The 114,289-nt window shown below is 36.3% G+C and overlaps 5 protein-coding genes across 6 annotated transcripts; 2 read left to right on the top strand and 3 right to left on the bottom strand.

Annotated features, from left to right (window-relative positions):
* Positions 1–1,517: 1,517 nt before the first annotated feature.
* On the bottom strand, positions 1,518–17,357 carry LOC135157805 (mitochondrial glutamate carrier 2-like). The gene is made up of 5 exons (XM_064114744.1): positions 17,347–17,357; positions 15,783–15,901; positions 9,785–10,044; positions 8,174–8,273; positions 1,518–7,028 (listed from the first exon to the last, which is right to left on the bottom strand). The coding sequence occupies exons 1-5, from the start codon at positions 17,355–17,357 to the stop codon at positions 6,799–6,801; spliced, it is 720 nt and encodes a 239-aa protein (XP_063970814.1). The 3' UTR covers positions 1,518–6,798.
* A 6,346-nt stretch (positions 17,358–23,703) lies between these two features.
* On the bottom strand, positions 23,704–40,343 carry LOC129282911 (mitochondrial glutamate carrier 1-like). The gene is made up of 5 exons (XM_064114848.1): positions 40,236–40,343; positions 34,791–35,114; positions 30,506–30,637; positions 29,598–29,653; positions 23,704–26,948 (listed from the first exon to the last, which is right to left on the bottom strand). The coding sequence occupies exons 2-5, from the start codon at positions 34,802–34,804 to the stop codon at positions 26,761–26,763; spliced, it is 390 nt and encodes a 129-aa protein (XP_063970918.1). The 5' UTR covers positions 34,805–35,114; positions 40,236–40,343; the 3' UTR covers positions 23,704–26,760.
* Positions 40,344–47,787: 7,444 nt separating this feature from the next.
* Positions 47,788–67,743, top strand: LOC135157867 (uncharacterized). Of its 2 annotated transcripts, XM_064114964.1 has the most exons (13): positions 47,799–47,853; positions 49,303–49,431; positions 52,642–53,083; positions 54,073–54,285; positions 55,341–55,516; positions 56,467–56,733; positions 57,840–58,093; positions 58,849–59,734; positions 60,823–61,000; positions 62,793–62,930; positions 63,599–63,818; positions 64,513–64,976; positions 65,966–67,743. In XM_064114964.1, exons 3-13 carry the CDS (start codon positions 52,649–52,651, stop codon positions 66,371–66,373), a joined length of 3,639 nt encoding a protein of 1,212 aa, XP_063971034.1. In that variant the 5' UTR covers positions 47,799–47,853; positions 49,303–49,431; positions 52,642–52,648; the 3' UTR covers positions 66,374–67,743. The 2 variants fall into 2 exon arrangements, with proteins under 2 accessions (XP_063971035.1, XP_063971034.1); XM_064114965.1 differs by lacking the exon at positions 49,303–49,431 and having other exon boundaries at positions 47,788–47,853.
* Positions 67,744–68,727: 984 nt separating this feature from the next.
* LOC129282488 (cleavage stimulation factor subunit 3-like) lies at positions 68,728–99,106 on the bottom strand. The gene is made up of 18 exons (XM_064114833.1): positions 98,932–99,106; positions 92,000–92,101; positions 89,159–89,254; positions 84,650–84,682; positions 83,736–83,935; positions 82,895–83,021; positions 82,579–82,656; positions 81,739–81,901; positions 80,759–80,868; positions 79,893–80,009; positions 78,177–78,251; positions 76,292–76,435; positions 75,158–75,260; positions 74,777–74,846; positions 74,023–74,218; positions 72,374–72,542; positions 71,447–71,602; positions 68,728–70,603 (listed from the first exon to the last, which is right to left on the bottom strand). Exons 1-18 carry the CDS (start codon positions 98,962–98,964, stop codon positions 70,413–70,415), a joined length of 2,163 nt encoding a protein of 720 aa, XP_063970903.1. The 5' UTR covers positions 98,965–99,106; the 3' UTR covers positions 68,728–70,412.
* Positions 99,107–106,817: 7,711 nt separating this feature from the next.
* On the top strand, positions 106,818–112,654 carry LOC135157902 (uncharacterized). The gene is made up of 2 exons (XM_064115051.1): positions 106,818–107,941; positions 109,405–112,654. The coding sequence occupies exon 2, from the start codon at positions 109,431–109,433 to the stop codon at positions 111,195–111,197; it is 1,767 nt and encodes a 588-aa protein (XP_063971121.1). The 5' UTR covers positions 106,818–107,941; positions 109,405–109,430; the 3' UTR covers positions 111,198–112,654.
* The last annotated feature ends 1,635 nt before the right edge of the window (positions 112,655–114,289 follow it).

The following is a 114,289-nucleotide window of genomic DNA, read 5'->3' as shown; positions in this document are numbered from 1 at the left end:
TCTCCGATATATTGTCTCCAAAAAAAAAGTAGATTGTAAATTTCTACTTTGAACCGTGAGACCGATAAAATAGGTAATGCCAAATACTCATTTATAAATTCAAATAGAAGATGCAACTTTTACTGGCTTTTGTAAAATGGAGGGTAAATACGAACCATGACAAGAAATATCACCAAAATATCACTTTTTACCAATATACTGAATATACTTAACATGTACCGTAAAGAATACATATGAGTACAAAGAAGTCATTATAATACTTTTTCATAAGCTGCGAGGGAATTTTATCTAGTAGAATGCTTGTGCATGCATAAAACTTTTTCTGAATGAAAACTTGACTTTTAGCCATGAAATAAATTTTGCAAAGGAACTTTTCAAAGATAAAACTAAATCAAAGGAAAGGCGGTACATAAAACTATGAAGAGCTGTTGTACATCATTAGATTATCACAAAATGCATCTTTCATTATTCATATCGATTTATTTTGTTTTTGGTGATGCTCTATTTCTAAACCGTGGCAAAATTGCAAAGACAACAAAATGCAAAAAAAAATATATATTCAAGAATGAGGGTGACATTTACATGCACATCTCATGGAAATTTTTCTTCCCATAGTTTATTCCACAAATTACTGATGTTGCAGTTGGGAACTGCATCACATTTTAATGTGAATGGTAGTAGTACTTTTGTTATCAGCATCTACACGTGTATACAAATTAATCTGGCTGCAGCATCTCATTTTTGTTCAAGATGAAACATAAAATAGACATCAATTACATTATAAATGCCATAAATATCTCTTGCCTTTCTGGCATGTTAAAAAAGTTAACTTTTGAATAGTATGGGCAGTCTAGTGAACATCAAATGTACTAGAACTTGTAAAAATGAATTTATTTCAATTGATAAATGGAATTTCAAATTCCAGGTGCATGGGTCATAATGCATTTAAAGCAATATCAAATATGATAATAACAATGAATGGATGTGTATTTAGCTATTTGCCAAAATCAACTTTAAGATAACCATCCAACAGCTTGGATGAGAAGTATATAATACTATGTCAAAAATATAGTTTTCGTACATCAAAAATATATATTTCAACAAGCAAGCTAAAGCGACACTGAAGAAAATAACAATTTACAATGAAAATAAAACTGTAAGAAAAGCAACGAGAGTTGGACTCTAAGAATTCCATATCAATCTACAAAATAAAAACGATTTCATGTGTTATCACTAAGATGGTGTGCTGGATACAGCCATAATGACACATGTGCCCTTATGGCACGGATACATTCTCATCTGTGTTGTGTAAATATTTGGTTTCTCAGTTAGGACCAGAAAGACACATGTCCACACTGTTCAGATATGAACTTAAACGCACTTTACATTTCTTTTTCCTCCAACACTTATGTCCTTATGTCAAAGAATACATGTAGTCTCATCTGCTATATAACAAGTATTTTTGCTTTACAGAACATAAAGACGTAGATCCAACACTACAAACACACAAACTTATGCATTGTATACGCAAATCATTAGCCATTTATTGCTGTGGATAATTAACTTGGCATATGCAGCAAAACAAAGAGAGAGAGAACAATATTTACAGGTAATTCTGGTATTGTCGGATACACGGTAATATTACATTCGCGTACCCTAGCACCAATCGGCGAAAAATCACAACGTTTTAAGACACAACGATATCACATGCGAGTGGTAACACATCATACGATCTTTGGTGAATGATACATGCATGAAAAGAATAATAGCATTCTTTTGATCAGTTTTAATAGTTAATGTACTGTATACACTATGAAGCAGACTTCAAAGGAAAATTATTCCATTGTACTTTTAGAAAGTCTGCTATGCAGCTACAGAATGGCATATATAGTTAAGAATACGTAAAATAAAGGAGATAGGTGAACTGTTATAATGAGAGGAAGAACAGAAAAGATAAAAATGAGAGAGAGAGAGAAATATAGTGAAAGAGAGGGAGAATAGAAGTGAAAGATAGAGGAGAGAGAGAAATGGAAGCAAGGTGAAAAGGGGATTTCCCTTACAAATAGAACATATATTTCACATCTCTCTTGCATAAGGGAATTGATGTAGAAATACTGTTTATAACATGGGATGCATTGTACTTCACAAGACACATAATAGTTTTCATTTTTTTTCCTCCAAATAATAACATCTTATTTACATACAATATATACATCAACCATCGACCCATTATTGCTTTATTTAACTATTCTATTTTCTACCCTTATACAACAATTCTGCTATCTACCCTTTCTAATCTAATTTATTCCATTTTCTAACCCTTTCTATTCTAATTACAGTAGTCTATAATGTTTAGTTGGCGAAACATTAAAAGAACCAATGACCAAATAAAATAAGTTGACTATTTTAGAGCTTTTCATGAAGTATCTTGTCATTAGTTTTCACAAACAAGTTGTTTTCAGCCAATCAGAAGGAAGGATTTTAGTAGCTTATAACAGTCAGTGAAAATCAAATGTAAATCACTTCATGAAAAACTCCCCTTTTATCAGCATTTATCATAAATACGGAGCTCAGCTGGTGGACCAATACATAAAAGCAGAATCATATCTGCTTGGTCAAAATCAGAACTTTGCCAAATATGCCATGAAGTTTTACCATTTCAACACATCTTCAAATATGAATCGAGTGAGGGTATATATTTTTCCTTTAAAATCATATCTTGATGTGTATTTAACATCAAATTAACAGCTTAAACTACAGTAAAAGTTTAGGGGGTTTTAAAAACTTTCAAAGTTTTGGGGGTATCAATTTCTTTGTCGATAGTTGTTTTTATCTTTTTATTGGTGGATAGCAATATGTGGAGTGTTGTGGCCCAGTGGATTAGTCTCCGGACTTTGAAACAGAGGGTCGTGGGTTCGAATCCCAGCCAGGGCGTAATTTCCTTCGGCAAGAAATTTATCCACATAGTGCTGCACTCAACCCAGGTGAGGTGAATGGGTACCCGGCAGGATTATTCCTTGAACATTTAACGCCTATTAATATGGCGGCTTAGCTACAGCCGGGGTAATAAGATGGTACCAAGTATCAAAGCGCCATTGAGTATATGCACATAGTAACTGCGCTATATAAATGGACATATTATTATTATAATATTTCAAATTATGAACTGCTTTAACACAAAGCAATGCAAAGACTTTGCACATTGGCAGAAACCATACACATTTCTATCAAAATATTTAAGACTGAATTTATGCGACACAAATATATTCATAATATATTGTGAATACATGCATAACATACCATACCACGAATTGATCATAGTACGCTTTTCAATAATATGTACACACAGCGGAGCACCATATTATTATTACGAATGCACAGTTTACACGAGACCTTTTGTGCCCATAATACTGCAACAGTTACAACTTCTCAACACATTGTTAATGAAAGCCATTTCATGTCAGGAATATCAATCAATCACAAATGAAACATCTATACATGTGATGGATTTCTCCGGAACATTGTAAGATTTTCATTTGAAAGTTTCACTTAATGGTCAAACACACATCGCATGGTGTAATATGATCTGCTCAGAGACAAAAGGGCTTATAAATATGAAACTTAAAAAGTACCCTTCCTCATCTGAGCAGACCTAACAGATATAAGGGGAACATTTCATGAAAAGTTTTTGAGAGCAATCTTATGAGAGCAATCTTAGCCAATCAGATGCTAGGATTTCAGTAGCTTATAACAATAACTCTTTGTTTCATGAAACACTCCCCGGGAATGATGATGATGGCATGGACGGAGTGAGGGTTATATGAATGGAAAGGCGATGGCAGTCGAGTCGAGGTGGAACAGATAAAAATAAAAATAAAAGGACCTTATCTTACAGTCCTTCTACTACTCATTGTCTACTACACCAATCGATAATCATTGGCAGAAGCAGAGCTGCCAACCTGAACAGATCAATTCGGTATTTTAACAGCTGAAAATCAGTATTTTGTTATTAAAGGAAATCAGTATTTTCAAAGATATACCATAGGGCAACACATAAAACCGAAACGTTAGGAATCAGTGTTTTGCATGAAACCATCAGTATTGTCATTTTTCATTACTAAATACAGAAAATCAGGACAAGTTGGCAACTCTGCTTCATTCCTGCCAAAATTGGGAGCTTTCGAAGGACCGGGCATGAGCAGGTCAAATTTTTAGTCAAATCTACAGTCCTCTCTGCGTACCGTTGTCGAAAGCTCCCTGATATAATGTGAATATACATCTATCAATCTCCTAGAAACCTTTCCGTTTTCGTTCTCCTCCAGTTGCCACAATTCCTACAAAGTTCTGCTGTTTATGCACTAGTTGCGATCAATGATTTCTTTTATTTTACAGGAGGTAAAAATATCTGCTGTTACATACCTGTCTTTTTTTTTCACTTCACCTAGAAGTGGACCCAAATAAGTTTAGAGAAATCATACAAATAATAATCACGATTAAAATACTGCAGATCAGGCATTAACTGTGCAGCGCAGGTAACCACATTGACTTCCATACTTTGCCGACATAGCACAAAATGATGTTGACACCCATGCAAGGAAATAACTATCGCCAATATCCGAGCCTGAAATTTTTCGCTCGGAATCTTTGAAAATATTTCAGGCTTCAGATGGTGCAATGTATAATGGCATCATTTCAGGAATATTTTCAGCCATGAATACGATATAACAATATCTCGCAGCATCAGAATCAGAATTATATTTATTAAAGGGCCCAGCCACTGACAAATCATGGGGAAATTGAATCAATACGTAATTTGCAAAAGGCCAATTGACTTGCATAATATAATCAGTCCGTCATGAGCACCCGTCGGACTAATGCGATAAAAGTTCGGACAGCACTAATTTGACCGAACTCGTGATGGTTATTTACTTCGGATCATCGCAGTTCCAGTTTCCAACAATCCCAATTCCTAGACTCAGAGCAGGTCTCTTGATTGCTAAACCAAAATAAATAACCTCTGTGAAGTTACATGTTTCAAAGTGAAAACACGCAGTTGGTTGGTTAGTCTACTATAAACTATTGCTCTCATATAGACGTCTCAGACATGCCGGCGTCTGTTACATAACACCCCCAGGCATGTAGCCGAGTGAAAGACTTGAATCCCTTCTCTGTTCAGAGATAAGCCTTGATTTCCCCATGATTTGTCAATGAAAGGTCGCTTTAACCGATGTCATCAGGCTACTCAAAATGGCTACAACAACCAATATCAGTATACTATAGGAATGAATTGCCGTGATGACATACTTCTGCTATCTACAAGTTAAGGCTAATCTGAAGCCCATTTATATTAATAAAATATCTGGAAAAGATCCACTTACGAAGACTTGTCACACATTGATTCAGTCTTCGTTATAAGCTTTACATGTTGCAATGAAACTCTATTACAATTATTGGATACATATATTCATCTTGGTTTGTAGATGGATGAATTCATGAAATAAACAATACTTTTATAAGTAAAGAAATTATGGGCCAAAATTAAATTAAACAAAATGTGTCACAATCTTTTAAAACTCCATACAAGATTAAATTTTTAACCCATTATTAACTGATAAATGGATTGTCTTTCATGCGTGAACAGAGTGAAACAAAAACACAAAATACTGTTGTCATGTAAGCACTTATCATCCATATCATCAAAATAAAAATAAATAGATCAATTAAATAAAAAAATTGTTCAATACAATACTGAGTTGTACTAGAATCAATTAATTCTGTAATAATAATCTACAGAAGTTCTGCAAACTGCATTTTTTAGAGTTGATATCTCCCATAACTATTCTCATAATTGATGTTGTGCTGGAAATTATTTTCCTTTAGTCCATTTCTCTGTAATCCAAGAGCATGGAATGAAATGGAAGCAAGTTAAAAGATAAATTTTTGAAAATGCACTGATGTTGCTTCACGTCAGGATAAATCCTCCGATTCATACCAATTCTTGACTTGATAAGAAAATTGATACTGACAATACAAGTACGCTTTCCTACATTTCATTGGACTTGGCTCTATAGGTGTGACAAAACTTCCCATACAAAATGAGAATGTTCAGTCCCATATATGTAGATCTGTGTAAGTTAGCCAACTTTAGAATGCACTTCTAAAGGAATCACTGTGAAAGTGTTTCTATGCAACTCTAAAGAGAACCCACATTAAAGGGATGGAGTCTACTCTAATCAAAATCAACAAAGCTTGTCAGAGCCAGGAGGGCACTGGCTGCATGTTATTTGTGACTTGCGCCCTTCTGGTTCTAAAGCTGATTATTTGAATCACACATAACAGGTTGAAAGTCACAAACGACACGCAGCTAATGGCCTACCGGTGATAGAGCTGATGATTGAATCACACACTTATAAATATCACGTCTCTTTGCCACCTCATCCATTTTCGATGACAAAGAATAATTGCACCAGACATCTCACCTTTAACCTACAACTTCACAATCATCTAAAACCCCTTCTATTCTGATTACCAAAACAAGTTTGATGTACATGGCAAAATTAGGATTTAAACCACAGATCAAGTTCCAAACTCCCATAGTATCCTTATAATATTAATACTGTTTAACATCAAAGACTGAGGTTTCAAAAGCTGGAGGAGTCGGCTTTCTGTAGATCAACATACATCACCATATGATGAGGAAATCAGATCAAGATGGCAGTGTGCCAGAGCATGACGACAATCACAAGCGTAGATGATCATGAAGCAAGGTGAGGCGATGACAGCATCCGAGCCGCTTCCTCAGAACGTCAGCCCGTTGAAGCGGTCGACGACGTACTCGCCGACGCCAAAGTAGTAGACTGACTGGGCGATGCCGAAGAGGGGTGCGATGACGAGGATTCGGCAGGTGGCGCCTTTGAAGAAAGCCTGAGGTCCTTCGTTCTTGAGGATCTTGGTGAAGCAGTCCCGGACGCCGGTGTAGGTCTCCTCGCCCTCTGCGTGCTCTAGGAGTTGTAGTCTGGTTTTGATAACTGTCAAGGATTAAGAGAACAACAAGGTTATGTATGTTTGGGCTTTTAAAATTATTGCTGGGATTTGACATTCATATTCTGCCAACACTTAGAAATGCAAAATCTGGACAATCAATGTCCAGGAGTCCAGGGGACTGTCTAGGCCCCCGGCTGGGTCCAGGCAAAGAGCCCTGGCAAGGGAACAGGGAGCAGCGTCCCCTGAAATTCCTGGATTTTAGCAACTTTAAAGGCCAACAAAACATAATTTTCATACATAAAATTTAATATATCGAAGGTTGCAAAATCTTTTGAAATGTACTCTAGTGTAATGAAAGAGGGCTTCTACATTTATATAACTTTTCCAATATTTCTCTTTTTTGTGTAACATGAAATTTTTAGATTTGGGGTCATTTTGAAGGATGAAAACTGGACGATCCAAATAAGATCTCGACAGTTGGCAGGGCAACGTTTCATCAACAGTCATCTTTGACAAGTTGTCAGATCTGTCAGCTTTCCTTGATTCTGATTGGCTGAGAAGCACTGTTACTATGGTAACTGTTCGATAAAACTCCCAAATCCTTTCATGAAACACTCCCCGAGAGATAAACTTTTCCAAGATTATAACCTGCTTGTGCTAATCAACACCTAATTAGTGAGAGGCAAAAGTAAATGGCGTTTGCTCAGTGCTCCCCAGGGAGTGGGGAATGTGTGCCTTGATGTGTGAACAAGCTAGAAGTCCATGACTCTGGCAATGATATATATCTGTAAAATATATGAGCCATATATTACACTGCATAGAATGCTACATAGGAGTGGATTTATCTATACACACTATAATTGCAAATGGTTTTATTTCCAGGGAAGGGGGGGGGTGCAAATCTGTATGAATTGTCTTGAAATGTGACAACAGAGGCTAGTATTTATGTTCCTTTTGAATGGCCTTGGTAGAAAAGGGGACAGTTAACGGTTTTATGAAAAATGTCAGCACTGACGCATTGACTTTTTTCTGACAGTTACCATAGTAACAGTCAGAGAGGCCTCTCAGCCAATAAAAACCCAAGGATTTCACCAACATTGTCAGCGCCAACAATTCATTCAGTGCTGACAACTTTCATGAAATGCCCCCCCGGTCTGTACACAAACAATCGAAAAAAGCATTGACTTACCATCTACGGGGTTGACTGAGACAGCAGCTGTTGAGGCAGCTATACACCCTGATACGAACGAATGTAAGAAACTAGCTCTCCCCGTCTCTGATTGGAAGCCCTAGAATACAACAAAGAAGATAAAACATTCAATATTACCTCTGGGAGCGAATTGTGGAATAGGTTTCTGAATCATTATTTGACCTTTATGAATAGCCTTAATGAATGAGCTGGCCCTTTGTGTTGTCTTATGGATTCTTCTCTTTTGTGTGAAAATATCTCTCTTAACTTCACATTTTTCATAAGGTTGTCATACTTTTTTATATGGTTGCCATACTTTGTATTTTTGTTGTAGGGCTTCCAAGGGCAACAGTATACCAGTTACTAATGGAGCCATCCTACTTATTAAAAAAAAGACTGAATATAGATAAGGCATAAATAAAGCATTTCAAATACTCATATTTGATACTGAAGTCTAGCCTTCTTTAGCGACCAATTCTCGCTACCCCAAATAGGAACAAAAATCTCATAATGCGCGAGACGAGATAATTTTCACTCCGTCGGGTCGTCATCACCACTTCCGGTTCAGAGTCATGCTCGCGCGAGGTTCGCGATACTGAGTTTTCCACCGCCACGCTGAAATCGATGCCAATCAGCGTAATATGTACAGATTATAATACTTTTTATTTAATTTGGTCAGTTTTGATTCCATTTGAATTATAAATAAAAAAATATATATATTTTATGTGAAAATAATTTTTGTTCATGTTTTTATTTGGTTATAAAAAAAGTAAACAAAAAAAGAATATCTTAGAATTTTGCATTTAGCGACCGGCCTAACATCACGATCGTATTCGACTAGACGCTAAATATATACAGCATTCATTCCGTTCAATTTTTCGTCGACCACAAAATGGATAAAAAATCAGTTTCGGAACTTTAAAAAATCTTAACTGACAGAGGAATACCGTGCAATGGAAAGCGTCGGGCAGAATTAGTGACTTAAGCAGAAAAGGCCGTTAAACTGTATCGTGAAAGAGAGGGTTGTGATCACGAACTTTCCGAGCGAAAGCGACGTTGTGTTGTTGTGCATGACGGCACTGTTGATCTGAATGGCAAAACAGTGCATTGGACTTCCGAACAGGAAGTTGTACTACCGAAAAGCTATCCCATAATGCAATGCGCGTTACAGGGATTTTCCCGGATCTCGGCGAAATCGCTATTTGGGGTAGCGAGAATTATCTACAATTACCCCATATTTGGTTAAATGTTACTAAGATTCCCAATAGAAACTTGTTTTTCAAGGAACCTGTCCATAAGAACCACATGGAGCCCATTTCATAAAGGATTTACAACTTTTTAAACTTTGGCATTATAGCAACTACCACGGTAACAGGGCTCAGCAGCCAATCAGAATCAAGGTTACCATGGTACTGATGGTATAATGACTTAAGTCCTTTATGAAATGGGGCCCCTGCTCTTCAAGAAAAGTATTAGTTCAATACTTAAATGTCTTCATATTGTTGTTTGGTCATGATATATAACCTAAAAGCACATGGGATTTGAGTCCACTTGATCTGAGGTAAATAATGTGACTTTGGAAGCAGAAAGGAGTACGAAGGTTGTTCTCACCAAGGCATTGAGATGTGCAAAGAATGGAAAGTAGATCGCTGAAAACGGGACATCCCTCATCATGGTGGCTCCAAGACCCTTGTAAAGACCAAAGAAACCCTTCGTCTGGATCAGGTCCCGTGCGATGGCCATGCCCGAGGACGGGACGGTCCGGGTGTTCGCCGAGTAGGAGCGGGCAAGTACTGGGTTGAGTTTGCCTGAGGCTGTGAGGTCGTTGACGGAGACGGAGCCGACGCCGTTTGGTTTGAGGAGAAGCGCTTCTGTAAAGAGAACAAGCATTGGAACGTGTTAAATTTGACTAAAAAATCCAATGCAGAGAAGAACTTCGAATCATGTTTATCAATGGCATTGACACAGTAAATTAAAATCATACTTCAACTATAGAAGAGTCTGCTACTAATACAGTACGCTCTTAAAAGATCCTCATGAAATTTGGGGTAAAAGTTTAAAACTTGGAACGTGTTAAATTTGACTAAAAAATCCAATGCAGAGAAGAACTTCGAATCATGTTTATCAATGGCATTGACACAGTAAATTAAAATCATACTTCAACTAAAGAAGAGTCTGCTACTAATACAGTACGCTCTTAAAAGATCCTCATGAAGTTTGGGGTAAAAGTTTAAAACTGAGCTGAAATCAAAGTTACGCCCTTCTGGCTGTCAGTGTCAGCTGACAAAATGCTTACGTGATCATTATGTCCATGCGTGTTTGTCATGTTATGTCCATGTTTGTTATGTTATTACTATAAAACCTAGCGGGTAAACTTCCGACTTCCTTCCCCACCATGGACCTTACCTTGTGTTCATATTCTATTGACATATGAAATCAAATTGCTGGAGTTAACCTAATTCTTTTGGGGGCAGGGGAATAAGCCAAGGGTTCAGCTTTAGATCATAACTTTTCATTTTATTATTATGTTACGTCCATGTTTGTTACTAAATCGCTATAGAACCCAGTTGGTGAACTTCCCTCTTCCTTCCTACAGCATTAACATTGTGCATTCCAATGACATATGGGGGCAGGGGGTAGGCAGTCATAAACCTGTGTACACAGTTATTAACATATAGGGGCCAATGTGATGTTGTAGTAGGTTTCACGGTACACCATGTATCTTTCTTGGGCAAGTGTTGGTACTGAAAAGGACCACCCAATCTCGGCGTTTCGTCCCGAGGACGACAAGAACACACTTGTCGAAACGTCGAGATTGGGTGGTCCTTTTCATGACCAACACTTGCCCAAGAAAGATACATGGTGTACCGTGAAACCTACTACACTATTCTTCTTCGCCATGGAAACCTCCAGAAGTTACAATGTGATGTTGTTCAAACCTTTTTCTTTTCCAACTTTTTCAAAGATTGAATCAAATGTGATATCCCCAAGCAATAGGTAAATATTAGTTTGCATGAAAAGCAAGCTAGGTCCTGTCTTATATTTATAAATACTTCTGAATGGTTCAAATTAAGTAGATATTGAAATTGATCTTAGTAGTGTACTTATATGATAGGAGTTACAATCAGTGATAATTAGATTTTGACTTGAATTAATGAGAATTACTTCTTGAGATTAAGACTCTGAATTCCAAGTAAAATAACAAGACAGAATAAAGATTTCATGCCTGGTTAACTATAAAAGATCAAATCCATGACTGATCTTCTGTACGCCTGTGTCAAGACAGACCAATTTTCTAATAAACCACAAATCAAAAAAAAAAATATTTCATGAACTCAGAATGACAGGAAAATATATCCAGGGTTTAGAACATTAAAAGGTAGTTAAATTGCTTCACGTAAAAGTTAGATGGACTTCCTCACGTGTGACTCTGAACACGTGAGAATGAACTTGACCTCGATGTTACAATAATATGGCAGTGAATGTCAACATGATAATAATGGGATGTTTACTTCAAGTTCACATGGTTTCATGATTGCTTCAGGAGGAAAGAATATCAGGAAATAGAGGGAAACGATCGGATGGAGGGAAAGAAGGGTAGAGGGAGAAGAGAGGGAGAGAGAGGAAGAGAGGGAGAGAGAGGAAGAGGGAAAAGGGGAAGAGAGAATAGGGAGGAGAGGAAAAGAATGGAAAGGGAAAGAAAGAGACAGGAGATGAAGGGAGATCTATGGAGAAGGGGAGAGGAAGAGGAGGGGAGAAAAGGGGAGAGAGAGGAAGAGGGGAGAAAGGGGAGAGAGAGGAAGAGGAAAAGGGGGAAGAGAGGAGAGGAAGAAGGAGAGGAAAAGAATGGGGAGGGAAAGGTAGGGAAAGGAAGAGGAATGAGGAGAGGGGAGATCTATGGAGAAGGGGAGTGAGAGGAAGAGGAGGGGAGAAAGAGGGAGAGAGGCCAAGTTGGGGGGGGGGGGCGGGGAAACCAAATGGGTATGAACATGAAAAGCTTAACTGTAAGATTGGAAGAGGAAAAGGCAGAAAAAAAAGAGGGGTACGATGGATTTGGGAAGAGGACACAGTTGAGTGAAAAGAAATGGATGGGGCAAGTTCAGATAGGAATGGAGGACCCACAACACTATATGTGGAGAAGAAATCAAGGAGAGATAAAAATAGGAATACCGGTACATGTAATAAATACACTAATATTGGATGGCAGGGAAGGAGAACACGCTGAAATTCAAATTTCCATACAGATGTTATACCTTGGTCACATTTGTTCTACGGCGGCTGTAGGGCGAGTCGAAAACAGTTGTTTTATTCATTTTTATCAAAACCACCTATATGTAGCTGGTACAAAAAAAATGTTAAAACAGCTGTTTTCGACTCGCCGTACGGCCGCCGTGGAAGAAATGTGACCAAGGTATTAAGAGCATTTATGGGCAGAGGTCAATCCCCCCCCCAACCCAACAGTACTTTTCAGTCGCAAAAGATTGCAAACAGGATCAACAACAGAATGTTGAATGAAATGAATCAACTGCACTGCACAAATAACCCCCCCCCCCCCACAAACAACCTCACCTCTCCCCCCCCCCTCCCGCACTGCCATCATCAAAAAGGAAAAAAAAGTCCCTCGCAGGTGCAGGGTAGTTTGCATGATTTGCAGCCGTCAAGAGCAGGACACCTTGATTTCATCCTTCCTTCAAGTGTACCATCAAAATAAACAAATCTCCTATTAAACATTTCCTGTATTATGTGAATGAACCTTGAATCCCCACTTGTATCTATCATGCCTAAATATTGTGCCTGGTCCGTGTTGCTCGCGTGATCCATCGGCAAACGACCTTCGGCATAACATGCAACCTGTCAAACACAAACTTTCTCCTGTCAAATATCACTTCAACCACGTACTTTATTATATAACAAATTCGATTCCATTATAAGCAGACTATATCAGACTCCAATTAGGTCACAATCTACTCTTCATTTTCAAATTAAAGAGGAATATAAATTTTAGATAGAAAATCTATTGCAATTATAATGAACATCAATCCAAATATTTTGATAGGAATTTGTATTACCATTTCTCGTTTATCAAAGTAACAGCTGGCGTCGGGGGGGGGGGGGAAGCAACAAGTGGTGCGACCTTTGCTTTAATATTTTTTCATGCAACAGATGTCTGGGTTCCATAAATCCATGGTATATGTAAATTTGACATCCAGGTAGAACTGGAAACATCTGGAATTCATTTCATTCATTGCCACTGGGTTAACCATACTGTACTTTATTCAAAATAAATTCCACTTGTGGCAACTACCACAAAATGATATCAAACTGAAATCAAAATGAAATCAATTCTTATACGCAAATGATTGCGCGTGTATAAGCCAAATTATTGTGGTAGATAAAATGAGAAATATGGCGGTTGTTAGTAAAATATGCATGAAGAGTGGTTCTTGTCACTTTTTTGTTCTTTTGGGGTTTTCTAACTGACAGCAAATTCTCATAAATTTTGTGATTTGATTTGATTTGAAACAATAGAACGTATAATTTAAAAAATAAGCATGACATTTTGCTGGTAGATTGGGACTTGTTTTTTTTTTATGCATTACTAATGGACATTCCAACAGTGTTGGCATTTTCAGTGTATCCTTTTTTCTGTCCCCATTATTTCTCTTCGTATTTAGTTGATGTAATCTTGAAGGATAAATGTTCATACAAAAAAATAATCTTCTTTGGAAAAGATCTCACCAGACAAAATATATAAGTAACCATAACTTGCATTTAAAGATAAAAACCAGTTGTGGTAACAATCTCAAAATGAGTTCAAATAGAATCAAATGAAATTACCACCAGTGTGTACATCGGGTTAAATAAAAAAAAAATATGTGCCAAATAGCTCTGGAAGAAAATGTGTAATTGCTGAGAAATGAGCAAAATAAGTACAGAATTCCATCAAATGTTTGTTATTTTTCAAAGCAATATCAATACACTGTCCCACATATGCTCTTCTGAGTTAGTGTTCATCAGAATTATCGATTTTGAGCCAAGATTTCATGATTTTGCAAAGATAAGTTTACATTAATGTACCAGATCTAGATGTATGACAATTAACCCTGATTTACAACACTTTCTCATGAAATATTGTTTGCTGCAACTATTTACCTTTAAAAATTGATTGATACCTTCTAGCTTTAATAAAGGTCCTTGAAAGGGGAAGCCACCTTCCATAATATTATGAGTTTGAGTCGTGCTTTCGTGAACATACAAATGACAATCATGTTGGTTCTTAAGTCTGTATTATGCCTTCTAAAGATAAGTCATTCTTGTGAATCCTGTCATTTTTTTTTTCAAAAATTGCCAATTATTTGTAAAAATTTCATGATTTTATTTGATCTGAAACAGTAAACATATAATCTTATTTTAAAGGTTTGATGGATGCCTGTACAATAAAGGTCACTGGCATCATTTTGAATAGTAGAGCAGTATAGCAGCTGTAACTGACATCACCTTGGTCATATCTTGTTCCAATCAGATCACTCGGTTTCATATTTCTTTTTTTTCACCATTCCAATCAGAAACTCCATCTCTTGGCCACACAGTCCTCTCATGCTTGGGATAGGGTAGCAGCTGTTCTATTCAAAGTATTCTCCCCCCCCCCCCTCCAGAAAAAAAATCCCTTTTAATTATGATTCAAGCACTGAACTGCAATTTTCAGAGGGGGTGGGGTTTCTGTCAGTAATAACCCTAGCAGTAATATGGATAGCCTATTACCATGCTGCATATCTATATCTACATTGGGGGGTTAAGTGTGACTTAAAATCTTGCTTAGTGCTGATGCGCACAAGATTATTCAACACGCAATCTTATTAATACATGTACGTAGCAGCGCGCGTCCTCTTAGAATGAATTGACGAATACAGTGATGCCTTTTCTACGGCATGCAACTAGACATTTAAGTGCAACTCTAAGTCATACATAACTCTTTGTGAATTGCCGCGGCCCTGAGGAAGGATAGGGTAGCAGCTGTTCCATCCAATGTCTCCCCCCCCAGAAAATAACCTTCGATTTTTTAATCAAGATTCAAGCACTGAACTGCCATTTTCAGAGGGGGTGGGGTTACTGTCAGTAAAATCCCAGATACTGGTTTGGGCTGGTCTTTCCCATCTTCTGGCTGGCAATGCAGCTACATTGTAGAGCTCTAGTTTTTATCAGAACTTATCATATACTTGAACTTCATTCAGGGCACATGTACGTCATACAAGAGCATTATCGCAATAATCTTCTGTCCTCGAGCTCTACTCTGTTCTGTACCCTTACAGTTTGTACCGTGAAGCATATTTGAGATAATGATCCTTACCTGACAAAACTCTTGAATCTTGAAAAATATAACTTTTTTTCTCCATTTGATACTTTTGCAACTACGGCCCTGTAACATAAGTCTCGGCAATCGATCATTAGTCAGATTTTCACGATTGATTATACACAATAATCAATGAAATCAATCATAGATATAAGCCTCAATGATTAATCACTCAGCATTATGTTTAGGACACTGGAAAGTTAAATAGCTCAGAAGATGGTCAGTGTATCAGTTGAGCTTCCTCCCTCCGTTACTTACTTTTCCTGCCTGCATCTTGTAGTTGTATTTTGAGCATTTCCATAGGGGTGGTGATTATCACCTGGCAAAACCCTGCACCTCCTCCAGCAAGGGTTTCTCGGTGGAAAGGCAAGTGCCCACTGTAAGGAGAGAAAAGGAGAAAGGAAGACAAGAGGGAGAGTGAAATGGAGAGAGAGAGAGGAAGACAGGGAGAGAGAGGGAGAGAAAGAGAGACAAAGCAAAGAGAAAGTGAGACAAATAGAGAGAGTGTTAAAGCAGAAAAGATAATTAAGAGAAGTAAAGGTAGACAAAGAAAGGATGAAAAAGAGGAAGAAAAATTGGGAAAAGAATGTAATTTTGTAAATTCATATAATCAATATTCAACATTAATGCAAGTCTAAATGTAGTTTTAAGGTCTGAAACAATATAACTTAAACAGCTTTTTATCTTCTTGTTTTTGAGATATATTGCAGACATACCTGCATATCTACATGTACAACTGTACATGTACAGGTACAAGTACATACAGTGATTCCTGGAATTCAGCTGGGAGTGTCAACTTTATATCAAGGAGTTTTAAGAGTTGGGAAACCGTCAATCACATTCCCTTTAGAACCACTTTGATGTCATAATGATAAAATATGCTTAATAGACATGTACTTTCATCGCATATTTATTGCAGATTGTAGACAAAAGATTCCTGCCTATCTACGGACTTACAGGCAAATTACAAAAGGAAACATGCTTTTGTAATTATGATAATTACTTATCACTGCCTAGGGTCAAATAAGATGCACAGACACATTGCTAACTTTTACAAGGGAAAGCAAAATAAATATTGCAATATTTCATGAAATATGATTTGAAATCTACTCCACTGGCCGCATTGCATCACAAATCCCAACAAACTAAATCATAATGTTTACAGTGTGGACGTTTTTGGACATTTGTAAAATAATAATTTTGAAAATGTCAAATTCTTAGGTTTTATCACATTTTGAAACTGTCATCATTCAATAATTTGCCGAATTGCAGGACACAATAAGCCTTTGATAAATATTTGTCATGTGTTTGATATCCATGTTTTGTGATCAAATAAGATGGAAATATCCCACTGATCTACATGTATTTTCAACACTAATCACTTTTCAGTTTTAACCAGAAACTGGCGGCATCGTAGGTCGCCACCAAAGGCTACAGTGCACCTTTGTATTCTTTTGTACTTCTTTAGAAATAGGAAGCTCAGCCCGCGACACTGGCACTGGTCTGACGGTCCCAGACCAGTAAAAATTGCTGTTGGGCCAGTAACTTCTCAGAATAAGCAAGATTTACTGGTCTGACATGACCAGTAAGATTATATCAAACTGATACAAAATATATTTTCTTCTCTTTTCTGAATTATAAAAATGGCTCTCCTGAATTATGTTGTGTGTGTGTGTACTGTTTGTTTGTTTGTTTTCTTTTTTGGGGGGTGTAACAATAAACAATAAAAGACAGCAAAATAAACTCTTTTTTACATTTTTCTTTATTTTTTGGGACCAGTAAACTTTAAGTTCGGTCCAGTATGGAAAAACTGGGTATGTACCGGTCCGACATGATCAGGTCGGACCAGTAGGAAAAAAGGTTTAGTGTGGAGCCCTGCATATTGTTGTCACTCCATCCATATTACCTCCATGATTGTATTGGTGAAGGGCGTGCATAATGCAGCAAAATATTTCTTCATTTCTTTCATCATCATTCAATGGAATCCAATTCTGGATTGAAAATCGTAAAATTGTAAAATTCAAAGAAACATGGGATTGTAAAACTCAATGGGATCATAGGCATTGTAGCCTCTCTCTTGACCACTCAACGGGTCGATTGAATTGGTCAGCTAAATATAGAAACGAAGCCTTCGGCCAGAATCAGAGACAGAATCGCCCAAGCGTAGTCTCATAAAAGAGACTGATCATACAATGTGAAAATTAGTGAAGAATGAAATCATAATATGAATACATGATTAATATTTAAAGGAGAATGAAACCCTTGAAACCAGCTGAATCCATATCAAAGAGAAAAATCAAAGAAACGTATTGTTGAAAGTTTGAGGAAGATTGAATGAATAATAAGAAAGTTATGAGCATTTGAATATTGAGATCACTAATGCCATGTAGATCCTCCCATTGGCAATGCGACCAAGATCTGTGATGTCACACACGTACAACTCCCTCATTACTTTAGTACTTATTTCACTTATATTCTCACTTTTATAGAGTCTATCACAAGGTGAGGTGTTCTCTTTATGAGAGGACAAGTACATAGGTTTCACAACATTATATCATTGATGAATCGTTTGTCATATGATTAGAATGAGCAAAAAGAGATGTTTTGGGGTATATTTTCAGTGTCCAAGAGGGGAGAGTTGTTCATCTGTGACATCATAGATCTTGGTCGCATTGCCAATGGGAGGATCTCCATAGCATTAGTGATCTCGACATTTAAATGCGCATAACTCTTCTATTGCTAGCCCTATTTTACTCAAACTTTTGATGATCTTATTCTTTGATTTTTCTGCTTTCACAAAAGCTTACTTGCTCCAAGAGTTTCATTCTCCTTTAAAAGGTTAACTGGTGAAATAAACAAGCTTTTTTAACACATGGCAAAAACGTGAAAATTGGTGAAGCGCGTTAACATCAGAGATTCCTTAAAAGATTACGTAACAAGATTGAAGGCACAAACAAAATATGAATTAGTAAAGCATAAACTGGAGAATGCCAAGCTTTTAACACAATGACATGTCAAAAATGTGGAAAAAGTGGAGTATAGAAAATGTAGGTCACTGATATCAATATAAACAATAAAAGGTATGTCAAGAATGTTAACAATTGGCAAAGCATGTTATTATCAAGAATTGCTTTCTTTAAAGATTATGTAACAAGATTGAAGGCATGAACAAACTATGAATTAGAGAAGCATTTAACTGGGGATTTCCGAGAGTTAAACACATGTCAAAAAAACGTGCACAAAAAGGTGGAATATAGTACTGAAGCGTAACATTAACTGGTAACTGGTGATATAACCGAGCTTGCGTCCAAAAATGTGGAAAAACAGAGGGGTGTAAGAAAAATGTCAAAAAATATGAACAAAGAGGCTGTTCTCACTCAGTTCCTTAAACTAGTTTAGTGGAAACTAGTTTAGTGGAAACTAGTTTAACGCTAAGTGAGAACGGTCGAAGCGCTCTTGGAAGCGCTCTTCCAAACCAGTTTGGAAGACCACCTCGCGATGTAGTTTTCAAGATCGCTTCGCATCGGAAAAGTGGTTTTAGCGTAAGTGAGGACACAACCGTTCTTCGGGAAGCGATCTTCGCACATTTTGAGCGCGCTACTCCACACGACAGGTGTAGAATGCCTATGCTGCGGTTTCGAATTTCGCGCGAAACGTGTCTCCCCACTGAGAGCGTTTCCATAGCAACAAGAGCGCTATACGTGAAGTGATTTTGAAAACCACTTTCGTGTAATCAAGTGAGAACGCTAGCAAAGCGATCTTCCAAACTGGCTTTCTGAACCGGTTCCCAGTAAACTAGTTTTAGGAACGTAGTCAGAACAGCCTCCAAAAGTACACCTGGGAGTGCAACTTTATGGATCAATTCAACCACTGGTGACAAGGACACAAAGTCAATACAGGTGCTGTATACAAGATGCGCAACTGATCAATTTTTGCAGGTCTGGAAAAGGAACATTTCATATCCAATTAAATTTTTTTTTAATGAAGGTTGATTCCTTGTGTTTGAGGATTATTTATAGGTAATTAAAGCCACCTGCAAAATGCAAATACAGTATGTACAACATTTGGATAACTCTATTAATGCTCCATAAACTTAATATGTTTTGGGCTATACAGATGTCCAACTTTTTTTACTGGTATCTTCATTTTGGGGGGCATATTTTTTTAAATAGGATAACAACCCTCTTCAGAGCTACTAAGCTGAAGAATATTTCAGTATTTTGAAAAGCTTGAAATTAGTAAGATTAGGAGAGGATCTCAAGATTTTCAAAGAAATACCAAAGGACAACCCCTTGAAACTTTCCAATCAATCAAAGACAACTAGAGAATATGTTGACTTTATAATATTTGGGGATTGTTTATGGGGTTTGTTTGAGGGGGTTGAGGGGGGGGGGGTTACACATTGAAGTACTAATCATTGAATTCTCAGCTTGAGTTATCCAGGAAATTATGGAGACATCAATACCAAAACTGGAAACAGTTCTGAGGGCAGTTTAAGAATAATAATAACGACAATAATAATAACATGCAACATAGTGCTTTTATGTTTCTAATGGGGTGTTGCAAGAAACTTGCGATTGAACGCAAATCGAACGCAAATCGAACGCAATTCCCAAAATTGAGCGTAGGTCCTCCGATTAAACGCAAATCTGCAATTAAACGCAAGTTACGTTCAATTGCAGACCCTGTTTACTTCTGCAAATCGTCTGCAACTTGCGTTCAATCGCAAGCCTTTTTCTTGCAATGCAAATTGGCGATAGATTGCTAGTTGCAGTCGATCGGGATCGGCTGCAAAGTTGCAGTCGATTTGCAATCAAATGCAACTCAAGTTTCTTGCAACGCCCCATTAGGGATGTACATGTAGCTCACTACATGTACCTCGGCTTCAACAGCATTGTGGTAATTCGACAGTATAGAAATAGCTGTGTCATTTGATAGTTGATATTCTAGTCACAGTACCAGTAGTACTAGTAGTGCGCCAGTCACACGTAAGGATACCAACCCCAAACTGACCCTATGATATGCCATACAAAATAACATAACAGCTTTGGTTGGTGCGCAGTTAAATTCGTTGAGTATGACTGTGGCATTACAAGTTCAGCCAAATGTCTGTGATACTAATTACTCGAAAGTACACCGTCCATGCCATGCTATGCTATGAATGAATGAATGATTGAGTGGGTCGGAACGATGCCAAGAGCACTCTGCCGTGCCTGAGGTACACATACAGGAAGATGCAGCAGCAAACTCTTGTATACAAACATGATAAAGGAATGTCTCAATGTTCTCACACTCGACGGCTGCCTTCGCACTCGTCTCATATGAAAATTTCCACAAATTACAAGAACTTATTTAGGCCTCAAAATACCTGATTAATTTTGTGTTCACACCCATCAAAACCTGATGAAATTATAGTAGAAAGGTTCAAGAGCGAAGCTTTTTTTACTTGGGAAAGGATTCGATTCAATTCATTTTAGTTTACAAATTCAATTACAAACCATAAGAAAAATGGTTTAGGACCAAAAACAAAGCTGAAGCTTGATGCAAATTTTGATAATTCATTTCTCATTCACACCAGCCAAGACCTGATGAAATTATTGTATTGATGAGCCTGCGTTGAGATTTTTTTCTTCTTGCCTCACATTAACAGTTCCAATAATGTAATTACACACTACAAATATTCTAGTAACTTTAGTATAGAAAAATACCAACAAATATGTCATAAAATTTTGAAAAGTACCTTGCTTATTTCAGGTCTCTTCTTTTGGGAAATTTACAATTACATTGCATTTTTTCCTGATCGAGAAGGTGTGAAAGCACCTAGAGCTACATGTACATATGTATGTAAACATACGAGCAGTCCCTTGTATACAGTACATACAAACATCTAAATGGAATGCACTCATGCTGATGCAAAACAGTTGGCCGCTATCATTAATATGAATTCAGGCTATCATAGACTGCGACATTACCATCAATGGGCAATTCCAGTCTGTGTGCTGTGAAATGAGAGGTGCAAATTGCTTTTTTTTTGGGGGGGGGGTATCAGGGCCCGTTTTACAACTAGATTTTCATTGATAACTGTATATTAATATACAATTATTAAGAAGTATAACAATAATTAAACTTTAGTTTAATTAGTAATTTTAGGTTTAAAACTGTAGATTGGAGAGTTAAAGGAATACATATATTTAAGTTCAAACAACTATGACATAAATAATCATTAATCAATTTATATAACTACATAATCATTGCATGTATATATTTATTTATCTAGGCCTGTAGTGAATTAATGTGCATGCTTGTTTGACCAAATTGCAAAATGATGTTAATTAATTTGGGTTACAAGCCAGTTTGTCTGTTCCTGAAGAAAAGAATTTGTATTTGTATCGAGACCTTTCCTTGTGAATCCCTAAAACTATTAAGCAATCAAAATTGAATATTGTAAGCTTGATTCAATGACCAGGAATCAAAAGCAACACACCAGTGTCAATTCAAGCAGAATAGGCCTATATTGTTTTGGAAATTTACTCAAGTTAAGTGCACTGAAATGTACATGCAAGACAAAAGAATATGAGATCCAATAATTAATACCCTACAGATTATTATTACAAAATATAGGTTTTCCAAAAGAATCAAACTTCTTAAAAACATTTTCTGTCCAAAAGTGTACTAGACAAATGGCATACAACTATACCCTGTAAAATTAGATATTATATGGATAATAATTAATAGAGCAATAATGCTCATAAAACAATTTCCATCTGAAAATGTACACGAACTGACGTACATCCGACAATTCATCACTGAATGCATATACTGAACAAAATAACATAAATTATTAATGGTCATCGAAAGATAATATGAGCCACCATTTTGTTCACCTGTAATACTGAATAGTCTTTTAATAATGAGAAAGTAATTTGAGGGGACGTGTGCAATCATCTTTCTCTCTCCCTCTCCCTTTCTATATAGAAATGGCAACTTATTGGATATTCTGACGTAATCTGCGGAAGAGAGCTGTGACGTCTCAATTTTCCCCGGCCTACGTATGCAAATCCTCTCGATGCGTGCTGCGTACATATAATTAGTTTTAACCTCCTTGATAGTTATATGTGGAAATGAATTGTTGATGGGTTAGAAGCTAGAGGCGATGTTTTGAGAGAGGAGAAAAAGAAAGAGAGATGGTATTTAAGTAAGAAATGTAGGAAGAGAGAAAAAAGAGTGAGAAAGAGAGAAAGGACAAAAAATAAAAGGGGAGGGGAAGAGCAGGAGAGAAAAAGAGAGAGAACAAATAAAATGATGAAAGAGGGCAGGGAAGAGCAAAAGAGAGAGATTAAAATACAAAATGGGATAAAGTGAGGAGCGAAGAAAATAGAGGAAAGGGACTAAAAGAATGAGGAAGAAAAAGAGAAAGAGAGAGTGAGAGAGAGGGAGAAAGACTAACAGAATAAAGGACAGGAGACTCATCAGGAAAAAGAGATAGAACATTTTAAACATGGAAAAGTGGAAGAGGGGAGAAAGTGACAAAAACAGGGATATACTTGAAGAATTGTACTGTAAAAGAAAGGGAAAGAAATAGAGTTAAAAGTGGAATAACAGATGAGAGGAATATTAAAATTCAAAGAGATGTGCATGTGGAGCGCATCAAAATGAGAGAGAAAGAAAGAGAGAGAGAGAGAGAGAAGGGATCTCAAAGACCCACATCTGATTCTAAAAGAAAGGGACGCAACCATGAATACCATGAGGTGGAAATGACAGAATCGCCCACTTCCGGCGGAGGCAGAGACACGCACCAATCAATAAAGTGCAAATTTGACCCATCACCAATCAAGCGCCAAACAGCGCAAGCAAAGAACGTAACGAGGGGGGGTGATGAATTCTTCCTGCGAAGAGCCGTCGTCAGAGGCAGGATCAATACACTTAAGAGCTCAGAGCGGGTTTATTCAGCATGGACCCATAGACCTAAAACCGATACCTTCCTTTACATCATGCTCTAATATGTAGGAGGGATGAAAATAGAAAGTCAGCATCACTATCCCTGACAGGGGAAAGAGCTACAATTATCTCGATAAAAATACATAACTCTGAAATAAATGTCATTTTTCCCCATTTGCTAAATGTATTTACCTAATTTCCTGATTTAATGGAATTTAATGTTTTTTTTTTTTTCTTTTTTATAATTCAAATCTTCATCCTTACGAACATTGGCGTCTATTGCAGTTGTGTGGTTTTTTTTAATAATGATGTAAAATGTACATTATGCGCATGGGTTTTTTTTTTAAGTGTGTTGTTGTTTTTTCCCTTTTTTTTATTGCAATTCCATGAACATGAATTGCCCTTGTTTTCAAAAAAATTTTTTTAGCTGTATACTAGTATGTGCGAATGGATCTAGAAGTTCAAGGCATGTTATTTATAGATTATTTGCAGAGCAAAAGCAAAAGATTTGAAATGTAAACACCCAAGTTAGCAACAATTACTAAACCCCTAAATATAATTTACACTAGATATAAAGCATGGCAGATTCATTGCAACAGATGAAAGATAATGTGAATGACCCTTAACGAGGAGTGAAGGCGTGAAAAAGGGTAGCAATCACTATATTACACGTGCAGGCCATTCAGGGGCCATTTGCAATATTAATCGGTCCGTGGTAAACACACCTCTTGGTGACGGATGGCATTTCAAACAGGCAGGGGCAAGAAAGGCCTACAACACATACTGTAGACAGGTATGTTTATATACAAAATTTGGATACATGAACATGCATATTAATACTGATAAAAGGAAAACATAATAAGATTACAATGTGAACGGGGCTGCTCCTTATGCATTAACATGCATATGAGGAATATCAAAGTTCTCATCCCCCAAGCATATTTTCTGAGCCGCGCAGCATGCGTGAGAAAGAAGTATCCGGTTATTTCCGGCATCACGTCTTGCTGCTGTCAAACGGCAATAGCCTGCATAAGTTGAAAAAAGCAATTATCTTCCCTGATTGAGAAAGATAATGTGGGGGAACGAGGAGACAATAAATCCTTCCCTTAATGTCCTTCAGGAGCAGATTTGAAAATTTAAATCAGTGTGGATCATCTAACCGCATAGACCTTGCAAAACCCCTGCAATCTAGTTATCATAATCATCATTTTCATTTCCTTTACTTTTAGCCAGTCTGAATGACTTTTTCTGTCATCAACTTCATTTAAATTCTAATCACGATATCATTCTAGTCTATTTCCGCTCTCTCTTTCCTACTTGCATTGTAAATGTGAGACGATCCCTGACAAATTACATCTGTACAATTTAGATTACATACAGGAGGTCCTCGATCTTTAAACATACTTTTTTTGTTTTTCTACAAGTATGTATGTACCATTATTTAAATACAGTGCCACCTTTAATATACAGGTGTACATGTATTTCATCTAAATAAAAATCTGCTTGAGTCTATTCTTAAAATCTAATATTAAAAAAATTCAAAACATGCTTATTTTTTAATACAAGATCTGATTTAATACAAGAGTGTTAGAGTGGTCTAGATAGTGTATTACTAATACTATGCAAAGCATGATGCACATACATGTATACTGAAAATATAAGAAATTCCACAAAGGCAAATGCCAAATAGAGGCGGTTGTAGAAAATATGTCTAGAAATCAAACTGTCCTTCCCCATCTTGTAATCAATCCATCACCAAGGCAATAAACCCTTTCCTTTTATTTGGAAACAAATAAAACAGAGGATGCTTGTGTATTATGCAGGTACTATTGGGTAAACCTATTACATTGACAGTAACTATCACTTGCACTGAATCCACACGCATCCAGAAAAAAATTATGACGGGAACATTGAGCAGGTACCAGCCACTGTCCTTTTTCTCCCAGTATATACTATTATGTATACAACATAATTTAATCACCTCAAACCAGGTGTATTTCTGTCAGGGGTTAACTTAATAAATGGCCATTAACGAGTCAGTGATGTAATACTGGCGGAAAGGAGTGAGCTAGAAAGCGCATCAGCAATGCCCAGTTGACATTTAATTCAGGCGAATGATTTGAAGAAAAAAAATATGATTCAAGCTTTTTAAATACTCTGGGGGATCATGAATGAAAAAAGAACATCATAATCAATAAATCAAGGACACTTTTTTTACACTATACAATGTATATAATTTCAACACAATGATGTCCTGTCCAGTCAGGGAATAATTTTGCTTTCCAAATTTGAATAGCATTTTTGGTCACAAGAGAAAAGCTCTCAACTATTAAAGTAATGTACAGTCCTACATGTATGTAAAAATATGCTATACAAAGACTTAATGCATAGCAGTCTTTCAAAAATGTGGAGCAAATTGCAATACGATACCAGGAAAATTATTCCATGCCAGTGTATATATTTTTAGTATAAAATACATATATTCAAACCAAATGAATTCTGACCCACTAGAAACATGCACAGAAAAGCAAGTAATTACCAACACACATTTGAGGGTAATTAATTTGGGTTAATGGGTGGCTATTTGAGTCGGAGTAATGAATAGCAATTTGATGAGGACAAGTGTAGTAATAGTAGGGGGACACAATATCAAATGTCCACCTACTATTTGTGGTCTTTTATGATGGTAAGAAAGAATTGTGTGAATTTGCTTAAAAATTCAACAATTCCAACGCACCACAATTATGCTTGTAAACAAATGCATGCACTACCGCGGTTCCATGAATTTGCAAGGTTTGAATTACAGTAGAAAATGCTAAGTGATAGAATAGTCCGCTCTTAAAGATAAATTCCAGTTTTGGTAACGATCTCAAAATGAATTTTTACAGAATCTAATATAATGACCACCCAAGTGTCTGTTTGTATGAATAAAAAATATGGGCCAAAGGATTCTGGAAGAAATTATGTAATTGCTGAGAAATAAGCAAAATAAGCGCGGATTCGGTCACTTCCGTCGGGTCTTTATTCTAGGAATAATAATACACTGTCCCACGTGTGCCTATCTGTGTTGGTGATCCTCAGTGTGAACATTTTTCAGCATAGATTTCAAGATTTCACAAAGTTCAGTTTATGTAACTGTACCAGATCTAGATCTTCGATGATATACTGACAATTAAGCCTGGTTTTACAGACTTTCTCATGAAATCAGTGTTTACTGCAACTACTGGCATTTCTCTTTAAGCGTGCAAGGTGAAACAATTCATTAAAATTAAGGAGTTGGCAACTGCTGGGGCACTACTCAATAATTGATGGATTCACTTGGACTTGGGGGAACAAACAGAACACCGCAGTAATTTATTGAGGAGGGGAACGGAGGAGGGGATGCTTTTACGAACCTTGGGGTGCGGAGAAGATGGCGGAAGAAATCATTGCCGACAAGTTTGATTGCCTTTTCCGGAGAGATCAATGTGGCATTTACAGCATAACCTGAAAGAAGATTGTAAAAGAGGAGAGATAACATGGAGGAATTTACGATAAACAATGTCTCAAGGTTGGAAGGGAGAGGGCTTGAATTAAATGGTACGGTAACATCATAGGAAATATATGACAACCAGTGATGTCACCCTCATCACAACATATTAACATATAGCTGTTTCATAAAAAAATGATAATAATATTATAATAAATGCCTGATTGTTGTGCAAAAAGCAGCATTTCAAATGACAGAAATGGCCCGAAAATAATCTAGCAATCACCAAAATGTGAACAAAGATTAAGGAGACACATTTAAGGAAAGAATGGGTAGGGCTGGAACAGCTTAGAAGGGAGAGGAAGAAGAGAGATAGATACATGTACATGTACATGCAGGATGGGAGAGAGACAGGGAGTGGAGAGGAAAATAGAAAGGGGGAGAGAGAAATAGTGAAGAAAGAAAGTGAAGAGGAGAAAATTAGAAGAAAATAATAAAGGGGGAAAAGTGAGATAGAAAAATATTGAGATAACTATACAGAAAAAAAGGGGGGCTCTTACAATGCATGTTATATACTGTTACACTGTACTTTCCTATTTATCTGCACACTTTTCAGAGTATTCTGGGATGCAAACCAAAAACTTCAACTATTTGTTCAGACGATAACGAACAAACAACCACAGCCCGTCTCCGTCGGTAGGCCAACTGACGTCAAGAGCCTCTAATTCAGATCAATACCATCTACGAGAGGATTTTGGTTGTCCTAAGGAGACCGACTGATATGCTCGGCAAACCAAACGCTGCATTTTACATTTCATCCCTGGCTATTGATAACCCACTTTATAAAATGGTTCCATGATTGATGGGGCTTTATAGGCTGCAGTCACATCAAGAAAACAGACTCCAAATCAACTGATGATAGACCATTCAAAACAATGTAATAGCTTTGATTGATCTGGAGTGGGCTTCCTTGGTGTGACTGTAGACTAATTATTATATCTGATAAGTGCTGGGCAGAAGGACATTGCCCCAATTTCGGTACAAGAACTTGAAAATAACTTTTTCCTACATGTTTGTCTTAGAATTTTATTTTTAAATAGATGATCTGATGCTAATGCAGCACACGACACTGGCACCGGTCCGACAGTCCCAGACCAGTAAAGTTTGCTGTGGGGCCAGTGACTTTTCAGAAATAGCCAGATTTACTGATACAAATTATATTTTCTCCTCTTTTGTGAATTAAAAAATGGCTCTTATATCTAATAAAGAATGGCTCTCCAAAATTGAGAAATGGCGCTTGTGAAATATATTGTGTGAGTGTACTGTTTGTTGTATGTTTTTTTTTTTTGGGGGGGGGGCAATAAAATTAAGACAGCAAAATAAACTCAAGTCTTCTTTATGTTTTCCTTCATTTGGGGGTACCAGTATATTTTAGGTTTCGGACCATTAAAATATGGAAAAACTGGGTATCTACTGGTCCGACATGAACTGGTTGGACCAGTAGAAAAAAAGGGTTAGTGTGGAGCCCTGGCTAATGTTTACAAACGATTCCCAGTGTGTATCCTCCTGCAAGGACAGGCCTGAGGTGACGTCCTGCATTTCAGATATTCAAATGATTCAATAGCTCAGTGCAATATACTCCTGTACATGTTCATGGTAATAATGTTATAAATCTCTTGTTTACAATATTTGAATATTGGTCTCATTATGGAGAGCGATTTGTGTATACTGAACATTCAAATTCTCTATTGTTATGGCAAAATTGATATCGAAATTCAACACAATGAAAATAAACATAAATACATCTCACCCAAAAAAAACTTTATACATGAATTGTTGATATGCCTTGTGATGTTTGAATTGTTAGCCCCCAGTGGGGGCGAGTCAGTCATCACCTTTCTATGGCCACAATACTCAGTATTTCAATGTCATATTGATCAACAGACTTAGTACATTAATAATATGCAAATAAATTTATACTTTTTATACTGTATGACCAACTGTACATGGTATATTTGGTATTTATTCCATGGCATGCTAATGTATACATGTACATGCAGACCTAGACCGACTCTAAATTAGGGTTGAGCCTCATTAATATTCAGGTAGGGTAGGCTGTAAAAGTGCCAACCCTACCTGAATAATAAGAGGCTTCTTGCTATGTTATTGACCCAATGTAGGCCTACATTGTCTGCAAATGGGCGATTCCATGCTAGAAACATCAGCTATTTTTGCAACATTTTTCAACCTATTGTCCAAACAAACGAAGAACTTCAATTTGTTTTGTGGTAACAATAGAGTACTACTGGGTAGACATATGAAAAAAATGACGACCAACAAAAATATGCTGTCCATGGGTGAATTAGAGGTGAAAATGTTGCATGTCGTACGGGACATTTCTGAGTCCCGTATGACACACAACATTTTTGCCCTTAATTCAGCTATAATCAAATATTTTTTGTTGGTAATCAGTTTTTCACATGACTACCCACTATAACTTTAATATTATTGACCAAAAATAATTTCTCATTGCTCAAGCAATCAGCTATAAAGAAGACTAGAAATTGTTGATAAAATGTCCCGTACGACATGTATGGAATCGCCCAAATGTGCAATGGGTGTACTTGACATTTCCCCCCGATATGAAGAAGATGAAGTTAACTCACCATGGTATAATCCTCTTAAGCCTTCTGCCCTGGTGGTCTTTATGAAACAATCTAACCTGAAAGATTGGAAAATTAAATTGGGATTCTTTGTAAATTAAATGAAAAAAAAACTTCGGGGTACACCACATTTATACACAATAAAAGCTAACATTACCAATTTTCAGAATCACTATGATCTAGAGTAGATATTAAAATCTTACTGTGATATAGTTCCTACATTACAGGCATGGATATGCATGCTAAATCTTTCAGCATGCACTTTTTCTACATTTGTCAACTCAAATTCTGAAATTAAACCAGGCAAGATTATTGCGTAATCCATCTCATTATCTTAATATTTTTATGTTATTAATTCATCTTGTTAAGTTGATTTCAAGAAGATGAAAAATTATCATATTCACAACTATGATGCAAGATCAAGACATTTTCACACGCAAATCAGGGAATAATTTTCCTGGTATCGCATCGCAATTTGCTCCACATTTTTTAAAGACTGCTATGCATTAAAAGTCTTTTGTATCTAGCATATTTTTACATAGGACTTTACATTACTTTTAATAGTTGAGAGCTTTTCTCTTGTGACCAAAAATGCTATTCAAATTTGGAAAGCAAAATTATTCCCTGCAAATACACAACTTGTACACACTACACTTTTTTTAATAGATCCATTCATGGCAAATTTTGCCTGTGCCTCAGAAATAATATTTGAAACAGTTCAAGCAAAATCTTTTTAGTCAACTTTCTTTCATTCCAAATTACATTTTGAATTGAGCCAAATTACAAACTGGTTCTTTTGCAACTTTAAATACATCCATTACTTTTTCTATTCGGGGCAAATATCCCTTGATTTTTCATTATTTCATTTTGCTGCTCAACGGTCCCAGATACCATATTGTCATAATACTTACAAGTTGTTGTAAATGCGTTTTCCATCAATAACTTGTTGATTTTGAAGCCTAGTCTTGACCAAGTCAATGGGGAAGGTACAAGTCACACCGACTACACCCGCTACACAACCATTGATTACCTTAGCAGGAAGACTGTAGGAAGGAAAAAAATTAAAAGGCCCTGGGATAAAGACTACATGTAGATCTTACAGGGTTGAACATGTCAAATTGATTGGCAATATACAATGTACATGTAGCCAGAGTTTATACTTGATTATTTGATTTATTAAATTCCAAAATTGCATGCAAACATTAGAAATCATTCTATGGTTTATGTGAGTGAAGTGAATTTGGATTTAAATCTTCTAATTACAGTTTGAAGTATACAGTACTTCATTTCTTTGGTGCTCCCTAGACCGAGCTGTAAATCCACAACAGTTATCCCAGCAAAAACAGTTCACTGATCCGGTTGCCCTACCAAAACCTCTTCCAACTCCTACATAGACGTTCACATTAAACCATAATCATGAAAATAAAGCTGAACATTGATTTCATGTTCAAACTGAACAAATGCAAAATTTCTACATTTACACATGGGCATGCAGTTTAATCGGGGAGAGTAACACGTCACACACTAAAAATTAAGAAGCATTAGATTGCAAATAACACCACATTCACGGCATAAACAAATACTGGGGCAACATTTACATTGTATTAGCAAGGTTTCAAACATTGACGTCACACATGTACAACCGCATTTAACCTTACATGTATTTCTCTTCTTCAAAATAAATACTTGATCTGATTCTGAACATTTGAACAGTACTTTCATTGTGAACTACTACAATATCCCCTAGACATCCCTCCCCCTTCTTTAAATGTTCAATGAATCAATGTCAGTGTTGTCTAAAATAAAAGACAGTCTACGTCATTCTCCCAACTGCAATACAATGCCGTGACAACCTCTTGATATTCAAGTCCATGCTTTCTAATTCATTATTTCAATAAAGGGTATTTATTATGCATGCCTGTTTCTCGAGGAAGAAACATAGAGAAGCATACAGCAGGTACAATTGAATGAGTGGGTGATGTATATTTCAAATATTTCAAATCAACATTTTTAAGACAACCAAAAAAATTAATAAAATACAAACTTACATAAAGTGTACAGTATAAAAAAATTGAACATGCACAAAAATTTATATTTTCTATTAAAATATACATATTTTTTTAAAAAACTTACATAAAAGGGACCATAAACTGTAAGAACTGTCCATTTTCTTCTGCCCTAATTACACATACAGTGCGTCCCACAAAAAGGAAACCTGTTTTCAGAGATACATGGCCGCAGATTACAAATAACGACGCATATCAGAAACGATTTGCGCAGAAACTCACGTGTGAACCTGAAACTGTTCTCATTTCAGGGATCAGTGAGAGAATCTTAACAAAGAATACAAAAGAAATGCTAATGGCCAATCGTCGAATAAGCACATTGTCGTATCACAAACCAATCTTGTCCAATTTTTCTGCGCAACCTGGTTTTGACATTAAACTATCAAATTCTTTTTGCTCATTAATAATGCGCGAAGTGTTCGTCACATATTACATGTAAAATAAAGAGGAATTGAATTATATGATAATGTAAGAATTAAATATAATTCATTTTCCATTGTAAAAATAAAAGAGCATGGGAATCCTGGTTTCCTTTTTTTCTGGGACGCACTGTACAGTGTTAATGTAGTTTATTCTATACCGACTGTACCGTGACCTAACTACATGTACATGTATGCAAATTGTCAAACTCAAACAAATATCATTCTGCAATGTACACTTTATAGAGACAACAGATTGTTACAGTGACAGGAACAAACTACAAAAGTGCAGAAAAATAAATTGGATATTAATATTTGAACCCTGGGATCCATCAAATTTTCCATTATTTCATCCATTCATCATTGAAGGAAATGGTTTGCAGTCGATCCCTGGGTTCAAAAGTGATGTCGATGTACTTTCCATATAACATATGTACAATGTACATTTAATACAGTGCATAAAGTGTACCAGCATTCATGTCCATCAACTTTGACATTACACGTATCATTCAGGGTTGACAAAAATATCTACATGTAGGGGGGCTATTTTTTTCTCCACCTTCGGGCGATCGTTTAATTTGGGGGGGGGGCTATTTCTTTCATTTCAAGGGCTACTCTTTTTTTGCTCAACGGGCAATTATACTGTGAAAGCAAATCTCATATTTCTGCCAATGTTGATTTCTATTATTTAAAACCATTCTTACAGTACATACATGTACATGTACATTATATGTGGCAGACCATGGGGGAACTTTAGAAAAGGTGTTCTCCCAAAAGCATTCCATTTCGGGAATTTTAGGGGTGATTTGAAAAGTCATGAGGGTAAAATCACACGTCACCCCTATATACATGTACATGTACATCATATTTCTGTCAGGTGAGGTGATAGTCCATTTATTTTTACTCCTTCAATGAGGTGAACCAACACAATTATGAGAGATATGAGCAATTATCTGAAATATTACTTGCTGTTCAAATATATGCTGATTTCAAAGATTAGTTTTGCTTAATATACCTTTTACTTTCAACAAGTTCAATCCATGCGCTGTTTCTTTTAAAGACATTTAAGTGTTTGCATTTGAAATATTATCTGCTGTTCAAAATCTATTTTCAAAGGTTATCTAAAATGTTCTTGAGTTTTGTGATTACTTCAGCATTCATGTAATCCCACATTGACTGCATACATGTGCAAATGATTACTTCAGCAGAATTCAATTTGCTTTTTGAAAATTTGAAATGTATGTAGGAAATGCCAAATGTTAGTCTGTTTTGTGTTTGATATCCTCATACAAGGAAAGTGGATAAAAAAAACCTTGTTCTTGTATTGTTTTTCGTTTGGATTGTTTTGTTTGCTCTAGATTCATGCTGCAATAATATTACTTGCTGTTCTAATAAATTTTTAAAGGTTAAATGAAATACCCATATTGTAGATTATACTGTATACTCAATATTATTTATTTTGAATTAAAAAAAACAATGGCACAGTTTACAGATTATGTCCAATATCAAGCTACATTTACATGTACATGTACATTGTAACTCAGAGCCACAGTCCTATCACAAATGCAGCAAAAATATGCAAAAAATATTCAGGTCTTATATAAACTACTGTACATGTGCTGGTAGAAATGTTGACCAATTACAATTTAAGCAGAATGTATTTTCATAAAGCCTGCAGTATTTTTATATCAAAAGCAGTATAAAATGTTGCAAAAAGGGAACAATTGGCAGCACTTACATGTACATGTAGGATTCAACATGAATGAATTCACTTTACATGTATATCATGCCTGTAGTTTAATACAATCTATGCAACAATGATCATAAAATTATCACAATTTTTTGCATAATTTGTGTGATTCTTCAAAGCAATCATTGCAACAATCCGAGCAGATACATGAGTTTACAATACAGTACATGGAGGGTAATTTGGCATAATCCAATGTGGCTAATTGAATACACTGAACACATACAGGTGTATTTTTAAAGTGAATGTTCTAAGTCTATAAAGTGTATGTTCAACTAATATTTGCAATAAAACAAATTAGTTAGTGTGCAAGCTGTTTTAATTGGGATACATCGTATGCAAGGGAAATTGTGCCAAGGGATGCTTGCTTTTACAACGAAGACAAACAAGAAAATCATTTCGGGAAAACATGAAAGAATTATGTACCTGTCCACATATGGAAGTTCTATCTTTTCTTTGGGTTCCGTGTGACTTCATTTAAAAAATACATGTTAGACAAATTTATTAAAAGATCTTAACAGTACATCAATCACATGACACTTGTCGACAACTCAGAAGTCATTATGATGAAATGGTATTACACAAACAGTAAAAACAAATAATAATTGTCAAGTTTATGATGAATAGTGTGCATGTCTTGGGGCAGTAAAAATAAGAGTTAGATCCAAATTCTGTTTTGTATGAGCCGTCAAAATCAAGAAAATTTGAGTTCATGGATAGGAGCATGGTGCCTAGAGTACAGAAACTACTTGTACATGAACATTCAAATATTCCAAATAAGACATAATAAAATCTAATTTAAAATTGAAATTGTGAGAATTTTTTCAGACCTGTTAAAAAACAATGCACAATCACCTCAAAATTGTTTCACGCATCTAGTACATGTTAAGAAATGGGTTCCTACAAAACCATGGAGCATATCACACAACAAAAGATAAAAGTGAAAAATCAGAATATTACTTACTGAATGTCACCCATTCCAACAATCTCTCCGCCTCCGGAAAATATGTTCCGAGCTTGCAACACAACAAATGACGGTAAACAGTATGGTTTGGCCTGTGAGATGATAAGGTCCAGCCAGGCTCACGATTCAAACTCCTCTCTGAGTCTGATCAACACAGGACTCTTTCAAGGCTCTCTCTCCCCCTCTGACACTGACTGGCAAGATGATGACTGAAATTCTTCCTCTCATCCAAAACTCGGATGAGACAAGACGATGATGAACACTAATAGGATCTAGAGATGCTGTGATGTTTCTTCCCAATCGTAGCGGACTATACCCCGAGAGCTGTTGTGGAAGAGAGAGGAGAGAGAATGAATGGTGAATGAATGAAAGGTGCAGACAACTCTTGTATGGATTTGTAAACTGATCAATAATTGCCTGTTTCTAGGCAGACCATTGGACCGCGATACCCGGCTTTCAGAGCACATCACACCACTATGAACTGTCTGGCCTTTACAACTTGTGCACGCTGCGTGCAAGGCTGAGTAGTCTCTTAATGCAGACTTGTTTCAGTCTTTGATCAAAACTGAAAATCAATTTCTGCCTGAGAACAGACCTGATTGTTCAATTAAGGTACATAATGTGGTTATGTAACAATGAAATTCACATCTACCTCCTTAAAGGTCAAGTCCACCCCAGAAAAATGTTTATTTGAATAAATAGAGAAAAATCAATCTAGCAGAACAATGAAAATTTCATCAAAATCGGATGTAAAATAAGAAAGTTATGGCATTTTAAAGTTTCGCTTATTTTTTCACAAAACAGTGATATGCACAACTCATTGACATGCAAATGAGAGAGTCGATGATGTCACTCACTCACTATTTCTTTTGTTTTTCATTGTTTGAATTATACAATATTTCATTTTTTACAGATTTGACAATGAGGACCAACTTGACTGAACCAAATAGTATTAAACAATCCTAATTCCACATGTTCAGGAGGAAGTAATCGTTGTTTCACTTGACAATGAGGAGAAAATTAGAATATTTCATATTTCATATAATAAAATACAAAAGAAATAGTGAGTGGATGACGTCATCAGTCTTCTCATTTGCATACTGACCAGGATGTGCATATAACTGTTTTGTGAAATTAAGCGAAACTTTAAAATGTCATAACTTTCTTATTTTACACCCGATTTTGATGAAATTTTCAGTGTTATGTTAGTTGGATTTTTCTCTTTTTATTCAAATCAACTTTTTGTTGGGATGGACTTGTCCTTTAATAACTTGTTTAATATGTTTCCTTCAACTTTCCTTCAAGCGTGGTCTATGCAGTCTGAGCCAAGACTATCCATTGAGTTATTATGCATATTCACACCAGGAAGAGTTTATAGTCTTTCTACGCAGGCCAGATAAAGGAACTATCATTAAAATTCTAAATTGATAGAAATTCTGGATAGTTGAACTTAAGGGCCAACTTCACAAAAAGAGGCTTACATTACAATTACATGTAGGCTTTCATGTACATGTGGAAACCCTAGGACTATTATTTTTAAGCATAATATTTAATAATAAGACATTTATAAAATCAAGAGTCAATCTTTCACTGCATATTGTGAAAATTGTATAGGAGTGGTTACTTCTTCTTCTTCTTCTTCAAGCTACACTGCCTCCTTCAATCCTGAAGATTCTTGCAGTATTGTAGTACCGGGGACCGGCAGGTGCAATACACCGGGTACACCCTACTCTTTGACGAATAGTGTAGTGGTTTTTAACGTGCATAGGTTGTGACTCTCCTATACACGGGACCAACATTTGCGTCCTTTCCGATGGACGGAGTGTTTTCCAACTGCATTCACACCCGCACTGAACACAGCGGTGAGGCACGTTAACACACAACGCTAGCATCAGTTTTTTTTTTGTTAGACGTCTTCCGGCATGCTGCGGGACTCGAACCCACGCACGTTGAGATCTACGATCTTATCCGGAACAGGCGCTCTAACCGACTGAGCTACACTGCCCTCTACTTTAAGTACTCCGGGCTGAACATAAATAAATTGGAGTCATATTCACTGAGCGAAATGCTAAAAATTTCATTAAAATCTCAACAAATAACATTTATTGAATTTCAGAGTTGGGCAATATCTATTAAAACAGATATCATATAGGCCTACATGTATGTATGAATTCACAAATATTCATTAGTTGGACTTGATATTGTCACATACATGTATGGTAGGGGGTCCTAAAGCTGCGCGGGTCCTAAAGCTACGCACCACTCATCGCGCATACAGTTTTTATGGCAAATGCGCACTCTGTGTGTGGAACTGTGACTGCAGAGTGACGAACGATTCCTATTCAATTTTTACTACAGAGGCTGCAGTATATCTCTAAATGCAGAGAAAACCAACAACTGTTTGGAATTTTGGACTCGGAGTTATATTCGCTTAAATTTAGATTCAGCCCCCTGTCGCCCATGGATTTGGTGGCGTTACATAGACGACATTTTCTTCATCTGGACCAGGGATGAAGACAGCCTCCATACATTCATTGACCACATCAATTCCTTCCACAGGACCATCCAATTCACTTCTGATTTCTCCCAACAGGAAACCCACTTCCTTGATGTTACAGTCCAGAAAAAGTCTAATGGTATCACCACTACCCTATACTCTAAACCCACAGATACCCACCAGTACCTCCACTCATCCAGCTGCCACCCCCGTCACTGCAAAACCGGCATCGCTTACAGTCAAGCCCTCAGACTTCGCCGTATCTGCTCCGAGGACCCTGATTTTTCCTTCCATGCCAGGAATCTGCAGAAACATATCTGTGCTAGGGGCCACGGGGCCAGGGCAGTCCAACTGGCAATTAACAAAGTTCGTTCTCTCCCCAGATCTGAAGTTCTCAAACCAAAAAGTGACAAGGAGACCACCGACAGAATACCGCTTGTGACCACCTTCCATCCCAATCTACCCCCTCTCCGCAAAATCCTGTTTGATAACCACCACATTTTACACACTTCTGATCGTCTCCAACAGGCCGTTCCCGATACTCCCCTTCTAGCATACCGACGCCCACCGAATCTCAGGGACCTCATTGTTCGTGCTGAAGTGCCCTCCCTCACTAACCATTCTTCTCCCATACAGCATGGCACCTTCAAATGCACCAGCAACAGGTGCATCATATGTGAAATACACCTTCACGAGGGCGATACTTTCACCAGCAACTCTACCAGCCTGTCTCACCAAATCAAGGGCAACATCACATGCACTACCACTAATGTTGTATATCTCATCACTTGCAGAGTTTGTAGGGTACAATACATAGGGGAAACCAAGACCACACTCAAGAAACGATTCTACGGGCACAGATCAACCGTCAACACAGCAAAGCTGGACACTCCAGTTGGCCGCCATTTTAACCTCCCCAACCACTCCATCACTGACATGATGCTACAGGGCATCGAATCTTTAGGTACCCGTCCTGACTCAGTCCGTACTAGCAGGGAGAAGCTCTGGATGAGACGACTTCGCACCACCCAACCTCATGGCCTGAACATCCAAGAGGGGAACGACTGATTTTTCTTTCCTATCCACTTTCAATTTATATATACATATAATTTTTCCCCTCAGCTCTTTTGAATAGTTACATTATAGTTTCTTACTCTACTTTCCTCCCATATCTCATACAAGCTCAGCTCCAATTTTTCCTTCCTTATTCAGGCGATATAATAATTATTATATATATATATATATATATATATATATATTTGTTTTTTCTCCACTTACCTCTTTTAGATTTACCACATTTGCTTATTTACATGTATACTATGGTTTCTTCATAATACACCCCCTCTCTTCTATATTTGCTTTTACCTTTTTAGGCAATTTGCTTCCTCTTTTTCACATATACAGATTTTTTTTCTTTCCTACTATATAGTCCTATGTTTTTTCCCGTCACACCTAGCGGATTACCATATCAGTTGCACCATATGTGTATATATTTATATATTTTTTCATATACATTTCTTTTTTGGATATATTTATATACATATCACTTATAGATACATATTTACACTTACCTTCTTCTCTTAGTTTGTTTAATGCTTTATCATATATACTTATATGTCTTTTGCACATTATCAGTTGTTCCCCATTCTTTTTCTTCTTTTTTCCCCCCACTCTTATGCACCAGTTTATTAAGCCTTTCTTTGTAACCTATTTGACCCACCTCTCACTAATTCTCTAGTTATTCATCCCTCTATCACTGTTTTGTTCCAGATCCTGTTTGATGTTGCCTGCCTCATTATCTTAATCCCTCTTGGCCTTACTTACACTAACTTCCCTTTGTGTCTGCCTACTCCTTTTCTTTCATCCCCTTCACTAACCTGATTGGTCTTCTCTACTCACTAATGCCCCTTTTGTCTCCTTGTTTCTAGTGTTGCTGTAGCTTGTTTGTGGTCTATATTATGGTTGTTCCACTTTATATGTTTGTCATTTTGCCTCCGACGAAGATTCTGCTAGGATCGAAAGCTTAGGCCCCTCTTTGACTTTATAAATTTCATTTTATCCTATAATAATATGAATATATTTTAGAAATTGAGGCACAGGAAATACTATTTTTTTGCATGATAAATCGAGTGCGTAGCTTTAGGACCCCTTCTACATCGGGTGGCGAAATCAAGAGGTGTTCGGAAAACACGGCGGGATTTTCGTATTAGTGAGTTTTGCGATATTTTCTTCTTGGTTAATGATCTTTAGAATGTTTGCCACAAATTAGTGAAAGATATTTGTTGAAAACAACTTGAAATATTAAAATTGGGATACTTTTTATTGTTTGAAAAAGTGCGTAGCTTTAGGTCCCCCCATCATACATGTACCTGTATCAACTTTCCTTTTTCTCTTATTACATTTTAAATCATAATCATTTCATTTTCATTCATGTGTGAATCAAACTTTTATTGTTAATATTATTATAATAATAGTTCTTGGGGGAAAAATGAATAAACATAATTTCATCATTTTCATGTAATAAAATGAAAAAGAAAAAGCGGGGATATATAATGACATCATTAGTTTGCTCAGAATTGAAAATTCATGAAGACAATACTGTTCAACAAAATAAAGCAAATCTATAAAATGCAATATACCAGGACCAGGGCAAGGGACGGTAAACGATAGCGGCCAGCCGGCTAGGAGCGGGCACTATGGCAGGTCATACCGGTCCACCATTGTTTTCTCCGTGACCGTGGCCCAGTCCCGCGCTACCGACCGTTATTGCATGCATCCCATCCATGATCACATGCACGAACTCCGAGAAACCATACCGGTACGTACCGTACCGGTATTCGACTAAAAAATACCTGTACAATTCTGGCCAAAAACAACATAGAATTAACTAAGCTTTGTCTATAGTGCATGAGAACAATATTAAGATACATCTAAGTCAATTAGCTTACCCAAATATAATCTACAAAAAGTACAAATGGCGGATTTCTTCTTCCTCAAGATTCAGATTTTCCACAAATATCCGATTTCTCATGCACGCGTACCGTAGTGGTAGTGTCGCGCCAGTCTTAATTGCCGATCGGCGATTCATTCTTATTTCTGATTACCGGCGATACTGACCAATCAGAGTAAAGATGAATAATTCATATAGGGTCAAAGGTGATTCCTTGTCGTGCTAACCAATAAAGAGCGATCATTAAAATAAACATTGTACCAAATTTGGATAGTTATCCCACGCGACTCACACGTGTTCTGTGGGACTAAAAGTTCGAGTTTTCTATAACAAACAAACATTCGAATACCTGCCATCGGCAGAGGCGCTGCGTCGATGGGGGGGGGAGGGGGCAAGGGGGGCGATCGCCCACCAATGAAAATATCTATTATTGCAATTTTTGTTAAGGTAGGGCCTACTACGCAGGAATTTCATCATATAGGCATAGAGATCTTAGCTGCCGATGAATAATGAAGAAAATGGCTAACCCCATTTTCCATAGGCTGATCCAGATGAGTTAGGCTATATGTATATCTCTAAATCAATTCTAACAAACTACTTTTAAAACCCTTTCCATGACAGTTGATCAAAAATTTCGGCTCGAGGTTAAAAAAAATAGATTAACCCATGCATCCTTTAATTATTCATACTATATAAAGTGCTTAAAATTTCCACTTTCAGACCTTAAAGATCAAGTCCACCTAGAAAATCGTTGATTTGAAACGATTGAGAAAAATCAAACAAGCATTACGCTGAAATTTTCATCAAAATCGGATGGAAAAGAAGAAAGTTATGAAAATTTTAAGTTTCGCTTATTTTTCACAAAATAATTATATGCAAATGAGAGTGTCGATGATGTCCCTCACTCACTATTTCTTTTGTTTTTTTTTATTGCTTGAATTATACAATATTTCAATGTTTACAGATTTGACAATAAGGACCAAGTTTACTTAACCATAAACTGTTAAAATAATGGTGATTCCACATGTTCAGGGAGGAATAAACTTTTGTTTCATTTGACAATGAGGAGGAAATTATAATTTTTCATATTTCATATCAAATACAAAAGAAATATGCTCATTTGCATACCAACCAGGATGTGCATAACTGTTTTGTGAAATAAGCGAAACTTTAAAATGTCATTACTTTTGATGAAAATCTTCAGTCAGGGGCCACATTTTCCCCGATCGGCCCCTCGAGGTTGATTTTTGTTTGTTTCTTAGAAGGGGTAGTCCTAAAAGCCACAATCATAAGCTTTAATCTTATAAATCAACATAAATATATAGTAATCTCATAAGCCTTTTAAAAAAGTGCAAGCGCGAAACTATTTTTTAAAATCATTTTTCATGTCATATATTTTGTCCTAAAATTTAAACATTCTGGGCAATGTTTGTGATCCTAAACGAGATGTGTATCCAAATAAATAATTAATATACGTTTTGATCTGATTAAAAAAGGGATCTGTTAACAGCTGCGTGCAGTTAGCCATGAAGAAGTTACATAATTCTTTTAACAATCAAATAATTCAAGCGCGAACCCCGAGCTGAAAATTTTGACATTTCTACCTGAAGAATGGAAATTCTAAGCACCGTTTTGTAATCGTGAAAAGAATAAGTATATAATTAAACAATATTGATGCGAGCCCAAAGCGCGAGCGAAAAAAAATTGACATTTACGCCTAAAAATGGGACACTCTATAAGTGTTTTGTAAATCATGAAAAGGATGAGTAATTGGAAATCTTCCTACATTAATAATGCGAGCGCATAGCGCGAGCAGAAAATTTTTGATACTGTGGTCTGAAATTGGATAATGATTTAAACTGTTAAATAGAGAACAAGCTGCGTATCTGAATAAACATGCGCACGCGTTTGGCAACCTGGTCTAATCTGGGCATTCTAAAATACCTTTTTAATCATGAAAATCAATAAAGCGAGCGCGAAGCGCGAGCTTAAAATATTTGATATTCCGATCTGAAAAGGGGTCAATTTAAGCTCTGTATTTCAAGCACTCTGTAGAAAAATGGTGAAGTGGATATGGATCACTGCTACAAAAGAGCTGATATGTTTCATTATTATCATTTTGAGTTTTGACATATAGGACCGAGACATTCTAAGAACATTATGTCATCATGTGTGAATGATAACTACCTTCCCGGCTATTTCCCTCCTAAGCGCGAGATGAAACTTGTTGATATTCCATTCTGAAAAAGGGACAATTTGATTATAATATTAATATCTTATTTATTAATCTAATATAAAGCCTAATGAGAGCGTGAAATCTGTTAATTTTATGGCCTGAAAACTGGACATTTAAAGCACTTTTGTAATTATGAATAAGATGCATGTGCTATTTAGTTATTTTCAACAATCAATGCGAGCGCAAATCGCGAGTCGTAATTTGATAAACTGTCATGAAATGGCAATTTAAGTAGTTTGTTATAGAATTTATATTGAGATATACATAACTCACCAATCAAATGCGAGTGTGCAGCGCTAGCTGATACGTTTTGACAATCTGACCTGAATAGGAATATTTTGAGAACCTTATGGAATACAGGAAAATAATAGGTACTTGACAAATCAAATTTGTGCGAGCAGAAAATGTTGATATTCAGACCACAAAACAGAAATTTTTACAAAGCACTTAAAAAAAATTAATTTGTAAATTAAAAAAAAATAAAAAAAGTTCGATTTCCGAGCTGAAATGTTTTGTAAATTGACTTCAAAATTTGATATTATAAGCTCCTTATTAAACAAGACATGTAAATCACCTAAAGGCAATGCGAGCGCGATAAGCGCGAGCGAAATATATTATAGTGACATAAAGGATTTTTTTTAAAATTATTTTCCAAGTCTTCCCCTCATCTTATTTTATTCACCCCCTTTTGTTTCTCCTCTCCTCTCCTTTCCCTTCTTTTTCTTTTTTTTTCTCTTTCCCCTTTTTTCTTTTTTTTTACTTCGCCAATAGGGGCGGCGGGCCTCTCAGGCCCCCCTGGATCCGCCTATGTCAGTGTTATGCTTGTTGGATTTTTCTCCTTTTATTCAAATCAACTTTTCGTGGGGGTGGACTTGTCCTTTAATATCAACAAATTTCGCGCTCTCATTAGGCTAATTATTAGATTGATAAATAAGATAATGATATATATCCACGAATTCCTAATTGTCCCCTTTTTCAAATTGGGATATCGATAAGTTCAAGCTCATGAGGAAGAGGAATGGGAAGATTATAGTCATCATTTTCATATATGATGACATTATGTCCTTAAAATATCCCGTCTTTGATCGAAATGACACTAATAATATCAGCTCGCGCTCGAACTATTTTATTCATTGCATGCGATTCATATCCACTTCACAATTTCCCTATACACAGTGCTACATAGTGCATAAATTGACCCTTCTTCAGATCCGAATATCATTTTTTTTCAGCTAGCGCTTCACGCCCACCAATGAAAATATCTATCATTGCATTTTTTGTTAAGGTAGGGCCTACTACGCAGGAATGTCATCATATAGGCATATAGATCTTAGCTGCCGATGAATAATGAAGAAAATGGCTAACCCCATTTTCCATAGGCTGATCCAGATGAGTTAGGCTATATGTATATCTCTAAATCAATTCTAACAAACTACTTTTAAAACCCTTTCCATGACAGTTGATCAAAAATTTCGGCTAGAGGTTAAAAAAATAGATTAACCCATGCATCCTTTAATTATTCATACTATATAAAGTGCTTAAAATGTCCACTTTCAGACCTTAAAGATCAAGTCCACCCAGAAAATCGTTGATTTGAAACGATTGAGAAAAATCAAACAAGCATAGCGCTGAAATTTTCATCAAAATCGGATGGAAAAGAAGAAAGTTATGAAAATTTTAAGTTTCGCTTATTTTTCACAAAATAATTATATGCAAATGAGAGTGTCGATGATGTCCCTCACTCACTATTTCTTTTGTTTTTTTATTGCTTGAATTATACAATATTTCAATGTTTACAGATTTGACAATAAGGACCAAGTTTACTTAACCATAAACTGTTAAAATAATGGTGATTCCACATGTTCAGGGAGGAATAAACTTTTGTTTCATTTGACAATGAGGAGGAAATTATAATTTTTCATATTTCATATCAAATACAAAAGAAATATGCTCATTTGCATACCAACCAGGATGTGCATAACTGTTTTGTGAAATAAGCGAAACTTTAAAATGTCATTACTTTTGATGAAAATCTTCAGTCAGGGGCCACATTTTCCCCGATCGGCCCCTCGAGGTTGATTTTTGTTTGTTTCTTAGAAGGGGTAGTCCTAAAAGCCACAATCATAAGCTTTAATCTTATAAATCAACATAAATATATAGTAATCTCATAAGCCTTTTAAAAAAGTGCAAGCGCGAAACTATTTTTTAAAATCATTTTTCATGTCATATATTTTGTCCTAAAATTTAAACATTCTGGGCAATGTTTGTGATCCTAAACGAGATGTGTATCCAAATAAATAATTAATATACGTTTTGATCTGATTAAAAAAGGGATCTGTTAACAGCTGCGTGCAGTTAGCCATGAAGAAGTTACATAATTCTTTTAACAATCAAATAATTCAAGCGCGAACCCCGAGCTGAAAATTTTGACATTTCTACCTGAAGAATGGAAATTCTAAGCACCGTTTTGTAATCGTGAAAAGAATAAGTATATAATTAAACAATATTGATGCGAGCCCAAAGCGCGAGCGAAAAAAAATTGACATTTACGCCTAAAAATGGGACACTCTATAAGTGTTTTGTAAATCATGAAAAGGATGAGTAATTGGAAATCTTCCTACATTAATAATGCGAGCGCATAGCGCGAGCAGAAAATTTTTGATACTGTGGTCTGAAATTGGATAATGATTTAAACTGTTAAATAGAGAACAAGCTGCGTTTCTGAATAAACATGCGCACGCGTTTGGCAACCTGGTCTAATCTGGGCATTCTAAAATACCTTTTTAATCATGAAAATCAATAAAGCGAGCGCGAAGCGCGAGCTTAAAATATTTGATATTCCGATCTGAAAAGGGGTCAATTTAAGCTCTGTATTTCAAGCACTCTGTAGAAAAATGATGAAGTGGATATGGATCACTGCTACAAAAGAGCTGATATGTTTCATTATTATCATTTTGAGTTTTGACATATAGGACCGAGACATTCTAAGAACATTATGTCATCATGTGTGAATGATAACTACCTTCCCGGGCTCCCGGCTATTTCCCTCCTAAGCGCGAGATGAAACTTGTCGATATTCCATTCTGAAAAAGGGACAATTTGATTATTATATTAATATCTTATTTATTAATCTAATAAGCCTAATGAGAGCGTGAAATCTGTTATTTTTTTGGCCTGAAAACTGGACATTTAAAGCACTTTTGTAATTATGAATAAGATGCATGTGCTATTTATTTTCAACAATCAATGCGAGCGCAAATCGCGAGCCGTAATTTTTGATAAACTGTCATGAAATGGCAATTTAAGTAGTTTGTTATAGAATTTATATTGAGATATACATAACTCACCAATCAAATGCGAGCGTGCAGCGCTAGCTGATACGTTTTGACAATCTGACCTGAATAGGAATATTTTGAGAACCTTATGGAATACAGGAAAATAATAGGTACTTGACAAATCAAATTTTTGCGAGCAGAAAATGTTAATATTCAGACCACAAAACACAATTTTTTACAAAGCACTTAAAAAAAATTAATTTGTAAATCAAACAAAAAAAAAATAAAAGTTCGATTTCCGAGCTAAAATGTTCTGTATATTGACTTCAAAATTTGATATTATAAGCTCCTTATTAAACAAGAAATGAAAATCACCTAAAAGGCAATGCGAGCGCGAAGCGCGAGCGAAATATTTATATAGTGACATAAAGGATTTTATTATTATTATTTTCCAAGTCTTTCCCTCATCTTATTTTATTCACTCGTCTTCCTCCTTTTATGTTCCCCCTTTTGTTTCTCCTCTCTTTTCCCTTCTTTTTCTTTTTTTTCTCTTTCCCCTTTTTTTTCTTTTTTTTACTTCGCCAATAGGGGCGGCGGGCCCCTCAGGCCTCCCTGGATCCGCCTATGTCAGTGTTATGCTTGTTGGATTTTTCTCCTTTTATTCAAATCAACTTTTCGTGGGGGTGGACTAATTGTCCTTTAATATCAACAAATTTCGCGCTCTCATTAGGCTAATTATTAGATTGATCCATAAGATAATGATATATATCCACGAATTCCTAATTGTCCCCTTTTTTAGATTGGAATATCGACAAGTTCAAGCTCATGAGGAATAGGAAGATTATAGTCATCATTTTCATATATGATGACATTATGTCCTTAAAATATCCCGTCTTTGATCGAAATAACACTAATAATATCAGCTCGCACCTCGCGCTCGATCTATTTATTCATTGCGATCCATATCCACTTCACAATTTCCCAATACACAGTGCTACATAGTATATAAATTGACCCTTCTTCAGATCCGAATATCATTTTTTTTCAGCTAGCGCTTCACGCTCCCATTATTGACTTTCATGATAAAAGAAATGTATTTGGAATGCCCAGAACCCAGGTAGCATTATTAATGTAGGAAGAATTAAACCAAATTACCCATCCTTTTTATGATTTCAAAAACATTTATAGAGTGCCCCATTTTTAGGTCTGTAAATTTTTTTCCCGCTCGCGCTTCGTGCTCGCATCAATTATTTTGTTATATACCTATCTTGTTCATGATTACAAAAAGTGCCTAGAATATCCAGTTTTTAGGTCGGAATGACAAAAAATTTCTGCTCGCGCTTCGCGCTCGCATTATTTGATTATAAATTTTGGTGAAAATAACACAATTTTACAAGTTTTAATAATAGTTATTGATTCAGCTTCTTTTGGAATAGAACAATGAAAAGTCACTGTCCTAACTAAGAAAAAGAATAAAGATTATCCATTTGTTTTCTTTTTTAAATTTTCTATGGAAAAACATTACAAAGGGTGTAAAATGTACTTGCTATAGCAATTTTTGTGTTTGATTTCCATTATCAATCATGTTTAACATTACAAAACTGGACATTCGACAAAGGTTTTATTTCAAAAGGAGCTTATTCCACTTTTACAATTTTCAAAATTTCTTTGAAATTGATATTGATTGCTACATATTTTTAAGAACAATGTTATACATTTTTTTCATCATTAATTATTATTATTTTATTTTTGTTAATGTCGGTGAATGTTGGGTGTTGGGGTTTGCCCCCCCCCTTGCCCACTGATCTGTATACAAGTATACAATCAGTGGTTGCCCACTGATCTGAACATTCATATTAGTATTTTGCCCCATACATTATGTTCTGTGATTTTTGCCCTCTGACCTAACCGGGTGAGATCAGTGGTTTTGCCCTCACTGAGATGGATGTTTCGGAATTCCGGAATAGGCGTATATATATTTTTTTTTTTTTCATTTTTTTCCCGGTGTTTGCACTGCCGGCCCTCTACGTTCGTTGGGTGCCGGTATCTTCAGCGGTACAATCTTCTTCAGCTTGATCAGCGAAGAAGTCGGCTTTAAAAACCAGGTGAACAAATAGTTTATATATCATATTCCGCATCTTATTTACGCATAAATAGATCATGTGGCCTATATTTTATTTTTTTCCATATTATAAGAACGGCAAATATTTTGAAAGATGGATAGACGTAATAATACTGATCGAAAATCATCAGCAAAGCAACTCGACAATACACAGATACGTGCATGTGGGGCAAGCGTAAATTTGTTGGAGATCGCCAGGCATTGGCGCTAATGCGCTTTCGCACCCCGACGAAAATTAAGCAGGGGATCTTTCAAAACTTTCATGACGCCAGTCCTGCTGAAGTACATTGGCTCCACCAAGCCAGGAGGCTCCTAGAGAGTAAAAATCATTTATTAACCGTATGTGTGCGTACTAATTACTCTCCACCACGGAGCTGAGCCAGGAATTGCGTCCCATTCATGTGCGTGTACCGCAAAAAAATCTGAAATTTTCGCCCCCCCGACTAGACAGGAATAACCGTCGTTTCTGGGGATTTATTCAACAATTTCTGACATTTTACTGTAATCCCCATTTACCGACGGTAGGGTGTACGTGTGGGCTCGCATGTGTTCTCATTCCCTCCCTTTTGTCAATTCACAGTCCAAAGTTTGATGTAATTTTACACATCGAATTTACAATCTAAGGATGTATAAACAACAAACTTTTAATTCATGATATTCCAACATTTAAATACTTTAAACGATATAGATGAAAAAGGCATGAAAAATATACTTTACCGATGTTTAATTGGGTTGAACACGATAAAAATGGTCAAAATGGCAGCCAAACTATAAAATATTTACAAACGAACGTCAACAATCACGAATGTGATATCGATATTGCTTTCGATATTATACTATCTGCTCCATATGCGAACGAAACCGAAGATAAACGATACTAGTTATACTAGTACTAGTTCTAGTTATAATCGCGATATATCGATTCGAGACATTAAGTTAATAACGATAATGACGTCATTCAAGATGGCAACTTGCAAGAAAAACCGTCAGGTCAGGTGAAAATGTCTTAGATGACAGATTTCTCAATCATCCAGAGGATTTTTTTCAATAACTCCGGCCCAAGGTATGCAATTACTTAAGTTATTTATATTTCGCTGATAATGGAAACCATGAAACTTTCAATTTTGCTTAAAAAACAGTTTTAAATCGCGATCTATAAAACGCTAGTTCACTATACGTTGGCTGTAGGTACGGGGCCCCATCCCCTTCAGTCTATGTATGGTGAGTGGAGCCAACGTAGTTCAGCGGAACAACCAAAATACAGAGACTGAAGCTTTTGGTCTACCCCCCGACATGCCCGAGATTTCTACTTTCCTTCTAAAAGTTTTAGAAGGAAAACTAGATATAGATAGTAAAACTAGATCTAGCCCTAAATCATGTAAAACAACTTCATTTCTGACATTTCTACAATATCAATTTCATTTTTAAACAGAATTCGGAGTAACTTTACTTTACAATCCAATGACAATGTCATAATCGATTATGAGAGCATGCCATGGATTACACACTGTAGTGTTAGAACGAGGCATCATACTTCAGCTCATGACATTGGATTCTAAAGGTAAGCCCAGAATTCATTTAAAAAACGAGAAAAATATGAAAAGACGGAAAAATTGCCGCAATGTTTACGTTGCCATCTTGTTTTCTTTGTTTTTCACCAAGCGGCACGACGCACATCTAATAATAACTCTCTTAATCTTCTAATAACTTTCTTAATCTTTAATGGATTTTCCTCAAACCTTCAATGTTTTTTATTATTTTTTCTGTTATTTTTCCAACAAAGTTTTTGTCAGGGTGAACTTCCCCTTTGGCCCTTTAAACTAAGGCTGAGCCAGGGCCAGCTTCTATGATTACCAGTGCAGTCGTATCTATCTTGTTTGCCTGAGACGAGAACAACCACTTTAATAAATGAGTAGTTATCTATATGGTAATGGGCATGATTGGGGGGAGGGGGGACAGACCTCAACCAGGCTCCAAATTCCAAAACTTGCTGAATTTCACATCCATGAATAAGATGCCCATCAATCAATTGTCATCCGTACTTTCTTGAAAGTATTTCTATTTAGTTGGAAACCAGGGGGGCGTTTCATCAACATTTTCGTCCGACAAGTTGTCAGATCTGACAACTTTCCTTGATAATGATTGGCTGAGAGTCACTGTTACCATAGTAACTGTCGGATAAAACAGTACTTGTCGGATAAAACGTCTGACAAGTCCTTTCATGAAACGCTCCCCAGGGCATTTGTCTGATTCATTGTAGTGATAACTCAAAACTGGAGTATATAAATCCTCTGAACAGATGCATGTGTATGTTGCTCAATCATCATGCAGCGTTTTGGTCTTCTAAAGACTAAACCAAATTCCAGATGGGCGCAATGCCATGTCTTCACTTTGCAGATGTCTGCAAAGTCCACAATTGTCTGTTTGCAGTTTGCAGATGTCTGCAAAGTCCAGACAATTGTCCACCTTGTCTCTCATAGAGACGCCGAGCTTGAGTAAGGGTTTCATGAAAAGGGGCCCAAGCGATTATTTTCATCTTTCCCAAAACTTTAATATCCTTACAGTTCACATTTTTGTGTTGCCATTTTAATTATGCTCCAGCAGACGAAGTCCGGAGGGGGCATTAAAGGGGAATCCAACCCAAATAAAAACTTGCTTTTATAAGAAAAATCAGACAAGTTGATAGGTGAAAGTTTGAACAATATTGGACAAACAACAAGAAAGTTATGAATTTTTAAAAGTTGTAAATATTGGTAATCACTATACCCATGGAAACTTCAAATTGGCCACATATGGGATGTCATAGTGATGTAAGGCAAGGACTACTCTTCCATGTACTCCAATACATATTATGGCTAAAATGTCATTTTTCCCAAAAGTTTTATTTCAAATTATATTTTTCTTTCATGAGGACATAAAACAATATACTACCTGTGTTATATTTAGATTACTGCCCCAGGGGAATGGGTACTCAGGAGAAAACCACAAATCCCTGATAATAAAGTACATGGCCTGTGGGAAAGTTGTCCTTGCCCCTTGTCATAATAATTGGTTTCTGCATGATAACTTATGAAATATTCAACAGATTTATAAAAAAATTGGTGTGTGTAGGTAGATGACACCAAAATACAGGCTAAGTTTGAATTCGGAGTCCGCAGGTCAAAGGTCAAAGCTCATATATGCGAGTTGGTTCAAAGGTCTAAATTTGTACATTATACAGTGCATCCCACAAAAAACGAAACCAAGATTTATCGATGATTTATCATAACTTAATCACAAATACAATAGACAAATGACCTACCATTGTAAAGTTTAGAATCTCCTCTTTCATCTAAAATTACTTAGATTATTTCTCATTCACGCATGAGTGAGCAAAAACAAAAAAACAAGTTGAAGAGGGGATACCAAAAAGTCATTTGGCAGGCTGTATCTGGGTTTCAAAAATAATGCCACATTTTTAAAAAGTTCAATATCTGCTCTTTAATTTGATACCTCAATTACAGAAAATGGTCAAGAAATAAAGTTCTGGTTATTTGAAATAAGGCTTGAATTCATGCTTTTGTGATGTGCCATTTTGATTTTTGTAATAGCTTGCTTTTTGGTCTTCCGTCTCGTCAAATTCAAAGATTACAGCTCGTTCAAAATTCAGCAGCGCGACTCGTAACACAAACAAAGAAACATGAACCAATTTCCCCAGTCTTAAAAAACTTACATTGGCTACCTTTCCAATCCCGCATACACTACAAAGTACTTCTATTCGCCTACCAATGTTTCCATCAGTTTGCTCCATTGTATCTCATTCAATTGTTAACACCATATAAACCTGAAAGAATGCTACGTTCAAGTAAAAAGTCATTAGTACAGTTCCCACATACTGTGACAAAGTCATATGGGGAAAGATCATTTTCACATGCAGCTGCTATTTTAATGAATAATCTGCCAGAATATCTTAGAAATATACAACCATACGAAAAGTTTAGAAATAGCTTGAAAACACATTTATTCACCATTTTGTAAACAATTAATGTAAGAACCCAGTGCTCTCCCCTCCATCTCCACTCCTGTAAAAAACGCTTAGAGACATGCAACTGCTTATGTATTTTGCGCTATACAAACACGTTTCATTATTATTATTCAATAATTTCATAAAATGAAGAGGTTCTACAGGATAGCGTTCAAACTCACTTGACACTCCGTTTTGTTGACCATCAGCCATGCATAAAGTCTTTTGTTAACCATGCGATAGCTTCTGTGGGAAACCGGTGAAAACACGTTTATTTAATGAAATTATGGAAATACAAGCATTGTTTCGAGGGAACATAACTTTTTTACTTCTTGACCATTTTTTGTGATAAAGGTATCAAATAAAATGGCAGATATTGAACTTTTTAGGCATGTGATTTTCTTTTTGAAATTCAGATACCCCCCGTTAAATGAGTTTTTGGTATCCTTTCTTCAAATTGTTTTTGCTCACTCATGCGTGAATGAGGAATAATCTAAGTAATATCAGATGAAAGAGGAGATTCTAAGCTTTACATTGGTAGGTCATTTGTCTATTGTATTTGTGATTAAGTTATGATAAATCATCACTTAATCTTGGTTTCGTTTTTTCTGGGATGCACTGTATATATGCATATTGGTTTCTGCACAATATTAAGTTCAATCATATTGAATGAATTTCTGATCCCGTTAAGCGGGGGCATCTATGTCCTTTGAATACGTCAAATTTCTAGTTATCAATATATTTAATTTTGATTGATACCCCTTTTAGAGAAACTATGGCCACGATTAATCAAGACCTAACCAATGGCACAGATCCTCCTAATGGAGAAACATGTAATGCCACAGCGATGACTGCAGACAACCCTTTAAGCAGCGAAGATATCATTCTCCAGACCTTGAAGGAGGGTATAGGTACACCTGATGAAGCGCAAGGATCCAGTGGTAGCATTCAACAGAGCCAGAGGACAGTATCACCTGATAATCCTGCAGGCAGCAGCGACAACATTCTTGAGGGCAACTGGGAGATGGATGCAGAAAGCAATTTAGAACTGAGAGGAACTGAGCAGAACCAGAAACCAACTCCAAGAGTTTTCACCGCAGGAGAAGGAGAGATTGGGGGTTACCATGGTGAGAGTCATCTTTCCATGAGGATGTCCTCAGCCTGCAAAGGGCCTCTGAAGGATGTTGACAAGGATCATCCTCAAATTTGGGTGAGAATCATTCAGGAGGTTTTCCAATTTATGATGTGGAGCTATTAATGAATTTATCAACTATAGGCTACCACACTGATGTATGTTGATAAAAAAAACCAGCAGTTTGCAAATTTTCTAATGATATAAACAAATTGAATTATTTCATTTCAGAATAACTATTGTATTATTGTGCTGTTATCGGTACGAAAATTCTCCGTCGATATATCGCTAAAAGTATCTTACTGATATCGTCAACTATCGACTAAAGAACATTTTATTAATAAGTGACAATTCCGTTTATTACATAGAAAATCCATACGCATTGCATTGATTAGCGATGTCACAATACTCGCGCTGGAAAAAATTTGTATCTGCCACTGTACCAACAATGCTTTAAAAGATTTATGTTCATTGAATCTAAATGAGTACATAACATATTGTGAAAAACATATTTAGCATGAATACATCCTCACCTTTCACGTTATTAGCATTATTTTAGGGTTGGATGAAATTTTATTGATGATTTGGGGGCTTTTTGGACATCTGAGTAGTCAACAACTGTCACCTATCCACCATTTTGGATTTCGTGCTTTTACATCTTCGAACGTAGAGGGCAGCAACACACAGCCGTATTGCTTCTACATTATTTGGTACTTGTTTTGGTCGCTAAATTGAGCTTGTGCTTATAAATGTTTTTTATACAATCCAGTGATGGAGTCGAGGGCAGTCAGGATGTTTGGATTGTCATGATTCATATTTTGTTGAGATTTTGGAGTGATTTCTGTTGCTGTTCTGTGCATTTTGAGGAAAATATGTTTTCTGTGATTTTCCGTATAGAAAGCCACTTTCTTTTTCGAAAGGCTGTTTCCGTGAATTCCGTCCGTTTTCCGCGATAAAAAGCAATCTTATTGGAAAGAGTAAAATGAGAGGAAAATTTAAACAAGTATGCTTAATTTGAATGATGTTGGTGAACTATGTCATATTTCCTTTTTTGACTGAAACCCCAGGCATTACTCCCAAAGGACTACGACTACCACATCTGCGCCATCGAGATTCCAGATCCAGATAAGCCAGACCAGTTTAAGATCGGTTTTCGTTTACCCATCAAGACTGAAAAGGAGATGGATAGATGGATCGAGGAATACCAGAAGGTCAGCTATACCCAGTATCGGGTTGGACGTGGCAATCGCAAATCGAAGGCTGTCCGCATTCTTTACCAAGTAAGAATGGAAATTTCATTTTGAGCTACTAGTATTATAACGTTTCCTTCCAAATCTCAGGTCCGTTTTATAGTGATTGTAATAACTTTGCATTATAATAAATGACCTTTGAATTCTTAGAAACAGGCAATTCAATTTTGTTTCATATGATGCCACATTTGATGCAGTTCAATAGCTTATTGGATGGCTGTCCCCAAACTATTAAAGCTAGTCAAAACTGGGATTACAGCTGACAGTAACTAAACAGTTTGTGTTGTGCAGCAATGCTTATTTCTATTTGTTTTTTATAAACTACATTTATATTGCGCAATTTCTATATGTATATACTCAACTGTACATTACAATAATGTTTTTATTATTATCCCGGCTATAGCCATGCTGCCTCAGGGAATTATTTTCCTGGTATCGCATTGCAATTTGCTTCCTATTTTTGAAAGAATGCTTTGCATAAATTCTTTTGTATAGCATATTTTTACATAAGACTGTACATTACTTAGTCAAGAGCTTTTCTCTTATGACCAAAAATGCTATTCAAATTTGTAAAGCAAAATAATTCCCTGTGCCTACAGGCGCTCTGGCATTCAAGGAATTTCTTCCTGCCGGGTACCCATTCACCTCACCTGGATTGAGTGCAGCACAATGTGGGTAAATTTCTTGCTGATGGAAAACACGCCATGGCTGGGAATCGAACCCAAGTACTTTAGATTGAAAGACGAGAGTCATAACAACTAGACCACGACGCCCCCACATAAGCCCTGTTTATTGAGTCAATATTTCATTATCAAGGCTTGAATTAATACAAGATCCATCAAAACCATAGCCAAGGATGCCCTTTTTATTGACATCAGGACCTCTCTCATTGGCCATCAAGATTTTTGTGTTTTTTTATTGTTTTTTATTTGTTCCATTTGTGCTGTATTATAGAAATGTGCCCTACAGAAAAATGGTTAACCCTAAAAATCTATTTAAAAAATCTGTATGGTAACAAAATTTGAAATGTGCTTAGGGCATTTCATATTGTTAAAGTAAAACACATTTTCTTACTAATCTTTTAGAGACACCTGAAGTGCCAGCACAACATCATTCCAAGGAAGAAAGGTGAAACACCGAAAAGATCTTTAACCGATCGGAGCAGTGCTTGGCGTGGTCCCCAGCATACCGGATGCCAAGCCAAGCTGAATATTGCCATCAGGGTTTACATCAAGGAAATCTCAAAGAATCGTCTCAGTAGGTAGGTGGTGCAAGATGTGGGGGATGCATACGGGCTGAGGGAAATTTAAGCACCGAAATGTTGAAAATTGCCCCCATAAGCTATTTTACTGTCCACTGACAAAAGGAAGCAACTCGGCAATGAGCAAAGAAACAATGATTTACTCTTTTGTAAATGAGGAAATTGTGTCATTGTTTAATGTGGAAATTTACTTGCTTTTGAAACATCTATATTTCAGAAATTGGGGGCTATGTGACTCAAATTACTATTGTATTATGTAGAGCCTACAGAAAATATCCCAAATCATGGAAATAATCAAGAGTTGCTTCCTTTTGTCAGTGGAAGGCAGTATTGGGTTCCATTCAAAAGGTAGCTTGGAGTGAACAGGAAAACAAAATGGAAATATGTGTTTCCTTTAATGAGGGATATAATAAATACTACATTTATCTTGTAAATGTTGTTATATTTAAAAACCACATGTATATTTCTTAGCGGTGTAAAATTCATATTATCGACAGCGAAGTATTTGTAGTTGCAGCATACATAGATTTAGTGAGAAAGCCTTTAAAATCAAAATGAATTGTCACCATATCAACGTAGATCTAGATTTCGTTAACTTCAAAATCTAACTCTGTTGAAATCATGATATCTAAGCTGGGAAATGATCACACTGTAAAAAACAATACAAACAAGTACATATTGGACAGTGTATTATTTGGCTGAAATGCCATGCTTTTTTTGTCAATTTTTTATTGATTACACATTTTCTACTTGAATAATGTTTTTTTTTTTTTAATGTGTACATACAAACATTTGGATGGTCATTTTATTGGATCTTGTTCAAAGGCTTTTTAGATTTTTACCACAACTGGCATTTATTCTTGTATTTATATTTTATTTTGATTATTATAATTATATTATTTGTATTTGTATTTATTTCGTTATTATTATTATTTCGTCTCTCTTATCAGGAATCGAGACGTCCATATGCCCAACTACCCGGCCATGATCTCGATCACACACATCCACAACCACGAGACGAAGAGCAAGTACGCGCTTCGCTTTCGTCCCGTGGACAAGACGATGGAGGAGTTCTACACGGATCTCTTCAAAGCAGGTCATAGCGCCCTCACGGCATGGAGTTTCTTCCAGTGGAAGCGCTGGGCGGAGTACGGAATAGACTATGAGAGGATGGTTATGGATAGGGCGTACAATCCGGATATGGCTTATGTATACAGGTTTGTTAATACTTTTCACTGCTCCGTGTTAGTATAATAATATAATAGATAGGGCGTACAATCTGGATCTGGCTTATGTATATAGGTTTGTTAATGCTTTTCACTGCTCCGTGTTAGGATAATGATATAATATTTGGGAAAATCGAGTCTAAATCCTCCTAACATTGGTACCATTTGTGCTGAGCCATTCAAAATTTGCATTACCCCAAAATACTTGATAAGGATGCTTAAAACTCAAATTAGGAATATGGAAGAAAGCTTGATGAGTGTATTATCAATACAGCAAAACAGCTTCTTTTTGTATTAAATGACTATAGACAAAACAATACTGTTAATCTGCTTATGGTATTGGCATTTGTCATTGTAAATATCAATTCTTATAAGACAGTACAAATTAGAGGGTTGTGCAGTTATTCTAACTGTTATTTCACTATACTGCTGTACATGTTGTCAGTAGAAAAAGTTCATATTGTACAATAACGATATGTCCTTGCATAAAGATATTGCTAATAAAATATTTGCACCAAAGTCCCTATGCCAGATATGTAATCAATCTTCGCCTTTGATGATTTGCAACAACAAAAAAATGATCGCCAAAGGTCAGGGTTCATGATCATCTCATCTATGCTACTGACCGCGATTTATCGCTAATCTCCGAAGAGCGGAGGATCAAAACAGAGAGAGAGAGGTTCCCAGCCCATCAGGGAAAATTATTTTACTTTTTTCCAGTAAGGGAAAAATCAGGGAATTTGATTTAAAAATACCTCAAATCAGGGAAAAATGCCTCAAATGAGGGAATAATCAGGGAGTTTTGATCGGCCCAAAAGTCGAAAGCACGGTAGTCAGTCAGACTCGTTATATTTTGTTGCATATCAAAACAACATCCATTAAATGACTGGTTATGGTGGTACTAATTAGTTTTACATTGTTGTTTTTATACTGAAAATACATGTAATTCACTGCAACACCTTAGAAAACATGCGAAATTGGGATGGGTTTAAATAATTTGTAGGGAATTTTTTAAACTTCATCAGGGAAAAATCAGGGAATTTTGTTTTCTTGAAAAGCTGGGAACCCTGAAAGGTATTTTCTTTGATATTCCCCAGGATTTTCTATCGCATGATCAGAGAGAGGAAACCCCACCTGATGAAACCAGTCAAGTCCTCCAAGCAACGCAGCGTGGGCATGGTCCAGACCAGCACCCCTGCGACCTTGGGCGCCACAACCCTAGGGGTGTCCTCTACCAGTGGACTTACCAACGGTGGACTCCCCAACGGCCTCGGTACCGAGGTCATCATGGAGGGGGATGAAGGTGAAGGAGACGTCCCTCAAACAAAGCGGATGAAACTTGATGTTGGAGGTAACAGTTTGAAACTTGCTCCGTAGATATTGTTACAATCAGTAAAGGAATTGATTAATCATTTGAAAGGGCTATTTCTGGTTTACTAGACTTCTTTCTGGTCCATAACAAAACATGGGTGTAAAAATTATTGTGGATTGTAAATTCTGGAAAATACTTGTGGCAGATTTAGAGTTAGTTTGATGAGAATGGTTTCCCCAAAGAAATAAGTTTTTGAGGAAATCATCGTGTCAGTGCAGGAACGCCCTTAGTAGCACGCATAAGGGCATTGCGCATGGGCATTTCTGCACCGATGAGGTGCGCGGAAGTGTGGTGCAAAGGGCATTCTTGCACCAACACAACAATATTCAGGGGCAGTTGGAGCTGCAGTAGGGGGAAATAAGGCCATAACCATGTGAAATTTTCTATGCTATTTTACAGTAGATAGTCATCAACAGGTCACATATGTTATGGTGTATTTGTCCTGACTCTTGCCTTGTATTGAGAGGGTCGTATGTTCAAATCCCAACGTGGCATTGTTGTCCTTCGGCAAGACGTAAAAATATCTCTCATATGTTTATCTATTTTCAAGTATTGCAATATTTATTTTGATTTTCAAAAGAATAGCAATATTTAGTTTCATACTCAGGCAGATTTTCTATGAAGTGTTGAAAGAATGGAATAAATGCCTTTTTATTAGTGAAGTATTAATTATTTTTTTTTCACTTTTAAAGCATGCAAGTTGTTCAATCTCCATTTTTTTTTTATATCCAAAGGGAACAGAGTTATAGAAGCAGATGTGATCAAGGACAATTCAAACTCGGGAATCATTTTCATGGAGACGTCTTCTGTCATGGCCAGCTCCGGCCTCCTCAGTAGCACCACCTTGAACAATTCAAACCAAGAATCCGAGACGTTTGCCGAAGAAGAAATATTGGAGGAGGAGGAAGAAGATTCTAAAGACTTTTTTGCACATGGCTTCAGAACACGTATCCGTGGTAAGAACCTGAAGCGGAAGAACCTTGTGAACCTGAAGGAACTCTATGAAGACTTGGAGCAGCTGATATCAAAGCATGTCAACGAGGTTCACCCGGCTCATGCACACCTTGCAAGGATCACAGGTGACAGGGACGATATGATCATTGCGATCTGTACCCCGCTCATGAGACGGGCCCATGGGAATCTCCCCGCAGCAGGTGAACTCTGTATCCTCGACGGGACGTACCAGAGCTTTGGTCAGGTCATGTGCTACGTGGTGTCCTTCATGGTCCCAACCAACGCTGGAGGGATTCCTCTAGGGTTCCTGGTCCTGTCGTCCATGGACCAGGTCTTCATTACACAGGGCTTAGAACTCTTCAAGATGCTCATTCCTGATGATGCCTTCGGGTGCAGAGGACGAGACGGGCCATCGTTCTTCTTGACCGATGAGGAGCACTTCAAGCTGGAGGTCGTCCAAGCGACCTTTCCCAATGCCAATGTCCTGATTAGTCCCTACCATCTGATCACAATGACGTGGAGATGGATGGCTGATCCGAAGAGACGGATCCAGACCAAGCACCACGCTGCCATCTTTGGTTTCGTCAAGGACTTGGTAAACAGCCAGTCAGCTGAAGAGCTAAACAGCATACATGTCCAGATCCTCAACAGTGAGGTCAATAAAACGTAAGAAACAGGTTTAATAAGTTATTTCTCCTAGATGAGTGCTTTTGTTAGTATCATGGTATAATGGATAGGGCGTACAATCCGGATATGGCCTAGTGTGCTGGTAACTACATGACAGATTCCGCATTATGCTTAGTTAATGTGCCTCAGCTCTGGTTTGATCAGGGCCCTGTCTTACAAAGAGTTACGATTGTAACTATGGATAGCCAGCAACGTCAGCATCTTATAAATGCATGTTTGTTCAAAATATTTTCTAGATATAATGTATATTCATAAATTCATTGTTTTCTTGACAATTTGGAGTTTTCCCCTTTGTTTTCAAAGGACATTTAGCAAATTTCCTGTCGAATAATTATGACACTGATGGATTTCAATAGAGTTACGATTGATTGGATCAGTCGTAACTCTTTGTAAGATGGGGCCCTGGACCATGGTGCATGCAAATTCTGGTAACTATGGCGTCCATTGATAACATCAATGGAATCCTTGATTTTGATGTGCTTTTGACCATTGTTACCATGGTAGTTACCATTTTTAGATGGCAAAGTTACCATAGTTATCTGTGATATCTGTAAGGATGATGATGATGAAGAAATTGAAAATACTTGAGATAATTGATGCTACTCTGTAATGCGCTTATATGACTTAATCTTCTTAGCAACAGTTGTTTCATCAAGGTTTATTTACTTTTTTTTTTTTTATATTCGTGCGGATATTTATTTCCTTATAATAAAAATGATCGTACAGTTGAGTCTGTGTAAAGCTGATTCTCCATTTAACATGTGATTGACCAAATCAAAGAAAATTATGCAAAGTCCTTTTATATTTGCTGCTGGTAAGTAAACTTTTGCTTAATTTGGAACAGATATCTGTGGTTCTGAGAAATCTAAGTTAGGCAAATTTACTTATATATGCACTTGTATTGCACCATCTATCATTTGTAATTATTATAAGGCACATAGGAAGGAAGAATGAACATCATTGTTACAAATCTGGATTGTATGTTTTAATAGAATTGTCGGTGTCATCCTACCACAGTTTCCTTTGTCTGTGTTTCATACTATGGTATTTATTGCAATTGTTTTCAGGTACAGGGAGTTTGCCCCGTTTGTGATAGCTGGTATCGTGAACCGATGGAACGAGTGGATGCTACCCGATAACCATCCCATCCACACGATGGGCGTGGGGTCGTGCCCCTGGCAGAAGGTCATGAACTGTATGAGAGACAGGGTTCTGATGAAGGGAAGACACTTCAACATATTACAGGTAAGAATAGGGGTGGTGATGGTTGTGATGGTGGCGATGGTGGTGATGATGATGATGATGATGATGATGATGATGATGATGATGATGATGATGATGATGATGATAATGAGGAGGTGGAGGAGGAGAATGATGGTGATGAAGATGATAACGATGGTGGTGATTGGATAATGATGATGATGATGATGAGGATGACAGAGATGCCAACCGTTACGGATTCGCCGTATTTGTTCCGATTTTATTCCTCCAATTACGGTGTTACGGCAACAATAAAAAGGTTACGGAAAAAACAACTACAATACATGTGTATTGTGTATTGCTTTGCTGTGCATGTGTATATATGCGTGTATTGTGTATTGTGCATGTATATGCGTGTATTGTGTATACATGTATCATGCATGCAGCGTGTGTGTGGCCAACGGTAAACCAACGGGAGTTTCTCTACTATAATTTATAAACGCGCGCACTGCCTACTACGTTCATTGAGTTATGCTTTTATCAAGGCTTTCTGATTAGAATTATCGATATCCTGGCCAATCAATGCGAGCGACAAGTTCCGAACGCACGCACATAGACAAGCACAAATCAGCGGCACGAATCGCGGTATAATAGCGACTGGTAAATACGACTGTAAAGATGATGACGTCATCCAAGATGGCAACTTACGATGACCAACGAAGGAATCGAGGATGACTAAGTTTTGATCATCATTTGAAAGGAATTAGCGGTAACTGCGGTCTAAGGTTTTATATATTTTCTCGTAAGTTTGGATGTAATTATTTTTTCATAATGTGACATTTGATGTACCAAAAACGATCCGAAAATCGGGTTTCCGCCGAATGTTAGATCTAACGTTACTGCTGCATGCTGATACGGAACTCAGGGAGCTCCGGCCCGAAAAACGGGCCGGAGCTCCTTGGGTTACGTACGTATCAGCTAGCCCAGAGCTCCCTGGGTTAGCTGATACGTTGTCTTAATGTACGGGCCAACAACTCTTCAGTCTATGTATTGGTGAGTGGAGCCAACGCGGTTCAGCTGAACAACCAAAATACAGAGACTGAAGCTTTTGGTCTAGCGTTCTATGAGAAACACACAACTAACTACCGTCAGTTTTTCAAACCTAATTGACTTCAAAGTCATCGATCACAATAAGGTAAGAAGCCACTTGGTCCTCCCCCCCTCCCCTTAATTTTAGGTGGGGGCAGACCCCCCCTCCTAATTTTTTTTTTTTTTTTTTTTTTTTTTTTTTTTTTTTTTTTTGCTTGTCCAATTTTTTACCTGTGACATGTGTCCATCCCAAAATTAAAGGTGGACCCCCCCCAAATTTTTTTTTCTTGGACACTGTCCCGGCCCGCGATGAGTTTCAGTATTTTTGGAGGACACCTAGTGGCATCCCTGTATAAACGATGCTACTTCGCGGGATGTTCCTGAGAAACTCCCATTTGTTCCTGACAAATATGGTAAATATTCCTGACAACCATCCCTTTAGGTTGGCATCTCTGGGATGATGATGATGATGATGATGGTGGTGATGATGATGATGGCGGTGGTGGTGGTGGTGTTGATGATGATGATGATGATGATGACAATGGAGTAGTGGTGGTTTTGGTGGTGGCAGCGATGATGATGATGATAAATATGGTGGTGTTACTGTGATGATGGTGGTAGTGATGGTGGTGGTGATGATGATGATGATTATGATGATGATGCTGATGATGTCCATGTTAACTATAATATCCAAACAGTGTAGTTGAGTGACATAACTGTAATTACACAATTTACTTCTTTTCTTTAGATGACTCATTTTCTTCTGAATGGAGTTGACAGAGCATACCAGACAAACTTGGAGGAGGGGTGTAAGAATGACCCCAGTGACCTCTCATTTACCCCAATCTTCCTAGATCCTTACATAACCAAGACTGGCATCACTCAGGTAAGGTCATGTGACTTCCATCTACGGAGTGCCAAAGCAGGCAATTTTCTAAGTCCTTTTTTTTTTTTAAACCCATGTAGTCATTCAAGGGGTCTTCAGTGCCCTTAACTGTTCTTCACATGTAAATGGTGCTATATGCTATTCATCATCATCACCTCTATCATCATCATTATCAGCAGCAGCAGCATTATCATCATCACTTTCCTTACCAGATTTACATCATCATCATCATACTCTTCAGCATCATCATCATTACCATTTTCATCACATCATCATCTTTATCATCATCTTCATCATCTTTCTTGGTTGTTTCACTTCTGCTTTATGTTTTCATCACAGCCTTAATTTTTAACACTTAAAATATGACATTATGCGAACCATGCGTTATATTGAAGTGTCTCAGTAGTAATTCTCTACCAACAATTGAGCTGGAAGATAAGCGTTGGTCATTACCCTTATCTCTTGATTCTCAATTCATGTTTCTTTTACCCATCAGACTACTAAATTATGTAAAACCCATTGGCTTTGTAAAGGAACCACCAGGTTCAAGAAGACAATGGGTTAAGCAAGATTCATATTTTTCTTGATTTTTAACCTTGCAATATCATGCGGTTTGATATCCAATATCATTATTATTCTCCTTATCATTCTACTTCTTCCTATGACAGCTAAGCCCAACTGAATACCACGTCAACCCGAGGAATAAAAATCTCTTTGGCGTCTTGACGGTCAACATCGAATTTGGCGTCTGCTCCTGTATCGCCGGGAGGGCGGGCTATTACTGCGTCCATCTCGCCTCTGTTTACAAGTTCTTCAATGTCCCCATCACGTCGAGGGCGCCGTTCGAGTTGTCGGAGGAGAAAAACCGCATCTATAAACTTGCCACAGGTAATACAGATAGCTTGCAGGTGTATTGGTAGAGTGATAAGAGGGAGGAGGATCCTTTTGGCAATCAGAGTCCCTTGTCATAAAGTCTTGTTATGATAACAAATTTCATTTATTTATTCATTTATTTAATTCAACTATTTTCAAAAGCAAGATAAATATACAATGATATTCAAAGAACACTACATCATAACAATACAAAGTAAAAATAAACGGTTTGGGAGTCCAAAGAAGTAAAGTTTGTAGTTATGGCTCCCTATACAAGACTAAGTTACAAGCTCAAGTTGATTATTAAAGGTCAATTCCACCCCTGAAAGATGTTGATTCGAATCAAGAGAGAAAAATCAACAAAGCATAACGCTGAAAATTTCATCAAAATTGGATATAAAATAAGAAAGTTATGACATTTTAAAATTTTTCTTATTTTTCACAAAACATTTATATGCACAACTCAGTGATATGCAAATGAGTCGATGATGTCCTTCACTCACTATTTCTTTAAATTTGTATTTTATTATGAAATATGAAATATTCTAATTTTCCTCATTCTTCTGTAAAAAAAAAATTCTTTCCTCCCTGAACATGTGGAAATACCATTGTTTATCATTTTATGGTTCAACCAAGTTGGTTCCTTATGGTGGTTAGCAGTATGTGACAGAGCCTCAATTTTCTGACTCTTTTTTTTTTTATTCAACAGGAAAGAAAATCATTCACGAGCAACTGCTAGACACCATGCAACAGCTCGCCCAGGTCGTGGAAGCCAACATGTCGACCCTGAAAGAGCCTATCAAACACTTCATCGAACAAATCGAGAGAGCCGACTCGGCCTCAGGGCTCGTCACCGCTCTGGAGAAGTTCCAGGTTCTGACGAAAGAAGAGGAGGAGGAAGCGAAGGATCGGATGGAAAGAGAGAAGGTAGAAAAGGCAGAGGAGGCAAGAAGGGAGGAGGCGAAGAGGAGAGAGGAGGAAGAACAGAGGAGGAGAGCAGAGGAAAGAGTGAAGGAGGAGCAGCAAAGAATGGAAGAGGAGGAAGAGAAGAAGAGGAAGGAAGAAGAGAAGCAGAAAGAGGAGGAAAAGAAGAGGAAGAAGGTGGAAAGACTATCCTGGCTTTTCTCTGAGAATACAAACCTTGATGTGAAGACCATCGTGAGCTCTGAAAAGGTAATTGCACATCCATTTTCACAAAGAATTTCAGATTTTACATTGATAGTTTGTACTACAGCAGACATTACCATCAATATTGTATGTAGTTCCTCCCCCCAAAAAAATCAATTGGTATTGAATTTTACTATTACATGCATAAAGTCCGAATTATGATCTAATTCATGTAATAAAGCACATTTTGTACTGATGTACGATTTGGCATGGAATATTTTCTTGTGTGTTTCTCGATTTATTACTTTTCTGTATATTTTTTAAAATCAAATTTCTCTGTGACACATAACCAGCATGAAACAAATTGATTTTGATGATAAATAATGACAATGATCGCATAATTGTGAATTTGTTTCAAACTTTATTTCTTAACTTGAATAATTGTTCTTTTCAGACCAGAGGGATGTTTCATAAAGCTGTTTGTAAGTTAAGAGTGAGTTTAAGAATTACTGGTGAACCTTTCTTTCGCACTAAGTAATCACCAATGAACATTTATTGGTGAATATCATTTACCATGGGAAAGGATCACCAGTCGTTCCTTAAGTCCCTCTTAACTTACGAACAGCTTTATGAAACGGCCCCCAGATTATGCAAAAGGTGTCAAGTACCTACTTAAGTCAGATATTCGCTGCAAGTCAAATATTGTGATGACTAACTGGTACTCAAAATATGAATTTTGTAACTTCAAGTACGGAGAAGGCTGATAATGATAAATTCCACGAGAAAGGATCACCAGTCGTTCCTAAAGTCGTTCTTAACTTACGAACAGCTTTATGAAACGGCCCCCAGATTATGCAAAAGGTGTCAAGTTCCTAACTAAGTTAGAAATTCTCTGCAAGTCAAAGATTGTGATGACTAACTGGTACACAAAATCTGAATTCTGCAACTTCTTCAAGTATGGAATAGGCTGATAAATTCCTGCAGGAGTATGTGGATGGAGGGGTAGTTGTGATTTTGTAATGATTTTATCTTCAAATGATTTGATCTCCTTACAGGTACCAGATAAGAAAGTGACGGAAGCAGAAGCGGGAAAGAAGCCACGTACGCCGATCATGACACCAGGACGGGCTGTGACGCGTGGTGTAACTCGCGTGCAAGACTCAGAAAACAAAAAGAAAACACCTGCAAAGAGACTAGCAAAGTCACGAAGAACTCAATCCCCTTCAAAGCAAGCTGTACAAGCAGCCAAAACATATATAGATAGCTTAGAAGAAGAGAACGCAAAGGACAAGAATCTGATCATGCTTATGACGGATGAGGGAGGGATGTTGGTGAAAGGAACAGTGGCCGAGATGGCATCGCTAGGTAGGGTGCTTGTCATTAATAAGCCAATCACGGACCAGCAAGTTGGTATGGTGGTGATGAAGGACAAAAAGAAGGGGAAGAAAAAAGGGAAGTCGTGACACGAGAGCATGATCGGTGGGAATTGACCAATCGGATGCAAGATGCTGACCGCATAGGGGCATGGATGATGTTCAGGCAACCAATCAAAGATCAGCAAGTCGTGCCATAAAAAAATGATCAGTTGGCACTGACAGATCAGATGCGACATGTATTCATGGGCAAATGATCATGTTATGCCATCCTGTTGCTGATTGGCAAGTCGTGGTCAGGGAAAAGTCAGGGAATTTGGAAAATTTGTGAAAAGTCATGGAATTGCATTTACCTCTTGGCTCCAGTTTGTCATGTCTCGCAACGTTCATGATTTTTCCCAGTTTTGTGACATCCCAAATTCTACATAACTCACGGGACGTCACAAGCAGTCATGGAAAGCAGCAATTTAGTCATGGAAAAGTCTTGGAATTCTGTTTTCAAATTTCTCTGGGAACCCCGAGTTGGTACTGACCAATCACATGGGAGGGTCAGTCCTGCTAGCCAATCAAAGATCAGCAAGTCACATGCCATCAAAACATGATCAGTTGGTACTGACCAATCAGATGGAAGGGGCAGTTCCACTAACCAATCAAAGATCAGCAAGTCACATGCCATCAAAACATGATCAGGTGGAACTGACCAATCAGATGCAAGATGATGAGTGCATGCGAGCAAGATGATGATCTGCCATCCAGTCATAGTTCAGCAGATTGGCATGGTGATGATGAAAGGTGAAAGATATGGAGTCGTGTAAAAAAAAAAAGCATAGTCCATTGAAACTGACCAATCAGATGAGAGATGATGTATTCATGGGGGCATGATAATGTCTGTGCAGCTGATCACAGACCAGCAAGTCATTTCATTTGATTCTGTTCGAACTCATTTTTAGATCGTTACCACAACTGGTATTTATCTTTAAATCAGAAAGCTACCATCTGTGTAGGTAGGGATATGGATGCACATAATTTAATGAACTTCTCTTAAGCTAAAGCTGGATCAAAATATAGCCAAATCCCTTTTGTGGTGCAAAGAAATAACCAAAAATAATTTATTTGTTATTTTTGGTCATTTTGTTATTGTGATAACTGTTATCATTGTTATTGTTGCCATCATTTTCATGATATTCATCTCCACCATCAGTTATCATCATCTTCATCATCGTTGTCATTGTTGTCATCATCATTATTATCATTCATCACCACCATCATCATCGTTGTCAGTCATTTCATCATCATCATCACTGCCACCACCATCATCATCACCAACATCATCGTTGTCATCTTCACCATCGTCATCACCATCATCTTCACCACCATCATCATCACATGATCTTCGTGATAATTATCTTCACCAAGCCTTATGAAATGAATGTTGAATAAATAACAGAAATTGGAAAAAAGTAAGTGTATGAATCATTCAAATTTTGATCAATGAATAGAAAAAAGTGAGTTATGATTGATGGTAAAAGGGTGATATAAAGATAAGGTTTTGGATAAAAGAGAAGGGCAAGATAAAGCAAAGTATAAACTAAATGAGAGGGAAGGGTGAGAGAAGGAGATTGAGATGTGAACATGACAGGACAGAGTTTTTTTTTTTTTTTTTTTCCATTACTAGTGGCTGCTGTCTTTGACGATCATTTCTGTTTAAATCAATTGCAAGTCAAGGGGAAGTCCCCCAATCAAGTGTTGTTTGGCATAGCAAGAATTTGGGTTGTATTTGAATGCAAATCAATTAAAATTTGCATCTAGTCAAGATTTTAGGCTTGATTTTTTGACTTGGAATTAAAAAGAATGTTTTATACAATGCTCATAAATCAAATCTGTTGAGACTTTTTGACTTAACCCTATAAAGACTGGGCTATTTCAACTCCCTCAAGAAGACAGGGTAGCTGATTCAGCTTTGAATCAAATATTTTTTTTTTTTAATTCAACTTCATTGTTTCTCACATATTTCTTTGTTTTTCGACTTTTTTGTTGTTGAAATCATCTGGGACGTTATACTGACCATAAACAAGATAAAATTAATTGAGTTTCATCAGTAAAAGGGTAACTCATGATGCATTTATGAATTTTGGCTAAAAAACTAATTGAATTGGATCTGTACACAAATTCATATTTTTGAGCAATTTTTTTATCTTCATGCAGTTACGAAATAATTTCAACCGTGTACCCAGGGGTCACAATTTTGGTCTCAACAGTTGCGCAAGACTTGAAAGTCAAAAGTCAGTAAGCGACGCGGTCAAGGAAATTTGCACGTCAAATTTATCACGAAAAATCTTGAGGGGGCTGAATCACCCCCCCCCCAGTCTAATTAGGTTTAACTGTAAATTGCTCTCTCGTTTTCAAAAATGAATACAGCACTCACATATTTTTTCATTTTTACTTTTATTAAGTAAAAAACATACATATTTTTAATATATACAGAATGGAACGTACAGAATCACACCAGCAAGATCGTTCCTGCTGATGAAATAGTTTTATCCACAAGACGGATAGACGTGAAATGAATTCAAAATTAGACACTAACAGAAATACATTTGATGAGAAATAATGGCAATCAATGTAAATTATTCAAACTGGTTCAACCAAATATTCACTTTTGGTTCTTTGCAATTGATTTATCCGTTCAAGTTGGAGACAGAACTAGCTGGATATGACTAAACATTGATTATAAACAAAAAGGACAAAAGTCACAATCGTCAAAATATGGAAATGCCAGTTTTGAGGGAATAACCCATTCATTGATGTTAAATGATCCAGGTGGAGTGTCATAAACCTTGTTCATAAAGGTACAAAAGACTTTAAACACCCAACTAGAATACATTCTTAGGTGTAACGTCAGTTACATAGGTATATATCATTTAGCACAAGAAAGGGTTACTAGTCGTGTGTAAAATCATGCAGCTTTATGAAACCACCCCCTGGCTCTTGTATGGGTGCAACATATAAACTCGCAACTGGATAGAATGCTGCAACTCTCTATCTAGAATATGAGATTGCGACTTTGGCATCGGTCTGGAAAAATTACTTACCTTTCTTCAAGATCTATCATGCCTGTTCTTATGTGATGTGATAGGTGTACAAGTATTAATTAAAGTATACAGGCTCATTCACATATGGTGCTACACACCCACTTGACATATTAGTCTTCTGGAATTTGGGATGACGAAAACTGAAGATGGGTCAGAATATTTTGGGCTGCCTGACTTGAAATAGTTGTCTCCCAATAAACTTCTTCAAAATGCTAGGAAAATATAAAGCCACGGTAATAATCAGGACATCAACTTGAGCACTCTACCATATTGATACTTTTAGAAATAACGCATGGGTGCTATTCACACATGGGGTGGGTTGTAGCACCATATCTGAACAGGCCCATATGTGTGCACAGTACTCTGTAACCAATTACAGCATAATTAAAATTAAAAAAAACATTCATGACATTGTGCAATTTGCAGGTTGATGATGAAGAACAAACTGTCATGGGCAAGCCCAGCAACAGTCACGGGTGGTTCAGCACCTTCATAAGATCACAATAGCTTTCAAAATTTATCGACTGTCCCTCTTGTTATGGTGATGATATGGGATTTCTGTGAAAATAAACAAACACCCCTACCTCGACTCTCATATGCCGATTAGAAATAGTAAGAAACACCGCTTCCCAACATTCAAATACTGTTCACTAAGAGTTCACAGCTTTGAAACAGTAGCAAGTACATTTCTTCCTTCTGAATTGGGCCGCATGAAAATGAAAATGAAGGACATCCCTCACTCAAGTCCACTGTCTGGACTTTTGAAGAAGTTATAGTTCTTAGTTCTTCCCACTTTTCACATACTGTTGCCAGTCCACAGCTTTGAGACACTAGCAAATATATTCCTTCCAAATTTGGCTCAATGACAATAAAGATTTAATGACTATCCCTCATTTAAATCCGTTGTCCACAGTTTTGAAATAGAATCATTTTCCATTCGCCAACTCTGTTAACAGTCCATAGCTTTAAAACAGTAGCATACAGTCCTTCCGTCTTCTGAATTCGGCCGCATGAAAATGAAATTGAACGAACACCCTTCACTTGACTCTCTTCTGCTGCCTGCTTCGGTAGATATCATGTCGTGGTGCATGCTGGGAAGACTCTTCGTCATCGGAGTCCTCCTCGGCTGGCTTTCCAGCGACCATGCCTCGTTTGCGTTTCAGTTCGCCGTCTCCCTGGCTGTCCTCCTGCTCCATGCCGTTGGGGAGAGGTACAGGCTCGTGAGATGCTGAAGCGAGAAATAGAATACAAATTAATTTTGGAAGACTAGAAGGGATTTGTAAACTACTTCAGATCCTTTCTAATATACATCAACAATGTTACCTACTTGAGTTTGAAATAAGATTTGTGTTTCATTTAAATAAAAGTTCATTCAGTTTTCAACCTCTGCTAGAAAATATCACTGACAATGCTCACTTTGTTCAATAACACTACAGGAGTGTACAGTGAGGAACAAACATTTTGCTTGATATGTCAAGTCCACCCCAACAATAGATAGAGATAGACACAAATCAAAGAAGTATGACACAGAAAGTCTTCAAAATCTAATAAGATAAGATAAGATATTTATTCGTCTTTCTTTCTGCACATACATTTTATCTTACAAGTGTGATTTCACATTCTACAAATGCAAATCAATTAATTATAAACCATTGTTACAGTAGAAAAAGAAACACAGCAAATAACTAATTACGTATTGAACGAAAGACAAGGAGAACCCCTGAAAAAGCAGGGCTTGTAAGGCTAGGGTCTCCTTTGTTTCAAGTACATGACTTTATACGAAATAAGAAAGTAATGACAGTTTAATGTTTTGCTTTATGCAAAACAAAACAGTATGTGTGCATCAAAACAGTATGTGTGCATAAAAAATGATATGCAAATAAGCATAACTGAAAAATGACACATTATTTCACATCCAAGTTAAATGAAATTTTCAGTGCTATGCTTGCCTGATTTTTATCTATTTGTTCGAAAAAACATTTTGTTGGGGGTGGACTTGACCTTTAACAAAGTCATCTATTTCTCAGTCCCATTCTAACATGAAATTTTACACTAGAATCGGGGTACTTACGTTCTGGTAACCGACATTCAGCTATTAACCTGATGAGGTCATCGACCTTGACGAAGGGTCCCTGAAAGCTTTGAGGCGGGGGGAGTTTGGTCAGGACCATAGAAGCAGCCAACGGCAGAGGGAAATCACCTCCGGGAACAGGGTGGGCACCAGGTACTGTGGTCAAAAGGGATAGGAAAGAGATAATGTCATCAAATGAACAAACAATAAAGAGTCTCTGATTTTACGAAGGGTCCCTGAAAGCTTTGAGGTGGGGGAATTGGTCATGACTATTAATAGAAGCAGCCAATGGCAGAGGGAATGAACCTCCGCGAACGCGGTGGGCTCGTTTCATAAAGCTTTTCGTAAGTTAAGAGCAACTTTACGGGAGACTGGTGTTACGAACAGCTTTATGAATCAGCCCCCGTTACTGAAAAGAGATAATGTCATCAAATTAATAATGATGAGTCTCTGATTGATATGCAAATAACATATTACTCTTTTTTGTGTGAAAACAACTCAAGCCGATTCAGGAAAGTCCACTCTGATGCTAACTTAATTTCAATGAGCAAAAAAATTTTAATTTCTTCTTATTAGTGTCGCAAAAAGATTAAGGAAGGCCATTTATAATGCACTATGAAGAAATGTTTTGCTGTAAGCCATTGGATGAACCACATGACAAATTGGCTCAATTATGTCTAAGGTCATATACACTGTACACAAATAAGAATCTATAGGACTACATCCAAATATTTTGTCCAAATGTTGGGGTTTTTTTATAGGATAATCATTTGAGGGCATCTGAAGAGTGATCCCTTGCATTGGACAATTTCTAAAGACTGTTTTTCAAAATATCACCAAAAGAATTAGATAGCTCACAAAACATGCTCCTTTTTCCCACATTTTCTTTCGTCTTGAAATCACTCAAATTCAGGAAAGAATTCTTACATGGTGCAACACGAGGTCTGAACGGAAGCATCTGATCCAGACTTGGTCTGAAGATCTCTTCTTGTTTGCTCTCTCTTGCCGCTTCACCTCCCTCCTCAGTGCCTTGACTCTGTTCTGAGCTGACTGGATTGACGGAGATCGCAAACACCTTGTTTGATTGCTTTAGATCCTAAAAAAACAAGCAAGATAATATCTTTATTCTTAATCTATCCCTTCAATGAATGTCATTCATGTCATTCATACATTCATTCATTCATTCATGTCATTCATACATTCATTCATTCATTCATTCATTCATTCATAAATGCATGCATACATACATTCATTCATTCATTTATTCATTCATGTCATTCATAAATGCATGCATGCATGTATTTATTCATTCATATATTCATAAATGCATTCATTCGTTCTTTCATTCATACATTAATAAATGCATTCATTCATTCATCCATTAATTCAGTCAGTCAGTCATTCATTTGCTCACTCATCCATTCATTCATTAATTTCTTATTTTTTCACACAAAATTCACAAAGTTTCTCTGAGATATTATCAGGCATGGTCTATTTCCTTCAAAATAAACATGTGTAGTAATTTTGTGAGTACGCTTGAAAAAGCATCAATTTAGAAACATGGATTTCAATGCATGCAGGATTACTAGTTTCCATATCGTTCTATTCAAATCAATTCATCAATATGATGAAGATACATGTAAGTATCAAATTCTCTAAGCAGTTCAGCCAATTTTCGAAATTTCCATTTGAAAGTTACAAAGATTGGGGGTTGCCACGCAATCAAGGTTACCTTATAGTAGCAACCCCTGCAACCTTCTAAAAATCGATATGTATTAATAGAAAATGCAAATTTGTCCAATGTTTTTGCTTGTCGGTAATACGTATATCTTTATTATATTTTCTTTGTTAATGTGTTTATGAAAAGTGTTGCAGAAACCAATAAATGAAATGAAATGAAAAGTAAAGTTACATGTTTTTAGCTTATCAGAGAGTACCTTGCCTGGTAGCCTATTTACTGTGGGTTTTTCTAGATTGGTATCTATATCAAATGCGAAGACATTTCACACATATATATCGAACAAATATGTATGGCTGCCAGAGGAGGTGGTTGGAACCATGGTTCCCGAATTGACTCTGGAATGCGACTATTTTCCTGAGGGGCAAAGTCCCGAAGGAAAATGGTCACATTCGCGTCACTGAGGGGATCATAGTTTCACCAAACCTCTGATCGAAGGCCGTAAATATTTGATTTATATCCATCATCGGAATTACTTACATCAGATAGGAATGAACTGAATAACAATCTTTGAGAGAGAATTCATTAATTCTTTTTATTAGCTTTGGTGATGCCCCTGGCTTGATCACATACGCGCATTGTACGTGCACATGAGTTTGGTTAAGCCCCGCCCACTCGTAAATAGTTTTTGAACTACTTACGTCTGACGCCACGGCTCGGGGTACTATTCCCGGGTTGTGACGTCAGATGCTGGGATTCATGGCATTTTTGCCAATTTCGTAACATTGGTTGGAACTATCTTTGGTCACATGACGGGTTTAGACCAATCATCTGTCTAGATTATTATTATGACGGATATAATATTTCATAACCAAAAGAGCTATGGAAAGCTTACTACCTTGTAGCCTAATGCTTTGAGTTCAGCTGTGTTGCATGGGAAAAGATCAAGGTATCTATATCTGTCAACCAAGAGGCTTGTCTCGCGATCTTTGTAATCTGTCTTGAAGATGGTCTGCCGTCTCTTCTCCACCTTGATAATACTCGCTAGATCTCCCGATGTCGATTCAAAATCTTCAAATCGTAACCAGATCTCTCTGTGTAGAAATGATAATACAGTTTGAATGTTTCACAAAGATTGGCTTTTCCTTCATTGAAGAAATAAAACATAGATTCTGCAAAATTGTTTGACAACTTTCTTTGATGTTGATCAGCTGAAAGGTACAAGTATCTGACTGTCTCTATGGCAATTATCAGGGTACCATTGTACACTTGACTTTCACCTATGATTGTACATTTTAGCCAATGCAATCAATCATAGAAAGATGTTCTACGATCTTTGCTAAGCTTTGTGTTAAGGGCCACAGATTAACAAATACTCTGTCCAACGTCCAACAAGTCCTTTCATAAAACGCTCCCCTGCTATTGCTATGTAACAGATAACCAGATACAGTAAGATCAATCAGCACTCCAGTAAACAACATCTAAACACAAGATAAGTAGTTCATTGAAATATTCTTGATACAAGCCAAATGCAAAAAAATAAACATTTTCATGTTTACAAATACAATAACCATATTTAGTGACTTGCACTATCTGTCAAACCCAAACAAACCTATTTCATATTGACAATGGCTTAACTTTTGCTAACTTACCCAGACTGCTCTTGAGGAAGGCTTCCCGATGTAAGAACTCTCTCAAACAAAACCCTTGTATTATTATCCTCTGGAAAATTGAAAATTAAACAGAAACGATTCCATCAAATAATCCACCTTTTCTAAATCCAATCCCTAGTTCGATTCATTTCAATTTCATTCGGAAACTAAGGCAATCATTTAAGATAGGCCCAGGACCCATGGACCAAAGATGTGGAATTGCGAAGTTGGCATCTGGGAAATTTCATGAAGTGAGTACGTTCGATCCACTTAATGTGGGACAGTGGGACATTCATTTGTTTGGTTTATGATGGCTGGAGTGGATTTGTGAAGTGAAGTATAGTTGAATAATTTAAGGAGACTGTCCATATGTCCACTTACCATTGAGATGTGAAAGGTAGTCTACGTAGGCTAGGATGTACTCTGGAACATTGCCATACTTCTTTAGACCCAACTCAAAGATCTTAAAAGCTACTTGTGAGTCCTGGAAGAAAGAGGTAAAATGCAAAAAATAAAGAAAAACAATATTTCAATAAATTTTGTAATGTATAAATGAAGATAAGACCAATTTCATACACACCCCGGGGGAGCATTTCATGAAAAGACTTGTGGACGTCTTTTCCAACAAGTCCCATTTTATCCGACAGTTACCATAGTAACACTGCTTCTCAACCAATCAAAATCAAGGAAAGTTGTCAGATCTGGCAACTTGTCAGACAAAAATGTTGATGAAAAGCATCCCAGGACCCTTCTTACAAAAAGTTCCAATTCATTCATATCAAATTCAAATTGTAATCGATCTGAATTTGCTGAGCTACGAGAAAGATTTTAGATCAAATAAAATTTAACTACGATTCGAAACCATTGGAACTCTTTGCAAGACAGGGCCTAGGATGCCTGATAATAACACCATCTCCACATCATTCTAACAACATTTCATTCTTTCTTTCAGTACTTTATTTCAATGCAATGATGGATGCCAATCAGAATGGATCAGGGGAGGAGCATTCAATGAAGACTTATGTCGCTGATTTTCACCTGCAGATGTTATAAGCTACTGAAATCCTTGGTTCTGATTGGCTAAAAACAAATTTGTCAGTGAAAATCACTTTATGAAACACTCTCTAATCTAAATTTTCAAAATGCTTTAGTAACTTGACAGTATAAATAGCGATAGCTCATTCGGTAGAGCAGGGGATTCGGTGACCCGGGTTCGATTCCCACTTGGTGCGCTAGTGCCCTTTGGTAGGCATTAATCCTCATTACCAGGTCCTTCGGAGAGGACCTAAAGCCATCAGTCCTCTGGTTGCTTGCTTACAAGCATACATGCTTTCTTAGCAATCAGGTTAGAAAATCCCCACCAATTTGGTTATAAAATGAAAATGCCAGTTGTGATGACAATCTCAATGAATGAAAACAATTACATCTTGGTAGGATACATAAATACTTTTTTTTTAAATCACGGGGAATAAAATCCCTGACTATAATTGGGTGGCGACCAGGGCAGAGACCCACCTTGCTACAGTAGTATTCCATGAGAGCAGCAGCCACAAAGACATGATACTTGCTCCTAGGATCCTCTCTCGCTTTCTTGAATACTGTCCTTGCAGCCTTGATGCCCTCCGCTCGTCTGGCAAACTTCATATACTGCACGTATACCTGCATTGAAAACGTTAAGAAACACCAAGTAGTTTACTACACTTGCGTCTGTGAAATGTCTTATCATCCACGTTTGCTAGTGGGCTATTCCATAAATTATGTTGTCTGACCTCCTATATGTGGAACCTTCATGAAATTTCTGTCTCTGATTTCTTTTTCTAGACAGTCTGTAATGTTCTCAAATGACCATGACTTTGTCAGTTTATGAAGTGAAGTAAAACTTGAGAAAAATGGACGTACAAAAAGGTTGATCATTTTATGGAATTGCCCTAGTGTGAAATTGATGCATGTACATTGGGAAATTAAAAGAACATTCATCAGAAAACACACAATAAAACATTACCATCAAGTCCTTGACAATCCTCGTGCGTAGAGGAAGATACTGTTGGTGTCACCACTTGTAGCATGTATGATGCAGGCACACAAGAGTTCATTTCAAAGAATAATCATTCAAATCAATTCAATTAACCCTCCAAAACTATGTAAAGAAGTAACAAGTGGAACGCCTCTGGCAGTCTCGCCTGCATTACGCAATTTAATATAGCAGCAGTGCTAACTTTGAAAACTACTATAAAATAAACATTCACAAAAACATCATTCATATAATGACATAATACCACATTCATTGACCATAAATGACATTTGAACGGAGACTTAAGACTGTCAACTACACCCATGTCCACATTTCATTCACTCTATCCATAAACTTTCAAAGTTATGATGGCACTTCAACAATTACCCCAACATGGCCTAAGTTTATTGACCTTAACTGACCTTTGACTTGGTTTTGTGACCTGAAACTCACAGGGGATGTTCAGTGATGCTTGATTACTCTTATATCCCAGGTTTTATGAACTAGATCCATAAACTTTCACAGCTAGGATGGTAATTTAACATATACCCTCAACACGGCCAAAGTTCATTGACCTTAAATGACTATTGACCATGGTCATGTGACCTGAAACTCGCACAGGATATTCAGTGGTACTTGATTAACCTAATGTCCAAGTTTCATGAACTAAATCCATAAATTTTCAAAGTTATGATGGTAATTCAACAAATACCCCCAACTTGGCCAAAGTTCATTGACCCTAAATGACCTTTGACCTTGGTCATGTGACCTGAAACTCAGGCAGGATGTTCACTAATACTTGATTAACCTTATGTCCAAGTTTCATGGACTAGATCCATAAATTTTCAAAGTTATGATAGTAATTCAACAAATACCCCCAACTTGACCAAAGTTCATTGACCCTAAATGACCTTTGACCTTGGTCACGTGACCTGAAACTCGAGCAGGATGTTCACTAATACTTGATTAACCTTATGCCCAAGTTTCATGAACTAGGTCCATATACTTTCTAAGTTATGATGTCATTTCAAAAACTTAACCTTCGGTTAAGATTTTGAAAATAATTTTCCCAACATGGTCTAAGTTCATTGACCCTAAATGACCTTTGACCTTGGTCATGTGACCTGAAACTCAGGCAGGATGTTCAGTAATACTTGATTAACCTTATGAACTAGGTCCATATACTTTCTAAGTTATGATGTCATTCAAAAACTTAACCTTAGGTTAAGATTTGATGTTGACGCCGCTGCCGCCGTCGGAAAAGCGGCGCCTATAGTCTCGCTCTGCTATGCAGGCGAGACAAAAATAGCCCCTCAAAAGTATTCATTTTTTCCCTGCCGCCCTCCCCCCCCAAAAAAAAATAAATAAATAAAAACAAAGGTTACTTACCAGAGTTGGGTCCACGTCTTCCTGCGCTAACATCCTTGAGTAGATATTATGAACCTTCTCGTACTTCATCCTCCCCTGTAAACAAGCATGAGAAATTGGATTATCAAATTGGCAACCATTTCAGGCTTGTCCCAACAAACTAAAATCCAATTTAATTTCCAACAAAAAAATACAAAGTCTCTACTTAGAATGGATGCAAGTGTATACACAAAGATTATCATTTCAATTTCATTGACATGTATAAAACTATGTGCATGAACAAATGAAAACAATTGTCTCTAGATACATTGGGTGATTTCAAGTACGGTGTTGAAATCTGGTGTTGGTGTTGTCACAACACCAACACCGTACTTGAAATCACGCTGGTGTTGACCTCAGAAAATATGACGTATTTCTGGCAGTTCATGTTGAGCGCTGGTGTTGAATGTCGTCTGCTGAACTGAGCATTACAGCTGGCGTTGACGATCTACATGTAATTTGCCCATTCACCAACACTAATCCCCAGGGATTGAGAAAATCGTGATATCAAGGTCGGTGTTAGTGTTGATGAACTGTAGCTCACAAACAGGCGGTGAACACGATGAAACATCCCCGTAAAATCATCTTTTACAGTTAAGATGAGCGCAAATCATTAAAGTTTTATTCATTTTAATGAAAAATAATATTTATGCTTTCTGATTCTTGCAGTGATTTTAACCTTTGCATTCTGTACGATAAGATTTCATTGCAATTTCTTCCCGATTCCACTTTCGTCGTCGAGAATTTCTCGCATGAAGTTGAGATGATCAGCAGCGCAGAGGCATGACGTCATAAGCTATCGATAACGCGATCGGTATCGCTCCTCTGAACTCAGCTCGGTGTTGGAGCTCGGTTCAGCAGCCCTTTCACCCTCTCAACACATACGACGAACACCGTACTTGAAATCACCCATTATTACATGTATTCAAATGACATTATTCAACTTCCTTTGACCTTCCATGCCATTGTCCATGGCAGAATATAATCAGAGGTTCTGAGTAAAATGGGAGGTTTGGAGGTGTTTGTTTGGTGACACGACATTTGCTCCGGTCTTAATATTTCAAAGGGCAAAGGGTTAGAGTTAGGATTGTCATAGAGTTTTTGGTTCAGAATAATGTTAACACAAGGATTAGGATTTATTTAGTTTGGGAGGTTAGATTTTATGTTTGGCTTAATGTGCAGATTTTCCATCGGAGCAATTGTCGCCGGAGCAGATGTCATGGAACCGTTTGTTCATACCCCTCCTTTATTAAAAAAAAACAGCATTAAGGTTAAAATAAATTTATCAATATCCAATAGAAAACATGAAACTGATATTTGCAATTGAATGTGTACAAGTTCCTTGCAGTCCCAACCCCATCCCACCACCTTGGCCTGTATTCTGAAGTCGGGTTTAACTTAAACTCACGTTTCAAGTTGTGGTTTAAGTATGGATAGCCAAGTGTTACTTAAATCACTAACAGTAGAGATATCATATTTCAGCTCATTTGGCTCTCAAATCATTTCATAATTGTCTAGGAAGTATAAATAGATGATTGTCTTCACCACTGAAGAATCAGGAAAGAGCACAGTAAACATAAGAAAAATACAACTTTATCAACATAATGACACTTTGGGCTACCCATAATTTAGGAAACAGTTAGACCATGGTCTAAGTTAAACCTGACTTCAGAAAACGGGCCATGGAGTTCAACTTACCTCTTCAAAGTCAGCATAAGCAAAGTATATCAGGTAGTTTTTCTTCATAAATGTTGAGATGGCTCTTTCGTAGACTGCAGCTGCTTCATCACTGTACACCTTTCCACTGTTCATATCCTGAAAAATAAAGCAGAATCACCTGTATTTAGAAACGTGTCATCCAAGCTCATAATCACAATTATCTGACCAAATAAAGCTCATCCATGTGTGATAATATTTGCTTTCATTGATTAAAGTCAATTTTTGTGTAATTTCTGTCACCCACTGACATTTTTGAATTTTCATTTTACTATAAAGTTTAATAAAGTAAAATGAAGTTTATCCATCATCATAAAACTTGATTTTTAATCCACTTATTATTTATTCAGTTATAAATAATAATGGCCTTTTAATGCATTCTGAATGACAAATAATTGTCCAATGTTAATGATGCACATAGGCAATATTTTATATGTATATGTACAATTATCTGTAATTCAGCATTAATAATAATAGCTAATTTTTATAAAGCGCCTTTCCCATAATGGCTCAAAGCGCTTTACAGCATATTATTACCCCGGTCATTGGATTCATTTCAATCCCGCACAAAAAGTGCACAATTGCCACTCCCTGGGGAGCATTCCTTGCATTCATCGCAGCCTCATAATGGCGCTGGCAAATTCAAACATACAATAATTTTCGCATCCTACCGGGTACTCATTTAGCACCTGGGTCGAGAGTGGCATTTAGCTGCAAGGAATAAATAAATCAATAAAAGACCATTACTATTATTTATATGTTCATAATCATAACATGTCGATGATAAATGTCATCAGAAAGGTAAAAATAAAACAGCTAGTTGAACAAGTGGATCACTATTAACTTACCCCTTTCTCTGTGAATATCCTACTAGCACTTTCCAAATAGAGAGCAAACTCATACCATACATCAGGATGATGTCCAAGACACAGGAGACACTGCTCAAAGGCAAACATTACTGGAAAGAACAAAACAAATATGAAAACTAATCAAGAATCAATCGAGGAGTTACATGTAACTTTTGATTACTATGTTAGCAATTTTCAAAAGATTTGCAATCAAATAAGAAAGTTCTTATATGTATCTTTGTTTAATAAGAAGTCAGACATTAGACTTTGCAATATAATAATAGGGTTAAATGGAAAAGTGTCCATACTTAAACACTGTCAGTGGTTTTGAAACCACTGTAATAATACTACAAACTGATTTCAAGGGTATGAGACAAGCGCTATTGTAAACTAAACTGGGTTTCTATGAAAACTCACGTACAACTCATTTCAAATTTCAAAAGTAAAACAATTATTCCCCATTGAAATTCTACTGTTTATGTAACATTAAAAAGTACAAATAATGTATCGAAAAATGGATTCCAAACATTGTGTTTATTTATTCCAACAGATTAATAATAACCTTAATGGCCCGTATTCTGAACTCGGGTTTAACTTAAACTCAGGTTTAAAGTTGTGGTTTAAGTATGGATAACCAATTGTTACATAAATCACCAATGGTACAGATATCATATTTCAGCTCAATTGGCTCTCAAATCATTCATAATTGTCTAGGAAGTATAGATAGATGATTGTCTTCACCATCAATAAATCAGGAAAGAGCACAGTAAACATAAGAAACATACAACGTAATAAAAATTTTGACATTTGTGGCTTCCATAATTTTAGCAGTTAGACCATGGTCTAAGTTAAACCCGACTTCAGAATACGGGCCAATAAGGCTACAAGGTTCCCACACAAGAAACATCCATGACTTTGAACCACTCTGTGAAAGGCCTATTTTATTCATTATTCGAAAATGCTCTAAAATATCTACTAACCTCTCTTTGTAATAAGCATTTGATCCTCTGTCCTAAGTGGATTCTGCTTCTCCCAATTTACATATTTCTTCCAGAGTTCTATTTGCCTTGCCTCTTCAGCTGTACCGGTTGGAGGAACGGATGGGTTGTTCCGATTGAGACCCTTTGTGATAGCTTCATACTCCTGTGAGGATAATAATTATTTCAATTCTCTTCATTTCATTTCATTTTAATTCAATTCATTTCAATTGAATTGTAATTGCCTCTTTAGCTGTACTGGTTGGAAGAACAGATGGTTTGTTTTGGTTGAGACCGTTTGTGATAGCTTCATACTCATGAGGATAATAATTATTTCAATTGATTCCATTTCAATTTAATGCAATAAATTTCAATACAATTTAATTTCAATTCAATTGCAATTGCATCTTCAACTGTACCAGTTGGAAGAACAGATGGTTTGTTTCGGTTTATAGCTTCATACATGTACTCCTGTGAGAAGAATAAGGATTTCAATTTAGCAAATTCAAATACAAATTCAAATACAACTTAATTCAATCACATTCAAGTCTACTCAATTCAATTCAGATTAATTGAATTGAATTGAATTCAATTCAGTTCAATCCAAGTAAAGTCCATGTATTCATTTTAATGCTATTCAATTTCATTCACTTCAAATCAATTCATTGCAATTCAATCCACTCAGTTCAATTCAGTTAAATCTACATCAATGCAGGTAAAATCAAATAAATTGAAATTGATCCCATTAAGTTCAATTCAATGGGGAAAAATGCCATTATACAATTCAATATAGTCAATTGAAATTACATCAATTCTTTTCTTATAATCACTAATTTGACTTACCTTGGCAACTCTCCTGGCATTCATGTAATCTCTGCTTCTATCTTCAATCATCTTTTTTGCTATCATCACATTGATACCCTGTTTGGAGAAAATAGGGGGAAAAAAGTTGAATTCAAAAGTTCAAAGATGTACTCAAGGCCGAAAATGTCACCATTTGAAAAAGTGTTAAACAAATAAACAGGCAAACCACAGATAATTTGATCAAATTGGATGGGAAAAAACTACATAATTTTTAAGACTGGAGCTACATTTCAGTTTGTCATCCAACATACACACCAGCGTTTAACAATAAATTCAAATCCCCCACCACACTCACGTTTTCATAATTGTTGTAGTCTTTCCAAAGAGCCTCAATATTTGACATGGGGTTGACGATACCTCGTTGGAATACACGTCGTACAGCAGTAATCCTCTGGTTCTCTGCATACGAACCTACAGCTTCACTGAAATGGACAAAATGAGAAACGGACTGGTATTATAGACTCATTTACAGTCAATTATAGAAAGGAATTTTGCCTTGAACTAGAAACACAATACAGAGTTCATAAAAAGCGTTGAAAAGCGAGGTTAAGTTTGATTTATAAGCAATGTTTTTTGGATTATTTAAAATGGATTTCTGCATTTGAAAACTACAGATTCACTGATAGGGGACAGAAAGAGTAGGAAAAATAGACTGGGGGTATTACAAACTCATTCTTGGCATGGTGTTTTGCCATAGAAAAGTATTGACAGTCATCACAAAAAGTTTTAATAGCCTCTAAAAAAGAAGTGTTTTGTGCTGGGTTTATATTGTAGCACTTTTACCTTTTTAAGAGATTTTGTCCTTGATTAAGTGATGTCTTTAAAACTAGATTGATATTAAGATTGACAGCTTAGCAATAAAAATTGTCGCGATATAGACCTTGTTTAACAAAAATGATAATTTTCATTGGAACTTCATCCCCTTTGGCACAAGACTTTCAATTTTCATTTTTTAATGTTTTTTGTCATTCTGTGGTTAATTATAATTGTGTGGATTTTCTGTACACTAGTGTAGATAATTCAATTCCACAGAAGTATATCATATGATTATGTGTAATCTACTCAATAAATTACACAATGTTTGTATTTACATGTGTATGTATTTACATGTACATGCGTAATTTTAATATACTCACACTCCCTTCAAGAAGTTGATATAGTCATTCCAGATAGGAAAGGAAAAGATATCCATCCCCATCTTATCCAAGGCAAAGTCGTAGGCCTGGGCCATCTTTTCTCTGTACGATGATAGACTCCCCTTAGTCTCCTTGACGTAGGCCAGGTAGCACTTCCACAGATCAATGTTCAGCACTTTCATCAAGCATCGCTGAAACAGCTGGGGAAGGAGACCAAATTTTTGTGCCATAGTGGATTGAATGATTATGTTCATAATGTATATTTCTATTCTATTTCTAATTTTCTCAAGTAAGTATATTGCACTATTGACACAAGCTACTCAAAAGTAGACCTGTGCCCCTTTCATTTACATTACATCTTACAAAAAGCCATGAAAAATTTATAAATTATTCCTTCTCACTTATCAAAATGTACATATATACCGGTGTGTTGGCTCAGTTGGTAGAGCATCTGTCGAGAGTTCAAACCCGGCCGCACCAGACCAAAAGACGTTAAAAGATGGGAGTTGCTGCTACCCTGTTTGGCATTCAACAATTAAAGGGATAGAGCCTCATCGATCTGGCACTGCACAGTTGCTGCCGGGCCCACGATCAATTGGGCAAAGCAAATTATCGGAGCATTTCATTTCATGTGTATTTTTAACAATAAAATATGGATTTTTTTTTGTAATCCTCACTCTCATTCCCCCTCTTTCTCTCACTTCTCTGCAAAAAATGGCAAGATCGTGCATCCAGTCTAACCAGATGCAATACATGTATACTTGCCAATTTCAGTCGGCTCTCAAAACCCTACATAGTTCAATCCACATAACCATCATGCAATAGCAACGCAACTCGCATACATGGAAACATAGAAATTAAATGCCTAACACTAACACTAGCCTAGAAAATGAACAAGCTCATGATATTCCTACCTTTTCAACTCTTTCGTAGTTCTTTCCTCTCATCTGTGAGTAAAATTGACATCAAAGTAGAGTGGTTCCGTCGTGAAGTAAGCCAAGAAAGATGAAGGCAATTTATGAGCAGAGATAAAGGTGTACACAATTACAAATGAATATCCCCATGACAAACGTAATGTGACAGATAGATGAAAGTTCTGTTTATCAGCACCATGAAACATACTCTTTTTTTCAATTTAATTTGTGTAATGATTTGTAAAATATAGAATTTTGTAAATAAATATGAGCTGCATAGTCCTGCAAACTGTAAAAATATTTGTAACAAGTTTTAACATCAAGCCAGCCCTGAAAATCCATGTAAAAAAGGGATCATCATATTCTTCACAAAAAAAATGAGTAAAAAAACATAACTTGCTAAAAATATATAATTTATGGTCATGATCTAAAAATACATGTAGGTGAAACATATACATGTATGTATAAACATGTATTAACAGTTGGCAACCTTGAAATTCTCTTTTATTTTGTAAGATTATTTAATAAATCACCTTTGTATTTGATATGGTGAGTCTGCCTTTACACTGCAAATATACTGGGACCAGAGAAATCAATTCAATTTAAAAGAGACTAAATAACAAATATAACACAATCCGGTCAAAGAACATTGATTCCATTAAAGGTCAAGTCCACCCCAGATGAATGTTGATTTTAATAGAGGAAAATCAAACTAGCATAACACTGAAAATTTAATCAAAATTGGATGTAAAATAAGAAAGTTATGGCATTCTGAAGTTTCGCTTATTTTTCACAAAACAGTGATATGCACAACTCAGTGATATGCAAATGAGTCAGTCGATGATGTCCATCACTATTTCTTTTGTTTTTTATTGTTTGAATTAAACAATATTTCATTTTTTACATATTTGACAATAAGGGCCAACTTGACTGAACCATATAGTATTATACAAAGCTCATTCCACATGTTCAGTGAGGAATTAATCGTTGTTTCACTTGACAATGAGAAAATTATAATATTTCATATTTCATATAATAAAATACAAAAGAAATAGTGAGTGGATGACATCATCAGTCTCCTCATTTGCTTACAGACCAGAATGTGCATATAACTGTTTTGTGAAATCAAGCGAAGCTTCAAAATGTCATAACTTTCTTATTTTACATCCGATTTTGATGAAATTTTCAGTGTTGTGCTTGTTGGATTTTTCTCTTTTTATTCAAATAAACTTTTTGTTGGGGTGGGCATTTGCATCAATAGAGAAGACTGACTTATAAAATGCAGATATCTAACTGTATTGATATTACATATATTTATTATTTATTGTATCAACTAAATTTGTAATGATAAATCAGCTAATATAGATGAGTGGGTGTCTAAGCATCAGAGTCAGCTAGAGGATGCTTGGGAGAGAGCATGGGGTATTTTCTACATGATTTTGTTTAACTGATGTAAAATTTCAATGTTGCATCTGAATATTGAGTACATACTAACAATTTCCATACAAATTTGGGAGGGGGTGCCCACTAATATCATCTTTAACAGCTGATATTCCTCCAGGAAAATCCCCTTGCAGATTTTCCTCCCTCTTTTTTATTTTTATTTTTGAGGCTAATGAAATGAAAGACAGTCATCAAATATAATATTGACCAATCAAGATTGATGTTGCATATCTGCTAACTATTCCCTGGCCAATTAGAACACACTTTGTGAATTCATATAAATTGTAACTTGTCTAAAACCAGCCTAGGTTGATCGAACATTGTCTAATCAAGACTTCTTTTTTCCTTTGTCCAAGTTGGTGCAATTAGAACTCTCTGTGGTAATTCCAAATTTGTCTGACATTATACTTAAGGAGTTTTAAAATAAACTTGCATTCAATTTTTGGACCAAAATCAAGTCTTGCAATTAATTGTAAATGTTCTTCTTATTGATACGTTATGTCTTGCAATAGAGTACGGTATGCATCAGGTTGCTTTTGTTGAAACTTGACCAATTGCAATTTTGCAAAAAAGAGTTTGCATCAATTGTGAATAAGTTTCTTGTAATACACCCTTACTTTCTGACAAATTATAGACTAATTGGACCAAATGGGAAAATGATTAGATAAAGTGACGAAATCGATCAAATGATCATAAAAAAGAGTAATAGAGTGTTAGCAGAACTGGGTTGTTGGAAGGGGATGATTTTTTACCAAATAATAATTGGACCTAAATGAAAGTAGACTAGCCTATTATCTAAGCGGAGACTGCAACTATTGTCTGGGGTTTTTTTAACACAAAATGTAGATGCAGCAAGACTACTAACACTAGCTGCAGAGCAGCGACCACCTACAATGTATACACTCCCATCTTGGTCTAGTTGGCGCTTCCTCGACATATGTCGAGAAATCATCGTATGTCCAGTGGAAGTTTTTCATATATGGAAAACCACCACCAATTCGTAGTCAATAAAAAGAAAATGACGACTAAAGCAAGTCGAGGGTTAAAGCAGTGGCTGCTTTGCACACACTGAACTACATGTAGTCTTGCCACATCAGACTCAACGCTTACATTATTGGGAAACGGCAAAGTTATAGTAGCTGCAGCCTCCATCAAGATTATAGGCTAATAGTAGACCAAATGGTCAAAATTCACAGAGTTTTAATCAATAGTCTGAATCATGGTTTATGCAGATTTCATGCAATAACTTATTTAGTGTGTCGATAAAGGGTCCAATTAAGAATGTGCACTTTTTTTCACAGGGCGAAAGGGCACTAAATTCATTTTTGTTGCTATGGGTTATGAGTCAATGGTTTTAATCTGAAGAGTCCGCTGTTGGTGTAGCAATAAACAAGAAAGTGGACTCAAAGCAAACAAGCATGAATTAAGCTCTTCTTGGAAGAAAAAAATAGTGCATCATTTATTGGACCCTTTTTCACACCACAAGAATTTGTTAAATTGTGAAATTTGCATTTTTCATGGTTTCAAACCATCCATTCAAAGCAACATTTGTGAATTTGGGCCAAAGGGATTTAATCATGGTTTAAGACCAACTTTTGTTGGTCCAAGTGGGTATTTTAAACTTTTAAAGCTTTTAAGCAGTGGATATCAAACTAGATATATTTATGTATGTGCAAAAAATATTTGTGTTGAATATGTCTGTTTTACAAGTGGTGCTAAAAAATTAGTGAACCCCACCAGAAAATACATTGCTTAATGCTGAGTGTTGAATGTAGACAACACACTATAACGTCCAGTGAGCCCAGAGAAACAAACTTTACTGAAAGTAATATTTGATCACCTGACTTCACAATTAAATATCTAAAAGATGGCAGAACCTGAACACTTTAAAGCAGGGCTCCACACTAACCCTTTTTTTCTTCTGATCCAACCTGTTCAAGTCGGACCAGTAGATACCCAGTTTTTCATTTTTTGCTGGTCCAAACCTAATATTTACTGGTCCCCAAAAATAAAGAAAAACATGAAAAAGACTAATTTTGCAGTTTTTATTGCTATTATTGCCCCCCCCCAAAAAAAAAATGTACTAACAAACAGTACACACACAACGCAATTCATGAGAACCATTTCTCAATTTTGGAAAGCCATTTTTTAAGATACTAAGGAGGAGAAAATATCATTTATATTAGTTTGATATGTTTTTTACTGGTCATGTCAGACCAGTAAATCTGGCAGTTTCTAAAAAGTTAAGACCCGACAGCAATTTTTAATGGTCTGGGACCGTCGGACCAGTACCAGTGTCACGGGCTGTTTTAAGTATTCATTTTCAGGCGGGGTTCACTATTAACTTTTTAGTACCACTGTATATTTGGAAATGTATGTATTTTTAATCAAAGCTTGCATATGTTCTGATGATATTCTATTTGTTTTTTTGTTTTTTTAATTTAAAAAGGGGAATCCAGCCTTGGCCATAAAATGTTGTGTTGGGAAGGCGAAAAATAAATCAAACAGAATGGTGAAAGTTTGAAAGAAATAGGTCAAGCAATAAGAAAGTTATAGCTGCTTTAAAATTGAGATCACTAATACTATGTAGATTTCAAATTGGCAACTGGGTAAGTAAAATATGACAAGGGGCAAGGACAACTTTCCCATAGGCCATGTACTTTATTATCAGGGATTTGTGGTTTTCTCCTAAGTACCCATTCCCCTGGGGCAGTAATCTAAATATAACCCAGGTAGTATATTGTTTTATGTCCTCATGAAATAAAAATATAATTTGAAATAAAACTTTTGGGAAAAATGACATTTTAGCCGTAATATGTATTGGAGTACATGGAAGAGTAGTCCTTGCCTTACATCACTATGCCATCCCATATGCAGCCAATTTGAAGTCTCCAAGGGTATAGTGATTACCAATATTTACAACTTGAAAAATTTATAACTTTCTTGTTGATTGTCCAATATTGTTCAAACTTTCACCTATCAACTTGTCTGATTTTTCTTTTCCTTATAAAAACAAGTTTTTATTTGGGTTGGATTCCCCTTTAAAGAGAATTTCTAGACAATGACCTCTTGCTCCACGTAGTTCTTCCAGTAGCGTCCGGAGTTGGCAAACGTCGTAACCACAAGCTCATACAGGGTCCTGGCTTTCTCCACTGGTTGGTTCTGAGTGTGAGACATCGTGAGATAGAGAGGGGAAGAAGGAACATTGGATGGTTGGCATACATTTCAAGGAAATAAAAGATAACTCCTCGGAGTTTAGAACTATTCGGGTTGGGGATTATATGTACACACCTGTCAAGAACTTCTTTCTATATACCTAGTAGAGAGAGAAACAGACAAAGGGAGAGAGAGAGAGAGAGAGATAAGGAGGACAATGAGATATACAGACTGAAAGAAAGAAAGAAAGAAAGAAAGAAAATACGACAGAAAGAAAGAAAGACAGAAAGAAAGAAAGAAAGAAAGAAAGAAAGAAAGAAAGAAAGAAAGAAAGAAAGAAAGAAAGAAAGAAAGAAAGAAAGAAAGAAAGAAAGAAAGAAAGAAAGAAAGAAAGAAAGAAAGAAAGAAAGAAAGAAAGAAAGAAAGAAAGAAAGAAAGAAAGAAAGAAAGAAAGAAAGAAAGAAAGAAAGAAAGAAAGAAAGAAAGAAAGAAAGAAAGAAAGAAAGAAAGAAAGAAAGAAAAAAGCTTGTGAAAAGGGGAGTATAGAATGGAAGCATAAGATTTCTGAGACTAATCTCTAATTACATGTACCGGTATTTTCTAGAACGAAGCTCTTGACAGAATGGAGTATTTCCATTCAACCTTAATAAGGTTTATAAAACACAACTCTGAAACCAACAACAAAACTCAATTTCCTTCTAATGGTAATATGTCATATACCCCCACCTAATGATAACATCTGCCTCTGTCTCAATTTTTACTTCAGGTGGTGTCAAACGGTAGAGAAAAAAAAGTCTGGAATATAGCTTTAAAATAAGTATCAAAACCAGACTTTTCTTTTGTTGGATGGTATCATCAGGCAGAAAGATGTGACACAGCCTTTTAGAGATGATCACATATCAATCATGATAAAATAATATGGTCTGTGCAGGATTAAGATGGCACTTATACCAATGAACCATTTCTATGAATTTATTGCAACCAAAGTTAAACACTTTTAAAGTGCATGAGTATGCACAGTAGAATGCCAATGATTTTATTCATCTGTTTGCTAAAATATGAAATTCAGTAGTTAGAATGTGAATGCCAAATTTCTGTAATTCATATTCCAACATTCCAATGATGGGGTATGCTCATATGAATGTACATGACATAGATTAATTTTTAGTGCAATATAAAAATGGCCTCGACAGTAGCCCACAATATCCTGACACAGAACCAATTAATTGTTGATATATGACCCAGAACTATTCAGCCATGAATTTTGAAAGACACTCATGACTCAACAAATGTTGAAAAATCATTAAAAATGTTTGATTTGTGTTTTATGAAATCATAAGTTACATAATTCAAATTTAATGTAACATTGTGTACATGTACATTTAGAGTCACTAAATAATGATTTTTAAAGTATGCTCGATGACACTTCATATACATATTTATCTTGACCAATTTAATTTTCATACTCTATTGTGACAGAGGTTTCTCATTCATGTCTGAATAGCCCTTTATGTCTGACACATTGTGGAAAAATAAAACTAAACAAATTACAACCAAAAAGTAGTAATTTATTACAGAAGATCAAATAATTCATACATATTCTTTACCTTTAAGTATCAATGAATATGAACAAAATAAACCAAATGTGACAAATATTCAGATTTTTTCCCCAAGGCATATTAAACAAATTGCTTATTTTTATAAAGGACAGAGCAGCCAAACCTTGGTAAATAAGCAGCGCCAAATTTTGTTTTCACTCCTTAAAATTTGAATTGCATTAAAAGGAGACTATTCAGATGTTTTCAAAAATTATATATCAAACGTTAAACATTTTATTGAATCATTACTTTATTCCTCTTCATTTTTCTACCATTCTTCATCCGCATCCTCCATTTAATATCTACACTGTATGTGGTTCTATCTTCTTTCTTCGCTCTGTACTTCTTCAATCTTCTTTTCTCCTCCTCTTCTTCCCCCTTAAAATGTTTGTTGTAGTCTTGTGCTTCTCCTTCCTATATTTTCATCTTCTCTCTATTTGTCTTCTTTTCCTATTCTTCTTCTTCACCTTCTAATTGTAGATTGTTTAAGTAATCATTTTAATTCAAATTTACTGCTTAATAAAACATTGGGGGGCTTACACATTTCTAAATTATTTGTGTAATTAACTAGGGATTATGGGTATATACATACACATGTACATATGAAAAATTAAATGTCATACAATAATAGAACATAAAAAAAAAAATCAATTAAAATGTCTGAAACAATCATTCCCTTCTTGCTTGTGCAGTTGCCATTTTGTAGTTTAAAATACAGGTAGATAATTGAGAGACAAGCAACAAATGACAAAAACACAGAAATACTGTCTGTATCTCATTTAATATGATGCATGTTTTTTTTTCTATAAAAACCCACTAAACCTGGCTTGCACGGCAACCAAAGGGAAACTAAACATGTCAAAAACAAGGATAAATAGAAATTGACTCAAAACAAATGAAACATTTGACATTGCATGTTGTGAGGTTTTATTGCTTTATTTGTCAGTTAACGCAACCCAGCCATTCCCCCTTAAAAACCAAACTCATTTACTGCATACACTTGTATAGAAATCGACAAGAATGCAATAAAACACAGTGACAGGATATTGGTTTATTATTTTTTATTTGTTTCAATGAATTTATTCACTTTTTTCTGTGATAATCTTGCTTCTTGATGGTCCCTGCCAAACATCATGTATTTTACATCGCTTACCTGGGCTTCTCGTAAAAGAATATTCCATGCGTCGGTGTCACACGGATAAACTTGGATTTTCCGCTGGGCTTTCTTCACTTTTTCTGGCACATATCCCCAGCCCTGTTTTTGTTGAATGGGAAAGGAAAATTGAGGGAGGATGTTAACAGCTGAAATACAGAATATGGAACTTATTTACAATACAGCTACAAGTTTTGCACAAGAGTTTGGGTTTAGCATAGATATCAGACACTCTTCACAAGTCACACTCACTCCTTATCACATGAATTTGATTAAGATGGTGAGGATGATTAATTGGAAGTTGTACAGTATATGATCTGATTTAAAATTATCACTACTTTAAAATTCACTCATTTTAAAAACTTTCTGTGTATTTGTTGTTTCACAAGTATGGCATCGACCTCAGTGTGATGATATTGATGAACAACCCAACCCCCATCCCTTCTGTACCTACATGTAGGACGTCCTTAAAAAATATTACAAATATCCCCTGTATATATGTAACATTAGTCATTAAAATGAGAGTTTAGGAGTATTGTAGATGATGGTCTTATTTGGGTTACAATTGTTATTTTTTGGGAGGTGGCTTTGCATTATGGGTGTTTTTGTTTATTGAACGGGAATTAATGTATCCAGTTTTCACATTGCTGAGTGATGTTCTATCAAAGGATTCAATTATTAGGCAGACAAATGAAAATACAGGCAACTCTGCCTTAGCCGACCTTCCAAAAGTCGGATATTGGCCTAATTCAAAGTAAAATCTCAGACCTGGGGCCCGTAACACGAAACTTAGCAATGATCGTAGAATATTTTTCTATGATTGATTCCATAGACTAAAATGTACAATCAATCGTGAAGATCAAGCGTAAGATCAATCGCTAACCTTTGTGTTATGGGACCCAGATTATCAAAAATGTAAAATAACTTGTGAGTCAAATTTCTCCTGAAGTCAAATGAATTTCTATGGTCTCAAAATATTTGACTTAGGCAGAGTTGTCTGCATATGTTCATAACACATATCATCCAATTCACGCACTAATCATTCCATCTATCCTACTTTGACTATTAAAATAAATATTAAAGGAAATGTCCAATTTGTGAATATTCTAAAAAATGTTTTTGTCACACAAATTAATTTGATTTTCACACTTACGTACTACTTACCAATCTGCAAAGCAATCTGTCATCAATGCTGTACATAAATACATAACTGATTAAAGTTTAAAACTAGATGATATCTACCAAACTAGCAGTTCTTTGGTATACAACAAACTTAATGGTGACAGAAGTAAGCAAAAAGTATGCGACTCCAAATCTGAAATGCTATTAATTCTCCTTAGAACTATGAAATTTCAGTAGTTCAACAGTAGAATGGAATCTTTATTTTGATATCACAAATTAAGCAAAAATTTGAGTAATGAGCTCATCATGAGGGCCACATTCTAAATTTCAATCAATATCAAAAATAAGTTGGGAGCAATTTTATTTAATCATGTGTTCTTTCAACTTTTGAATGAATTCTTGACCAAAAGCCAAATAATCATCAACTTGGAAAGCATTACAGATTTGGGGAAACTTAAAAAGAAAACTTACACATCACCCAAACTCTTGTGCAAAAGGTTTATGAACTCTTAAACCTACAAAGACTTTGAATAATACACTTTCATTTTAAAACATATCAAGAAAAAAAAAAATCTTTATTACTCAGCCTTGGAAAATATAGCGGAATTATCAAAAGCACAAGATGAAAATTTACTCAACTTATCATCATCACAATAATATGTTTGTTTATGATTTCATTGTTTTAATACATGTAAGCACTGTTGACATGAAGAGAGTAAATTCATATCCATTGCAGGGAAAAGAAAAAAATATTACGATGTTGCAATGTTCTTTATGTTCATACCCCATTTGTCAGGGATACTCAGATATAGATATTCATTCAATTCCAATTCTAAGATATATGATACCAACACACATTTTAAAGCCCTTATTATCTAATAGCAATTGGAACAATCAGAATCAAGCACTTATCGTAAAATGGACCATTTACATTATTATGCCACTGAAATCTACACTTAACTTTGTGATTCAATTACATAAACTGTAATAAAATTATACGCATATACATTGAACTGCTCTTAAAGGTCAAGTCCATCCCAGAAAATGATGATTTGAATAAATAGAGAAAAATCCAACGTGCAAAACGCTAAAAATTTCATCAAAATCGGATGTAAAATAAGGAAGTTATGACATTTTAAAGTTTCGCTTATTTTTCCACAAAACAGTTATATGCACATCTCAGTGACATGCAAATGAGACAGTCGATGATGTCCATCACTCACTATTTCTTTTGTTTTTTATTGTTTGAATTATACAATATTTCATTTTTTACAGATTTGACAATAAGGACCAACTTGACTGAACCATAATTATTAAACAATGCTAATTCCACATGTTCAGGGAGGAATTGATCTTTGTTTCACTTGACAATGAGGAGAAAATTAGAATATTTCGTATTTCATGAAATGAAATACAAAAGAAATAGTGAGTGGATGACGTCACCAGTCTCCTCATTTGCATACTGACCAGGATGTACATATAACTGTTTTGTGAAATTAAGCAAAACTTAAAATGTCATAACTTTCTTATTTTACATCCGATTTTGATAAAATTTTCAGTGTTATGCTTGTTGGATTTTTCTCTTTTTATTCAAATCAACTAATGGTTGGGGTGGACTTGTCCTTTAACTTTATCCTTGCTGGCTAACATTAATCTATATCCATGGGACCTACATGTATATCAACTATCATTATCACTACTGAAAAGAAACAAATAAATATAACAAAAAAAGCAGTACCAAGAATTACATGTAGTTATATGCTTCCACTCTATAAAGTATAATACTCTCTTCAGCAGAAAACTCAACTGATTATCAACTTAATATGAATTCAATCATAATGTATTGCGTTGGCACGACACTCATTGTATGTAAATGGTATATTGGCATGACAACGCAACAGTGTATTTTTAGGAAGTAGTCAGCGTACATGTAAATGTTTTGATAATGTTGCAAAAATATTGAATTTCAAAGATCACTTGATCCAAAAATTACATTGTAAAACAAACACACATGTATTTTACTACTGTACTTTGCATTGGAGAAAGACATGTGAAAGGGGGAAGAATTGTTTATCATTGCATGCATGTTTATGTACAAACAAAACCAAACATGACTTCAAGTTCACTCACACAATACCCGCACTTTTTTCCTCCCTCTCACAAACACACAACTCGAGATTGATGACAGAAAGCAAAGTATAGCACTAATATGACATTACACAAATGGAATATGATACAAACAAAAATAAGGCACTTTCCAAATTATTCTCCTGTCCCCCCCCCCCTCTCTCCCTCTCTTACACACACACACACACTATACTATGCACATCAAGTCTTCTCTGTACTACAAAAAACATTCCTCTGTTTTCTTTACTCACAGTACTGTTAATGACTCAAAAGCAACTTCGATATGAAATGACCAACAATGGCTTTAATGCACTTACAGTGTACAAACATAATCATCTGGGGCCCTGTTTCATAAAACTTGTTATAACAAGTTTGCACATGACAGTTAAAAGCTACTGAAATTGTTCAATTTGATTGGTTGAGAGTAAAATTATTATAGAAATTGTGCATTTGTTATTCTAGTAACAAGTCTTTATGAAACGAGACCCTGAGGTTAGAAAATATGGGATAGCCAAAAAAAAAAATTGTTCAGCATAGATCTACAGTATAGCTATTTCGATTTGATCTCCACTAGGCAAAAAAAAAAAAAAAATTCAGGGGTACATGTATATCAAATATGTATATTGAATTCCACCTTGTTCTCTCTCTCTCTCTCTCTTCTTTTGTTTTCCTTTTTCCATCTTTCTCCCTCTTTTTCTTTCTCTCTCTCTCTCTCTCACACACACACAACCTATCTCTCTTTACTTCTCTTTCCTTCCCTTCTCTAATAACCTTTTTTCTGCTCTTCTCTCCTTGATGCTCATCTCTCTTCTCTTCTTTCATCTCCCCTCCTCTCTTTTCTTCTCTTCTCGCCCCTCCTCTTCATCCCTCTTCCATCTACTCCACTTCTCTCCTTTCCTCTCCTCTTTTCTTCTCTTCTTTCCTCTTCTCTCCTATCTTCTCTTCTGTCTGCTCCTCTCCTCTTACATGTATGTTCTCTCTGTTCCTCTCCTCGTCTTTGTCACTTCAAATGGACATCCTTTAATACTATATCAACAAAAATGTGTACATGTACACAATACAATACATTCTATTACAGAATGTTGATCTCTTCTGCCAAGGTCAATTCACCCACATAACACAGTCAAATACACACACACAAAAACTGCACAAGCTTCTAAAACTCTCTTGCTGAAATATATTTAAACAATCTTCCTCCATAAATGCAAGGATAAAAGGGGGTATTAAATTTGGGGAGTGAAGCTGAACCTAGGCACTAATTACACTAAGTACTAAAATGTATGCTCGCTCTATGGTATGGTACACTGTACAAATGATACTTGCCAACCAAATATCAATCTCAAATAAATTTTATTAGATTATTTGATCATTTTTTCAAATACTATTTCCACAGGATATGAACACAAGAATTTAGGTAAATTCAATTCAAACAACAATACAATTCTACATTTTTATCTTAAATCAATTTAATTTCTCCAAATCAAATGTAATTTAATTTTATCACTTTTAAAAATATTTCATAAAACAAAAACCTTGGCTTTCTTTGAAAATAAAATATAGTTGCTCTTTTATAGGGTTTTATGCACTTTTCAATACAGTAAAAAAAATCCAGGATTTGTAAATGTAGGCCTATTGGTTGATATCGACTTGACTTTTAAAAATCTAGTCTGCACCAGTAAACCATTATTTAATGTTTAAAAATATTGAAAAATAAAGTGATTGCAAACATTGCAAATTTTCTTCCTGTTACAAATAGAGACCCTAGGCCTAGATGCCTAGACAAGAACTTGAATGACGGATTTTCAGTCACAGATATCTTGAGTGTTCATTTTTTTCTTCCTAGAGGTGTTAATTATCATCAAAGTTCAGGATTTTTTTTAGTAAAACTTTTGTAATGTTACCAACTGTCTTAAAAAGTTGAACTCTATTTTCATAAGTTTTTCGTGTTAAACTTGTTCACTAAACTGTACCCTGGAGCTGTGGGCTGGATTAAAGTCTTGTGCCAGATGTTAGATATCGTGCATTTTTTTTTCAAATTTGGCAAGAAAAAATGTTGAAACAAGACCGTAATTACACTAAGTACTAAAATGTATGCTCGCTCTAGTTAGAACAGACAGTTGCTGAAATCTGAATTTCTGATATTACATATGATAAAACATCAAATAACTTCAACTTTAGAAAAGCATCTTGACAGTTGACCAAGTCTTTTTGCAAACACATTTTAAACTGTTTCAGGTTGTCAGAGGAACTTTGTTGTTGTAGGAACTTCATCTTAATTCTTACACATATGTATGATGGTGGGCCCCAAGTCTGCGCACCTAACAATTTGAGTTAAGATTTAACATGAATTTCTTCTTATTTCACAAAATCTTTTGGTTAATAGTGTTCCTTATATGATTAAGAGTAAGTGTACCAAATTTCTCATTAAAAAATGAAAGAAAATATAAGATTTTCTTGAAAAACCTTTGGGCGGTCATTTTCAGATTGAAAAAAAAATGGTACCCCATGTCTGCGCACTCATTCACTTTGCACACGATTCGGGGATTTTGATGACAAAGGCTGCATTTTGAGGCCGTCACATGAAATGCCCTGAATTCATTATTTTTCCACCATTTTGAGTCAGATTTTTTTATGAATACCTGTCTATGTAATGCATGTGTAAAGTTCGTGCTCGTTGCGTATCTTCTTTTACTAGAATCGCGCAGATACGCGGGTGCGCAGACTTGGGAGACCGCGCAGACATGGGGGAACTGACCATACAGGTGGTTTAAAAGAAAAGGAGAAAAACAAAAAGAAAATATTGGGGAATATTTGGGGGAAATCCTTAAGAGTTTAAAAGAATTAATGTATGTTTAAAGCTTTGACTGTGTAACATCAAATACAAGCAGCTCACTCGTGTTTTTTCCATAAAATGCTATCGTGGCTTTTTTCTATAGTAATAAAATTGAAATTTACGAAATACAAAAAGGAGGTAAAAAACTAATTTCAGAAAAATCATTCCATACCATTTTCCTACATCTAGATCTACATGTACTATGCCGAGATGCCATGGGACAGCTGCTTGTACATGTATGATTCGCACATTCAAAACTTAAGAAAGACAAAATCAAAACTTTAATCTTTATTTTCTTTCTTTGAAGTTTGGACTTCCATTTTGATTTTATAAAAGTTTGTAAAACTAAAAATATCATAATGAACTTTAAATTACTAATTAGGGGGTCTACAGATACATGAAGTCATGATGATCAGAATGACTTTTAAGAGCCTGTTGCTGGAAGTTTTACAATCTTTCTTCAAAATTCAGGCCTCTAGTTTAGGCCTAACTCTACCTAACTTAAAACTGTTACATTTTCTTCAAATTTAAAAACTTTCAAAATAAAAAACTCAAAATGACTAGAGATCGAGAATGATCAAGCAAAAAATAATCAGGCCTTATTTTATCATCGAGCCCCTAACGTTAGAAGCAAAGCTTGGCATATGTTACTATGAGCAGAATATATCGCATAAACAATGTTAAAGAAAACAGTAATGACAGTGGAAACTGGCACATGCATAAATGGGGAAACATAAATATTCAGTCCCATTAACTTTTTTTTTTGTGTGGTCTCACTCTCAGATGCAGCTCGCACACGCAGTCCGACACAACGCCACATTTCAAAGGCAATTTTAGTCAGTAAACATACCGTAAACAGCTCCGATCTTATGTCCCCTGACATCTTCTTGTCATCAAAATATGAATTTGAAAGAAACTACACGTTTTAATATTTTATCAAAGTAGAATTCCAGCTCAACAAATTCGGTAGAAGATGGCGATGTCAATCCAGAAATCCCGCAGGTCTTCGAAAATAACCCGGATGCAAGGCCCTCTACGTTGAATTGCACATTAAAAAAAAAGAGATTTTTGTGTGTGTGTGTTTTCAATTTGATATTCATACTAATTTATTTTTTAAACCAAACAATTTATGTTGAATGTACTCATTTTTCGAATAAAATCGAACGATAATTATATCTAAAAAATATTGATAGCTAATGTCTAAAAAAAACAAAAAAACAAGACAACCCATTATATAGGCCTATGTGTGAAAAATGGGAAAATTTACAGTGTGAATTTTGTTTTTAATTCATACGGGTACACTCAATTTCAAAATGGTAAAAACTTGATGTGTCATGTGTCAGTAAAAAATTCACACCAATATATTTTTTACCTGTATCAATCCAGAATATATGAATTCTAGTTACCTTATACAGGTAAAGTCAAAAGAATTGTCTATAATTATGATTAAGATGGAGTTGAGATATTAGATCCTGGTAATTTGGGTTTTGTATTTTGTTTTTAAAAATGTATTTGAAACAAAAAAAAATATCAGTGAGTCTGCGATGAGTAGTGGACTTCCTTTTTAAGCAAACAAAACAAAAGCAACAGTAACGGCCGAAACCAATGCAATTTGAAATCATTAGGAAAATAAGTCATTCTACTTATTTAAATTAATATCACTTGCAGATCCAGGGGCACGTCCTGCCTCGGCCCGTCCCGCCCCCCCCCCCCCCTTTGAGAGCCATAATCAAAATTTTAATGTAAATATGCCGTTCTTACACATGCGTGCCCCCCCCCCCCCTTGAAAGCCACAGCATGCGCATTTTAATGGGAATATGTCGTTCATACACAAGTGAGGACTTTTTTTTCTTTTTTTTTCTTTTCAAATTTTTTCTCGGGAAAAAATTGTGCCCCACCCCCCTTTTGGAAAATCCTAGCTGGATCCGCCCCTGGACATATCAGCGGGCGTCACCAGGGTTTTATTTTTAGGGGAAGGGGCAAGATAACCTATGAGTGACGTAATATATTTCACAACAATATATTGAATAATAGGGGTAATGTAAAGTTATATGACTCGAGTTCTGTTTCTGTTCACTTATAATGGGAAATTCAACTTTTCTTTGGTATCATCTTACAGAGCTACTTAAAGTATATACATTTAGACAAAAAAAAAAATCAAATTTGATGAAAAATGTATCTAACCCCTTTTGCAACTGAGCTCTTCATATGTGTTTAGTTTCACAACTTCAAATAGCAATAACCAACAAACCAAAACTTTGTGATGCGTATACCAAAGAAGGCTGCGCAATGTGCAACGATCTGTTTTCTGTTTTCTATGTATAAAAAAAAAGTCTGCATTATAATTTTCATCAAACATTTTCAATACCTGAGATTATTTGGACATCTTCACTTATTGGACACAAGTATTGGAAATTTTCTTATTTCCTCACTCATACATTTTCCATAAAAAGATAGATGGTATAAACGAATGTCCCATCATGCCTCTGGTTAGTAAATTGTTAATGTTATACCGAGGTTGTTTTACCTGATTGCTAAGAAAGCACGAATGCCTGTGAGCAAGCAACCAGGGGACCAACGGCTTAAGGTCCTCTCCGAGGGACCTGGTAATGAGGATAAATGCCTTACCAAAGGGCACTAGCGCACCACTTGGGAATCGAACCCGGGTCACCGGAATCCGAAACCCCCGCTCTACCGACTGAGCTATCGCGCCTTCCTGTAGGCCTTATTACTGATAAATTACTGAGAGACATTTTCAGAGGGGAGGGGAGGGTGGGGGCAAGGCCTCCGTTCTTGCATCCATGAGACTTCTTTATCTATTTGCTTATCATAAAATATTTTCGATGATGATTACGTAAATTCATGTCAACATCCCCTCTCACAATTATGATTCCGCCCCTAATAATATGGAATCACATTCTTCATCTCTAAACTATATATATATACTTGGGACAAGTTTTCTGTATTCTCGAATATTGTTACTATTTTACCTAATTTTCTACTGTAAAATATGCAAAAGATGAAAAAAATATTCAAATGGGTTTTGTCCATTGGTCTGTTGGATTATCTTAATCTAAATTCTTTTGGTTTTCTCTTGGTTTCTTATAGATTTGTACTGGCTCGAGTCCCAGAATAAATGGCCATATAACAAGTTACTTCTTCAAAACAAGTAAAAACCAATAGCGCCATCTCGAGTCCTCAACTACTCATACCTGGCCAGTGACCAGAGTGACTGATCTCTCAGTCTAGTGGAGAGATCAGGGGCCGATTGCACGAAAGGGTCTTTCCAAGGACCGTCTTTCGTGTCGCCCATCTTTTATGATACGCCATGTGAAACGCATTTCAAATAAATTATCTGCAAATATATTTTATTTGTCCGTTAAAATAAACAAAATATTTGTTTATAAAATGATGTGATATCTCATGAAATTGTATAAAATTTGATTTAAAAGCAAGCCTACGAATTTTATTTGTTTATCATAAATTTCAGAAACACCCCGCTTACAGCGCATCATAAAAGATGGGCGACACGAAAGACGGTCCTTGGAAAGACCCTTTCGTGCAATCGGCCCCAGTGTTCCTGACCCACAATGCTCGTGTAGTCTATAGCGATATAGACCCACTTGAATGATACCATGCTAATTAAGTACTCAATACATTTATACCGCAATAATTATGTTACCAAGTAGCAAATTATTACTTTCCCTCTCAAAACATTTTAGTTTCTCTATATACAAATACAATTATAGGTCAATTAGTAGATATCTGAAAACTTATATTTTAAGACTAAGTTTTTATAACACACAGTCAATGATAGACCACACACAGTTCACAGTTCACTCCCCCTTTAATTAAAAAAAATCCCTATTGCGCAAAATCAGATAGTATATACCTAAATGTTGGGTTACATGCATGCATATGATACTAAGCGTTGTAAAATGACAATGCACCGTTCTTCAAAGCTTTATATCGTTGATCACATACGATTAACCCACTGTTGCCGTGACAACAGACGCCAATTCGTTCTGGGTATTGAATTTTCCACGGGCGAAATTACTGCAAGTGATGCGAAAACTGCCAAGGACGAGTGATCAGAGATGGTCGGAGGAATAAACGTCAGACCGGGACGTCAGAGAGAGAGGGGGATTATTATGATAAATGAGAGAGGATATGTGCTCTGTTATTCTGTAGGAGAGAATTGGGAGAGGAAAATAAAAATATATGAGAATGGGTGTCAGCGTGACAAAAAGAGGAGAGAAATAGAGAGTTAGAAAGGGAGAGAGAGAGAGGGAGAGGGGGGGGGGGGTATTCTTCATGATGAGAGATCATGTCTATGGAGCAGACAATAGCACAGTGTTTCATAAATTATTCAACACAAATTGTCAATGTCATTATGATAATTATAATAATAATGCATCCTTCTACCATGTCTACCATATTCTTTCTCCGCATTTAACATAAAGCAATTATATTGCGTCTAACCATTTACATACGATTCTTCTGTAATTTTGTTCATTAAAAGTTAGTGTGTAATAAAAGAGCTGTTTAGAACTTTAGATATACCAGGGTTTATGGCATGTGATCAGTGCCTTTGCTGGGTATCGAACCCCGGAGCTGCCTGTCTCGAGAACTATATATAGTCACGGAACCCGGACCACTTTGAACAATATCACACTCAAAATTTCTTTGCAAAATGATCATGAATGTAATTCATCATCGCATTTGTTTACCTGTTGTAAAAGTTTCCAGTCTAAATATGTTTGGTCGCAAAATAAGTAGGCCTATAGCTAGCTATGCCTTTCCACGCATCAGTGGCGGACCTAGGAAAAAAAATTTGACAAGCAAAAAAAAAAAAAAAAAAAAAAAAAAGGTCTTCAATCACAAATGAAGGATTTCGTACCAGAAAAAAATTTGACAAGCAAAAAAAAAAAAAAAAAGGGCTTCAAGTTCAAGCTCGTCAGGGGCAATAAAGGTCTTCAAGCTCGTCAGGGGGGGGGGGCAAAAAAGTTCTTACAAGCTCGTCAGGGGGGGCAGGGATACGTCCTTTGCATGGGTTGTGGCTCGTCAGGGGGGGCAGACTGCCCCCTCTGCCCCCCCCCCCCCCCGTAGGTACGCTAGTGCCACGCACAATAATGATTGGGTCTCGTTATAGTAGGCCTATATCATGGTGATTGCAAATATCCATATCGGTCACGATCGATTACTCATTGATCATAAAGTGGGTTGATTTAGATTGTTTTATTCAGCAAAATATAATCCATTGTTGCTACATAGTCAAACAAACGAAACCGACTCAGACAGATAAAAGCCAATACGTTATCTCGAGAGGGTTTTTTTTTAATGACGATCACGATGTCCGACAATTGCGAGAGAGAAAAACGAGCGATCATAAAGCCTTTATTTTAATTCCATTATAGATTTGGCACGTCGAAGAATGATTTAATATAACACAACGTTTTGATAGGAGGGGGGCAACCAGGAGGACTGATAGCCACGTATGTACTGTATGATGATCATGATTCAATGATGGTATCGCTGCAATTTTAATCAAAACGAGTCTTAATGAATTATTAGTCAAGAAGTTTATGAATGATATATAATAATGATATAAATAGCCGGATTTATTAAGCGGTTTTTGCCTGAGGATACAAAGCGCTGCTATACATTTGTTTTAGCCGTGCTGCCATATATAGGAATTGAAGCATTCAAGAAATTTCTTCCTATACCGGGTATCCATTCACCTCACCTTGTTGAAGGGAATCGAACCCACGTCCCTCAGATTGAAAGACGAGGGTCATAACCACTAGACCATGCACGACGCCCCACACTATAGGGAAGGCAAGTTACATGAAGTATATAGGCCTATGTATGTCTAAGTCCTACTGTGAGAAACCTATACCTAAATATATATATTTGTCTGTGCTTTCTAGTTCATGTGAAGAGTCATGATGTCCCAAATGTATCATGGCTTGCTAAAAAGGGGTGGTCCAGGTTGGAGACATTTATATCTCAATGAATAGAATAAAATTCACAGAGCAAAATGCTGAAAATTTCATCAAAATTGGATAATAAATAACGAAGTAATTTAATTTAAAGATTTGCATTATTCCGGTGAAACAGTTTTAGGCATGTCTTTGTGAATATTCATTAGTTGGGCTAATGATGTCATATCCCCACTTTTTCTTTTGTATTTTATTATATGAAATTAGGTTTTTTTCAAAATTTTCTACTAAGAACTAAAACAATTGGATTGACAACCGATTAAGTGCATTATTTATTTATCGCCGCAACTTGTTTCATCATAATGGAGACACATCACTTACACATGTATTAAATGATGAAAACATTTATGATTTCATGTAATAACATAAGAAAAAGGAAAGTGATGATGATGTGATAATGAATATTCATGACCATGTGCATATAACTGTTTTCACAAAATATTGATAAACTTTAAAATTCAATAGCTTCGTAATTTGTCACCTAATTTTGATGAAATTTTAAACATTTTGCTCTGTGAATTTTACTTTATCTATTTAAATATAAATATTTTCAACCCGGACCATCCCTTTAAATCTATTGTAAAGTGAAGTATTATTTTAATGGCAGTTATTTGCATAATATGACATTGCCATAAAAACGATTTCGATCTACATGTGATATGCATACAAATAACTTCTAACTCATGATACGACACAAAGTGAATAGGCCCAATGCTTTATGTGATGTTTTATTATATGAAAGTAATATCAATATCGTATAGATCGGGAGGGCTTGGGGGCACTGGACCTTCCAACATTTTTACGACCAAGGAAATTAAAAAGAAGGAGAAAAGGAAATAAAACGCAGGTTTGAAAAAAAAGATGAAACGTAATATCATTTTCGTAATATAAATGTCCAATCTATCACAAATTAATATATTTTCATATTTGAAAAGGTTATAATTTTCGCTTGCTCGTTTTGCTTGATCGGGATTTTATGGAAATGTGCCCCATCGGCCACGATCGAGGTAAGGCCTACCCCCTCAAAATTCAGCAAGTATATGCCACATCCGAGGTTGATGTGTGTCCATTAATTATACTTCGTGGTTGACAACTGGGCTTCGAACACAACGGCGAGAACAATATAAACGCTATACAACTGGAATATTTCATAATTTATTGACGTCCAATCAAATTGCTAATTTTTGATGGATCAGAAATGACATTTGCCAAACCTCTAGTGGAAATTGAATCAACACTTTGTGTTCGTAGAAACCAGGCCTGCGTATATATCGTCAATTAAATTTTACTGGAAATATGGAGCTTAAATATTATAATGCTGTATCATTCTGGCGACTATTATTATTCATGCATCATTTTTCTCGCAAGTTTATTGAAGTTGTATGGTATAGCTTGGACGTTCACAAGTGCAGTAGATGGTATTCGAAGTTTATTTTGGTTGATTTTGTGTTATTTTGTGTGCTTTATGTACAGCCTGGACGTAAGCAGATTCTGTAGATGGCAATCGAGTCTTAATACACTGCTGAGTGGGGAAACCCTATTTTTCTTGGCTTCACAACATCGACCAAGCAGAGCAAGTTTCATCTATGTCTATATAAAATGGCGCCTTGACTAAAATAGTATCCAGTCTTTCAAGAAGCCAAGAGAAAAGGATGTTTAGCGTTAGAACAAGACGATAAATCCTGCATACATTGTCAATTAATTCTACTGGAAATATGGAGCTTAAAGGAGAATGAAACTCTTGGAGCAAGTTAGCTTTTGTGAAAGCAGAAAAATCAAAGAATAAGATCAACAACAGTTTGAGTAAAATAGGACTAGCAATAGAAGAGTTATGAGCATTTGAATGTCGAGATCACTAATGCTATGGAGATCCTCCTATTGGCAATGCGACCAAGATCTATGATGTAACAGATGAACAACTCTCCCTTTTTGGACACTGAAAATATACCCCAAAACATCTCTTTTTGCTCATTCTAATCATATGACAAACGATTCATCAATGATATAATTTTGTGAAACCTCTGTACTTGTCCTCTCATAAAGAGAACACCTCACCTTGTGATAGACTCTATAAAAGTGAGAATATAAGTGAAATAAGTACTAAAGTAATGAGGGAGTTGTACGTATGTGACATCACAGATCTTGGTCGCATTGCCAATTGGAGGATCTACATGGCATTAGTGATCTCAATATTCAAATGCTCATAACTTTCTTATTATTCATTCAATCTTCCTAAAACTTTCAACAATACGTTTCTTTGATTTTTCTCTTTGATATGGATTCAGCTGGTTTCAAGGGTTTCATTCTCCTTTAAGTCTATTAATCCTTGCTCGTGAGTTTGTTTCGGCTGTATATGGTTTATCTTTAACTTGGACGTTCGCAGATGCAATAGATGGTATTCGAAGTGGTTTTTTTTTAGTTGACCTTGTTTTAGTTTTATGGTTTATCTACATTTCGGATGTTCACAGAAGCAGTAGACGGAAATTGAGTCTTCAAGTTACATTGGGGAAACCATATTTTTCTTGGCTTCACAACATGTCGATCACGCAGACCAAGTTTCTAATATAAAATGGCGTCTTGACTATTTAAAATAATAGCTACCAGTCTTGTAAGAAGCCAAGAGAAAAGGATGCTTTTGTGTGAGAATACGACGGGATGATTCATTATCTATATTTGAGAGCGGTCTTTTTTTATTGGTGATTGCGACCCATTAAACAGATTAATGATCTATACTAGAGAAGAGATAAGGTAACTGAAGAAGCTCGGCCCGGGTGCCTGGTAACGCAACGCTATATGTGCGACCAGACGGAACGCTGCCTTTTTGGCAACTGTCGTCCTCTTGATACAAAGCACGTTTTGTGATAGCACAACGAGCTAGAAGTCTTGGTATCACTGCGAAATTACTGGAGGCTGATATTAAAAGGAGATGACGATGATTTGTTTTTATTCATGTTGTTGTTACAAAGAACTATCGAACAATTCAGCCTTATGCATGCCGGATATAATTACTACAAAGCACACAATTTTGTAATAGTACAACAAGCTACAATTATACACTGCAGAATAAAGGATGAGACGGAACTAATTATGATGATATGTTTATATTCGTCTACTTATATGAACATATAAAGTTCTGGAATGATTGCACCGATGATATCTACCGGGTATATGCAAAGCACTTTTTATTTTGGTGATAGTAGAAGTCTTACTGTGGAATTATTGAAGAATGAGAAGGAGATGATGATGATTGCCTTTATTCGTCTACTTTAATTTTGAAAATAACCTCTGCTATTGAGCCTCTACCAGTACAAGTTGGATGACGATCTTGTCATAATACACTGTGCTTGATATAGGAACACAGAACCTTTTTTAATTTGGACTTATGCACACAAGAACAATAGACTATAATGTGCATTTTCTATCCCATATAAATGGACGATTGTGAATCGTTACTTGATTCGTTTTGTGGAATTGTGCGGACATCTTTGCAAACAATAGGTATATTATAAATCTATAATTGTTCTTTAACAATTTATATTCCCAAATGATGTGAAACTCGACGACTTTATAGAAATAAATAAATAAATGAATGAATGAATGAATGAAAAATACAACAGAGTTACTTCTTTCCTTCATGGATTTAAAAGATTCATCCCTGGGTATTTATGACATATTGTACCATAACATTTCTATGGGATACATCCATCGTGACGATAACGGAATACAATGTTCATTCGAGCCGCAGATCATTCACATCATGCATGGTTGCCATGCAAATCAAGCATCGAGGAATGTCAGTGACGATATCTATACCTGATAAAGGAATTACGGATATATTTCCCCAACATTGACTTTGTGGTAAGTACAGTAGTTTATGTACCCAGGAATGCGTTGTAATGCATGGATGGCGCCAAAAGAGGGGGGGGCAGGGTCATTCCTTCCATGTCCTTTCAAATGGTACATGTGACAAAGAAGAGAAGAAAGTTTGATGAATAAAGGAAGAAGATTAACGGAAAAATACAGTTTAGTCGTATGATAAAACTATGTTTTCTTCGCGAAAACAACAACTCCATCTTTACGGTTGCCGCCCCCCCCCCCCCCCCCCCATATAAACAAATCCCAAGACCCGCCCCTGCTGTAATGTATATTCTCCTTCTTAAACAGAACCATTGATTGGCAGTGTACAAGTTATTTTTTGAGGAATACTTCCCCCAAGTATTTTCAATGGCAAAATAATCGTGATTGTCATCAAAAGCAATTAAAGTGAACCATAGTGCAGGAACTGTATTTTGTATTAATCATGTTAGATAATCTCAACTCCATTAATTACCATTTTTATTCATCATGGCAAACGGTGCTTATTTTAATCGTTATTTTTGGAATTCAGACTTCAAATCTAGTAGTTTTCTAAGAAAATAAGACATTATGCTTGCATGGCTGTATGGAGCGCTGCCGCATATGACTTTATGAAATAAACCTTTTACAAATATACATAAATAACATTCACGGCCGCTTCGATTTCCATCATGTCCACTATATAGCTCCCTTCAAGAAACGTTAACTCCATAATAACGTACTATAGAACGGCGCCGCGATCTTTTTATTCTGATTCACTAAAATACCCAGCAACCTCGGAATTCGTAGATAAAGATACATGTCTTTAAAATGCGCTCAATACCCAGCGTATTTTGTATACTTGATATAACCAAGGAGATTACATTTTATCTTCTTGCTACATCGATAATGTGTTTGTATTTGCCTTCGTGTAACCCATCGTTGGTTAGTTTGCGCTTTAGTTTGTTGATCATATGGTAACTTAACTTGTATCTTTGGCTTGTAAAAGGCACAGCGTTTGATATCATACGTTTCAATAATATAATAAAAAGTATAGATCACAAGAATAAAACAATAACGGTCCATGCTATTGTATATAGTGGATAAAGTGGATATTGCGTTACTGAGTCATGTACGAAAAAGAAAGAACACTTTAAAAAGTGTAATTCGATATGATATAAGCCAAATGAATAATTGTGACAGTGTGTGAATATTCAATAAAAAAAAACCGTATTGAACAAAATTACAAAAATGCAATAATAGTAAGCTATATGACAACTCAAATCCCTGCTTTCACAATATTGAGGCTTTGGAATATTATAAATAACATATGGTTGAGGTATTTTTTCTATTTGAGCTATGTAAATGTCATAATACTAACACAGGTATATATAGGCATTCATTAATCATTCACCGTACATTTTAGGAAAGTGATATAATCATTCTCACGCTGCCTTTTTCCTTTCTCGTATTTCAATCGATTCCAGAATTAAGCCAGCTCCACAACTTGACAATGACCCGGATACCCGAACTCGGTGCCACCCTCTCGGTCTCAAAATTGGACACAGCGCTGAAGGAGAGAAAGTCTTTGACTAAGAGAGGGCGCCACACGTCGCAAAGAAAGACCGAGAGATCATATTATGATGCAAGTGGCTATAACAAGACTGTTGATCCCGACGGAGGTGGTGACGGACCGCTAAGTATTACTGATAATAGCGCATCTTCTGTTAATATAGCAAAACCGACTTACGAGCAATGCAGAGATGTATTAAAGAAAAAGAGACTGAGGAATGGACGATCAAGCCCTGATGATAAAGAAAGAAATAAGAACTTCGGCATATCCTCTACCGCAGCGAAGCTATCCCCACGTTTAGCGGGAAGCACCGAAAAACGCCGAATACATTCCATTAGGAAGGCCGACCATGGAAATGCGTTGTCTCCAGCCGAATCGGAAACTCAAGAGGACGAATTATTCACAGACATTGTCCATGGCAGCGATAATGATGGTGACAACGACGACAGTGATGATGACGATGAAGAGGGTGATGGCGTTTGTGGCGCAGACGGAAAGGCTGTCGGCGATAGGAAAGTTATTAATGTTAAATCTGATAAAACAGTGAGGCCGCACTCAGACAGCCGAATATCGATATCGCAGTCACGGAAGGAAGTAGCCCGGAAAACAAGTCTCAGATCGGGGGAAATATCCCACCCATTTTACGATACGACTCCACGGCCTCCAAACCACCAGGTGTCTCGCAACTCTTCAAGAGCATCAAGAACATTTCCAGAGGAATTGGGATCACCAGTTGGTGAAAGTATTGGATCCGAGAGCAATATACGACAAATCTGGAGAAAAGAGTTGGGTCTCGACGTCAGACCTCCCCGCCGACATTTCGCACCTAAAGAATACATCACAGGGTTGGCGGTTGGTTACCCGGGTCAGAAGGCAGCACAATCTCAGAAGACAGTTACAACCACTGTAGTTCCCACTAAACATTCTTTGAGTGAGATCCAAAAAAGACGCAAGGTCCTTCCACCAATAGACGGTAAATCGAAATCAAAGACCACTACCTGTGATACCGAAAAACCACCCGCTCCAGACCCAGTGAAGGACATCAACGCACTTGCTGCAGACCTATGCAGAGGTGCCTCTCTAGAAACAGGGAACCGTGAAGCCGAAGCTGTATATCGAACGTTCCGCGATGCACGAAAGCATGCATTCTTCGATCTCGACTCCGACATCGGCAGTGCGAGATCGAAATACCTCCGTCCCTGTGCCGCTCCGCCGAATTCCGACGATGAAGAGGGGGATGGTGACGAAACTTTTCGAGAGGAATGGAATGATTCGTCCTATACACGCATCGTGCGCATTTCCTCGCCAGAGAATAACGGCGAGACTGTCATCACCCATACGGTTGACGCATCAAAGGTGTTTGACTTTGGAGGTCGTATCGTTCGAAAGACGCAGATCGACGTGTTTCTACCGTCCGAGCTACCGGATGATGACATCCAAGGCGGGGATGACGAAAAGGGCAGTAGCGAGAATGAGGACCGTGAAAACCAGGGAAACGGAACTGAGGAAAGTGTCAGTAGTTTAATCGAGCAAAAACATAACAATAGCAGAGAACAAAGAAACAGAACAAATGAAATACAACGTGAACAAATTGACAATGATCAGAATTGTTCTTCCTCCGAAGAGGACGATGAAGCCTGTGATGATACCGGTTCTGACGAAAGGGACGAAAGTGACGACGACGATGAAGATGAAGATGATAATTGAGAGGGATTCGCGGGAATAGTTACAGCAGGACAAAATTGTCCAATAGATAAAACCTGATAGGCCTCTCTGAAAGTGCAGGACACTGTTTTTTCATCATGATAAAAGTGTTATAAATATTTATTGAATAACTTATTCATATATTTAACTTAAATACAACAAAATGAAACTTAAGGTGTTTAACAATCTTTGATAGATCAATTCAATCGAGGATTTTATACTTTTGAAAACAATGAATTATTTTAGTTCGGTGTTTACAGATGGATCCCGTCCACAGAGATATACATGTATACTAAATAAAGTAGTATCTCTGTGGTTAGGGCTTACGAAAAATTGTGATTGATCACATCAACCTAAACTATATGGAAATCCATTAATGTCATAATTTTCCTTTCAAGAAATTTGCAGCATGTCCTTTTGTTAAAAAAAATGTAAACAAAATGGAACATACTGAATTGACAATAAAACGATGAATGTATGAATAGACAGATCTAGAATTTTTTTAAAATTAATCATTTTATATGTTGACGTTGCTGGTTTTTCATTGTTGTGGTTGATCGGATCAGTTGCAATTCTTTGTATGACAGTGCCATGGTGTTGGTTTGAGCTATGTTTTTTTTTACCAGCATGCCAACCATGGCAACAAATTGGGACTGAAATCACCAGGTGCTGGGATATCAGTTATGCGATTAGAATCATGTTTATAAACCCATATTTGGTGTATTAGAGCTCGGGTTACTTTTGTTCCAGGTCAAATCGGCACTTGCAACAACTCGGCCCTGCCGATAAAAATAGGTGCCGAGTTGTCCATCGTAAAACACAATCTAGCCCTATGGTAAGATTGATATTGAACATGTTGAAATACAAAGAATTAATTGAAATCACAGAAAACATTGCAATTAATTTGTATTCAATACAAACATTTGTCAACAAAATAGCGATCCGATATTAGACAACTCGGCACCTAATTTTTCGGCGGGGTCGAGTGTTGTCTCATGCAGGTGCCAAGTTTGCTGGTATCCGGTCGCTACCCGGGAGGCATGGTCGGCAGACTGATTCATGCTCCCAACACCGAACTTGAAATCACCTCGTCGAAAATGGCAACACATTACGTATTAAAAAAAAAAGTCGGTCATCACTCTTATAAATATTGGGTAAAAATGTTCCATGCGGGTATAATTATGTATCCAACATTGAGCATTTCTTTTGGGCATTTTTATATTTCCAGTGTGCGGTGTTTATAAGTAATTGCTGCTCATTTTTTTAACCTTACTGGACAATATGCTTCCCGCATTGGGTAAAATACTGCCCAAAATTGGTTGGACACATAATTACCCTTGTGCTGGTTAAGATTTTCCCAAATATTTGTACATTGAATGTTCCATCTAGCCTTTAATCATCTTTGTATCATTCGGTATAATTAAAAAAGAAACCCTGCATGATCACAGTCATGTGAATACAAATTAATGAAGATCCGTGTGTGGTTTTGTGCATTTTCAGAATTATAGCATCCGTGTCAGTCCAAACATTAGAAAGCTGTTGGTAATGTTACAACATTACTAAACGATAGACTGAAATTTGTTATTAAGCGAAATGAGGTACTCCAAAATAACCCAAGTATTTAACAAAATGGGACTGAAAATCATGTAAGCCTATAATTTTGACAAAAGATAAACATTATTGCATTCAACCGTTTGTCATCATCGTGAATTTTGGTATGCAAAGATTATATTTCAACTTAAAATTCAAGTCCACCCCAAAAAAATGTTAATTTGAATAAATAGATAAATATCAAACAAGCACAACATTTTTTACAATATTTACCGATATGACAATAAGGACCAACTTGACTGAACCATAAAATGTTGAGCAATGGTAATTCTACATGTTCAGGTATGAACAAAACTTTGTTTCACATGATAATAAGGAGAAAATAGAATATTTCATAGTTTATATAATAAACTACATAAGAAATAGTGAGTGGATTACGCCATCAGTTACCTCATTTGCATACTGACCAGGATGTGTGAAATTAATCGCAACTTCAAAATGTTATATCTTTCTTTATTTTACATCCGATTTTCATGAAATTTTCAGTGTTATGCTTATTGGATTTTCTCTCTTTTTATTCAAATCAATTTTTGGTTGGGGTAGACTTTTCGTTTAGATAATGAGAACTAAAATAATCAAGAATCTGATAAATTACTCAAAATGTGTTTTATTTTTAGTTATTAATATATCATGAATATCTTTAACCAACAACTTTGTTCATAACAAAAAGGGGGCCGTTTCATAAAGCTGTTCGTAAGTTAAGAGCGACTTTATAAGAACGACTGGTAAACCTTTCTTACGCGCTAATAAACCACTGCCAATGAGAAAGTTGGTGTACCGGTATACAATTTACCACAAGAAAGGATAACCAGTCGTTCTAAAAGTCGCTCTTAACTTACGAACACTGTTCTTCGTTGTTTTTTTTTCTCCGATCATCACTATCATTGATTTCGCTCACAATGTTCGTGGTAATCGCGCCATCACTCGGCTTAATGAGTATAGTCGGCGAGAAAATCGATATGAAAAGAGCCTCGGATGAAAGTAAAGTGTGATAAGATAATTTTGATTGGCGCATGTATTCTTATTTTAATGAGAGCGCAATAAAAAAAATCAATTATCAAGAAAATTGAAAGATTTTTTTTTAAATATTCAACTAAAGATGAGATAAAAATTGCTTACAATAAAAAAAAAAAACTTTAAAAGTCAATGGGAGTATCGAATACATCGAGAGTGAAATCTGGATAAGAGACAGACCCACAGAATGAAACTTCATTGAAGGCATGACAATCAGGAGTGTTGGATATGGTTCCTGATGTAAGTGGGAGTTGGACCACCAGAAATGGGTGCAGTTGAAGGAAACAACGAAAATTGTGAGAAAGAAAGCAAAGGGAGGGAGTAGAGTAGAGTGATATGGAATAACCATGGCCTGCCATTGGATGGGGAGTATGTTGAACATAATACGCCATATCGTAAGTGGACGAAAGTTTATACAGTGCGTCCCACAAAAAACGAAACCGATATTCACGATGATTTATCATAACTTA

This window comes from Lytechinus pictus, unplaced genomic scaffold, assembly GCF_037042905.1.
Source record: "Lytechinus pictus isolate F3 Inbred unplaced genomic scaffold, Lp3.0 scaffold_20, whole genome shotgun sequence".
Classification (NCBI taxonomy): Eukaryota; Metazoa; Echinodermata; class Echinoidea; order Temnopleuroida; family Toxopneustidae; genus Lytechinus; species Lytechinus pictus.
This window is presented reverse-complemented; position numbering and strand designations above follow the sequence as displayed.

Bases quoted from the DNA above. Each gene is read 5' to 3' on its own strand.
- LOC129282488 (XM_064114833.1), bottom strand. From the start codon at position 98,964: ATGTCAGGGGACATAAGATCGGAGCTGTTTACG. The intron at 84,683-89,158 runs GTCATTGTCTAG...TTTTACTCACAG, and splicing joins AGAACTACGTGGAGCAAGAG to ATGAGAGGAAAGAACTACGA. The intron at 80,010-80,758 runs GTAAGTTAATAG...TTTATTTTTCAG, and splicing joins GGATATTCACAGAGAAAGGG to GATATGAACAGTGGAAAGGT.
- LOC135157805 (XM_064114744.1), bottom strand. The intron at 10,045-15,782 runs GTAAGTAACGGA...TTCTCTTTACAG, and splicing joins ACAAGATGCAGGCAGGAAAA to AAGCGCTTCTCCTCAAACCA. The intron at 8,274-9,784 runs GTGAGAACAACC...GTTGTATTCTAG, and splicing joins TTGCACATCTCAATGCCTTG to GGCTTCCAATCAGAGACGGG.
- LOC135157902 (XM_064115051.1), top strand. From the start codon at position 109,431: ATGACCCGGATACCCGAACTCGGTGCCACCCTCTCGGTCTCAAAATTG.
- LOC129282911 (XM_064114848.1), bottom strand. The intron at 29,654-30,505 runs GTAAGTATTATG...CCAATCTTTCAG, and splicing joins AAACGCATTTACAACAACTT to GTTAGATTGTTTCATAAAGA. The intron at 26,949-29,597 runs GTGAGTTAACTT...ATCTTCTTTCAG, and splicing joins CTTAAGAGGATTATACCATG to GTTATGCTGTAAATGCCACA.
- LOC135157867 (XM_064114965.1), top strand. From the start codon at position 52,649: ATGGCCACGATTAATCAAGACCTAACCAATGGCACAGATCCTCCTAAT. The intron at 55,517-56,466 runs GTAGGTGGTGCA...CTCTCTTATCAG, and splicing joins TCAAAGAATCGTCTCAGTAG to GAATCGAGACGTCCATATGC. The intron at 63,819-64,512 runs GTAATACAGATA...TTTATTCAACAG, and splicing joins CATCTATAAACTTGCCACAG to GAAAGAAAATCATTCACGAG.